Source organism: Eleutherodactylus coqui, chromosome 13 (assembly GCF_035609145.1).
Source record: "Eleutherodactylus coqui strain aEleCoq1 chromosome 13, aEleCoq1.hap1, whole genome shotgun sequence".
Taxonomy (NCBI): Eukaryota; Metazoa; Chordata; class Amphibia; order Anura; family Eleutherodactylidae; genus Eleutherodactylus; species Eleutherodactylus coqui.
The window spans coordinates 103,562-247,740 of record NC_089849.1 but is presented as its reverse complement, the minus strand read 5'-3'; the positions used below and the strand labels follow the sequence as shown (position 1 = coordinate 247,740).

General features: G+C 48.6%; 2 protein-coding genes across 2 annotated transcripts; one reads left to right on the top strand and one right to left on the bottom strand.

Moving 5' to 3' along the window:
- Positions 1 to 28,913: 28,913 nt before the first annotated feature.
- On the bottom strand, positions 28,914 to 141,064 carry LOC136588652 (CCN family member 5-like). The gene is made up of 5 exons (XM_066588035.1): positions 140,958 to 141,064; positions 139,704 to 139,920; positions 73,697 to 73,948; positions 70,975 to 71,144; positions 28,914 to 29,425 (listed from the first exon to the last, which is right to left on the bottom strand). The coding sequence occupies exons 1-5, from the start codon at positions 141,006 to 141,008 to the stop codon at positions 29,204 to 29,206; spliced, it is 912 nt and encodes a 303-aa protein (XP_066444132.1). The 5' UTR covers positions 141,009 to 141,064; the 3' UTR covers positions 28,914 to 29,203.
- On the top strand, positions 54,135 to 58,676 carry LOC136588651 (uncharacterized). Its single transcript, XM_066588034.1, has 2 exons — positions 54,135 to 54,401; positions 56,772 to 58,676. The coding sequence occupies exons 1-2, from the start codon at positions 54,266 to 54,268 to the stop codon at positions 57,743 to 57,745; spliced, it is 1,110 nt and encodes a 369-aa protein (XP_066444131.1). The 5' UTR covers positions 54,135 to 54,265; the 3' UTR covers positions 57,746 to 58,676.
- Positions 141,065 to 144,179: the final 3,115 nt, after the last annotated feature.

Genomic DNA, 144,179 nt, shown 5'->3' with positions numbered 1-144,179 from the left:
AGTGGACGGCGCAGAACTGTGGCTGGACGATAGGTTGCTCGAAGCACTTTCTGCGATCCAGGACAGGACCTGCTCACACTGCTCATTTTCTAATAAAGGTCTCCCACGTGGACCCATTAATTGGGCGATGAATGTGGGGACGCCAGAAACGTGCCTCTCTCCTAATCGCGCAGCAGTCGGCTGCGACACACCTGGATCAGGAGCTCGGCCTGTGCCCACACCCTCACTTGGCCCTCCGCGTCCTCGGCCGCGTCCACGTCCTCTAGGCCTACCCCTACCCCTCAGCATGCTGTATTACCAGTGATTTGATTTCCCAGGCAGGAAATAAATTGGCGCAAGCCTGCAGGTCAAATATAATTAATTCGCTTTTTTGCAAAGGGAAGACCCCACTGCGTGTATTCAATGAACAATACGTTTAATAACTGTGGTGTGGCCCTGAAAAAGTGTCACACAAATTTAGTGTAGCAGAGTTATTAACTCTGGCAGAGCAGGTATTTGCCAGTCAGGAAAGACAATGGCGCAAGCCTGCAGTAAACCGTAGCTGGTTGCGTCTGATTTTTGTACGTTCTCCACGCAGCACACACGTACACGGAGACCTTAGGACTGACACAGGCAGGCCAAATATAATTAATTCGCTTTTTTGCAAAGGGAGGGCCCCACTGCGGATATTCAATGAACAATACGTTTAATAACTGTGGTGTGGCCCTGAAAAAGTGTCACACAACTTTAGTGTAGCAGAGTTATTAACTCTGGCAGAGCAGGTATTTGCCAGTCAGGAAAGACAATGGCGCAAGCCTGCAGTAAACCGTAGCTGGTTGCGTTTGATTTTTGTACGTTCTCCACGCAGCACACACGTACACGGAGACCTTAGGACTGACACAGGCAGGCCAAATATAATTAATTCGCTTTTTTGCAAAGGGAGGGCCCCACTGCGGATATTCAATGAACAATACGTTTAATAACTGTGGTGTGGCCCTGAAAAAGTGTCACACAACTTTAGTGTAGCAGAGTTATTAACTCTGGCAGAGCAGGTATTTGCCAGTCAGGAAAGACAATGGCGCAAGCCTGCAGTAAACCGTAGCTGGTTGCGTCTGATTTTTGTACGTTGTCCACGCAGCACACACGTACACGGAGACCTTAGGACTGACACAGGCAGGCCAAATATAATTTTTTCGCAAATTTGCAAAGGGAAGGCCCCACTGCGTCTATTCAATGAACAATAACTGTGTTGTGGCCCTGCCTACACAATTCTGTCCCTGTAGTATCAATGGAGGGTGCAATGCTCTGCACAGACGATTTTTAGAAGAAAAAAAACATGCAACACTGCTAACAGTAGCCAGCACAGTACTGCACACGGATAGATGTGGCCCTAGAAAGGACCGTTGGGGTTCTTGAAGCCTACACTAACTCCTAACACTCTCCCTGCCTAAGCACCACTTCTGTCCCTAATGCCGGGTGCAATGCTCTGCACTGCCGATTTTGAGAAGAAAAAAAAAAACACTGCTAGCAGCAGCCTGCACACAGGTAGATGTCGCCCTAAGAAGGACCTTTGGGGTTCTTGAAGCCTACACTAACTCCTAACGCTCTCCCTACAGCAGCTCAGGCACCAGCAGCACTGTCCCTCACTAACTCACAAGACATCTGAGGCGAGCCGCGGGAGGGGCCGACTTTTATACTCGGGTGACATCTGATCGCCCCTGCCACTCACAGCAGGGGGGTGGTATAGGGCTTGAACGTCACAGGGGGAAGTTGTAATGCCTTCCCTGTCTTTCAATTGGCCAGAAAAGCGCGCTAACGTCTCAGAGAGGAAACTGAAAGTAACCGGAACACCGCGTGGTACTCGTTACGAGTAACGAGCATCCCGAACACGCTAATATTCGCACGAATATCAAGCTCGGACGAGTACGTTCGCTCATCTCTAATGGTTACCAAATATTAACAAGGGGGGTGGGGAAGGGTAGAGGTGTAGGAGAGAAAGGGTGTGGGGGGGGTGTGGCGATGTTAGCCGCAGGGTGGAGTCCGGGTTTCCGGCCCACCGTGTTTGTGTTGTTGATTTCTGCCTGCATTCCGTGTGGTCTGCTGTTCCTGAGACCATTTACCTTGCTTCTCTGCATGTGTCCATGCTTGCAAGTCGTCGTGCCCTCCGTTTGTAAAGTAACAAAAGTTTTTGACTAAATCTGGTTCAGGCCAGAAAAGTCTAGATGGGTTGCGGCGTCTCCGCCGGGGGATTGCGGAGAGGCAGCCTTCAGAGGGTGCGTCCGATCCGCTGTCTTATAAGCTAAGCTCTCTCTAAAACTTCAAGTCAATTATTTCGTGCAAGGTTGGAAGTTGGTTTTGTCTAATGGCCAAAAGGGGGAGATCAACCTCCTAGTCTATGTGTCATATTCCTTTTTCTCTGGGGGTTAGATAGGTATAGTATATTCATGTGTGGTTTAACTTGGTTACGCTAAGGCAGGGAGGAACTCCAAGTCTCAGGGCCTAATCACTTGTTGTCGTGTTGGATTGGTAGGTTACCCAAGGCGACCATATGTTCAGGAAGGAGGTGTATGTTGAGTTTGTCCAACTCAGAATCTCCTCAAACTGATGTATCTGAGCCATCTTTTCTTTCCACGTCTTTATGGAGGGAGATGTTGTGCTTCTCCAATATAGGGGGATCAGCGTTTTTGCTGCTGCTAACATGAAAGAAATGAGCTTGTCTTTTTGAGGATTGAATGTCTTATTTGGTTTGCTCAGGAATATCGCGTCTGGGGATAACTTAAAGGCTTTCTTGAGGATAATTGTGATTTCCTTTTCAATTTCTGTCCAGAAGGGATTTATACCTTGTAGCTCCACCATATGTGAAGGTATGAGCCTACATTCTCTTGGCATCGCCAACAATTGTTTGAATCTGAGAGTTTGTAGGTAAAGAGCCACTCGGGGGTCTTGTACCATCTGGATAGGAGTTTATAATGGTTTTCTTGGAGGCGTACGCATGGTGAGATGCCGTAGGAGGATTTAAATATTATTTTAAGTTCTGCGTCTGATATTTTTATATCTAGTTCCTTCTCCCAGGACGTGATGAAGGTTGGTCTAGTTAAATTGTGAGTTGTTGTGAAGTTTTTGGTTATATGGGATATTTTCCTAGATTCTGTATTTTGGTTTTTTATTAATCTTTCGAATTCTGTTGTCGGTCTTGTTGAGGGATGTTCACTTTTAAAGTTTGAGATTACATTTGAGATGTGCGCTATGTGTAAGTCTTGCAGCTTCCTTTGTGTGCATAGGGTATTTATTATGGAAATGGGTTCCTCGTGTATGATAGTTTGTAAGTCATGGATTGAGAGTCCTTCAAAGATGTTCCAGAGGTTCTCTGGGATCCAGGGCTTGGGATGTTTGATGACATGTGGGAGTAAGGATGTACAGGGGGATGGTGGAGAAGCTAGTTCGTGTGATAGAGAGTCCCAGGTCTCGCAGATGCCTCTCAGCAGTAAATCAAAGCCTTTAGAGCAATATATTTTAGGGCTGGGAAGCCACATGTCCCTGAGGAAGTTGTTGCCATAGGTTAATTGCGCTATTTCCCTCAACTTGTGGTTTTTTATCGGGGATATTAAGTCCAACCAACTGTTCAAGTTTATTGCCTTGTAGTAATCTAGCATGTTAGGGAGCCCCACACCTCCGTATTGCCTTCTCTTGGACATTAGTGAATAAGCTATGCTCGGGCATTTATATTTCTAGAAGAAGCGTGAGAATTGTGTTCTAATTTTCTTGAAAAAGCATTTGGGGATGTGTATTGGTAGCATTTGTAGCTTGTATAGAATTTTGGGTAGTATGTAAGTTTTAATGAGATTTTTCCTTCCGAACCAAGAAATAATAGGCATGTTATATGCAGAGAGGAGTGTTGCTATTTCTGTTAGTAACGGCCCCATATTACTCTCATAGAGATTTGTTAGATTGTTTGTGATTTTGATACCTAGATAATCTATGTAGCGTTCTGCCCAGACATATGGGGAAGTTTTCTTCACTTCCTCGGCTCTGTGGGGAGGTAGAGAGATATTCAGGATAACTGATTTGTTTTTATTGACTTTTAGGTTGGAGAAGCTACCGTAGAGATCTAGTAGGTGATTCAGACTGTTAAGGCCTTGGGTGGGGTTCGTGATCAGGAATAGCACGTCGTCCGCAAAAGCTGCTGATTGGATTCTTTTACTGCCAGTCCCTTAATGTCTGGGTTTTGTCTTACCGCTTGGAGGAGGATTTCTAAAGTAAGGATGAATAGTGTGGGGGAGAGTGGGCGTCCCTGGCGTGTGCCGTTTGTTATGTTAAATGGTTTAGATAGAGTATCGTTTAATTTCAATCTTGCGTGTGGTTTTGCATAAAGAGAGAAGATAGCTTCAATAAATTGGGCGGGGAAGTTAAACTTGTGGAGAACTGCCCTCATGAAAGTCCAGTCTACGCGATCAAACGCTTTTTCGGCGTCTATCCCTAAGAATATTAGAGGGATATTCTTTTTTTTGGCGTATTGTATGGGGTGGAGAAGTATAGAGGTGTTGTCTTTGCCCTCTCTGCCCTTCACGAAGCCCATCTGCTCATCTGATATTAGTTTGGGGGTGATTCTATTTAAACGGTTGGCTATTAATTTGGCCCATATTTTTATATCTACATTCAATAAAGAGATTGGTCTGTAATTGTTGCATTGGGCTGGGTCTTTCCCTTCTTTATGTATTAGAGTAATGTGTGCTTCTTGTGATTGTTTTGGGAGAGGGGCTCCTGTCATAATCGCATTTAATGTCGTTCTGAGGTGGGGTTCCAGTATGTGTTGTAGTGTCTTATAGTAACCTGTTGTAAGACTATCAGGACCCGGGCTCTTACCATTTGGGAAGCTTTTTATAATCTCTGTTAGTTCTTCCTGGCTCACTGGGGTCAGCAGATTTGTGGCTTCTTCTGAGTTAATTTTGGGAAGTGTAAGGTTTTTAAGGAATTTCTCCATATTTTTGTGTTTTTCTTCTCGATCGGTTTGTGACAATTTCCCTTCTAAATTATATAGTTTCGTATAATAGGTATGAAATTCTGTTGCTATTTCTTGGGAGGACGTGGTTTTCGATCCTGTGTCCTTCCTGATTTCTTTAATGTGCGTCTTTTCTCTCGCTTTTTTTATGAGAGCAGACATCAGTTTTCCTCCCTTATCTCCATGGGCATAAATCTTTTGTTTGTAATATATAGCGGATTTGGTGTACTTTTTGTCCAGTAGTGACTTTAATTGGTCTCTAAGGGAGTTAAGTTCCGGCTGTGCTTTTTCTACTGCCGACAGTTTCCTTTTTTGTTCTAGGGAGGCTATTTTTGTTAGCAAGTCGTCTATTTTCTTTTGTTTCTGTTTCTTAAGTTTTGATCCCAAAGAGATGAAGAGGCCCCCCACAAAAGCTTTATGTGTTTCCCAGACCATAGGAGCGTTTGTGTAATCTTTTGTGTTGATTTCGAAAAATTCGGTTAGGTCTCTGATTAACTCTTGTTTGTGTTCTTCCTCTCTTAAGATCGACTCGTTTAGGCGCCATCTCCATTCCCCTAGGTTGTTAGATAGTATATTTATACTGGCGTGCATTGGGGCGTGATCTGAAATCGTGATGCTATCAATTTTGGCACCGTGGATTGCTTTTATGAGTTTATTTGATATAAAGATATAATCAAGCCTCTGGTGTGAGGTATGAACGTGTGAGTAAAAGGTGTAATCTTTTTCTACTGGATGGCTGTATCTCCACGAGTCTATCAAGTTTAATTCTTGTAAGGCTGAGTGGACTCTTTTCAGGGCTCTCTGTGAGACCTGGGACCTCCCCCTTGAGGAGTGTAATAATGGCTTGAGTGTTATGTTTAGGTCTCCACCTAGGATTATATGGCCTACTGCAAAGGATTTCAATGTAGGTAATGTGTCTATTATCCATTTGGTTTGATTTGTATTTGGTATGTAGATGTTAGCTAGGGTGTAGTGTGAACCATTTATTGTGCCCTTTACAAATATAAACTGTCCCTCTGTATCCACAAGTTGTTTCTTGTTCTGGAAGGGGAAGTCTCTGTGGAGAGCAATTAATACGCCTTTAGAGGCTGAAGATGGGCTACAGCTGTGGAACCATTGTGTGAAGTGTTTTTTTGGGAGGGTTGGGATTTTGTTATCCTTAAAGTGGGTTTCTTGTAAAAATGCGATTTTTGTTTTACTCTTCCTAAGTATCCATAACATATGGTGTCGTTTGTTTGGTGAATTAAGCCCTTTGGTATTGAAAGTGGTGATATTTATCTTTCCTCTGTGAGAGGATGTAGTTTTTTGTTGTTGTGTAGGGTTATTGTTTCTTGGGCCTTGTTGGCTGCTGGTTCGAGGTGAGTGTTCAGCAGGCATATTTTGGGGTTTATCCATTTCCGTATCAGTGGACTTGGAATATATTATGGGGGTTGGATGAGTGGAGAGTAGGCTAAGGTTGAATTTAGGTTGGGTTAAGGGTGGGAACTGCGATTAACTTTAACTTTTTGGCAAGGGGTTTACTGTCTGGCCAACTATATGTAAAGAACTAAGAAGTATTGTTGTGTGGATAAGAAGCATCCTGACACCCCATAGTTGGGTCTATATTGTCAGTATCTTTCTCATCCAAGGACAATCCCTGGGTGAGGAGTATGAAGTGTGTCTGTGTATGGTTGTCTCACTCACGTGTGTAGTACCCATGGGTGACCTGGGGTTGCCTGGTGTTTTCCACCCCATTCGCACCGTTTGGGGGCTCTTGCCTTCTCATTGGGAGGATGCGTTGTCTCATCGTGGGCGCCAAGGCTCCCCAACCTGTATACAGGTGGAGAGAGGGGATAAACGAGGGGAAAGAAAGGAGAGGAGGGAAAGAGAAGCACAAACATTTAAGCAAAATAACAGGTGCAAATCTCCCCTTTTTTAGGTGATCTCAGACGACCTGAGGTGCTATTATAGCTAATAGATTCAAATTCCGCTATAAATTATTCTATTCTGGCTAAGATGTAGTCCTCCAGGTGGAGTAGCCTAGAGAGTCGACCCCCGTACGACCCCCAGGGCCCTGTATCACCTCAGGTACCGCCTCTTCTATGTAGGCATGAATTCAATGTTCAATTTCTAGCTAGCTAGGTATGGTAATAGGCGGAGTCTCTATAGTTCAGGGCTGACGGTTCTGGTCATCGTCCATTACGAACCGACTGTGGCTTAAGTCCGAGGTTTAAACAGTCTCGCAGTCCTGTCTCTCTCTCCAGATGTTCTAAAGTACGGCTCCCAGGAAGGTTCATCACACTGTGAGATGAGTCTCTATCAGAAACTTAAGACAATGGTTTTGTACCATATTTTTTGCTTTTTGGCGATTTAGATTTCGTGAATGTTCTCCACGGCTCGCTCTCTGGAAGAGAAGGCATGGTTAAGTCATATTGTGTTGGCAGCCAGGAAGGTATTTCAATTGGGTCTATCTTTAGCTGTTGCCAGACCGCTTCAAGGTCTTCCGGAGCTCTAACCGACAATCTGCGTCCTGCATCATTAATAGCGAGGCTGAACGGAAACATCCAAGAGTACTGGATTCCTTTGGATTTTAGGACTTCCAGTAGGGGTCGCAGAAGTCGCCTTTTCGCTAAGGTCGAAGGTGCAATGTCCTGAAAGAACTGGATTGGCGAATCGCTGTATTTAAGTGGATGACGTGTTCTTGCCGCATTCAATATAGCACTTGTGACTGTGAAGGAGAGTAAGCCGCAGACAACATCTCTTGGCGGGTCTCCTACTTTGGGTCTGATTGCTCTATGTATTCTTTCGATTTGAATTTGCGTGGCTCTCTCTTCTCCCAATAGATCTGTGAAAATTTCCCCAGCCACTTTGCGTAGGGACTCCGTTGCCCAGGTTTCTGGGAGACCCTTTATTCGGATATTACAGCATCTGCTGCGGTTTTCTTGGTCTTCGATTAGGGTAAGGGCTCGGTCTAGGTATGAGCGGTGGACTTCTACTACCTGGGAGGTAGCTTTTGCGTGTTTGATGATAGTGGAGCATGTTCCCTCTAGATCGGACTCTGTGTCCGATTTGTTGCAGCTCAGATTTAATGTCTGCCAATTCAGACATTATTGGTTGAGTAACTTTGAGGAGTGCTTTTTGCAGGAAAGAGTTTGAGATTTGGGTACCGAGGTTGCATTCTTCCTCTTCCATTTCGCTCTCATTCTCTGAGTCCTGGGGCACGAAGTCCATTTCGTTTTGTAGAGGGAGTGCTTTTGCCATGGGGCTTTGTGAGCTTTTCGTTTTTAGAAATTTTTGCATGTCCGCTTGATTTTTTTGCCTTCTTGGTGTTTCCGGTGGGTCGCAGCTGCGTTCCCTGCTGCCTTTCACCATTTTGATCTTTAACTGAGTATACGTAGAATGTCTTCAGCTTTTGTGTGAGCCTTGGGGTACAAAGGTTTTGCGATATAGCACACTTCGCGAGGTGGGGTGCCTCTCTTTCCACACTATTTAGTGGTTAGTCAGTCATCTTTTCAGAAATTATCTGCCTGTGGTCAGGTAGCATTATGGTAGACCTAGCAGGGTTATAGGTTTGTGGTCGTGACCGTCCTATATCGAGGGTTCTGAAAAAATTGTGTTGGTTGTAGAGCTGGGTAAAGCAGTTCCAGAAAAATTAGGGCTGTGCCCCGTATGTAACTTCTGAGTCTCTTCAGTACAGGTAGATACTTGTGACTTATTGTTGCTGCGTTAGAATACAGGGGTATTGCGGGTATACAGTAGGATTAGTCCCACCTCTATAGTCCTTGAAAAATTGAGTAAATGGCAGAGCTGGTTGAGCCAGCTCAAGGAAAAATTAGGGCAGCACACTTTATATTCTTCTTTCTCTTTGCACAGTTGGTAACCTGTTAGTATATAACTGCAGGCCCTTTAGCTCTTTTCCTTCACCCTCCGCTCACCACTACAGAGCTATGGAAGAGGGAGGGGGAGCAAAATGGCGGGGAGTTCAGGCAGGAAACTTTGTTCTGTGGAGGAGATGAAAGCATGGAGGTCTGCTGTTGGTGCAACTCCCGATGCTCTGTAAGGGCTGTCCGCTATTAAGGGCTTCTCTGGGGCTGTTAGTACTTACTGCCCTTTTAGTGTACTCGTCACTCCTCTGAGTCGGGTGCTGCCGTTGCCGCTCGCAGGTCCGTATGAGCAGGGTCTCTGTGCTTCGGCCCGGTGCTCACGGGGCTCCCTTTTCCTCCTTGCTATTATCGGAGCTGTCAGGGTGTCTCCGAAGTAGGACCGCTGCAGACCGCAGCTTCTCTGATGAGCCTCCGCGCGTGCCCGCTCCCTCTCCTCTCCTGAGGGCAAAGCCGCGGCTCCGCGCAGACACCGGTCTCCAGACCTCCCGCTCCACCGGTTTTGACATGAAATCTCTCCAAATGATCCCCTCGCTGCAGGGAAGTTGTTAATGTTAGAGTGGGGTGCCGCTGTTAGCTTTGTAACACCAAAAGAAGCTGAAAAGGCTTCTATGGCTTGGGAGCTCAATTTCAGTGCGTCCTCACTCTCTGCAGGCTTGGCCACGCCCCCCAAAGATTGAGTTTTTAAGATGGTTGGGGATTCCAGAATTGTTTATGAAACAGCAGGTTCTTATCTGTATCGATATTATCTGTAGAGTGAGTCATAATTGTATCCCTAAAAATGCGTATGTCTTCATCTTTGAGTATTGTATCCCCTAAGTAGTTTAAGAACTGAAAATCCTGGTGGTACAGAATTGTCCATTATGAGATGACAGGATTGTAGTGAGGATAAACATGTGTCTCTCATAATTTTTTGCTTAAGTGTTCTAAATTTGTTAGGAATAAATGAGAGGAGCGGGGTATAGCCGCTAATTTGTGCTTTTTGTTTGATTTATGCCACAAATTCAGAGTTAGCTGGGTAAAAGGATTTTGAATCTCTTTGAATTTAGTTTTGTTGTATGGAGTGGACCGCAGTGAGAGTTTCTGATCGTTGTTTAAGGAGAGAAGTTCCAGCTCCACCCAAAGTTTAGGACTTGTTTGGCGGCTAACCCTTCACAGATACAGACTAAAATCAATACTTTATTAATTAATACCAAAATCCTGGGCTGACAAACAAATGACGACGACAAGAAAAGGGCCACTAGACTGTACTGGGATTACAGCCAATAGGATAAAGGGATCGTGTGGAGTGTCCCTAATTCATATGTTACGGAGTGACATCATAAAGGTTTAGGCGCCTTCGTAAATATTTGTCTGGTAAGTTAAAAAGACCACTAGAAAATGGGGTGTACTTGCATTTACTTCCCGTTGAATTACGTCTCCGAGAGAGAGTTTTTTGCATAAATGATGTACACTAAGTCTTATCTGTAGCAAGGTGCATTGGGGGTTAGCAGAACCATTACGTGATGTCCTTCAGATACTCCTAAAAGAGTCATGCCGACTGATATTAGTCTGCCAATGTTTCAAAAGTGCAATAGAGAAGAGCAATGCTCTAGATCCAAAAACCTATGAACACATAGAACTTCTTTTCATCTCACATGTAGAGTGCTTTTTTCACTCTGATAATAACGGGCTAGAAATCTATAATGCAAGACTGTCGCATACAAGACTCAGTCAGGCTCAACAAGGATTTTTTTTGAAATTTCTCTTTCTTCAGTCTGGGAAGTGTTCTCTATTGATTTTAGTCTACATCTGTGAAGGGCTAGCTTTTTGGTTATATAGACTTTTCCTACCTCTGTGAATTTTGTTTGGCGGCTAAGACCTGATTTACATTTAAAGATAATCGCTCAAAACTCACTCAAACGATAGTTTGGGTAACAGTTTTGAGTGCTCATCTTTGCATACTTTATAGTAGTAGTTTGAGTGATGGCTTTGAGCGATTTTTGAGTATTTCTTATTGTGTCTAAATTAGCCATCAGGTCTACCATGCGGTTCAGTTGCGACGTAAACCAATACATTTTCAAATCTGGGAGCCCTATGCCACCACAGCTTTTCTTTTTGATTAGCGTTGCTTTGATGAACTTTGCTGCGAGATGTTTCAGTTTGGCAAAGAAGATCTCTGGGACTCTATAGGTAAAGTTTGAAATACATATAGTATTTTTTTATATTTTAATTAGGTTCTTCCTGCCGAACCAGGAGATCAGCAGGGAGCTCCATGAGATGAGATCCTTCTCAATTTTCCCAAGCAGAGGCACAAAATTCAGATTGTAAAAATCCACAAGACTCTGGGATACTTTTGCACCTAGGTATGTAATTTGTTTACTTGTGTTCTTAAATGGTGAGATTTCTAAGATTTCTGTCCATGGGTCAGGCTCTATATTTATATTTAACAATTCTGATTTTGAGAGATTTCATTTAAAGCTCCATATCTAGCCAAAGTTCTTACACTCTTAGGCCTCCTTCCCACGAACGGATTTACGCCGCGTAAATTCGCGGCAAAAATCCGCTGCGTTGCCCCCTGCTATTAGGTTCCATTGAACCTAATAGCACAATGCTCACGATGCGTAATTCCACCGCGGAATTACGCACCGTGAAAACTCCCGTCCTCACCCGCAGCATGTTCTATTTGCCGCGGGTGTACGCGCTGACGGCTTCCATTGCAGTCAATGGAAGCCGTCCGTTCACGCTATCTCCCGCTGCAACCAGCGGAAGATAGCGTGAAAAAACGCTTCCCCGCCTACCGCCGCGCGTCAAATGACGCGGCCGGTGCGTCACATGACGCGACGGCTGTGGGGGCGGGGAAGCGTCTTCACGCTATCTTCCGCTGGTAAGTATGGGGTCTCTGGGGGGCGCCGTGACGGGCTTCACTGCGGAATATTACGCGGCGGAGCCCGTCACGCTCGTGTGAAGCCGGCCTTATAGGATGTAGGGAATTGAGGTTTTGGGATCTGTAAGGAAAAACAGCATATCATCTGCGTAGGAAACAGATCTGTATTCCCTGGAACCACACTTCATACCCGTAATTTTGTTTGATTTTTTTCCAAGAAAGTCTCCATAGTTAGAATAAATAGTAAAGGGGTCAGGGGGCAAGCCTGTCTGGTTTCATGGTTAAAGGGGTTGTCCCGCGCCGAAACGGGTTTTTTTTTTTCAACCCCCCCCCCCCCCATCCCGTTCGGCGTGAGACAACCCCGATGCAGGGGTTAAACAAGAACACCGGACAGCGCTTACCTGAATCCCCACGCTCCGGTGACTTCTTACTTACCTGCTGAAGATGGCCGCCGGGATCTTCTCCCTCGGTGGACCGCAGGGCTTCTGTGCGGTCCATTGCCGATTCCAGCCTCCTGATTGGCTGGAATCGGCACGTGATGGGGCGGAGCTACACGGAGCTACACGGAGCCCCATTGAGAAAAGAAGAAGACCCGGACTGCGCAAGCGCGTCTAATTTGGCCATTAGACGCCGAAAATTAGACGGCTCCATGGAAACGAGGACGCTAGCAACGGAGCAGGTAAGTGAAAAACTTTTGATAACTTCTGTATGGCTCATAATTAATGCACAATGTACATTACAAAGTGCATTAATATGGCCATACAGAAGTGTATAGACCCACTTGCTGCCGCGGGACAACCCCTTTAATTTCGACTGTGGGGGAGAGTTCAGAATTAATTTTGATTCTAGCCGAAGGAAGGGAGTACAGCGCCATAATCCTATCTATAAATTGCTCTGTTGGCTAAGATCTTAGCATACAATTTAACATTGTTATTAATTAAAGACATGGGTCTCTAACTACTGCACAATGTAGCATCCTTTCCCTCTTTGGGGATTAATGTTATATGTGCTGTCAATGCTTGTTTTTGGAAAGGATTTCCAGTGCTGATGAAGTTGAAACAATTAACTAAATGGGGGTAAAGCGTTTCTTTAAAGATTTTAAAATATAGGGACCCAAAACCATTTGGACCTGGGCTTTTCCCATTCGGGACTGACTGGATACTTTCCTCCACTTCCTGAGGGAAAAGCGTTGTAAGGAGAGATTGTAATTGGCTTGTGGGTACGCTAGGGAGATTAACTGAGTCCAGAAAGTCACGGATGCTTTAAAGTTTAAGTGTTAATGACTCCATGGGACTTTGGATATTCTACAAATCAGTGTAAAATGCATGAATAATATTGGAAACGTCTGAGGTTTTATGATGCATTTTATCATTTTTATTTTTTATTTTGGGGGTGAATGCTTTAGCATTCTGAGTTTTAATTAGGGCTGCAAGCTTCTTACCACATTTGTCAGAAAGAGCATAGTGTTTGCATTTTGCGAAGAAAAGGTACTAGAGATGAGCGAACACCAAAATGTTCGGGTGTTCGTTATTCGGAACGAACTTCCCGCGATGCTCGAGGGTTCGTTTCGAACAACGAACCCCATTGAAGTCAATGGGCGACCAGAGCATTTTTGTATTTCGCCGATGCTCGCTAAGGTTTTCATGTGTGAAAATCTGGGCAATTCAAGAAAGTGATGGGAATGACACAGAAACGGATAGGGCAGGCGAGGGGCTACATGTTGGGCTGCATCTCAAGTTCACAGGTCCCACTATTAAGCCACAATACCGGCAAGAGTGGGCCTCCCCCCCCCCCCTCCCAACAACTTTTACTTCTGAAAAGCCCTCATTAGCATGGCATACCTTAGCTAAGCACCACACTACCTCCAACAAAGCACAATCACTGCCTGCATGACACTCCGCTGCCACTTCTCCTGGGTTACATGCTGACCAACCGCCCCCCCTCCCCCCCACAGCGCACACCAAAGTGTCCCTGCGCAGCCTTCAGCTGCCCTCATGCCACGCCACACTCATGTCTATTTAGAAGTGCGTCTGCCATGAGGAGGAACCGCAGGCACACACTGCAGAGGGTTGGCATGGCTAGGCAGCGGCCCTCTTTAAAAGGGGCGGGGCGATAGCCCACAATGCTGTACAGAAGCAATGAGAAATAGAATCCTGTGCCACCGCCATCAGGAGCTGCACACGTGGGCATAGCAATGGGGAACCTATGTGCCACACACTATTCATTCTGTCAAGGTGTCTGCATGCCCCAGTCAGACTGGTAATATGTACCTTAACAGTAACCGCGTTGGTGGTAATGTGGTGGTGACTGCGGACCTAGTAGCACGGTTGTATTTTGTTGGTTTTCGGAATGCGGCCAGGATTAAGTGGGCCGTGGCAGGGGGATGGTGTGGGGGCTCTCGTTGTGTCGGTAAAGGTGAAATTCTTGGACTGCCACCAGACGAACCAATGTAAAGGCATTTGCCAAGAATGTTTTCCCTGTTGGAGGAGGAGGGGGATGTTTTTGAGGCACTACGTGTCCTCTCCACGTGTCCGTGGTTATATGCACCTTTACAGTAACCGCGTTGGTGGGAAATGGCCTCGCCGCTATCATGTCTTTGGGAAGCCTCTGTTTCCACACCCCAGAGACATACCATTAGCAGCGGTATAGGCAGAGGCCAGAATTCGTAACATTTCAGCCGTAGCATTAGGACAGGCCCCACTAACATATCACTAGCAGCATTATAGGAGGAGCGCAGTCTTCGTTCCATGTCAGCAATAGTAGCACTCAAGACAGGCCCCAGTAACAATTCCGAAGCAGTATAGCGGGAGCGCAGTCTTCGTTCCATGTCAGCAATAGTAGCACTCAAGACAGGCCCCAGTAACAATTCCGAAGCAGTATAGCGGGAGCGCAGTCTTCGTTCCATGTCAGCAATAGTAGCACTCAAGACAGGCCCCAGTAACAATTCCGAAGCAGTATAGCGGGAGCGCAGTCTTCGTTCCATGTCAGCAATAGTAGCACTCAAGACAGGCCCCAGTAACAATTCCGAAGCAGTATAGCGAGAGCGCAGTCTTCGTTCCATGTCAGTAGCCTTAGTATAGCCAAGGCCCAAGTTACATTTATGTAGCTAAAGTGTAGGCCAACCCCACACACCTTTCTGTACCATGAGTGCAGGCGAAGAACATACAAATTGCTATGATTACACTGTAGGTGAGGGCCCCAAAAAATTGGTGTACCAACAGTACTAATGTACCTCAGTAAAAATTGGCCATGCCCAACCAAGATGGCAGGTGAATCGCTTTGGTTAATGTGGCTTAAGTGGTAACTAGGCCTGGAGGCAGCCCAGTGTAACGAAAAATTGGTTCAAGTTAAAGTTCCAACGCTTTTAAGCGCATTGAAACTTATAAAAATTGTTCAGAAAAATTATTTGAGTGAGCCTTGTGGCCTTAAGAAAAATTGCCCGTTCAGCGTGATTACGTGAGGTTTCAGGAGGAGGAGCAGGAGGAGGAGGAGGAATATTAGACACAGATTGATGAAGCAGAAATGTCCCCGTTTTGGATGGTGAGAGAGAACGTAGCTTCCATCCGCGGGTGCAGCCTACGTATTGCTTACGTATTGCTGCTGTCCGCTGGTGGAGAACAGAAGTCTGGGGAAATCCAGCCTTTGTTCATCTTGATGAGTGTTAGCCTGTCGGCACTGTCGGTTGACAGGCGGGTACGCTTATCTGTGATGATTCCCCCAGCCGCACTAAACACCCTCTCCGACAAGACGCTAGCCGCAGGACAAGCAAGCACCTCCAGGGCATACAGCGCGAGTTCAGGCCACGTGTCCAGCTTCGACACCCAGTAGTTGTAGGGGGCAGAGGCGTCACCAAGGATGGTCGTGCGATCCGCTACGTACTCCCTCACCATCCTTTTACAGTGCTCCCGCCGACTCAGCCGTGACTGGGGAGCGGTGACACAGTCTTGGTGGGGAGCCATAAAGCTGGCCAGGCCCTTAAAGACTGTTGCACTGCCTGGGATGTACATGCTGCTCGATCTACGCACATCCCCTGCTACCTTGCCCTCGGTACTGCGCTTTCTGCCACTAGCGCTGTCGGCTGGGAATTTTACCATCAGCTTGTCCGCAAGGGTCCTGTGGTATAGCAACACTCTCGAACCCCTTTCCTCTTCGGGAATCAGAGTGGGCAGGTTCTCCTTATACCGTGGATCGAGCAGTGTGTACACCCAGTAATCCGTCGTGGCCAGAATGCGTGCAACGCGAGGGTCACGAGAAAGGCATCCTAACATGAAGTCAGCCATGTGTGCCAGGGTACCTGTACGCAACACATGGCTGTCGTCACTAGGAAGATCACTTTCAGGATCCTCCTCCTCCTCCTCCTCCTCAGGCCATACACGCTGAAAGGATGACAGGCAATCAGCCGGTGTACCGTCAGCAGCGGCCCAAGCTGTCTCTTCCCCCTCCTCCTCATCCTCCTCATGCTCCTCCTCCTCCTGTACGCGCTGAGAAATAGACAGGAGGGTGCCCTGACTATCCAGCGGCATACTGTCTTCCCCCGCCCCCGTTTCCGAGCGCAAAGCAGCTGCCTTTATGGTTTGCAGGGAATTTCTCAAGATGCATAGCAGAGGAATGGTGACGCTAATGATTGTAGCATCGCCGCTCACCACCTGGGTAGACTCCTCAAAATTACCAAGGACATGGCAGATGTCTGCCAACCAGGCCCACTCTTCTGAAAGGAATTGAGGAGGCTGACTCCCACTGCGCCGCCCATGTTGGAGTTGGTATTCGACTATAGCTCTACGCTGTTCATAGAGCCTGGCCAACATGTGGAGCGTAGAGTTCCACCGTGTGGGCACGTCGCACAGCAGTCGGTGCACTGGCAGCTTAAAGTGATGTTGCAGGGTGCGCAGGGTGGCAGCGTCCGTGTGGGACTTGCGAAAATGTGCGCAGAGCCGGCGCGCCTTTACGAGCAGGTCTGACAAGCGTGGGCAGCTTTTCAGAAAGCGCTGAACCACCAAATTAAAGACGTGGGCCAGGCATGGCACGTGCGTGAGGCTGCCGAGCTGCAGAGCCGCCACCAGGTTACGGCCGTTGTCACACACGACCATGCCCGGTTGGAGGCTCAGCGGCGCAAACCAGCGGTCGGTCTGCTGTGTCAGACCCTGCAGCAGTTCGTGGGCCGTGTGCCTCTTATCGCCTAAGCTGAGTAGTTTCAGCACGGCCTGCTGACGCTTGCCCACCGCTGTGCTGCCACACCGCGCGACACCGACTGCTGGCGACATGCTGCTGCTAACACATCTTGATTGCGAGACAGAGGAGGAGGAGGAGGGTGCTTTAGTGGAGGAAGCATACACCTCCGCAGATACCACCACCGAGCTGGGGCCCGCAATTCTGGGGGTGGGTAGGACGTGAGCGGTCCCGGGCTCTGACTCTGTCCCAGCCTCCACTAAATTCACCCAATGTGCCGTCAGGGAGATGTAGTGGCCCTGCCCGCCTGTGCTTGTCCACGTGTCCGTAGTTAAGTGGACCGTGGCAGTAACCGCGTTGGTGAGGGCGCGTACAATGTTGCGGGAGACGTGGTCGTGCAGGGCTGGGACGGCACATCGGGAAAAGTAGTGGCGACTGGGAACTGAGTAGCGCGGGGCCGCCGCCTCCATGATACTTTTGAAGGACTCCGTTTCCACAACCCTATACGGCAGCATCTCAAGGCTGATGAATTTTGCTATGTGGACGGTTAACGTTTGAGCGTGCGGGTGCGTGGCGGCGTACTTGCGCTTGCGCTCCAACAGTTGCGCAAGCGACGGCTGGACGGTGCGCTGAACTACACTGCTGGATGGGGCCGAGGACAGCGGAGGTGAGGGTGTGGGTGCAGGCCAGGAGACGGTAGTGCCTGTGTCCTGAGAGGGGGGTTGCATCTCAGTGGCAGGTTGGGGCACAGGGGGAGAGGCAGCGGTGCAAACCGGAGGCGGTGAACGGCCTTCGTCCCACCTTGCGGGGTGCTTGGCCATCATATGTCTGCGCATGGTGGTGGTGGTGAGGCTGTTGGTGTTGGCTCCCCGGCTGAGCTTTGCGCGACAAAGGTTGCACACCACTGTTCGTCGGTCGTCAGGCGTCTCTGTGAAAAACTGCCAGACCTTAGAGCACCTCGGCCTCTGCAGGGTGGCATGGCGCGAGGGGGCCCTTTGGGAAACAGTTGGTGGATTATTCGGTCTGGCCCTGCCTCTACCCCTGGCCACCGCACTGCCTCTTGCAACCTGCCCTGCTGATGCCCTTGACTCCCCCTCTGAAGACCTGTCCTCCTGAGTAAGCGTTGCACACCAGGTGGGGTCAGTCACCTCATCGTCCTGCTGCTCTTCCTCCGAATCCTCTGTGCGCTGCTCCCTCGGACTTACTGCCCTTACTACTACCTCACTGCAAGACAACTGTGTCTGATCGTCATCGTCCTCCTCACCCACAGAAAGTTGTTGAGACAGTTGGCGGAAGTCCCCAGCCTCTTCCCCCGGACCCCGGGAACTTTCGAATGGTTGGGCATCAGTGACGATAAACTCCTCTGGTGGGAGAGGAACCGCTGCTGCCCAATCTAAGCAGGGGCCCGAGAACAGTTCCTGGGAGTGCTCCCGCTCCTGAGCAGGTGTTATTGTAGTGGAGTGAGGAGGCTGGGAGGAAGGAGGAGCAGCAGACAGAGGATTCGGATTGGCAGCAGTGGACGGCGCAGAACTGCGGGTAGACGATAGGTTGCTCGAAGCACTTTCTGCCATCCAGGACAGGACCTGCTCACACTGCTCATTTTCTAATAACCGTCTCCCGCGTGGACCGATTAATTGGGCGATGAATGTGGGGACGCCAGAAACGTGCCTCTCTCCTAATCGCGCAGCAGTCGGCTGCGACACACCTGGATCAGGAGCTTGGCCTGTGCCCACACTCTGACTTGGCCCTCCGCGTCCTCGGCCGCGTCCACGTCCTCTAGGCCTACCCCTACCCCTCAGCATGCTGTATTACCAGTGATTTGATTTCACAGGCAGGAAATAAATTGGCGCAAGACTGCAGGCCAAATATAATTTTTTACCTTTTTTGAAAACGAAAGGCCCCACTGCCTCTAGTGAATGAATAATCTAAGTTTAATAACTGTGCTGTTTTCCTGCTAATGTGTCACAGAACGTGAGGGTAGCAGAGTTATTAACTGTGGCAGAGCAGGTATTTTATTTCCCAATTAAGGAAAGCAAATGGCGAAGCCAGGAGTAAAACGTAGCTGGGTGCGTATGATTTTTAAAGGTGTCACACGCAGCCGACACGTGTCCACCGCCCTTAGGACGGACAGAGGCCGGACGAATAGAATTATTTTCCGTTTTTTGGCACCAAAAGGCAGCACTGCGTATATTCTATGAACATGAGAAGTTTAATAACTGTGCTGTGTCCCTGCTAATGTGTCACAGAACGTGAGGGTAGCAGAGTTATTAACTGTGGCAGAGCAGGTATTTTTTTTCCCAATTAAGGAAAGCAAATGGCGAAGCCAGGAGTAAAACGTAGCTGGGTGCGTCTGATTTTTAAAGGTGTCACACGCAGCCGACACGTGTCCACCGCCCTTAGGACGGACAGAGGCAGGACAAATAGAATTATTTTCACTTGTTTTACAAGCAAAAGGCAGCACTGCGTATATTCAATGAATAATAACTGTGTTGTGGCCCTGCCTACACAATTCTTTCCCTGCAGTATCAATGGAGGGTGCAATGCTCTGCAGAGGCGATTTTGAGAAGCAAAAAAAAATGCAGCACAGCTAACAGCAGCCTGGACAGTACTGCACACGGATAAATATGGCCCTAGAAAGGACCGTTGAGGTTCTTGAAGGCTACACTCACTCCTAACACTCTCCCTGCCTATGCAGCACTTCTGTCCCTAATGCCAGGTGCAACGGTCTGCAGAGGCGATTTTGAGAAAAAAAAAATTGCCACTGCTAACAGCAGCCAACACACAGCTATCAGTGGCCCTAATAAGGACCTTTGGGGGGTCTTGAAGCCTACACTAACTACCAATTCTTTCCCTACAGCAGCTCCGGTACAAACAGCACTGTCCCTCATCTAACTCACACCGCATCTGAGGCGAACCGCGGGAGGGGCCGACTTTTATGTTCGGGTGACACCTGATCTTCCCAGCCACTCACAGCAGGGGGGTGGTATAGGGCTTGAACGTCACAGGGGGAAGTTGTAATGCCTTCCCTGTCTTTCAATTGGCCAGAAAAGCGCGCTAACGTCTCAGGGAAGGAAGTGAAAATAACCAGAACACCGCATGGTGTTCGTTACGAATAACGAACATCCCGAACACCCTAATATTCGCACGAATATCAAGCTCGGAAGAACACGTTCGCTCATCTCTAAAAGGTACTTTTCAGACTTTTGATTCAGGGCTCAGTCACACGGGCGCATCCAGGCGCCCCTCTTCCTGCAGGATAAGACGGCTGCACTGCAAGTGCGGAGAAAGAACTCATGACCGGCTTCATTGCCGGTCATGTGTTCTTTCTTCCGGCGCTGCGGAGAGTCGTCCGCACATGCAGTGCGGCCGTCTTCTTCATGCAGTAACACGGGGGCATCGGTGCTGGATGCGCCCATGTGACTGAGCCCTAAGAAGCTCTTTTAAACTGATGTTTTTCATGTTGATGTGAGAAAGTGTTCTTATTACAGGATCCTATACGCTTAATCTGCTCAATGAGAGACGTAATCTGTCTCTCTTTTTCCTTCTTCTTTCTCGCACCCAGTTCAATAAATAAGCCTCTTATTACGGCCTTATGGGCCTTGCATAGAATCGTAGGATTGTATGGCTCCAGAACGTTCGCACTGAAATAATACTGTGGCCTCTTTGTATATATTCAATATCCTCCTTGCTTTTCAGCAGGTTGTCATTTAATAGCCAGTTGAATGCACATCTCATCTTAGGGGAAATAGCCATCTTCATATTAATAGGGGCGTGATCAGAATAGAGGAAAGAGTCACCAAAAGTTTTGGTGATTAAATCTAACAAAGAGTGCATCGTATACAGATAGTCTATTCTCGAGTATTTTTTATGTACCGGGGAATAGAAGGAGAAATCTTTTATGCCTGGGTTGAGAACTCTCCATGGATCCACCAGATGGAGATCAGCTAACAATTTCTTAATTTTTTTTTATTTTGGAAAAGGAGACCACTGAGGAGCCATTACAAGTATGCAAAGTGAGACTAAACAGAACATTAACCCCTTCATGACATGGCCTTTTTTGGCGTTGAGGACCAAGCGATTTTTTGGTATTTTTCCATCTCCATTATTCAAAAGCCATAACTTTTTTATTTTTCCGTGGACGCGGCCGTATAAGGGCTTGTTTTTTGCGTGGCGAACTGTAGTTTTTATCTATGCCAATTTTGGGTACATAGACTATATTGTAAAATTTTTTTTTTTTTTTTAATGATAGCAGAGAGAGAAAACGCATCAATTCTGCCATAGATTTTTTTATTTTTTTTTACACTGTTAATCATGCAGCATAAATGAGACTTTCCATTTTTTCTGCAGACCGGTACGGTTACAACGATACCAAAATTCTAACATTTTTTTTAGGTTTTCCCACTTTTCTGCAATAAAAACCCTTTTTTTTGGAAATCTTTTTTCTATTCTAAATTGCTGCATTCAAAGTCACGTAACTTTTTTATTTTTTGATGTACAGAGCTCTATGAGGGCTTATTTTTTGCGAGACGAGCTGTAGATTTTATTGGTACCATTTTGGCGTACATACGACTTTTTTGATCACTTTTATTGCGTTTTTAGTGAGGCAAAATGCCAAAAATGTGAATAATTTTTTTTAGCGTTTTTTTCGGTGCACAGTCAAAAGCATGTGCAACTTATTGTACGCATCGTTACGGACGCGACAATACCAAATATGTGGGGTTTTATTTTTTTTTTACCTTTTTTCATGCTAATCTGAGAAAAAGCATAAAAAATGTTTTTTTTACTCTTTTTTTTACATTTTTTTAAATTCATTTTTTAAATCTTTCTTTTTTTTACACTGTTTGTGTCCCTCTGAGGGACTTTAATCACTGCCCTGATGATCGCTGTCATAAGGCATGGCAGAGCTACTGCTCTCCCATGCCTTATCGCTCATACAGCGATCTCAGGCATAGGCAATACAGGACGCCAGTGTCTGGCGTCCTGTTGCCATGGTGACAGGCCGGGCTCTCGCGATGACATCGCGAGTTCCGGCCGGAGACACAGAGGGAGCCGCGCTCCCGCTGTGAACTCTTCCCCTGCCGCGATCTACTTAGATTGCGGCAGGGAAGGGGTTAAAAGTGGCGGGCGCATCTCCGATGTCCCCCCGCTGCTGCAGCGAGACGCCGGCTGTGGCTGACAGCCGGCTCCCGCTGCGGGATAGCGCTGGATCATATGTGATCCCGCGCTATCTCCAGGACGTAAGTTTACGCCCTGTTGCGGGAAGTACCCCGCTCCCAGGACGTAAACTTACGCCCTGCAGCGGGAATGGGTTAAAGTCTCCGCCCCAGATGAGTTCACCCTCAGAGAGTTCATGCAGTTGGTTAGCGACTTTAGTGAAAAAGGCGTCTTGATGGCAGTTAGGGGCATACACATTAGCCAAGGTAAATGTTCTGTCCCCAATTGTACCCATAACAAAGATAAACCTGCCCTCCGGATCAGATAAGGTGTTTAACATTTGGAGTGGAACTCTTTTGTGTAAGACTATAGCTACACCTCTATGCCCATTCAACGGCGTTGATCCATTTAGTGAAGACTTTATTCTTGGTAATAGGGATATAGTTTTTTTAAAAATGCGTTTCCTGAAAGAAAACTTTGTTTCTATAGGTAATGCAGTATTTTGACCTTTTTTGTGGGATGTTAATACCCTTTACATTAGGTGTAACTCAGCCATAAGATGAATCATGGGGAATGCTTTCTAAATAAGCAGCATCAGCAAAACGGTCATAAAAATTCAAAACATAAAAAATAAAAAACATAACATTATAGCTACTGCCCTTTGTTGGGCCAACAAGGAACAAACGCATTATGACCTTTTGCTGCTGGACCAGATTTTAGAAACAGAGTCCTATCTGGAACCGGGTTATCAAGCAGGAATTAGAAAGTTGTGGGCACGTGGAAAGGCACAGAGGATCCGTGACTCCCAGAGTAGTCTGCTATCTGTAGGGAAATGATTAAATGAAAGCAGAAGCAAATAAACATATGGCAGGGGGGGAAAAACAAGACATTGAAATCGAGAGAAAATGGTGTTCCCAAATAGCGCCAGGTGCATGGTATGACATTCAAGCATTATCATTTGGTAACCCCCTCCGGGGAGATTTATATGAGTCCATAACAAGGGTACAAAACTTCTTGGATTTGTTCGGTGTCTTACGGCTTCTATTTCACAATATACATCAGACTGTATTTCACTTTTATTGAATTGCATTTTATTTGCATCTCTGTGTATCGCTGATAAAGTTTATATTAATGGTCACATGATCTTGCGCGTCTCTGCAATGGCATCATCGTGTCACCCACTGCCAGTTGCATGCGCATTTGGCCCTTTTCCCTACCTGTGGAGCACATATGCGTTCCATTTGGCAGACATGTTTGTGCTGCCCGTCACATGACCGTGATGGACGTCTGGGTGATGTCATGATGTCTGGCGCCCCGCGGCTGTCATGCTGACTGTACATAATTTCAGGTGAGTTTATTCACCATACTGCTATATATTCTGCCCCCGTTCTGTACTCTGTATGCTTGAGAATGGTGCTCCTAATGTGCCGAAACGTGTTGCATGATTCTTTTGTTGTTAATAAAAAATTGACTTTACTGGATTTCAAGCGGATCCTTCGCTCCAAGGGAGGGGGTTATAGGAATAAGTGGCGAATGATAAAATCCTGTTCCGTATGAGCGCAGTTGAATGCTCTCCATGGTTGTGGATGCCCTGTGGGATTTAAGATGATCGACCAATAGTTGAGCTCGCCAGGACTCCAGGTGCTAACAAGTTGGTTTCCTCCCACCCAGGGACCCCCACTTAGCACCAGGTAAGTCCCTTTTCTCCTATTAAGGAGCCATTTTTTGGTAATAAAGACACAATATTAACATCAAGGCGCTGCTCCACTCACGTTGCGATTTTCTATTTTCATAGCATCTCTTTAAGGCTGGCTGGCCGGAGTATTTGCGCATGTAAAATTTAACACCAAACCTACAGATAATAGAACCCACTGATTTCATTGGGTTTGTTCTCATTTCCATTTTTTGTGTCTGCAAAAAAAAAAAAAATCAGACTTGCTCTATCGTTCTGCGCATTTGTGTAAAAGACAGAGCAAGTCTATGGGGTGTGAGCAAATGCACATGCAGTGCACAACGGGATGTACAATACGCTGTGCAATTCTGTAAAAAAAAGAACACATCTGGAATTTAACTTAATTTGGGGCGTGTTGATCTGCCACGCGCAAGTGAACATGCCCTGCGAGTGCAAAAAATACAGTAAAATACAGCGATATGCTGGCAAAAAAAGCCTCACACACAGAACGAATACAGTGTGTTCAGGCATTCGCAAAAACAAATTCGCCCGTGTGAAGGAGGTCGAAGTCACACTGGGGAAAATATACTAATTTTGTGTAATAGAGTGCGATATTGATTCAAGAAAATCAAACTGATATTGCCAGAATGATAGTACTTCCATGAGATGTAGCAGGTCTTTCTGAGGACCTATCCAAGGGCGGGTGGGTACTGGTATTAAAATCTCCCCCTATGATCAGGTGGGGGTCTTGTCTTTGAAGTAATAGAGGTGAGTTTTCTAAAAACAAAAATCTGCGTTCGGTTGCTTTGGAGCTTAAGTCTTAAGAAGGAGAGCATATCGTTTATTGTGTATGCATACCTGTAACAGTAGATATCTCTCCTCCCTTTCAGCTACCTCTTCTTCTATTGAGTGTGGCCCCTGCACATCAAGATTTTGATATAAATTAGCAGAGTCCAACCAGGGGGCTCTTAAAGAAGCTCCTGAATTAAAATTAGATTTCCAGTAGGTCTCTTGCAAATAAATACTACTGTGCTTCCCTAATAGTAAGACCTACCCTGATAATAAGCCCTAGCTACACTAGATATTTAAAAAAAACAGCAATACTCAACTAGCCGGCGGCATCCTGGGTCCTCGCACTGGACCCCAGCGCTGTGGCAGGCTGCAGTGTCCCCCGCACTGACAGCACTCTCTTCCTGGTAACTAATGGGCTTTGCATACCCCGTCTCCAGCAGGTGAGTGCTGTGATTGTATCACAAGCGCCGTTGGCTCAGCCAATCAGAACCAGCGCTTGATTATTCACAGCCATTCAGTGAATGACATCACTAAATGGCTGTGATTGGTTCATCGAGTGCCGGCTCTGATTGGCTGAGCCAGCGGTGCTCGTGATCCAATCAGAGCACTTGCCTGCTGGAGGCGGGGTATGGAAAGCCCCGTTAGTTACCAGGAAGAGAGTGCTGTCAGTGCAGAGGACACAGCAGTGGTACTAGTGCATCTTGTCTCCACCGGAAGTATGGGTAGAGATATGGGTTGGCCAGGTTTATAGAGAGGGGAGGGCCAGGTGATGCCCACAGGTGATGATTGGCTGCTGCATTTTCCCTTGCGAGTCCGCTGCTGTGAGTATGTCGGTTGCCTGCGACCCCACTTGCGCTCAAAATCCACTCCCCATGCTGGTGTCAAGTTCCCGCTATGCCCCTGCTGTCAGTGTCCAGCCATCTGTGGGTGTGAGGTATCTGTGGTGCCTGTGGCACCTGTGCTCATGGTCCCGCTGTGACTCTCCCCTCCACCGGCCTTCCCGCTTGGCAGTCACTTTGCTGCTACCCAGCTGACTGCCATTAGTGCACCCTCCCATCATCTTTTGCAAGCAGTTAGTCTCCCCGGCAGCCTCTGCACTGTGTTTGTGGCTGCGCTGTCACTCTTAGCACCGGTGGCACTTCCGCCTGCCTGCAATCAGTGACATCGACTAGTAGGAATGCCACTCCTCCATCTGTGGTCTGCTGTCTCTTCAGTGATAAAGCCACTCCTCCAGATGCCGTTCAGCTGCCTCCTCTGTCCTGCTGTGCTGTGAGATTGCTGGTACCTTGCACCTCTCTGCAGCCTCCTCGGAAGGCGATCCACGGCGCTGTTCATGGTCCTGCACAAGGGGCTACATCTCTACTCCAGCGCAGCAGCAAATCTGCAAATGAGGGAGTGAACTGCCTGTTTCCTGTCAGTGCTTTAGGCCAAACCGATGCCTCCACCCCTAGTTCTGCATTCGCAGACCGGAGCCCGCGGCCGGATGAGTGACGTTTCTGTGCGGGGCTCTGCAAGCCCCGCACAGAAATAGGACAGGCCGCGGTTTGTTTGCCGCGCGAGATTTCGCGCGGCCAAACCGCGGCCGTCTGCATAGGCTTGCGTTTGTTAACGCAATCCTATGCAGGCTTTCAGTGGCGGAAATCCAGCGGGAAATCCCGCCGCGGAATTTCCGCCCGTGTGCAGGCGCCCTATCTCACACAGGCATTAGTAAAATTGTAGCGTCTTTAAAAGCACATTTTCCAGCATTTTCAAACTGCGTTTTCAAATGTGCTCGACAGCATGTTTAACACACCCTATCATGGGTGATGACTTGCGTTAATAATAGATGGAACACACTAAAATACAGCAGGCGGCGTTCAAAAAGCGTAGTGTTAAAACACCGCACTCAACCGCTCATCAGCAAAGTCACATTGAAATCAATGGAGGCATTTTGCAATGTTTTTAGCAGGTATTTCAAATGCCGCGCTAAACGCTATAAAAAACGTTTGTGTAAGTGCGGCCTTATCGTACATTGGCATTAAGAGTCGTGATACCTCATGAGCCACTGAAGCAGCTTGAAGAGTCTCAGGGTTTTGTCGTGTAAGCAGGACTATGACTGGAGATGTTTATGGAGACGTTCAGTCGTTATTGTTGAGAAGGTCTTGTAAAACATATTGTTCCTGGGTTGATTGTGAGGATTTCTGTGTAAATTTCAAAGATGACTTATCTTTCTTATTTTTGGCCTGCATCATTTTTGAATTAGTTTTAACTAAATTAGTTTTAGCCCTAGAGAGAGTAGGAAAAAGGATTGGGTTGGGGTGTATTATATGCGTTAGATCTCTTTAGATATTTGTCCATCACCTTGTATCACGGCCACCAAGAAAAAAGCAGCTTCTATAGTCATTAGACAAAGGACAGGTTTCATCTCTGTTGTAAGCTGGTAAGTATCATTTTCCGGGCCTCCCATAAGTAGGTCTAACCTAGGTCCTATCTAGTCATTGATAATAATTCAGCTCAAACTTGCAGAGATTGTGTTTATATTCTAACACGGCTACGATGTCCAATTCCGTTATTATAGTCTTGAAAATATATGTAAAAGTTCTTCGCCAATGGCAAGACCAATGATATATGGAAATTCTAGACATGGACAAGTAACGTAGTCCAATTTGATCCATTCTTCAGATAAGCATCGTAGACTATTCAAATAGAATTACTAAGTCTGTTTTACTGTTAGATAAAAAGTATTAGACCCCCTGTGAAGGAGTTCTATAGAGTCTGTAGGTTGTAGAATTATCCTTATCAAAGGTTTAAGGATTTCTGATCCTATCCAGAGTACAAGGTGGCCCGGTTTATGTTTAGGGTGTGAAGTATATCTGTAATCTCAATGGAGGGTATTTACAACATCCGCCTGTCCATGACAGACTCAGAACCTGCCAAAACTGCTCAAATACACGGAACAGTGTTCACGGATAATGCAGAGTATGTTTGCCGTGGGGGATTCTCCCCATGTGGGTCCAGCCTCCCCTCTTAGCTTTCAGATGCAATATTTCTGACTAGAGAGCAATTCACGACGGACCTCACTCTCTCCATGACTGTGGCTCCAATGGATTTGACTGTCGTATCGCCAAGCACTTCACAGGGAGAAAAATGACTTCTGTGGTGTCTGTCCATCCGTCCAGTCACTCGATCCACAGGGTGTAATGCTTGCATCTCTGACAGGTAAGGCAGGGAGTCTCCAGCCAATTCTCTGGGCACCACCAGAGTCACTATGTCTCGGCCGTAGGTGCTTTATCACAGTAGCGATGCCAGAGAGACTCAGGGTGTGGGCCTCCACAGCTATACAGGCTTTTACTCCTCAGGACCTCCGCGAGATTGTTAAAATTGTTGCCTCATCCTCTCCTGGGCTTCAGATGAGTGTCAAGATGACACATATAACGTTGGTATCCCAGTATCAGCGTGGAGGGAGCGATTAGATGCAGCCATGCTGGATGTGCCACCTCCAGAAATTTTCAGCTTTCACATTCTAAAGGGCCACTCCAGTGATTCTTTTTTATTCATTCATTAGTAAATATAAGTTAGCTAGCGTTACTTCGGTTATTCATTTTTTACTGTCTGAAGCCCGCGGCCTCCTCCTCCGATGATCATGTGATCGCCACTTAGATCAGTTTCTCAGTCTGTATGATGCTGGTGCATGAATCCTACCTCCGAACCTGCTTAACTGCAGACACTATTAAGATTACTGATGACAATCACACAGCTAGATTAGTGGAGATCACAGCTCACCCTACTGATTTATGGGATGAAGCTTATATAGATCAATACAGAAGGTAATGACAATGAAACTGTCCACCCAGCAGGCGGCATGGTATTATGTTAGCTAATGCTGTGCTGATGCATCATGGGATTGATGTGAAAGTAAAAGTTAAATTTCTCACTCTCAAGATGATGGCTGATAAGTATCATACAGGGGGCTGCACAGCATGAAAGGGGCTGGAATACACAACAGAGACCTCCAGAGTGCAATCAGGTGAGGAAATAGGTATGGAAAAATGTGTTTGTGCTGGGGTGGCCCTATAATGTATTGAGACTTGATATTAGAAAGTGGGGCACGAAATCTCATGTTTTATCCAGAATAATGCAAATAGTCCTATTAATATTCTCCAGCCATTAGTGTCTACAGCTCCTATGCTGAACTACATATGTCCATGGTTACCATCTCCAATCTCTTGCCGTGTAGCCTGCAGTCATTAGTGCATGACAAGAGAATGGAGGCGAAGTGCCAAAATACTTACTGTAGTCTCCATTGTCTTATACAGCTCCATAATACTGAAGGGCTCGTAGCATCAGGGTTGCCAACAGTCCGTTCATTTTTAGACGGTCTGTAAATGTAGGGTACATTTTTCCAGTATCCAGAATTGTTTATGAAGCTGAAAGAGTTTGTACAGATTATCATAAGTATCGTCATTTTACATAGTGAGCACTCCTGATATGGTCATCGGCCGTAGACTTACGCTACTAAGAATCTTTAGAGTTTATTTTGGTATTACAATATGTCCATAAAAAATATTCACTGTCCATGATTTTTTTGTAAATTGTCCATAAAAAATAAAAAAACTGATTGTCAACCCACATAGCATCTATGAAAGCTCTGCGCCAGGAGTCATCCCATACGATGGATCTGACATCAGGGGGATCTCTGACGCCCTCGTTGCACGCTCTCCATGACTTCACATGTACTACTGGCAGACACACGAGATAATGAACATCATTAATCGCCTGGTTACTCCTTCTTTGCACTGAAATTCTACCATCTCTGTTGTCGTCTGATGTGGGATGCAATTCTTCAAACCACATGAGCCGCAGAACCTTAGGAAGAAGCTTCGGAAACTGATGCATCCCGGAAACTCCAGTCTAACCGGATGAGAGGATTGTAGGACGGAGACACAAGATGTTCCTGCCTGAAGGAAGAAGATCTGTCAGCATACAACTTTTATCAAAGACTCTATGAAAGGATTAAAGAGCAAATCTTATGGAGAATAGCCACTTCATAAGAGACAAATACAGGGAACTCCATGTCAGGAGTCATAAGTTGGGCCACTGAGGCTTCTGTTGGGTTCGGGGGTTCTTCTTACAACCTGCAGTAATGGTCAGAGTCTGTGAATCCTATAGGAGAAGGATGCGGAAGTTTTCTCTGTATCCTGCAGTGACAGAAGGAAGGGTTCGCTCTCTTATAACCTATTCAGTGTACTGAGAGGAATATATAGGGAGGTTACAGCGGCAGCCACCACCATCACGCCATGGATAAATATATATAGCTTTGGCACTGTAGTGGCCCAATGCATAATCATGGTCCCCTCCATGAATGTCATACATGTATGTCTTATGTTGATGCACTGTGACCACCCCTACTAAATGTACTTGCAGAAGCCCAAAAGGAGAGGAGTCACCTGCTGTTACAGACTCCTGGGCTCAAAACACTTTCTACAGACCTATGGTCAGAATGCATTCTCGGGCTGTTCCAAGTGGCCAAACAGTCCAAGGAGTACCCGCCACCCAGACCCTGATTTCTCTGGGGTGATCCTGGGGACCTCCAGGAAGTAGAGGATAAAGACACGCCAGTTGAGATAGAGGACACGGCTGAAAAGAAAAGTCCTCTTCAGCCTGCCTGGCCTAGGAGGACCGGCAACATGGTGGGTTTTGCCAATTCCTGGATGGCAGTCCCACCCAAGGATACCATGTGGTCCAGGCAAGCTCCGTGACTGTGGCCATGCGGGTTAGAGGAGCTGCCTCTCCCCTGGATTGTGGTCCATAGGGACAATCGACTGGCCCGCACTTTAATGCCGCATCCCTATGTATGGGACTTTGAGGATCCCAGGGTGCAGATATACTTTAGTGCTCGAGAGCACCTGCTGCTTTGGAGGGAGTTGTGCCCTCCCTTCTCAAAACCAGCTGCCAGTAAGGAGCCTTCCTCTGCCACACCATCCAGAACTGCGGCCCAGTGTAGGAGAAACTTGGACAGCCTCTCTTCAGTAGCACCGTTGGGAGTAGGCTCTTGGAGCAGTGTTGCCCCGCCCCCTGGCTGGACCTTGGAAGAAGAGGAATAAGAAATTTACATGTCCCAGGTAATCCAGCAGCACAAAAATCAAAATGGATGTAAATTCTAAATAAAAAAGACTGTAATGCAGGGGTCCCCAACTCCAGTCCTCAGGGACCACCAACAGGTCATGTTTTCAGGATATCCTATGGTAAGAACACCTGTGGCAATGCTCGAGGCACCGACAATAATTACATCATCAGTGCAATACTGAGTAAATCCTGAAAACATGACCTGTTGGTGGTCCCTAAGGACTGGAGTTGGGGAACACTGCTCTAATGTACCAGAGACATTGAACTGTTTACCCCCATTAAGCCACTAAGGCAAAAGGACTTTAATAGAGATGAGCGAGCATACTTGTTGGTGCTTGTTACTCGCCCGAGCACCACGCGGTGCTAGAGAAACTTTATCGTCAACTCCCCGCATGTTTATCGACATTTTTTAGCCACTAAACATGTAGGGAAGGCTTTACCACTTCCTGCTATGACGTACCAACCCTCTGCACATCTACAGCAGTGACTGGCTGGGCTGATCAGGTGATCACCAAGTACTTAAACTGTTGCCGCTCGTGGCTCACCTCAGACGCATGCTGCATGATATTAGGGATAGAGCTGCTGCTAGCAATGCTAGACAGGGAAAGTGTTAATGTATGGATCCTGACTACCAGAACCCAACAGTGCTTTTTAGGACTACTACTACTCCTCTCATTCTGTGCATCAGCATTTTGGCTGGCTGGGACCAGTAGTGCGCACAGATTTTTTTTCAAGCACACTATATACCAGTTTCTGGGGGTCTGTAAATTAGTGCTATTCAACAGCAGTATACACGTTTTAATTTTTCTGTGCCTGTTGAGTGCGTACAGTATATACCAGTCTCTGGGAGTCTGTGAATTGGCGCTATCTAACAATAGTATACACTGATTATTCTGTCTATTTTGGCCTATAAGTGTATGCAGCATAACTTGCATTTTGCGTAGCATTTCATCCAAGTGCTTTATTCAACATGGTGAAGACTTGGGGTAAGGGTCGAGGCCGTGGGCGTCTGAATGAGGGTGTGGGCATAGGCCAAGGTCCTGGGTGGGGTGAAACAGTGTCTGCTGCTGAGAGATTAGTAGAGCGCCGCGTATCTCCTCTCCCCAGCTTCATATCACATTTTGCAGGTCCGCGTGATAAACCATTATTAAAAGCACAACCGTGCGATTAGGTGATGACGTGGATAGCGGATAACGCCTCCAGTACTTTATCCAACACCCAGTCTTCCACGCAGTCCACTCCTGCCATCCAAGGCAATGCACCTCTGAATCCTCAGGCTGCTTCTCCTTCCTCCCAGCCTGGTCCCTCCAGGAAAAGGAGAGATTATGAACAGGCATACTCCCAAGAACTCTTCTTGGGTCCTGCACTGAGTCTGAAAAAAAGGTTCCACAGCCACGTGAGGAGTTTGTCGTGACCAATGCCCAAAATTTTGACCTTTCACAGACTCAGGGTGATGAGGCTGGGCACTTCCAAGTAATGTCTCAAGAGCTATTTGTGGATGATGAGAATGAGACACAGTTGTCTGTCAGTGAGGTTGTTGTTAGGGCAGTAAATCTGAGGAAGGAGCAGACAGAGGATTCAGAGGAAGAGCTGGTGGATGATGAGGTGACTGACCCCACCTGGCTTGCTAAGCCTACTGAAGACAGGTCTTTAGAGGGGGAGGCAAGTGCAGCAGCAGAACAGGTTGGAAGAGGCAGTGAGGTGGCCAGGGGGAGAAGCAGGGCCAGAGCAAATAATCCACCAACTGTTCCCCACAGCACCCCCTAGTGGCAAGCCTCCATGCAGAGGGTTAGGTGTTCGAAGGTCTGGAAGTTTTTTATTGATAGCGCAGACGACCAACAAACGGTGGTGTTGAACCTGTGCCGCACCAAGATCAGCAGAGGAGCCACCACTACCGGCCTCACCACCACCAGCATGCGCACGCATATGATGGCTAAGCACCCTATGAGGTGGAACGAAGGCCATTCACCACCTCCGAGTCACACCACTGCCTTTTCCTCAGTGTCACAACCTGGCACAGAGATGCAATCCCCCTCTGAGGACGCAGGCACGAGCGCCTTCCGGCCTGTACCCACACCCTCACCTCCATGGTCCTCCACTGCCTACACCAATGTGTCCCAGTGCAGCGTTCAGCTGTCGCTAACCCAAGCCTTGGAACGAAAGCAGAAATATGCGGCCACCCACCCGCATGCACAATCTTTAAACGTGCATATTGCAAAATTACTCAGCCTAGAGATGCTGCCATACAGACTAGTAGAAACTGAGGCTTTCCGCAACCTGATGGCAGTGGTGGTCCCTCGGTACTCGGTCCCCAGTTGCCACTATTTTTCCCGATGCGCTGTTCCCGCCCTACACCAGCATGTCTCCCGCAACATAAACCGTGCCCTCACCAATGCGGTTACTGGGAAGGTCCACTTAACCACAGACACGTGGACAAGTACTGGCAGGCAGGGACACTACATCTCCCTAACGGCACATTGGGTGAACTTGGTGGAGGCTGGACCTAGTCTGACCCTGGGTCCGCTCACATGCCACCCACACCAAGGATTGTGGGTCCTACCTCGGTGATGGTTTCTCTGGCGTATTATGCCACCTCCTCCAAACACCACCCCTCCTCCTACTCCTCCAACTCCACCTTGATTACCACATGTGAGCACGTCGCCTGCAGTCGGTATCTCGAGGCGCTGCAGCCCTGCGGTGGGGAAGCGCCAGCAGGCTGTGCTGAAACTACTCAGCTTGGGAGACAAGAGGCACACTGCGCAAGAGCTGTTACAGGGTTTGACGGAGCAGACCGATCTGTGGCTTTCGCCATTGAACCTCCAACCAGGCATGGTTGTGTGTGACAATGGGCGTAACCTGGTGGCAGCTCTGCAGCTTGGCAGACTCACACACGTGCCATGCCTGGCGCACGTGTTCAATCTGGTTGTTGAGCGTTTTCTGAAAAACTACCCCCATTTGTCTGACCTGCTCAGCAAGGTGCGTTGCATGTGCGCACATTTCAGGAAGTCCAGCACAGATGCTGCCACCCTCAGGACACTGCAACATCGCTTCCAGCTGCCAGTGCACCGACTGTTGTGAGACATGCCCAAGCACTGGAATTCTATGTTGCACATGTTAGCCAGGCTTTACGAGCAGCATTGAGCCATTATAGAATACCAGCTGCAACATGGCCGTCAGAGTGGTAGTCAGCCTCCGCAGTTCTTCACAGAGGAGTGGGCATGGATGTCTGACATCTGTCAGGTCTTAGGAAACTTTGAAGAGTCTACACAAATGGTGAGCAGCGATGCGGCCATTAGCAGCGTAACCATCCCACTGCTTTGCCTGCTGAGAAATTCGCTGCTAAGCATAAAGGCTGAGGCTTTGCGGTTAGAACAGAAGATGGTGGATGACAATATGTCGCTTGATAGCCAGACCACCCTCACATCTGTTTCTCAGTGCGTATTGCAGGAGGAGGAGGGGGCAGAAGAAGGAGGGGGAAGAGACTGCTGCCCACATTGCAGAGAATACCCATGCTACTTCCCTCAAATCTGTTCAGCGTGTATGGGCTGAAGAGGAGGAGGAGGGGGATCATGAAAGTCATCCTCCTAGTGAGGACAGCGATGCGTTGCATACTGGTACCCTGGCACACATGGCTGACTTCATGTTAGGCTGCCTTTCCCATGACCCTCGCGTTAGATGCATTCTGGCCAACCAGGATTACTGGGTGTTCACCCTTCTCGACCCACGGTATAAGGAGAACCTTTCCACTCTCATTCCCGAAGAGGAAAGGGGTACGAGAGTGATGCAATACCACAAGGCCCTGGTGGAAAAGCTGATGCTAAACTTCCCATCTGACAATGGTAGCGGTTGAGGACGTAGTTCAGTGGGCCAACTAGCAGGGGAAGTGCAGGGATCAGGCAGCATGTCTAGCGGAGCAAGGGGAACACTCTCCAAGGCCTTTGCCAGTTTTATGGCTCCCCAGCCAGACTGTGTCACCACTCCCCAGTCTAGGGTGAGTCGGAGGGAACACTGTAAAAAGATTGTCAGGGAGTACATAGCCGACTGTACCAACATCCTCCGTGATGCCTCTGCTCCATACAACTATTGGGTGTCAAAGCTGGACACATGGCACGAACTTGCGCTGTATGCCTTGGAGGTGCTGGCCTGCTCTGCCGCTAGCGTCTTATCAGAGATGGTGTTTAGTGCTGCTGGGGGGGGGTCATCACGGATAAGCGTACCCGCCTGTCAACTGACAACGCTGACAGGCTTACACTCATTAAGATGAACAAAGGCTGAATTTCCCCAGACTTCTCTTGTCCACCGGTGCAAAGCAGCAGAACATAAAGATTCTTTAAGCTGGAACAGAAGAACCATGCACCCTCTACCACCCCAAAAAAGGGGAGAAGTAGCTTGGTCTATCCCTCTCTGATCTTCCTCCTCCTAAACCAGCATGCCATTACGCTGAACAGCCAATATTTCAGAGGGCTAAAAGGCTCTGTTAAAACAAATTTTTTCGGAGGGCTGCCTCCAGGCTCTGTTAGCAAATTAAGCAACTACGAGCTCTATCTTTAAAAAATGTTTCTGGGTTTTACCTGCACTCTGGGTAAACAAAGTTTTCTGGGGTACACCTGTACTCTTGGTACACCAATTTTTCAGGGGTTCACCTATACTCTTGGTACACCAATTTTTCTGGGAGTCGCCTATAGTCTTGGTACACAAATGTTTCAGGGGTTCGCCTATACTCTTGGTACACAAATGTTTCAGGGGTTCGCCTATACTCTTGGTACACAAATGTTTTAAGGGGGTCGCCTATACTCTGGGTACACAAATGTTTCAGGGGGTCGCCTATACTCTTGGTACAGAAATGTTTTAAGGGGGTCGCCTATAGTCTTGGAACAGAAATGTTTTTTTTAAGGGGGTCACCTATACTCGGTACAGAAATGCTTCAGGAGTTCGCCTATACTCTGGGTACACAAATGTTTCAGGAGTTCGCCTATACTCTGGGTACACAAATGCTTCAGGAGTTCGCCTATACTCTGGGTACACAAATGTTTCAGGGGGTCGCCAATACTCTTGGTACACAAATGTTTCAGAGGTTCACTTATACTCTTGGTACACAAATGTTTCAGGAGTTCGCCTATACTCTTGGTACACCAATGTTTCAAGGGGTCGCCTTTACTCTTGATACAGAAAGGTTTCAGGGGTTCACCTATACTCTGGGTACACAAAGGTTTCAGGGGTTTGCCTATACTCTGGGTACACAAATGTTTCAGGGGTTCACCTATACTCTGGGTACACAAAGGTTTCCCAGCGGGGTGTTGAGCTATCTGACACATACACAGAATGAATTGTCCTGCTTTGCACACTACAATTTCTTCACGGTTCATGCTGTCCTTGTAGCGATCAAAGGCACTGTAATGGATTTAATGAGACTTTCACAGGTTCACTGTATACCTGTGGTGGTATCTTTTGCGACACCTCCAGTTTTAAGGCAATCTTTTGTTTAAGAATGGGTTGTTGAATTGTGCTGATGGTTAGAAGTACTAGCATCCACTTTATGCCCACGTTTGTGGCTCCTGACAAATTTGTGACGAAGGTGACACGGGATTGGAATAATTGTAACCCAACAGTCCTTTCTAGGACTACTACTCCTCTCATTGTGTGCATCAGCGATTTGGCTGCCTGGGACCAGTAGTGCGCACAAGGCATTTGCAAGCCTCCTGGCTGTATAACAGGACAATTCATTGTACACTGCCTGTATTTGGATGTCCGCTGACGTATAATGCCCTGAGTGGTAAACAGACGGATTGGTTTAGGCCTGATAAACGCACGCATCCCTGGGGGTCAGCGCTGGTCGCCATGTATTATCTCTCGTGTTACCACGAGATACTGGATTGGAGCGTTCACAGGAAGCGTGACTGATTTTATGAGACACAGGGTCACTGTATACCTGTGGTGGCAACTTTTGCGACACCTCCTGCTTAAAAGAAATCTTTTATTTTAGAAAGGGTTGTTGAATTGTGCAGATGCTTAGATGTACCAGCATCTGAGTCCACTTTATGCCCACGTTTGTTGAGGGTGTGGGCAGAGGCCAAGGTCCTGGGTGGCCATGCTTGGCCACTCAAATTTCTTCCACAGGAGGGACGTATTTCTTCAACAAAGATTTATGAAAAACAATATGAATCCTCCATGACTCTGGTAATGCCAACTCAAAAGCCACCGGATTGATGACTCCGGTAACAGGGAAAGGTCCCACAAAATGTGAGGCTAATTTCATTGCAGGGACCTTTAATCTCAAATTCTTGGAGGAAAGATACACCAACTTACCAACTGAAAAAAGAATCCGAGATGGTGCGTCTGTTGGCACCACCCCTTAGCATGCCTCTCCTGGCTTGTTCTAAATTCCGTCGGACCTCACCCCAAACCTCCTCAAGCTTGGCAATTCTAGCATCAGCTGCGGGATTCTCGGAAACCGAAGAAACCCCCAAAGAACATCTGGGGTTATAACTCACATTACAGAAAAATGGCGAGGTACCGAACGCAATGATTATTACTGAGATACTGGATAAGTTCTTGGTTCATGCATTCCGTCTGCCCATTAGATTCTGGGTGAAAGGCCGTGGAGAATGACAACCCCACTCCCAAGTTCTTACAGAATGCACGCCAAAAGCGGGCCACAAATTGTACCCCCTGATCTGACACAAAATCATCGGGGATGCCATGCAACCGTACAACTTCCTTAATAAAAATGGATGCCAATGGTAACTTCTTCAATGGCACAAAATGAGTCATCTTAGAAAAACGGTCAACTACCACCCATATTACCGAATACCCTTGAGAGACGGGCAAATCGGTAATAAAATCCATGGATAAGTGCGACCATGGTCTAGATGGAACAGGCAGTGGCATAATGGGCCCCTCTCGGGACGTCTCCTGACACTCTTCCCATGAGCGCAGGTGGTACAGGCTTCCACAAAACTCCTGACATCCAGGGCCATCCGCGACCACCAGTACAAACGTTTGCATAATTCTAATGTACTACGGATTCCCGGGTGCCCTGCTAAGACCGATGTATGAACCTCCTTCAGCACCTGCAACCACCAGGTACTAGGTACAAAAAGCTCTCTCGGGAAGAGAAACTGGCGCCTCAGCCTGGGCTGCCAAAATCTGATTGGATACATCTGACGTCAAGGCCAACACTACTATCACAGGTGACAAGATCCCCTGAGAATGGGAATCTTCCAGCTCAGGGGCTCCAAAACTATGGGATAAGGCATCAGTTCTAACATTCTTAGAACCTAGAATGTATGTATGTTACCGTGCGGCGGTTGCTGCTCCTCCCAGGGCGGCGGGGTGCTGGGCCCCGCGGTCGGGGCGTGTCCCCCGGCTTGTGGTCTGGCTGCCGGGGGCGCGGGTGTCTGGCCGGCGGTGTGCTGGTGGCTCGCGGCACCGTGCGCGCGCACCGGTGAGTGCAGCTGCCATGCATGAGCTCCCTTTTTATGTGCGGTTGGGAGCTGGCTGCCTCCCTCTCTCCACCTCTGGGTGGAGGCTTTGGTTTAAAAGTCTGGCAGTGACTGCAATCATTGCCAGGTACTGGTTTCGTTCAGAGAGTTAGCTAGTCTGCATCTGTAGGTCTCCTGCCTCTGTCAGCTTGTCTGCTTTCTTGTTACTATCTGCCAGGTTTTTCCATCTGCCTCAGTATTATCAGAGTTGTTTCGTGTTGGTATTATCATTTGCCTTTCCTGTCGGTATTCTACCCATTCCACCCAGGTACGCCAGCGTCCCTTCCTCGGTCCCTAAATAGAGTAGGGACCACCGCCCAGTTGCCCGCCTGGGGTTAGCCAGGAGTGGAGGCAAGTAGGCAGGGACAGGGGTTGCGGTTAAGATCCAGGGCAACCCGGGCTGGCGTATCCAGGGTAGTATACCGTAATATAATAACTTGCCCAGCGGATTTTGTTTTTTGCTCTCCAATGGAGGCCATGAGTACCCTCGCAAGTCAGTTGCAGGGTTTAGTGGGCGTGATCCAAGACCTGTCCGGTCATATGGTGGCCCAGGAGAAGCGGGAGTTAGTGCATGTTTCTGCTGCCCCTTTTGTTTACTCTTCCCGATGTGTTTTCAGGGGAGAGGAGCAAGTTTTTTGTTTTCCAGCATGCATGTAGATTGTACTTTCGGATGCGGCCTTGCTCATCTGGCTCAGAGTCCCAGGAAGTTGGATTGATTATGTTCTTACTTCGGGGATCCCCCCAGACATGGGCCTACTCCTTACCCGAGAGTTTGGCTTGCCTGGAGTCAGTTGATTTGTTTTTTCGGGAACTTGGAGGTATTTTTGATGAGCCGGACCATGTGGGGTTGGCAGTCTCTAATCTCATGTCTCTACGTCAGGAGCAGCAGTGGGTAGAGGACTATTGCTCTAAATTTAGACAGTATGCAGGTGAAACCTCTTGGAACGATGGCACCCTTAAAGACGTGTTGTTGTGTGGGCTGTCTGACGCTGTCAAGGATCTACTCATTTCCCATTCCGCACCTGTGACACTCAATGATGCGATGGAATTGGCAGACAAAGCTGACAGGAGGCTGAGATCTAGAAAAGAGAAACGTCAGGCCTGCGAAGCTAGGGAATCCGACAGACCTGCTCCCACTTCTCCCATGCCAACTTCCGGTGCCGAGCCTATGAAAGTGGACCAGCTAAGTCCCGAGGAATGGCGATGGTTCCGGATGGCTCAGCATCTCTGTCTCCATTGTGGGAAAGCCAGACATTGGGTAGCGACCTGTCCTCAGAAGCAGATGCAACATCAGCCTGAACCGACGGAAGAACTTCAGATCCTAGGCAACTGTCGGGGGGTCACCTAGGATCATAGGTACTACCTAAGTTGTTGGTGCCTTGTCAGATTGGCTTCCGGAATTTCACTCGGTCAGGTCAAGGCTTTATTGATTTGGGTGCTGCCGCCAATTTGATTAATTTAAATATTGTCAGACCTCTGATGACTGAATTCTCAGCATTAAAGATTGCCATACGCTTCACTAGTATTGATTCTACCCCTCTGTCTGCGGGTGTTGTACAAAGAAGGACTCCTATTTTACAGTTCACTGTGGGTGTTCTCCATTCAGAGAATCTGTTGTTCCTAGTAATGGAAAGGAGGTCTGTTGATGTAGTGCTTGGTATGCCCTGGTTGGCACTGCACAATCCCTGATTTGATTGGTCCCCTCTGGAATTGACACATTGGGGGTTGTCCTGTCATAGTCACTTAGCTACTATACCTGTGTGTTCAGCAGTTGCCGTACTTATCCCAGAGTATTTGTCTGATTTTCAAGAACCTGTCTGAGACTTTGCCCCCCCCCCCCGTAGGGAGTGGGACTGTGGCATTGATTTGATCCCCGACAGTCCTATCCCTAAGGGAGCTATTTTCAATTTGTCGGAGCATGAGCACAAAGCCCTTAAGTCCTATATCTCAGAGTCTCTGGCCAAACAACATATCAGGCCGCCCAGGTCCCCTGCCGGGGCAGGTCTTTCTTTGTAGAAAAGAAGGATGGGACGTTGAGGCCTTGTGTGGATTATCGGGCTTTGAATAAAATTACCATGAAGAACCAGTGCTCCTTGCCCCTGATTCCTGACTTATTGAATCAGGTAATAAGCGCCCACTGGTTTTCCAAATTGGACTTAAGAGGGGCTTAAATTTAATTTGCATCCGAGAGGGAGATGAGTGGGAGACCGCGTTCAACACCCCATTAGGACATTTTGAATGTCTGGTCATGCCTTTCGGACTTTGTAATGCCCCCGCTGTGTTTAAGGGATTTATGAAGGCGGTCTTCCACAACTTCCTGGGGGTATTCTTGGTCATATATCTCGATAACATTCTGGTGTACTCCCCAGACTGGGATTCTCATGTGCGGCACCTGAGGCTGGTTCTGACCCGTTTGCGTGAGTACCAACTTTTTGTCAAGTTGGAGAAATGCAATTTTGGCACTAAACAAGTGTCTTTCCTGGGTTATGTGATTTCACCCACGGAGATTCAGATGGAGTCTGATAAAGTGGCAGCAATCTCCCAATGGGTCAGACCAGATAACCTGAAAACTCTCCAGCGGTTTTTAGGTTTCGTGGATTTTTACCGTAAATTCAGCCCCTGACCGATCTTACCAAGGGGGCTAACTTGGTAAGATGGTCGCCAGAGGCCCTAGAGGCATTTAGTTGTCTCAAGAGGGCGTTTACTGCTGCCCCGGTACTAGTACAGCCTGACGCATGGCGACCGTTCTTCATTGAGGTCGTAACGTAACTATGACGTGGGTAATCATGAGTTGTTGGCGATTAAGTGGTCTCTAGAAGAGTAGTGTCACCATCTTGAGGGGGAAAGGCATCCCATTACTGTATATACTGATCATAAAACTTGGTATATCTCGCCAATGCTAAGAGACTCACAGCTCGTTAGGCCAGGTGGGCGTTGTTTTTCGCCAGGTTTAACCTCATCATTACGTATATTCCAGGGGAGAAGAACGTGAAGGCTGACGCCCTCTCACGGAGTTTCGGTTTTCCGGAAAGTGAGACAGTGGCTCCCGAGAATATCTTGGCACCTGGGGTGGTGGTGGCAGCTGTAGAATCTGATCTCGTTCCTCGTCTATGGAGTTGTCAGCAGGATGCTCCCTCGGGGGTGCCGGAGGGCAGATGGTTTGTGCCAGAGACCTTGCGTTTCAGGGTCATTGAAGAGTCTCACTCATCTGTTCTCACTGGTCATCCGGGGGTTCAGGGGACTCTGGATCTTTGTTCTAGATAATACTGGTGGCCAGGCATGTCTCAGGAGATCCGCGACTTTGTTAAGGGATGCTCTGTCTGTGCACGCAGTAAAAGTCGGCGTCGGCGTCCGGAGGGGCCCCTGAGACCGTTACTGGTGCCGTCTCGTCTGTGGTCGCATTTATCGGTAGATTTGATCACCGATATGCCTGAGTCTCAGAAATTCATTACGATCCTGGTTGTTGTGGACCGCTTCTCAAAAATGGCACATTTTGTGGCGATAAAGAAGCTACCTTCTGCTGTAAAGTTTGCGAAGATTTTTGTAAAAGAAATCATTCGTCTACATGGGGTTCCCAAGAACATCCTATCTGATCGTGGGGTTCAGTTTGTTGCGCAATTCTGGTGAGCCTTCTGTAGGAACCGGGGAACGTCGCTTTCCTTCTCGTCAGCATTCCACCCACAAACTAATGGTCAGACGGAGCGGAAGAACCAGGATTTAGTGCAATATTTACGGTTGTTTGCTAGTGAAAAGGCTCATCAGTGGGCAGAATTCCTGCCGTTGGCAGAGTTTGCGCTAAACAACCGTACTTGTTCATCCACTGAGGTGTCTCCATTCCGTTGCGTATATGGTCAGCATCCTCGCTTCCTTACAGCTATTTCTACTCTGTCTGCCTGTCCTGCAGCTGATGTCGCCACAGATGCGCTGCAGAGAGTATGGAAAGAAGTACAGAAGAATCTGAAAGCAACGGGGGCTCATATGCAGTTGCGTAGTGGGAGGAGTCTGTCAGTATCTGAACCATACAGGGTGGTACAGAAAGTATATTTGTCTTCTAGAAATCTCAAATTGAAGGTTCCGTCGTTGAAACTAGCACCACGTTACGTGGGTCCCTTTGTCGTCACACGGGTAGTAAATCCTCTCGCTTATGAACTTGATTTGCCAGCTACATGGAGGGTTCATAGGGTCTTTCACAAGTCATTATTGAAACCTTTTGTCCCTTCGGTCCCTCAGTATTATCAGAGTTGTTTTGTGTTGGTATTATCATCTGCCTTTCCTGTCGGTATTATACCCATTCCACCCAGGTACACCAGCGTCCCTTCCTCGGTCCCTAGATAGAGTAGGGACCACCGCCCAGTTGCCCGTCTGGGGTTAGCCAGGAGTGGAGGCAAGTAGACAGGGACAGGGGTTGCGGGTAAGATCCAGGGCAACCCGGGCTGGCGTATCCAGGGTAGTATACCGTAACAATGTAACTAAAAAATTAAAACGTGAAAGGAACAAAGCCCACCAGGCCTGCCGCGCATTTAGAGATTTGGCAGACTTTAAATATATCAAATGTTTATGATCAGTAAATACTGTAACTTGATGCTTAGCCCGCTCCAGAAAATGTCTCCACTCCTCAAATGCCCATTTGATAGCCAATAATTCTCTATTGCCAACATCATAGTTTCTCTCTGCAGGACCGAACTTCTTGGAAAAGAAAGCATATGGTTGCAACTTGGCCAGGGAGGCGGAACCCTGTGACAAAACAGCCCCCACACCATGTTTGGGCGCATCTACCTCCACCACAAAGGGCAAGTTAAGATCGGGTTGTACCAGTATAGGAGCTGATGAGAATGCCTTCTTCAAACTTAAAATAGCTTCTATCGCCTCAGGTGACCAGTTAACCAAAGCAGCGCCCTTCTTGGTTAGATTAGTCAATGGCTTGGCGACTACAGAAAAGTTCCTGATAAACTTACAATAAAAATTTGCAAAACCAAGAAAGCGCTGAAGTGCCTTAAAGGGGTTGTCTCGCGGCAGCAAGTGGGGTTATACACTTCTGTATGGCCATATTAATGCACTTTGTAATGTACATCGTGCATTAATTATGAGCCATACAGAAGTTATTCACTTACCTGCTCCGTTGCTGGCGTCCCCGTCTCCATGGCTCCGTCTAATTTCGCTGTCTTCTGGCGTTTTTAGACGCGCTTGCGCTGTGCGGTCTTCTGCCTGGTGAATGGGGCCACGCGCGCCGGAGAGCTGGTCTGCGCGTCGTCATCGAAGCTCCGCCTCCGTCACGTGGTGCCGATCAGCCAATGAGGTGGCTGTATCGGCAGTGGAACGCGGAAGACAGAAGAAGAAACTCCAGAGTGCACCATGGGAAGACCCGCGGTGCACCGTGGGAGAAGACCAGCGGCGCCATCTTTAAAAGAAGAAATGAAGAAGCTGCAGAACGCTGATGCAGGTAAGCGCAATGTGCTTTTTAAAAACTAACAAATGCTTTCTTTTTCACAGGGCATAATGCAGGGGTCCATTTAAAAAAAAAAAAATTCGCTTTCGCCGCAAGACAACCCCTTTAAGACTGGAGGGTTGGCACCATTCGGTTATGGCACGAACCTTATCAGAATCCATCTGTATGGCGGAAGGAGTTATCACATAGCCCAAAAATAACTCATTCTGCACCCTGAACTGACATTTCTCCAATTTGGCAAACAATTTATTGTCTCGTAGGTGCGAAAGCACAACATGTAAATGACTCACATGAGATTCCCAATCAGGAGAGAAAATTAATATGTCATCCAAATAAACCACCATAGCATTCATGAAGCCCTGAAAAACAGCCGAAGCATTGTATAATCCAAATGGCATTACTAAACATTCAAAATGTCCGAACGCGGTATCGAGCTTGGAGAGCCAACAAGCTCCCCACAACCTGATTGAGTAAATCGGGGATCAATGGCAGTGAGTATTGATTTTTTACAGTAATCATGTTTAATGCTCAATAATCAATGCAAGGCCGGAGACAGCCATCCTTCTCCACGAAGAACAGACTGGCCCCAGCAGGGGACTCAGAATGACGTATATGGCCCTTATCCAAGCTCTCGGTTACATACTCCTTCATAGCCACACGTTCTGGCACCGTAACATTGTAAATACCCCACTTAGCTTCCGAAACCTGTTTGGAAAATACATCTGCAAATTCTTCTAAATACTTAGGCAGGCCGGCCACCTCACAACCAGAGGAATGCAACTGGACAGTTGTCAAATGGTCCTTACATCCCATACCCCACTGTATCAACTCGGACGCGGCCCAGTCCATATTGGGGTTATGTAGTTGCAACCACGGTAACCCCAGCACTACATCAACCGATAGGCCTTCTATCACCAAAAATGTACAGACCTCTGAATGTAAAGCTCCCACCGAGAACCTGAGTTCCGGTGTAAACTTCTTTATCAACTCTGCCGCCAGCAGGGTGGCATCAATTCCAGAGACCTGTAAATTGGGATTTAAATCTCGTAACTCGGAAGCTATAGACTTAACAAACTCGAAATTCACAAAATTAACTACCACCCCCGAATCGAAAAAAGCGCAACCAGAAATAAGGCAGGAACCCAACAGATCGGAACAAGGGAGAAGCAACTTGGAAAAATCCAGAAGTACCTGAGCTCCAAGTCGATCCTTCCGAAGATTGCCTAGGAGCGGAAGTTTTCCTGCTGCCGTCTTAAGTCACAGGTGGCGACAAGATGTCCATGGTCCCCGCAGTAGAAGCACAACCTGCTTCTTTGTCGGAAGGCCCGGCGCTCCGGTGCTGCCATGTATCCCAGATCCATCTTCTCAACCTGGTTGCCAGAAGAACTGGGGAGCTGCTCTTTACAGGCCGCGGTGAGGTTCTCTGGTCTGGTGACCCTTCTAGCCCTCAGGCGCCGGTCAGCCCGTACAGCTAACGTCATTGCCGTCTCTAACGTCTTAGGCTCCGGGTGACCCAACAGCAAGTCTTTTACTGACCCAGAGTGTCCGATCAAAAAGAGGTCCTTTAAGGCCCGATCGTTCCACCCTGAGTCTACACAAAACTGTCGGAATTGTGGACAAAACTCCTTGGCCGTCCTCTTACCCTGCCTCAGGCTCAATAATTTAGAAACCACATAACCTGCACGATCAGGCTCATCGTATATCTGACCTAAGGTGGAGAAAAAGGCATCCACCGACTGACGAGAAGGGGAGTCTGATGGTAATGAAAAAAGCCCAATTCTGTGGGTCCCCTCTTAGTCTGGAAATCACAATTCCAGCCCTCTGATGTTCTGACCCAGAGGAATGTGGGCGCAAACTAAAATATAGTTTACAACCCTCACGGAACGCAAAAAATGCCTTACGGTCACCGGAAAAAAAGTCAGGTAAAGTCGCCTTAGGTTCACAAATAGGTATGGGCCCTCGTGATACCATTGCTGAAGACCCCGCCACCATCTGTTCCTGGTGCAAGAGACTAGCTGACAAGTCCTGTACCACCTCAGTAAAATTCTGGACCTGATTTATGACTGCTGTAACAGCCTCCATAATGCGCAGATACTCAGGGTTCACCTTCAGCCCTGAATCTTTGTATGACCAGTGTTTCTGTCAGGGATGGTTAGGAACGGAAGACTGGAAGTCCCTAACAACCAACCCTCTCCCCTGTCCCTACCTACTTGCCCCCCTAGGCTAAACCCCAGGGCGACAACTGGGCGGCGGTCGCTACTCTGCACTGATGGGGACCCACGGACAAGGACAGGAGAGACCAACTAACAGAGAGACGATGCACCAATAACAGTGGACTAGAGCGCCTAGTAACCAACAAAGAACAAGCAAGAAACAGACTAAATCCAAGTCAGAGCAAACCGGGTCAGCAGACTGGGAGAGAAACCTGAGCAGGAGTTAACTGGAGAACAAGCAAACACTGGCATGGACTGACAGTGTCTGTGGAGCTAAATACCAAAAGCCACGCCTAGGTCGGGTCGGGACTTGGTGACATGCTGGCCGGTAATGCATATAAACCGACCCTCCTTCGGCCATGCCCAGCAGTGCCGCAGACCCCTTGCCTGAATCTAGACCAGACGCCAACCAGAACAGGTAACCCCCGGGCAACACCACAACGGCCCCCGATGGCCCCTGGCACGCCAACGCGCCTGCGCCACGCACTCCCTCCGTTGACTGCAATTCTCCTCCTAACAAATGCGTTGCTGTATTGTGGAGATGTGTAGAAGTACTGGCATTTGAGTCGCCTTTATGCCCTCGTTTGTTGAGGGTGTGGACAGAGGCCAAGGTCCCGGGCGGGGTGCAACTCTGCCATTTTTGGCCAGTCAAATTTCTTCATGGTTCATGCTGTCCTTGGAGCGATTAAAGGAACCATAACTGATTTAATGAGACTTTCACAGGATCACTGTATACCTCTGGTGGCAACTTTTGTGACACCTCCTGCTTAAAAGAAATCTTTTATTCTAGAAAGGGTTGTTGAATTGTGCAGATGCTTAGATGTACCAGCCTCCGAGTCTGCTTTATGCCCACGTTTGTTAAGGGTGTGGGCAGAGGCCAAGGTCCTGGGTGGGGTGCAACTCTGCCATGTTTGGCCACTCAAATTTCTTCATGGTTCATGTTGTCCTTACAGCGATCAAAGGAACCGTAACTGATTTAATGAGACTTTCACAGGGTCACTGTTTACCTGTGGTGGCTACTTTGGCGACACCTCCTGCTTCAGACCAATCTTTGGTTTAAGAATGCGTTGCTGTATTGTGGAGATGTGTAGAAGTACTGGCATCTGAGTCCCCTTTATGCCCACGTTTGTGGCTCCTCACAATTTTGTGATGGAGGTGGCACGGGATTGGAATTATGACCGTACGTTAATTTATCATCTATTTTCATCAGCATTGTGGGCTATTGCCCACAATTTCAAAGAGGATCGCTGCCAGGCCCTGCCGACCCTCTGCAGTGTGTGTCTCCTGTTTCTCCTCATCCAATACGCACTTATAGACATGACGGTGGTGTGTCTAGCAAGCGAGTGCGTGGCATGAGGACAGCTGAAGGCTGCGCAGAAAAAAATTTGAGTATGCTGTGGGCGCAGGCTCGTGCCTGCGTCCTTGGGGGGATTGGACAACAATGCCAGCATGTAACACAGGAAAAGAGGCAGTGGTGTCACCCGCAGGCGGTGATTGGCCTTGGTTGCACCTAGTGTGGTGCTTAGCTAAGATGTGTGCCTTGCTGATTATGGTCTGTCCCAAGTGAATTGTTAGGGGGTGACCACAAGGCTCTTGCCCACAATTTGGCTTAATAGTGCAACCTGGGAGCCTCAGATGCATCCATGCATGCTGCCCCCGCTGTTCTTTATCCGTTTCTGTGGTGTTTCCATCACTTTATGTTTTCAGGTGATTCACACAACCTCCCCTATGCAGAGCATAGATCACCTTGAAAAATGCTTGAGTTTCCCATTGATTTTAATGGGGTTTGTTACTTGAAACGAGATCTCGAGCATTACGAAAAGTTCGACTCGAGTAACGAGCACCCGAGCATTTTGGTGCTCGCTCATCTCTAGTTATTTTCCCCATTTTTCATATTGAAAAGTTCATTACTGTTTGCAACGTTTATAATGTTCAAGTAATGTGCAGGAAGAGAAGTAAAGGAGAGTTTATGGTTTATATCTCAGTTGCTCATGCTCTCAATCAATTTATTTAAAGTCTTTTTTTATTGTCATGCATATATGTCTAGTTTAAATATAATTAATGCTAATTTAAAAATGCTAGTTTAGCTAATGCTACCGTATACATGGAACGTGTGTATGGTGAGAGTGATATATGTGTATGACTGGAGGTTTTTTGTGTACCCTTAAGTCCCTTCTTAGTGTTTGCAGCCTGTTCTAGCCTGTCTCAGGGGGCGGGGCCTTCCGTTCACCTCTTCACAATCATGGACAGCGGTATTGACATAAGCTACTGTAGAGGGTTAATTTAGTTGCTAGGCTATCAAAATACGAATAAATGGTAAGAAATACAAAATGTGTTTTGGTTAGGGAAACAGGTGCCTGAAGACTTCAAGGTCTCTCACTGTGTTATCTAATGAACAAGAACAAACTGTATTGTCTCAAAACTCCTTCTTTTGCTTTCTCATTAAAAAGAAATGTATCCTTGCAGTTATTTGCTGACCACAAGCCCCTCCTGTCTAGGCAGTGGTCTATGGTCTATTTAATTTGATGTTTTTGCTTCAATAAACCAGAAGCCATTTTGATAGCACTATGCTTGGTCAGTGTGACATCTCCGAGCTCGTTAATTGCTTATACTAATTTGGACCCAGGCGACATCAGCACTTTGGTCTCCTTTGCAAGGCCACCCCTTACACTACTGACTGCTCCGCTGATATTTTTGCTCTTTTTCCTGCCAGTCACCCTTTCATATTTTTGTGTTTGGTAACAGTGCGTTTCCTTCTATAAAAAGACAGTGATGTTCATTCCACTGATCTTTCTCTCTAGTCTTTGGAGCAAAGTGCCATATAGGAAGCTCCATGGCAATACTAGTGCCTTTGAATTCTGTTCAGCCTAGTAGATTTTCACAAATATACTTGCAAGTCAGTTCTTTACACGCTGTCATAAATAAAGAGCCACACATAGAAATGACACTTTGTTTAGTCGGAGTAGACTGGGGGTGGGTACATCCTTATATATAGGTGAGCAGGGGTGGGAGTTGTGTCTACAGGTTTCGCCTTGCACACTCCACAACTGTGCAGAGTGTTCTTAAAGGGGATGGAAGTAATACCCTCAAGATGGCCCGACTACTATTTTTTACACTCTGTTTTGGAGCGCCAGGGTCGGCTTGTTCCTAAGTAGGGGAGAATCTTTAGTGGCCCAGTACATCATCCTGGCCCCCTCCATAAATGTCATACATGTTTGTCTTATGTTTATGAACTGTGCAAACCTGTCTTATCATTTCTAGTATGTGTATTGCACAGCTGCGGCGCTTGAGAGGTTAACGTTAATAATATCCAAAGTCTGCATGTAAAAGTATCAGTTTGTCATGTCATGTGGTATGAAAGGTATAAATGTGAGTGAATTCGAGTGGGAAAGGGTTCTTAGTAGTGGGTCTTCCATCTTGCCTGCCACCTGAGTTCCACCTAACACAGAGCCATATGAAGGCACCTTCAGCCTTCTTGTGGTGAAGATGGAAGCAGAGGAGAGATTTCCCATGCTGTTTGTGTTCTAGATGTGCGTGGAGTGAGCCCCGAAGCAGGAGAGAGCTATGAGTAACTTAACTACTTCTTCTCAAGGCCAGTGCAGAGGTACTAAGTCTCTGATTTTCCTACACGGCCATCCAGAGCCAGGATCAACGCGTAGAGGAACACCCTTTAATTGTCACACTCACGTGTCCTGAAGTCGGGGGGGGGGGGGAGAGTACTGCAAGAAAATAGTCTCCACTCACACACGTGCGTCTTTGAGCCTATGAGAGCTGTGTGGAGGTATGACGTTGTGAAGTCATTTACTTGCACTGCAAAGTCTTTAACTGAACTGCCTTGCATAATCTGTTTAAGTTCAAGTAAAGTTTATTGCCAGGCTCTAACCATTCCTAGAGACCCATGGTACTCAAGGACTGTCTGTGACTGCATTTATTCACCACCGAGGGACATACCGGTGTGTAGGAACGGTGGTGTCACCCGTGACAACTACAACCCCTGTTATCCTGTGTGTTGGGCATCTCCCTATACTAGGGGTGTCCAGGTGGCCTGCAGTGATACTCTGGTTTTGACTGTGTGTTATCCCTCCGGGAAAGGAGTCTGTTAAGTGCCACTGTGACAAGCCGACACTTTACCCTCCTAGCTCCCCACGTGTCTGAGGGGGTCTCCCTATAGGATGCTGCAGCACCATTATTTCTGAATCACATTATGAATTGGGCAAAATAACAGGATGTGGAGTCTATAAAGGTAGGTCATAAGTGGGGAGGGTGTTGTAAGAGTGAGGAGCCACTGATCAACAAATGCTGTAGACACAAGTCTGGAAGAAGTCTTCAGGGTGGTCTGGAGCAAATGGAAAAAATAGCAAAAGTTAACTCCAGTCAGAGGAAACAAAAATACAGCACCTCTGCAGTTCTTTATTCTTTATTCCACAATTAAAAATAGTACAGTAAATAGTCTAAATGACAGTGTGGACATCTACATGTGTTGAGTCGCCATGGCTCTTGTTCACACCTTGTCAGTGATTCCAAACCATGTTGCCCTAGTGTGCTGTGAGAACGCATAGGGGCTCCAGCTCCCAGGCTGGGAATCATTCAGCTTTTGCTAAAAAAAAAAATTCTTTTGATTTAACCCCCTCCCCACCAGACTTCATCGCAAAACTAGCATGGGAGGGGGATCACGGCCGCACTGACAGTACACCATCCTAGTACCTTGAAGTTCAAAGTGCCACTTATGTGACCAGCACAGCACTGCTGACGGCAGTGTGTGCGCCCAGATCCCACCACACCTGACTTCTCTTCCTTGCTTCCGTGGGAATAGAGGAAAAGGCAGGAGGAGACCTGGGGCACACACCGCTGGCTTTGCATGCCACAGCAGTGCTTACAACAAGTCCGACAGGGAATGGGTTAAAAAAAAAAATTATATATATTTGTGCAAAAATATGAAAAACTCTTGATACCTTGGTACAACGTCTTTAAATACTGACAGCCTACCTCTGTAGGAGAACCAAGTACCGCTACGAAGGCATGTTTAACAGAATCTGATTCTAGGCATGCGCATTTGGTTATTCAGCAATGTTTGTTAAAATGGGGGTACAGGCCATGGATGAGGAACGTTTGCAGCACCCTATACTCAGGAAGAGCTTCTTTCTGACCATCGAGGTAGAGTTGGCCGGAATCAAGAGGTAAGTCTGGTATTATTCTCTTCATACAGCAAAAGTTTCAAAGACATCAAAACCATTTGTTAACTATATCCCTTTACTCACCCAGAATGATAAATGTAAAAGGAACCTGTTACCTCGGAATACCATAAACTAACTGTTCCAGGAGGTGATGGGGAGTCAGGGGATGCCATTTTTATCCTCACCCACTTTCTGGTTCCCACAGTTTCTGCTGGTGAAGATCACGCTGAGTACGAAGGTATGACTGTCCTTTGAGTGACCTGTGCCCCCTCTACCATGGACTCAGAGTCATGTCTTCGTGCGCAGCGCAATTTTCACCAGTGAACACTGATCAGGTGAGTATAAAAATGCCATCCCTCAACTCCCTGTCACCTTCCGGAACAGCAAAATAACTTAGTATGTAGTTCTGCTCCGAGGTGAAAAGTTCCCTTTAAATAGATCCTGGATGGGGGAGTGAGATGTGTTCGACATGACTGAACTTTGGGGAATCTGCTGTCTTCCTGTGAATTTAGGACCCCCTCTTACCCCAATAAAGCCTGGCTGTCTGTACAGGACTTTTTTCTGTGTGACAGCACATGTTGCAATGTTTGTATTTATACATAAGCATTTACATCCAGTAATGCCTCCAAAGCATTTATCAACTTTATGAACTGTGACTCCCACACTCATGTGGTGTATGCAATTTCTTGCAAATTGCGCACCTTTTTATGTATATAGCAAGCTTGAAACCAGGATTGCAGAACACCCATGTCTGCTGGGTCCTGGCGACATACACCCCTGGGTGCTAAGGGAATTAAGCAATGTGATTAACACAACATAAGTTGTTTCTTATCATTAAGGACTCTACAGTGACGGGGTCTGTTCCACTGGATCAGCGCATAGCCATTACGGTGCCGATTTTCAAAAAGTAACCCCAGAAACTACAGGCTGGTAAGTCTGACTTCTATTGTAGGTGAAATGTTGGAAGAGTTTCTAAAGGCCCTTTTACACGGGATGATTATCGTTCTGGTTGTTCAGGCTCCTGCGCTCCCACGGTATTTTGAATGATAATAGTGTAAAAGCATGCTGAAACTGAATGACTGGACGAGAGTCAGTATGCTTAAAATCCTGTACGATGATCGTTCCATGTAAACAAGAGCCATTCAGTACTGAACAACCGCTGCTTACAGTGGACGAAGAGGGTCGGGGGAGAGAACAGGGAGAGGACACTCCTCCAGCCGCCCGTCTCCCTGCTGGCCATGTTGTGAGCGATACTTGCTCTTGTGTAACAGCACGGCGGTGAGTATACATGGGGATTAGTGTCAGGCAGCATTTACATCACAGCTTATCTCATGTAAAAGGGCCTTAAGAGATGCTATGCAGGAGGACCTCAAGGAATATAGCTGTATAACTCCGTATCAGTGGGTTTATGAGAGATTGCTCCAGTCACACCACCCTGATCAGCTTCATGTAAAAGGGCCTTAAGAGATGCTATGCAGGAGGACCTCAAGGAATATAGCTGTATAACTCCGTATCAGTGGGTTTATGAGAGATTGCTCCAGTCACACCACCCTGATCAGCTTCTACGAGGAGGTACAGTAAGTTCCAGACTGGACCAGGGAGTCACTGGATCTTGTGTATCTGGACTCTCCCAAAGGGTTTGATACTGTGCCACATTGAATGCCGCGAGCTAACTAAGGATGCGGCACATGACTGGGAACAGGTACAGCAGGGGTTAAGTAGAGCGAGCAAAAGGGGGGTGGAGTTTAGACAGGAAGAGAAAGGGTGGGGGGGAGCGGAAGGAGCTCAGTCGGGAGACAGGAAGAGACGGGAGAAGACTGGAGAAGAGACAGCAGCAGAAAGAAGATTGCAAAGGGCGAAAAGCGTTTCCAGAAGAGAGGAGAAGAAGTGCGGAAAAGGGAAGGAGTATCCAGCAGAAGAGGAGAAGCGGCGAAGAAATACCTGCAAGCGGCGTGGAAGAGGAGAAGGCAACCGCGTCCGGCGATCCTAGAAGTCCCAAGATCGGATGATGGAGGAGCTGCGAGCCCAGATTCGGGAGGCGATCCAGACGGACGGCGCGGAATGGCTGGAGGAGATCCTCGCAAGCTGCAGATCGGGGTCGGAGTCCGGAAGGCCAGTCGGGCCGGCAGCAGCGTTACCGGCGGCTGCCGAGGGAGCGGAACAGCTGGGGGATGCCGGGCGAGGCCGCCCGAAGAGAAGACGGAACCCCCCTGCGAGGCTCAGTCCGAGCCCCGCCGCCAAGAGGGTCGGCCGCAGGAGCGGCCGCAGCGGAGAGATGTTGCAGGGCGCGGGACGCGCCACGAGGGCGGAGGCGCGAAATTCGAATCGCGCGGCGGTTGGAGCGACCGCGGAGGAGCAGCGGGAACAGCCGGGCGGCAGTCCGCAAAACAGCAGAGGGGCACCGGCAGCATCAAGCAGGGGCTCCGGGTCCAGGAGCCAGCGCGCAGTCGGGCGCACGGCAGCAGGAGACACCGGCAGCATGGAGCAGCAAGGGAGGCACGTGCCACGTGCAGACGCATGGCGGGAAGGCAGGCAAGATGGCGGCAGAGCAAGGCAGCAGCGCCAGGTACCGGGGAGGAGGGGGGGAGGAGCGTCCTCAGAGGGCCAGGTGGCCAGGCACTTAAATCCATTACCCGGGAAGTATAACCCTGGGGGGGGGAGGGATAGGGGATACAGCCCGGCCACCAGCTCTACCGGCAGTGCAGCCACCAGGGCAGGGAGCGCTCAAGGAGTTAGGGAAAGTGGGGAGATTATAGGAGAAGCGGGGATCCCATTTGTTTCCCTTGTCCCGGAGGGTCCATCGGCCGGGTCTTATGCGAGTCACCCTATACATGAGCAACGACATAGCCGGTATGTAAATTACATCCCGCCCGCTGGCACCGGGTACATAGTCAGCACCCAGACCCGTGAGCATAGCGGTCGCGCGGCTCACAGATATCACCTTCCACAGCAGCAAGCGATAGCGCCCCCTAGCTCACAGAGACTTTGTTATGTCAACCCACGTTTCGTGGTGGCAACATCGTCAGGTGGGGGGGATTCCTCACAGGGCTACGCCAGTCGCGCAAGCGGCAACAGGCAAGGTTTGGGTGCCAAGCGTAGGCAACGCGAGAGAGCTAGGAGGGCAAGGTATCAGCAAAGGCGTGAGAATGAGCTTGCGAGAGTAGGAGCGCAAGCAAGCGAGAGCATAAGGAGGCCGAGCGGAGAGTCTCTGGGCAACGGATCCAGGAGTCCAGGTGTGCGGCACCACCAGGATACTTACCGCCATGCGGAACCTCCGCCAACACCTTCAACAAACAGGCACAACATACGCCACAGGAGGCGGGATACACCCCCGGGACGGCCAGAGCGGGGCCACCTTATGATAGCGGGAGGATATGCGACAAACGACGCTCCGCATGTGAGTTCGCGGCAGCCATCGAGCAGCAGAGGCAGGAGCCCTGGGAGAAGGACGGCAGGGACCTCGCCCTTGGCGATGCCGGAGGACGGTCGTGCCGGTGAGTCAGAATGTTTAAATGCTTGGAAAAATGTAATGGATCCCGCCAAGGTGGCGGAGAAAAACGATTTGGTTTTAGTATTAAAATCGGTTTTGAGTAAAATGGATAAAAAAGAGGTTTTATCGGTGTCCTGTGGATCCCCGGGGGGCGCGGGCCCACCCGTGGGGCAGGAGGGTGGCTTAACAGCCGGAGGTGAAGTGGACCCGATGGAAGGGTTGAGATACGCAGACTCGTTGTTCTGCGGGGTTGCCCCCTTGGGGGTCGGTGTGTCGGATGATCTTCTCGATAAGATCCGGAAAGGTGTTTATGTGGACATTTGGTCTCTGTTGTCTCCGGACCATGTGACGGTGGATAAAGAGAGGGTGTCGGATCGTGTGGATAAAAAATCGAAGGTCGCTAAGACTTTCTGTAATTGGGTTCAAGCGTTTACGGTTTTGGCGTACGTTACATGCCAACAGTACCCTAAGAAAGGTCCCGAGATGTTGGTCTATCTTAACACCATTTTCAGTGCATATAAGTTGCACGGAGGCACCGCGTGGTGGCGCTACGACGAGGACTTTCGTCGGCGCGTGTCGGGTACGGCCGTGAGTTGGGCGACAAAAGCGACCGATGTATGGTTGCAACTCATTTTAGCCCAACGCCCGCAAAAACCTACCTTTCAAGGGGGGGCCGCGGGGGGCGGGCAACAGCCCCCTGCGGCCTCTCCGCGGCAAAACGGGTCATGCTGGCTCTATAATGAGGGCCACTGTCGGTTTTTCGCGACGTGCAAGTTTAGGCACGAATGTTCGGTCTGCGGAGGACAACACTCCGCGGTGCGCTGCTTCAAAAAACAGAGACTGCCAGTCACCGGGGGCGGTGCCAGTGGAGCACCGAACCCCGGTGAAAAGCAAGTACCTCTTCCAGTGGCTCGACAGATACCACAGGAGGGAGGAAGCAAGAATCCTTAGGCAAGGTTTTACCGACGGTTTTTTAATCCCCTTTTCATTTCAACCTTCTTCCACCTTGTGCGCAAATTTAAAGTCGGCCCTGGATAATATAGTATTGGTAAGAGAAAAGGTCAACAAAGAGGTGTCGGCGGGCCGCATGGCGGGCCCCTTCGACGAACCACCGTTCGCGAACTTGCGGGTCTCACCGTTGGGGCTAGTCCCTAAGAAAGAGGCGGGCAAGTTCCGATTGATCCATCATCTATCCTTCCCAAAAGGGGAGTCGGTAAATGATGGCATTACAAAGGAACAAGCATCGGTGGTTTATGCGTCATTTGATCAGGCGGTCGCTTTGGTCAGAGCAGCGGGTAAGCGGGCACAGTTAGCGAAAGCCGACATTGAGTCGGCTTTTCGGCTACTTCCAATTCACCCTGAGTGTTTCCACTTGTTGGGTTGCAAGGTAGATAATCAGTTCTTTTATGATATGTGTCTGCCGATGGGCTGCTCGATTTCGTGCTATTACTTCGAGCTTTTCAGTTCATTCCTGGAATGGATGCTCAGGTTCGAAACGGGCATCACATCGGTGACGCACTACCTTGACGATTTTCTGTTTGTCGGTACGGAGGCATCGGGCACCTGCGAGTTTTTGTTACGCACATTTCGATCATTGATGCAGGAGGCGGGGGTCCCGTTGTCTGAGGAAAAGACCATGGGCCCGGTGACAAGGTTAACGTTCCTAGGAATCGAGATCGACACCGAGGAAATGGTTTTTAGATTACCGATCGAAAAAATTGCCCGCCTCCGGCAGACGGTTAACGATGTCGTACGGTGTAAAAAAGTTACGCTGCGCCAAATACAGGTCCTCTTGGGTTTATTGAACTTTGCGTGCAAAGTGATACCCATGGGTCGCGTTTTTTCACGGAGGCTGTCGCTAGCGACGGTGGGTGTAAAGGAGCCGCATCATTTTATTAGAGTCACGCCCGGGATTCGAGGGGATTTACACACATGGAAAATCTTCTTGGAAGCGTTCAATGGGCACGTGGTGTGCCCTAAGGAAGAGTGGTCGGGTACAGGTCTTAGCCTGTCCGCGGACGCTGCAGGGTCTACCGGATTTGGGGTTATTTTCCGGAACCACTGGTGCAGGGAACCATGGCCAGTATCCTGGATAACTAAGCGGTGGAATCAAAACATTACTTTATTGGAGTTTTTCCCGTTGGTGGTGGCTGTGGAACTATGGGGTGAGGAGTTACAAGATCACAAAGTGTGTTTTTGGTCTGATAATGCTGCGGTGGTGCACATTATTAATCGGCAGTCTTCATCTTCCCCACCGGTGTTGGCACTCGTGAGACATGTGGTCTTGAGATGTTTACAGCGTAATATATATTTACGGTCAAAGCATGTGCCGGGATATAAAAATGTGGCAGCTGACGCGCTCTCTCGTTCGCAGATGGAGCGGTTCAGAGAGCGGCACCCTCAGGCGGATGCGTTGGGAGTACGCTGCCCGCTTTTCTTGTGGGATCTGGCAGAACAGAGCTGCTGAAGCTTGTCGAGTCATCCGTGACAGTGGGAACCTGGAAAAACTATAATGCGGTGTGGAAAAAATGGTTGTGTTGTACGGATGGCAGGGTAGCTGGGGGCGAGAGGGCCCGGTCAGCTACCCTGGATATGTTAGCGTCCCTACGGGCGGGACGGGCGTCGGTGGATGCGGCGAAAAAGCATCTTGCGGGCGTCGCCTTTTTGCTAAAGTTGCACGGGTTCAGAGACGTGACAAAAGAGTTCGTTTTTCGCCAGATAGTGCGCGGGTGGAAGAAAGAAAAGGCCGGCTCGGATGCCCGCCGCCCGATTACTTACCGGTTGTTGTGCAAGTTATTGGACACTTTGGAGGTCACGTGCTCCAACGGGTACGAGGTTTTACTGTTTAGGACGGCGTTCTTGCTGGCATTTTTTGCGGCGCTCAGGATCGGCGAGTTAGTCCCGAAGAGCAAGTTTATGCCGGGAGGTCTTATGTTTGACGATGTGGTAACGGTAGACGACGGGATACGGGTCAGGATTAAAAAATCAAAAACCGACGTTTTCGGTAGAGGTGAGTGGGTGCCGATCTCGCGGCTAGGCGCCGTTTGGTGCCCAGTAGATACGGTAGCCAGTTACATGGCAACAAGGCCGGCGGGGGAGCAGTTTTTGGTTCACGCATCCGGCCTCCCCCTCACCAGGTTTCAGGTAACGGCGGGGTTAAAATCGGCTTTGAGGTCTGTGGGCCTCGATCCGAAGGAATTCGGAACCCACTCCTTCAGAATCGGTGCGGCCACGTCGGCAGATGCGGGTGGAATGAACGAAGACGGGGTAAAACGGCTTGGGAGATGGAAGTCCCAGGCATATAAGTCTTATGTGCGACCCGATCTGGCGGTGCGAGATTTAAGTTAGGGTCAAAAGGCCCCTCGTTTTTCTTTAAATGTGAGGCAGTGTCCTTCAAGTTGGTTGCCCTTGTTTTGTTTTTTCTTGTTTTTTATTTGCAGCAGCAGAACCGTGGAAGGTACACATAGTCGGGCATTCCTATATTCACTGGGCACAAAGGAGGGCAGCAGTACGCCCGTTGGGATCGGAGCTAGGCCTACCCGGAACATCCGTAACCTGGCACGGAGTCCGGGGGCTAAGATGGCCCGACATGTGGAAGCTTGTGGTGGACATAGCCAGAAGTACCCCCCGGAAAGTGGTGTTGGTGGTTCACGCCGGGGGGAATGATCTCGGGAAAGCAAAGACACGAGACCTGCTGGTCATCATGAAACAGGACTTACTGCGTTTTCGGGAATGTTTTAATGGATGCATCATCGTGTGGTCTGACATTGTCGCGAGGAGGCTCTGGAATGGAGCAAGGAGCCTGGAAGCGGTGGACAGAGCCAGGAGGCTGATCAACATGCGGATGTCGCAGTTTGTTCACTCTATCGGAGGGGTGGCGGTGCGCCATTGGGAGCTGGAAGAGAAGGAAAAGGGGGCATTGAGGAGGGACGGTGTTCACCTCAATGAGGTAGGGTTGGATACGTTCCTATCCGGCTTGCAGGATGGGGTCGAGAAAGCTTTAGCTCGGGTTGGTGGGGTGGGGACGGAATGAGCCGTAGTAACGCGGCACATCCCGTGTGGCCCGGATTTTTTGTCCATGCTGTGAGGAAGTAGAGGAGGGTTTGCAAGCCGAAGGAACGGGGCTTACAAACGTCCTCAGTGGACTGTTTATGGACTTTAAAGTTTTAGCATACGGACAGCATGGACGGTTTTTTCTATAAAGTTTTTCAATAAAGTTTTTTGATATTCGTTAATAAATAAAAGCTGTGGCCTACCCCACAATTGGCAGAAACAAGAAGTTGTAAGTATTGGTTATTTAGTAGATAAGTGAGCGGGTAAAGGATTGTGAGTGTTCCCAGTCTTGAATGCCGCGAGCTAACTAAGGATGCGGCACATGACTGGGAACAGGTACAGCAGGGGTTAAGTAGAGCGAGCAAAAGGGGGGTGGAGTTTAGACAGGAAGAGAAAGGGTGGGGGGGAGCGGAAGGAGCTCAGTCGGGAGACAGGAAGAGACGGGAGAAGACTGGAGAAGAGACACCCGCCCACCCGCCCTGGAGGGATAGGGGAGAGGTGGGATGGTTATGAAGGACTATCGTTGGAAGTTGTCACAGCTGTTTTTGGCCCGGATTTTTTGTCCATGCTGTGAGGAAGTAGAGGAGGGTTTGCAAGCCGAAGGAACGGGGCTTACAAACGTCCTCAGTGGACTGTTTATGGACTTTAAAGTTTTAGCATACGGACAGCATGGACGGTTTTTTCTATAAAGTTTTTCAATAAAGTTTTTTGATATTCGTTAATAAATAAAAGCTGTGGCCTACCCCACAATTGGCAGAAACAAGAAGTTGTAAGTATTGGTTATTTAGTAGATAAGTGAGCGGGTAAAGGATTGTGAGTGTTCCCAGTCTAAAGGGTTTGTATATAACATGAGATGTTTGGTCTGGGGAGAATGTGTGTAAGGGGGTAACTGGTCAGTGATAGAAAACAGAGGGGGTTATAAATGGGACATACTCTGATTGGGTCACTGATACTAGTGGGGCACAACAGGGGATGGTATTAGAGGGGTCACCGTTACTAGTCGGGTACCACAGGGGGCAGTACTGGAGAGGTTACTATTACTAGTGGTGTGCTACAGGAAGGCGTTTTAGGCCCTATTCTCTTTAATAGATTTATTAATGCTCTGGTAGAAGGATTGTGCAGCAAAATATCAAAGTTTGCAGATGATACAAAACTATGTAAGATATTAACACAAGAGGACAGAATGCGATTGCACGAGGAACTGGATGATTTGGGGCAGAGAAGTAGCAAATGAGGTTTAACACTGATAAATGTCAGATTCTGCACACAGGCAGGAAATGTCACTATTACACACTAAATGGGAAATCACTGGGGACACCGACATGGAGAAGGACTTGGGGGTTTTATAACTAAGGTTAACTGGAGCAACCAGTGTCTGGCAGCTGCTGCCAAGGGGGGTGTCAAAAGAGGTATATGGGCACATAACGAAAACATTGTTCTTCCTCTTTACAAGTCACAAATAAAATATTGTGGACAGTTTTGGGCAGCGGTACTCAAGGAGCACATATCTGGGGTCAGTACAGAGATCTCTCCCATCATCTATTATACCAAGGACTGTAGCAAGGGGGCGCTCTAATTGTAGTGGCCTAGAACATCATCCTGGTCCCCTCCATAAATGTCATACATGTTTGTCCTATGTAGATGCACTGTGCAAAGCTTGTCCTGTCATATCCAGTGTGTGTTGCACAGCTGTGGCGCTTCAGAGGTTAATAGTAATAAAATCATCTCATGCCTGTAGATGTATCAGTTTGTCTTGTCATGTGGTATGAGTGAGATTATAAATGTGAGTGTTTGAGAGTGGGAAGAGGAGTTCCATCTTGTCTACCTGAGAGAGCGCTAACACAGAGCCGCATGGAAGCACCTTCAGTTTCCATGTAGGTGAAGATGGAGGAAGAGGAGCGACATCCCGTAGCGTTTGGAGTGTGGATGTGAGAGGAGTGAGTCCCTACAACAGACACAGAGCGAACTAAGCAAGTTCAAAACAGGTACCCATTCACACCACAGGCTTTTCCTGTGCGGCAGTCCGTTGTTAGGATCACCGCACAGAGGTACATTATTGTGACACCCACTCATCTGCCGTGCGGGGTGTTTATTTGCTAAGCCTTCTTAGTAATTGTCTGCCAGAGTGTCTGTGGAGTGACCCCCTGCCCCCCTTCCTCCACCGGAGTGATTCCAATGCAGGACCGGTGACATACAGATAACGTAGACTGTAGGGCCGTATTCATCCTGTGTATCCTCCCTACCTCTGAAATATAGCCTGTTACCATTTAAAGTCAATTTACCTGGATTACCTGTTATACAAGTTATTATTCCAGTAAAAGTTATACCGTGCCCTAACCGTTCCTGGGTACTATATATAAGTCTCCGTGTTCATTTCTCCGCTGCATAGCATACTGGTGTACTGAAACGGTGGTGTCACGAGTGACTAGTACTGCTACTCGCCCCATTCCCTTTATTGGCATTCCCTGTCATAAGGGTGTCGAAGCTGGCCTGCAATCCTGCTCTGGCCTTGGCTGCGTGTCATCCCTCCAGGACCAGAGCCTGGTAAGTGCCACCATGACGAGACAGCACTTATCCCTCCCAGCTCTTCACGTTAGCCAGGTGCCAGGGTCACCCTTCTGGGGTGTTGCATAATAACTATGTATAATATATCAGCGGTCAATACAGAGATCTTTCCCATCATCTATTATACCCAGGACTGTAACAAGGGGGCGCTCTAATAACTATGTATAATATATCAGGGGTCAGTACAGAGATCTCTCCCATCATCTATTATACCCAGGACTGTAACAAGGGGGCGCTCTAATAACTATGTATAGATATATCAGGGGTCAGTACAGAGATCTCTCCCATCATCTATTATACCCAGGACTGTAACAAGGGGGCGCTCTAATAACTATGTATAATATATCAGGGGTCAGTACAGAGATCTCTCCCATCATCTATTATACCCAGGACTGTAACAAGGAGGCGCTCTAATAACTATATATAATATATCAGGGGTCAGTACAGAGATCTCTCCCATCATCTATTATACCCAGGACTGTAACAACTCTCGGCTGTTTTCAGCTCCTTCAGTCAATTGAATGCAGCACTGTATAGCACTTATGTAGTGCTATATGGGGCCATCTTCAGTCGCTGGAGTTCTCTGAAGGAAAAAAGTGCAGGTAGTCTTTAATTGCAGAGCTTAGGGATCTCCTTGTTTCCTGTGTATTCCTGGCTGAGTCGCAGCAGTATTGGTTTGGTGAGCTACTATTTCAAGTACATACATGTAACTTCAAGTAGAGATTACATCAACTATGGTTATTGGATATAGCGGTGCTAATCACTGCGATGAGACACTACCAGAGATGGCCAGTAGGGGGCTCCGTGGTAGTTGGGTTGAAAGTGTGCTTCTACTAATTAATTAAGTTGCACCTGAGGGAGTTTGGTAAAAACAGAGGTATGTCCCTCAGTTAGTTAGCTTGAGGCTCCTGGGTAGAACAGATCTGAAACCCAGACTGTGTGAGAGACTCTCCCTGCTCTGGTAATAGAATATTATGTTGCTGATGTGATGAGTTATGAAGTATCGGCATTAGACCTATCTTAGTGAAGGACAAAGTTTTTGTATAGTTAGCAGCCAGAAGGCCAGGACTTGTTTTTTGTGTACTGTTTTTGTACAGTGTGAGGTATTGTAAACCATTCCTGAGATGCAAAGAAACTGGTAGCCACTAGAGATCAGCAAATATACTCGTTTCGAGTAATAACTCGATCGAGCACCGCGATTTTCGAAAAGATTTGGGGGGCGCCGTGGGTGAGTGGGGGGTAGCAGTGTAAGATGGTGAAACAGTCCTCCTGCTGTAAATGTCCTGGTTTCTGTTGTAACTGTCATTTTGTTTTTGACCACAAGAGGTCACTGTGCTCTGGACTGAGACAGAGAAAAAAGAAGTGCATCATGACCATAGAGAGGAGGAGGGAAAAGCGGTTAGGTGCGTGCGAGCGAGCTGAGATGAGCTGGTGAGGACTGCAGCTAGCGAGACAGACACTGCGATCCACCGGAAAAAGGACCCCAACGAGGGCCGGAGCTTCTGTGAGGGGAGCTGCATTAGAGACTGTTCCAGCGTTTGTCAGACTACCATCTTAACGGAGAAGATGGTCATTACAGACCGGGCTCAGAAGTAACGGCGTCAGTGAGTTCATATGGTTCTTGGATGAAATCCTATTCCTGCGTTCCGGACAAAGTCTAAAGGTACCCACCAGACCCGGGTCAGCCAGAGAACTAAGGCCTCTGGTGTAACCGTGCACGCACCGCCAATCTGACTGAGACTAATAACAAGGCCGGCAGTTAGTTAGTTAGTTAGTTAGGCATACTGATGGCCGCCGGCCGCACTGCTGGGGACTGAGCTGTCCGACATAGTCCTAACACACAGAGAACTCTATACTCGTAGAGCTGTCTAAGGATATCTACAAGTCACACGTTACGCAACTGTACTTTGCCTTGACTTGTGAGCTATATATATATTGTTATATCTGTTGAGTGGTGTTGTGTAAGGGGAGAATACGGGTGTGTTGATAAGATTGTAAGCTCTTGTGCTGTGCCGCCGGTGCTTCCCTAGCATCCTCACTGATTGTTCCTACTTCCAGGGTGATAGAAGGTAATAGCGGCTGGTTAGAGACGGCCTGCGGCTAGGCAAAAGCTTGGAGGATATTGAAGGCGCACATTATAGAGCACAGCGCTGCATGGCACAAGAGTCTCAGCTTCCCCGCTGAGTGTATGTAACTTTCTGGGGGAGTTCGGGTTGGTTAAGGGTTCTGCCAAATTAAGTAAAATCTCATTGCTACGGATTGGTTTTGAGTCGCGTCTTTTGTTCAGGACTTCGCTGTATTCTGGAAAGCCCACCCCGGTCGGCGGCTTACACTTGGCGTAGTTCGGCAGGATACAGCGATCGTCATGGACGGAGACGTGGCGGGAAACATTCCCCTAGCGCCAGCGGCCCAGGGTGCCCCTGCGCAACAAGAATTCCTAGCCCCAGTACCTGTCACGCCAGCCCAAGTAGGGTACTTATCGGCTGGAGCACTAATGCAGCACTTGCCAAAGTTTAACGGTAAAAATATGGGGTTGCAGGACTGGACCGAAAGGGTACAAAGTATAGTTAAATTGAGTAATTTGATACCTGCGCTGCGTGCAGAGATAGCATTGGGGGCCCTGGAAGGCGACGCTAGACGGACCGTGATGGTACGACCCGAGTCAGAAAGAGACACTTTGGAGAAAATATTCTCCCTGCTGGAGGGGGCACAGGGAGGGCGAACCAGGGTAGCGCAGTTGCGCAGCAGCTTCTTCAACCGGTCCCAGCGAGAGGGTGAAACGTTAATACAATACTCTAACGCCCTACAGGAAGTGTTGAATGAAGTGCAACGACGGGATTCAGGGGCCATGGGAGCTTTCAAGGAAGTGGACCGGCTACTACGAGACCAATTTATTCTAGGACTATCCAATAGATTTTTACAGGATAAACTGCAAGAGATGACCCGGGCAGATGCTGACCTGACATTTTATAATGTTTACCGGGCTGCTGTAGAGAGAGAAGAAGAGCCCATGGCTGTGAGTGTGAAGGCAGTGAGTAGCACCCAAGTGACAGGGGCCCGGGGAGGTCTTGAAGACTCCGAGTCCTTGAAGGATGTGGTCCAGGCCCTACGAGCAGAAATGAGAGAACTCCGCCTGGAAGTGTCCCAGATGAAGGCGGACTCATCCAGGGCCCCGGGATTGACCCCATCGTCCTGCCCACCTCCACAGAGAGTGTTCCGGGGGCAAGGATCCATTAATCCAGACCCATCCGGGGTGCGGGGATCAAGGGGACCTCTTTGCTGGAACTGCCGACGGTATGGCCATATCGCTCGAGAGTGCCACCAACAGACGGAACCTGAGCTGGCTTTAAACTTCCGACTGCCGCAGTAACAGGGCATCCTGCGGCAGTTCCCTCAGAGCTAAGCCCACTACGCAATGAACGCGATCTCTATGCTAGCAGTCCCATTATGGAAGCTGAGCTGGAGGGCCAAAAGGTACACTGCTTAGTGGATACCGGATCGGAATGCACCCTGATGCCGTTGGAGTTTTTCGAGAGACACTTCGGGCATATGATGGAACCGGAAGATGGAAGTGTTATCCGGTTGACAGCTGCCAATAATGGTGCAATGGATGTACAAGGGATCGTCTGGATGCGAGTCCGGCTGTTTGGGCAGGACATTGGCAAAAAGGGGATCGTGCTGGTAGATCATCCGTCCCGAAAGGGACTCGATGTAACGCTGGGCATGAACGTGCTGAGAGACCTCGATCATCACCTCTATGCCAAGGAAGGGCCTAAATACTGGCAGCGGACCACCACGCACCGGCCAACTCAAAAGGTCCTACAGCAGATGGTGAGGAGCTGCAGTTTACAGAAGAGCCTCATGTCAGGGTGTCCTATTGGGCATGTGAGAGTACCGCTGAGAGCTCCAGTGAAGATTCCACCACGCCAGGAGAAAATTTTGATGCTTCCAGTGGGAGCTGGGCGGCCACTGAATGGACTGGATGTCCTGATCGAACCTGCTCCACGGGGAGAACTGCAGAACCGCCCGCTGGTAGCCCGAGCACTCGTCACCGTGAAAGATGGGTGCGTGCCTATACGCTGCCTCAATGTCTGGGACAGTGAGTCGATCGTTCCTGGGAATACCCTGCTGGCTGAAGTTCATGTGCCCGAGGGCGGTGTCATTCACCGGAGGAGCTTCACGCTACAGCCAGATGGGAGGTCAGCTTGGACCTTTGATGTGAAGGTCCAGCAAGAACAGGCCCCAACAGCTGAGTGGAACGGTCGAGTGATCATGTCTCTGATGGGAGTGGACCCCCGCTCTCTGACCCCGGGGCAACAAAAGCTTCTGGAAGACACGCTATGGGAATACCAGGAAGCGTTCTCAAGGCATGATGAAGACTTCGGGTGTGCCACCGCTATCGAGCATGAAATCCCTACCCGCGACGCTGCGCCAGTTCGAGAACGGTACAGGCAAATCCCACCCAAGATGTATCAAGAGGTGAAAAATATGGTGGCCTGCATGCTGGAAAACCAGGTGATACAGGAAAGTAAAAGCCCGTGGGCTGCTCCTGTGGTCCTGGTGCGAAAGAAAGACGGAAGTCTTCGGTTCTGTGTAGATTATCGGAAATTGAATGCCCAAACCATCCGGGATGCTTATCCTCTTCCACGGATCGAAGAGTCACTATCCTCCTTGGGTCGAGCCAAGTACTTTTCCACGCTCGACCTGGCTAGTGGATATTGGCAAGTGCCAGTAGCTGAAAAAGACAAGGCAAAGACAGCCTTTATCTTGCCCATGGGACTATATGAGTTCAATAGGATGCCGTTCGGACTGACCAACGCTCCAGGGACGTTTCAGCGGTTGATGGAGCACTGTCTGGGTGACCTAAACTTTGAATCAGTATTGATATATCTGGATGACATTGTGGTGTTTGGGACTTCATTCGAAGATCATCTTAAAAAACTGCGGCAGGTCCTGGGACGACTACAACATCATGGTCTGAAAATCAAGCCCAAAAAGTGTCAACTGCTTCAACAGCGCATAGAGTTCCTGGGACATGTGGTCACTCCAGAAGGGGTACAACCGGCCCCTAGCAAGGTGGAGGCCGTGCAAAAGTGGCCCCAGCCAAGAACCCTACTGGAAGTACAAGCGTTCCTAGGCCTGGCCGGTTATTACAGGAGATTTATACCCAAGTTCTCTCATCTGGCCGGTCCACTAAACGAGCTGCTGAGAGGCACAACTGGAGGGCCCAGGAATCGCCCCATTGAGTGGGGGCCACGACAGCAAGAAGCCTTCGAGGCATTGAAAAGAACTCTGACCAGCGCCCCAATCCTGGCCTATGCACAGTTTGATAGCCCGTTCTTGCTGTACACGGATGGAAGTTTACATGGTCTTGGAGCTGTGTTATCTCAAGTTCAAGACGGGCGTGAGAGGGTCATTGCCTATGGCAGTAGGTCGTTAAGGGAGTCGGAGCGCAACCCTGACAACTATAGCTCCTTTAGGTTGGAGCTTTTGGCGCTGGTCTGGGCCATGACTGAGAAGTTTGCAGAGTATCTGATGGGTGCAGAAGTGACTGTGATGACGGACAATAACCCGCTAGCGCACTTGGAGAACGCTAAGCTAGGCGCCCTTGAGCAGCGATGGATGGCCCGCCTTTCCAAGTATCGATACCGCATCCAGTTCCGGTCAGGGAGGGAGAACGGCAACGCCGATGCCTTCTCCCGAGTTCCAGTGGGGTCGCCGACCAAGAGGGGAGAAGAGGATTTAGAAGACACTGAAATTCCACACCTCGGCAGAGTACCACCATTCCAGAATCTGACACATTCAAGTGGGGTGGCTTCAGGGATGCCGATGGTGTTGGGGAAGACGTTGGGAGATTGGGAACGAGTCCAAAGTAGCTGCTCGGACCTATGGAAAGTGAGAGAGTGGGTCCGAACTAAGGTTTGGCCTCGCCCGGACGAGCGGGCCAGTCTGACGCAGGAAGGTCAGAAGTTGCTGAGACAATGGGATAAGCTGAGTATTAACCAGGGGCTCCTGTGCCGGACCATATACGTACAGTCAGAGCTGCAGCACCGGCAACAGGTTGTCATCCCTATGTCACTGGGACCAGCTGCCGCTCAAGAAGCCCATGAGAGGGGGGCTCATTTCGGGAGCGCGAAGACGTACCAATGGCTCCAGCGCTTCGTATATTGCCCGGATTTGGGAGAAATGGTGACCGAGGCATGTCTGAAATGTCGGTCCTGCGGGCTGAGTAAAAGCCCCGAGCAACGGGCCCCTGTGCAAACTATCCGCACTTCCGCCCCCCTGGAAATCTTATTGATTGATTATGTACAGATCGGGTACTCTACCTCAGGACGCCCCTACTGTTTGGTCATGACGGACCACTTTACAAAATATGCAGTGGCCGTGCCCACCAGAGATCAGACGGCTGAATCGGCTGCTGAGGCAGTCTGTAAACACTTTATACAAGTGTTTGGGTGTCCGCGGAGAATTCATTCAGATCAGGGGGCATGTTTCCAGGGTGCTTTGATGAGGGAGCTGTATCAGCTCTATGGTATCGAACGTTCCCGCACGACTCCGTACCATCCACAAGGGAATGGGGCGTGTGAGCGGTTCAACCGCACCTTGATACAGATGCTGCGGACTCTAGAGGAAAGTCAAAAAGCCCAGTGGCCAGAGTACTTACCTGAGCTGATGTGGGCCTACAACAATAGGGTTCACAATACCACTGGTTACTCTCCACACATGCTTATGTTTGGGAGAGCAGGCCAGGAGATCGAGGATCTTCACATGCCGGATCCGAGACAGCCTCCGCCGAGAAGCACCACCGCCTGGGTGCAAGATCATCGTCGCCGACTGAGAGCAATACATAAGGTTGTGGGTGAGCGCCTGAGACAAGTGGTGCACCCCAACCCGGGGCCAGTGCAGATGGACGAGTATGCTCCAGGTGATCGTGTGATAGTCAGAGCCAAGAGGCCAACCGGAAAATTGGATGGGCGGTGGGAGGCGGTTCCATACATAGTGAAGCAGAAGGTAGATCCTGATATCCCCGTGTATGAGGTTGAGCCTGAGGGGAATGGGGGACCCTCAAGGAACCTCCACCGTAACATGTTGAGACACTGTCACTTTCAGCAACCTGCGGCTGATAAGGAGATGCTTATCCCTACCCCTAGTATTGGGGAACCCCTGGTAGATGATGAATGGTGGGTAGTTCCTGTCCCGGCCATGTCGGAGTCCCCGGTCGTGACAAGCTCGCCACCCAGGGAGAGAGATGCCCAGCCAGCAGAACCACATCCACCGAGTGTGCCAACTGTCCCTGGTCCTATGACTCTGCGCAGGACAGCCAGGTCCACCGCTGGTGTACCCCCACAGCGCTACGCGCAGGATGAGTTTGAGTGGGGGAGGTTGCCGGGGACGGCAACATCTAGTGGGGTGGCATGTAAGATGGTGAAACAGTCCTCCTGCTGTAAATGTCCTGGTTTCTGTTGTAACTGTCATTTTGTTTTTGACCACAAGAGGTCACTGTGCTCTGGACTGAGACAGAGAAAAAAGAAGTGCATCATGACCATAGAGAGGAGGAGGGAAAAGCGGTTAGGTGCGTGCGAGCGAGCTGAGATGAGCTGGTGAGGACTGCAGCTAGCGAGACAGACACTGCGATCCACCGGAAAAAGGACCCCAACGAGGGCCGGAGCTTCCGTGAGGGGAGCTGCATTAGAGACTGTTCCAGCGTTTGTCAGACTACCATCTTAACGGAGAAGATGGTCATTGCAGACCGGGCTCAGAAGTAACGGCGTCAGTGAGTTCATATGGTTCTTGGATGAAATCCTATTCCTGCGTTCCGGACAAAGTCTAAAGGTACCCACCAGACCCGGGTCAGCCAGAGAACTAAGGCCTCTGGTGTAACCGTGCACGCACCGCCAATCTGACTGAGACTAATAACAAGGCCGGCAGTTAGTTAGTTAGTTAGTTAGGCATACTGATGGCCGCCGGCCGCACTGCTGGGGACTGAGCTGTCCGACATAGTCCTAACACACAGAGAACTCTATACTCGTAGAGCTGTCTAAGGATATCTACAAGTCACACGTTACGCAACTGTACTTTGCCTTGACTTGTGAGCTATATATATATTGTTATATCTGTTGAGTGGTGTTGTGTAAGGGGAGAATACGGGTGTGTTGATAAGATTGTAAGCTCTTGTGCTGTGCCGCCGGTGCTTCCCTAGCATCCTCACTGATTGTTCCTACTTCCAGGGTGATAGAAGGTAATAGCGGCTGGTTAGAGACGGCCTGCGGCTAGGCAAAAGCTTGGAGGATATTGAAGGCGCACATTATAGAGCACAGCGCTGCATGGCACAAGAGTCTCAGCTTCCCCGCTGAGTGTATGTAACTTTCTGGGGGAGTTCGGGTTGGTTAAGGGTTCTGCCAAATTAAGTAAAATCTCATTGCTACGGATTGGTTTTGAGTCGCGTCTTTTGTTCAGGACTTCGCTGTATTCTGGAAAGCCCACCCCGGTCGGCGGCTTACAGCAGCGGGAAACAGGCGGGAGCCCTCTCTCTCTCCCTCCCCCCCCCTCCCCGCTGCAACCCCCCACTCACCCACGGCGCCCCCCGAATCTTTTCGCCCGAGTATGGAAGTACTCGAAAATCGCGGCGCTCGGGCGAAAAAGGGGCGTGGCCGAGTAGGTTCGCTCATCTCTAGTAGCCACCAGATTCTAAAGAAGTCCAGCTGTAAAGTGTCCTGAGAGTGTCGCCACCATCTGTATTATAGAGGAAATACAGCAATCTAAATGAGACTAATGCCCTAGTGTCACATCACTTATATGGTCTGCAGAGCACTTCTGTAGGTCTGGTATCTAACTATATAGGGTCACTGTATAGTGATTTCTATTCAGCATCATTATGGAAACATTATTCAATCACTATGTAGAGGTTGTTATAGTGGTCATGGTGTGGCAGTATTACCTGGGCCTTGTAAAGTGGCATTATAGGTAAGATTATGTCAGGATCAGCAGATGTAGATCCACTGAGCCGCACTCTGGCTTGACTTGGGGCTAAATCCAGAGCCAGCAGCTGAGGAACCCCTGTCTTCAGCTTTTAGCTCTAGCAGTCAGGATGTGGGCTTTGCTGAGGGGTCCCCAGGTTGTTACTCTAGAAGGGGTCCTAGTAATGTGGCAGCTGATGCTACTATAGGCCAAGGCACAGTACCTGAGGGTGTAAACAGAGGCAAAATTAGACGATCCAGGTCGGGCAGGCAGCACAACTTTAGGAGAAGGAACAGGCTAGAGGTCGGGACACATAGAATGGCAGGAAGCAGAGAGAAGTATCATCGGTGTAACAAGTCAGGGTCGGGTGCAGAGAATGCAGGGAAGTCAGGAATGGTCAAAATCAGAAACCAGAGAATCAGAACCCACATGGATAGCACCTTATAGGGAATCTGTTAACTCAAAAATACTATCCAAACTGCAGACATGACGCTATGGGATGGACTGCATGTCTGAGATGACAGATTCCCTATAAGCAGGACTACAAGAACACAAACGAATGCACCCTTTTAGAGTGCGACATGTGAGCGCATGCCTTCCTGGCCATAGACGAGAACCGTTCAAGTGCCAGAGCATGGCAGCTGCTGGAGGCAGGGATAGGATGCACAGCGAACCACCAGCAGAGGTAAGCTGACAGCTGCTGCAAACTGGAACATATCAGTCTTTGTGCAGTGTTTCTTATTTAGTAACAATATGGTAATACTATTCAGTCACTGTGTAGCCGTAATAGTGTGGCGGTATTATTTGGCGCTTGTATAGTGGTGTTATCGGTAATGTTAGTCGTTGTATTGTGTATTTATTCAGTAATTGCATAGTTATATTATTAAGTCACTATGTGTTGGTAATGGTAGTTGTCATGTGTGGCAGGATTATTTGGGACTTCTATGGATGTGGAAGATAGCTACCATCAAGGTGTTCAGCATCCCAACATTAACACTTACTCTGCCAGTTGAGAAGTCTCCACAGGGTCTAACCATGCACAGGCGGCTCTGGCTCTCCAGTCTGCAGTATGGATTTTGGTTGGTCACTCTTAAAGAGATCCCAATGCCACAGTCAGTAGAACAAGATCCCCATTCTGTGCTCCACTCAGGGCAGATGAATTCCACCGTGCCTGGCAAATCACAGTAAGATAATGAAGAGTTATTTGACATATGTATTGTTTAACATTGCTTATCCAACATATCCCATGGAGCTGTACAGAGGTTGCCGCCTCGCAGATCAGTCCCTGTATCCAGAAGCTCACAATCTAATTTACAAATATCAGACATATACTGGAACCGTTTGCAAAGGAAGCCAACTATCCTATATAGATGTTTTTGGAGTGTAGATAGAAACTGAAGAAACCAGAAGAAATCCACAAGAACCTAGCAGAAGATATAAACTGCAGTCAGAGGTTGTGCTTGGTTGCCTTTGAGGCCTAGACCCCAGCACTGCCATGGAACAGGCAAGCCCTGAGCCGCCATGCTTTATCCCTCCACATTATCCTAAAGAGAAGGAATGAAACGGGAGGTGGAGTCTATTGATTAGATAAGCAAAAGTATTAAATAGCATCAGCTTGGGAAGGAGGGAGAGTGAATTACCTATATGGTGGACTCCTTGCAGGAGACGAGTTGCATCTTACAAATACAAGAAAGCATATATTTGGCAGGCACCTTGCTACACTCATCAGGAGAGCTGTACACTAAAATATGGAAAGGGAAGTGAAAGGCAAAAATATACAACTAATGAATACAAGGGGGAACCTTGTTATTTGAAGTGGACAGAAGGAACAAAGACAAACAATTCAGAAGAATGTAGAGCAGCAAGAGACCCCGATCACAAACTAACATGTTCCTACACAAATGCCCAGAGCATGGGAAACAAATAGTGAGAATTGGAGCTTCTAACACAGGAAGAGAAATATGATGTCACAGGCATCATGGAAACTTGGTGGGATGATACACATGATTGGAATACAAGGCTTGACGATTACAATGTATTTACAAAGAAACCAAAATTTACAAGGAACAGATCTAATAAAGGGGGAGAAGGTGTTGTGTGTTAGGAAAACATAATCTCCACAGAGATTCAAGCTTTGGAGAATGGGAGTTCTGGGATGTATTAAGAGAAGCATAGAGTTTAGATCATGTGAAGGAATTAATCCCCTCTACTCTTCCTTAGTCAGACCTCATCTGGAATACTGGGTCCAGTTGTGGGCACCCCACTATAAAAAAGACAGACAAACTGGAGCAAGTTCAGAGAAGAGTCACCAAGATGGTGAGCGGTCTGCAAATCATGTCCTATGAGGAACGGTTAAAGGATCTGGGAATGTTTAGCTTGCAGAAGGGAAGGCTGAGAGGAGACTTAATAGCTGTCTACAAATATCTGAAGGGCTGTCACAGTGCAGGGGGGATCAGCCCTATTCTCATCTGTACAAGGAAAGACTAGAAGCAATGGGATGAAACTGAAAGGAAGGGGACACAGATTACATATTAGACAGTGAGGGGGATCAATTAGTGGAACAGGTTGCCACGGGAGGTGGGGAGTTCTCCTTCAATGGAAGTCTTCAGAGGCCGGACAGACATCTGTCTGGGGTGACTTAGTGATCCTGCATTGATTAGGGGGTTGTACCCCATGACCCTGCAGGACCCGATGACCGCTGAAGGACGCGATGACCCCTGGAGGTCCCTTCCAACTCCACCATTCTATGATTCTAGGATAGCTCTGCCTTTATATGAACGGGGTTGGGAGTGCTTGTCCTCCTGCTTGTTCTGGACCACTTAATAGCCTGCTTTCCTTTTTTTTTCTTACTTGGTAGGTGGGCTTTTTGTTATGGTGTGATTTACTTTCACAGCAGTTGGCAGCAAGGTTGTCTTGGATAAAACTTATTGTAGGGTCAGTGCCCATTGGAGTTCTGGGAGCCCACTGCCATGGAGGAATGTTTGAGGGGTGTTCCTTTGGTTAGCTTCAAAGGAACTAATAATTGCAGTAACCGGAGATATTTACCCACATTGAGTTGGCGCAGTATGACTGGGGATGTACCTTGGGTGACGGGTGATCATGGTTTAGAGAGGTCCAGCAGATATAGCACTGAATCTGCACCCTCTATAATGACTCATTATAACACGATTAGCAGTAGATGTGATAATGACCTGAAAATCTAAAGGTATAGTTTTTTTTCCTGTTCATATGTGGTGATTTTATAGGTTGATTGATGACATTCACTTTTTTTGTAAGAGCTAAGTGATTCATTGTCATATAGTTATGTTCACAAAAATGTTTATAGTTATGGCACTTTCAATATAACGATGAAAATAGCTTGGTCATTAAGGCACAAATAGGTAAGAAAGTTCTTATTATGCAAACCCTTTAATAGCCAGCATGGAGAGCCGCTATAAAGAGATGCTCTTATTTTGGAGGACCTAGTGTATTGATGTCAAATGTACCCTTTACATTAACCTCAGGTGGAGTGACCCTTTAGTATTCTACAAATCACATGTCATTGACGGCACGCAGATCAAAGTCAATGATGATAAATACGTCCCACTCTCCCTTTGACTCCAAGTATGCAGCTGCTGGCCACAAAGTTTATGTATGCATTGATATATTCTGGCCATGTGATTGACAGGCAGTTATCTAATCATCAGTCATCATCTATCAGTATATTTACAGTTCTTTGTTTACCTTGTTCCAGACTGGTAAGGAGCTTGGGCTGTTGGGGTCCATCACAAATCCACTCATAACAGCACTTCCCTGGGACATCAACTCTCAAAGGAAAGGGGCACGTTGGGCTTGGGAGCCGGACATCCTCGCTGCACAGTGGGATACAGGTAACTCCACCATCCACGCATGTGCAGCGGACCTTACAGCTCGGCTGAAAGGTTTCCCCATCATCATAGACTTTCCCATCAATGTTACAGCTGCCACCTTGGTTATCTGTGGAGAATCCATGCCATCAAAATCAGAAACTATTACTCTGTGGGAATAATGCACCTCCAAGAATGCAACACAAGTATTGTAAAAATGTCAACATCCCTAAAGAACAACATTGTTTTCGGTTATTCACCAATATTGAGATGAGCACAAGACAATGTAATTGCTGACACCGGTGGGTACTGGTGGGTACATGGGCTGTGGGATAACATGCAAGACATCAGAGGTGGGCACTTGATGGGCACTTGAGCTGTAGGATAATGTACAAGATGACAGACGAGTGCACCAGATGGGTACATGGGCTACAGGAGAATATACATAATGTCAGAGGTTAGGAAGTAGATGGGTATAAGGGCTGTAGGATAATATACAGTGCTATAGTTGGGCACTGCATGGACTCATGGGATAAAGGATTTTATATAGGATAATGTACAAAATGACAAAGGTGGGCACATGGGCTAAAGGATAATATACAGGATGTCAGATGAGCACGGCATGGGCTCATGGGCTGAATAATATACATGACAAAGGTGGGAAACGGATGGGTTCATTGGCTATAGGATAATATACATGATGACGGAAGTGGGAATTAAATGGGCAAGTGAGTTGTAGAATAATATACTGTTAGGGATTTAATGTGGATCTGCAGTGTCACCCAACCAGTAGATGGATCAGACTGGCAGGGCAGACAGACCACTCTGGAAGCGTAGATGCTTACCGCTGGAGGCGTAGCTTGGAATGCAAAGGTGATCAGGGGATCTAGCCCTATGCTGGAAGCAGGGGATGGAAAGTCCCTGACTAACAGCAGAGAATTCACCCTGACAAGGGCGGCCCTGCACGGGAACCTAGGTGCTGATTAACCCTGTACCCTGTCAGGACTGGTCACCAGGAAGCCAGGAAGTTGGAAAACACCACACCATTTGCAGAACCCAGGAGTGGGCAACTTCAGGACCAAGCTGGAAGTACTGAGCAAACCAAATACACCAACTACAGACACAGGAACAACAGGATTAGCTGTGACACGTGCATACATGAGAGGATTCATACACCAACACTGCAGCACAGGCTGTCAGGTCTGAGGCCTCTATATAGTGGTAAAGAGATGACAAACAATTTGCAGCTGGGTGGAAGAGGCAGAACCAATTTAAGCATGGATGTGTTGGAAAAAGGCAATCACAGATTCAGAGCATGATGCCCACATCTGCCAGACCCAACATATACATTGTGACATATACTGTATAAGAACAGGATTGGTACATAGGCTATAGGAGAATATACCTAATGTCAGAGGTGGGCACTGGATGGGTACATGAGCTGTAGGGTAATATATATGACTTCAGAGGTGGGCTCCTGATAGGCTCATGGGCTGTATGATAATTTCCAAGATGACAGAAGGACACAGGATGGGCACATGGGCTGTAGGAAAATATACATGTCAGATGTGGGCACTGGATGGGCACATTGGTTAAAGGATAAAATACATGACAACAGAATTGGGCACTACATGGGCCGTAGGATAATATACATGACATCAGGGTTAGCAATGCTGCAGCACGACAGACCCTCTGAATGCCAGGGAGATGACTGCTTCAGTAAGAAGGGGAAGGGGAGCACAGGGCAGGCTAAACAGGTCCTAGTGGTGGGGGACTTAATTATAAGGGGGACAGATAGGGAAATCTGCCACAAAGACTGGGCTCAAACGGTGTGTCTTCTTTCTGGCACTTGATTTTGAAACATCGTAGATCAGGTTGACAGATTACTGTGGGGGCTGGTGAGGATCCAGCGGCCATAGTGCATATTGGCACCAATGACCAAGTTAGAGGTCAATGGAGGACGATTTCAGGGACCTAGGATCTAAGCTCGGGGTGAGGATCTCCAAGGTAGTTTTCTTGGAAAAACTACCTGTACCATGAGCCACACCAGAAAGGCAGTGGTAGATTAGGGAGGTCAACAAGTGGCTCCATAGTTGGTGAAGGAAGGAGGGGTTTGGGTTCGTGGAAAACTGGTCTGACTTTGCTGTCGGCTACAAGCTCTACTGTAGGGATGGGCTGCATCTCATTGAGAGGGGGCAGCTATGTTGGTGGAGAAGAAGGCTAGAAGGTTGGAGGAGTACTTAAACTAGGGATCAGAGGGGAAGGCAACAAGAGCAATAGGGGGGAAGACAGTGTAGAGAGTGACCTTGGACCAAGTAATGGGAATGGGGTTCACGCGGGTGGAGGGGTTAGAACTGACAGAAAAGCTAATAGGACCATAAGTATCATAATGAATATAAATAACATCAACCATATTAATTGTTTGGCAAAGAATGCAAGAAGTCTGATCAGAAAAGTGGATGAGCTTGAAGCGAGAATGACTGATGAAAATTACGATATAGTAGGAATAACGGAAACATGGCTTAATAAGTGCGACTGGGCGGTGAATTTACAGGGTTACAATCTCTTCAGAAGAGACCGTGGGAACCAGAAAGGAGGGGGGGTATGTCTGTACGTTAAATCGTACTTAATGCCGAGGCCACAAGATAATATAGGTGCAGGAGATGAACACGTGAAATCTCTGCGTGTAGGAATGCAAGGAGGGAAAAACAACAAAATACTGATAGGGGTTTTTCTATAGGCCACCAAAAATAACAAAAAAAAAATGAAAACTTATTACTAAGACAAATAGAAAAGGTGCCAAACTGCAATGAAGTAATTATTATTAGGTGACTTTAATTATCCAGATATAATAAGGGAATATGAAACCTGCGAATCTCACAGGGGTGATAAGTTCTTGAGAACAATTAAAGATAACTACCGTACCCAACTTGTGCGGGAGCCAACTAGAGGGAGGGCCATCCTAGACTTATTATTAACTAACAAACGAGACAGAATCATGGGGGTACAGGTTGAGGAATACTTGGGAAATAATGACCACAATATAATTAATTTTTAGTTGTCATTCAATAAGAAGCCTTATCAGGGAGCGACAAATAAACTAAACTTTAGTAAACAAAATTTGATCAGCTGAGAACTACTATCGGTAACATTAATTGGGACAACATCCTCATAAATAACAGTACAGAAAATAAATGGGAGAAGTTTACCATCCCAGACAGATATTTGTCTAGTCTCTGTTTGAACACTTCCATTGAAGGAGAACTCCCCACCTCCTGTGGCAACCTGTTCCACTCATTGATCCCCCTCACTGTCTCATATCTAATTTGTCTCCTCCCTTTTCAGTTTCGGGCTCATTCACCGTGCACAGAGAATTTTAGACTTGAGAGGCGCTGAGCTGCGCCAGAAATAATTAAGCCACTGTATACCGCAGATACCTAGCCCTAATTTACCGACCACAGACTTGTAGATATGACAGGCTGTATGCAGGCCCAGAAAAATTGAACCAGCGTGTAGCGCTGAGATCTAGGGCTAATTTACCACACAGAGACTTTTAGATTTGAGAAAATGTGAACAAGGCCAGAACTAATTTAACCAGTGTATAGCGCTGAGAAATAGGGCTCATTCACCGCGCACAGAGACATTTAGACGAGAGACGCTGAGCTGCGCCAGAAAAAATTATAGCACTGGTAGATACACTGCAAAACAGCACCCACACACGGGTATATAGCGTACACCAACACACGTGGGCAAAATACAGCCGGGATGCTTAAAAAAAATTAAAACGATGCACTACTGGTCCCAGCCAGCCAAACTGATAATGCACACAATGAGAGGAGTAGCCCTAAGAAGGACTGTTGGGTTCTTGTAGTCAAGATCCCTGTCTAACCCCAACCTAATCCCTACACTAACACTTTCCCTATCTCAGCAGCTCTATCCCTAAACTCTGCCACCACGCGCCTGAGGCGAGCCGCGGGCGGCACCATTTTAAGTACTCGGCGGTCACTTGATCCGGCCAGCCACTAACTGCTGTTGGTGGGCAGAGGGCTGGCACGTCACAGCAGGAAGTGGTAAAGCCTCCCCACATGTTTAGTGGCTAAAAAAATGGCACTAAACATGCGGAAGGGGAAGGGAAATGACATTTACTTGAGCACCGCGTGGTGCTCGACTCGAATAGTCTATACTTGATCGAGCATCAACCTCGGGCGAGTGTGCTCGCTCATCTCTAGTGTTAACCAGCCTAATGTACTTTACAATGTATGTATAAAATTTAAAAAAAGCATACTCCGAGGATTATGTTGTACAATGAATCAGAAGGATAAATTAACATGTTTGAGAAAAAATAGTGAATTAAAGTGTCTCAGCAAGTGTATGATGAAGGTTACAAGCAAACTGAATGGATTTTAAAAGGATGTTAATGTACACTAATTAATAATATAATAATCTTTATTTGTATAGCACCAATTTATTCCGCGGCCCTTTTGAGGCACAGGGGGAACACAAATAATACAAAGATTACAGAAATTACAAAAGTTACATATGGTATTCAATTATTTGGAAACAAAGGGAGTAGGGTGATGCAGAAGGTGGAGCAAGAGGGAACACAGCAATAACGTTATATACAGACACAAACGGGGTGGGGGTAGTGCAGGATATACGGGGCAGGAAGTGTACATGATAGGAAAAAGTGGAAAGCCATATGGAGGGGCCGGGGGCGTATTGTGGGGGGGTGGGGGACTAGATCAGAAGGTTTGGTGTGCTTCTCTGAAGGTGTGTTTTTAAGGTGCATCTGAAGTTTCATGCATGGGGGATTGTATGGATGTTTTGGGGAAAAGCTTTCCAGAGGATTGGTACTGCTCTAGAGAAATCCTGGTGGCGAGCATGCAAGGTTCGTATTAGAGGAGTGTTTAGTCTGAGTGTGTTAGCAGAGCAGAGCATGCCGGCTGGGTGATGTATGGATAGGATAAAAGCGATGTACGGTGGTGCGGCACTGTGGAGAGCTTTGTGGGTGAGGGTGATGAGTTTGAATTGAGTTCTGTAGTGTATGGGCAGAACTGAAGATGAAGGGAAGACTAAGGGGAGGTTTGAGATGGGTCGGTAGTTGGCAGCATCGTTTGGGTCAAGGATCAGTTTCTTTAGCAGTGGGGATATGATTGAGTGTTTTAATGAGGAAAGGAAAAGGTTGAAGAATGTGGTGAGGTGAGCCAAGGAAAGGAACCAGAGGAGGTGCGAGGGAAGAGGGTAACCAGCACAGGTGGTGGGGTGAGCAGCGGAAAGAAGTCTGGAGACTTCTTCCTCTGTCATTGGTTCTAGTATAGATAGTTAATGAATGTTGGATGCAGTGCTAAAGAGACCGGGATCAGGGCTAGCCGTGTAATGTTCAGAGAGTGGAAGATGATAGTGAGGAAATGAGGAAAGTGAAATGAACTTGTTTGGCGTGGGGGAGGACGAGGTTGTAGGTTTTGAGCATAAATTTGAAGTGGGTGAAGTCTATGGGCTGTTTGGATTTTCTCCACATTTGTCAGCACACCTAGAGCATTGCCAGATAAAGTGTGTTTGGGGCATGAGCCAAAGTTCTTGTGGTCTGCGGAAGAAGGCTTGGGTCATGGGGGGGTGCCGCTTCATGTAGGGCGCAACTGAGGGTGGTGGAGTAGTGTTTGGCAGCCAGATTGGGGCATGAGAGGAGAGAAATGGGGACAGGGAAGAGTGTAATGTCTCGGCAAACTGCTGGGAGCGGATGGTCTGGAGGTTCCTAGAGGTGCAATAGGTGGGAGGGTCTAGGGAGATGCTATTATGCCTAATGGAAAAGGAGAGGATGTTGTGATCAGAGAGTGGGAGGTGGAAGTTTGTAAAGTGAGAAGTCGCACAGAGGTGAAGGAAAATTAGGTTGAGTGTGTTGCCGCCTCTGAGTGGAGAAGTCTGAGAGTTGTGACACTCTGAGGGAGGAGGTGAGTGTTAAAAGCTGGGAGGCAGATGGGAGATGTCGAAGTCCCTGAGGATAAAGGTTTGAAGTTCGCAGGATAGGAAATGGGGGAGCCAAGCTCTGAAATGGTCCAGGAACAGGCAGGTGGGACACAGAGGCAGGTAAATGACAGCAGGGACAGTTGTCAGAAAAGTCGTAGGATATGGACTTCGAATGACGAGAAGGTGAGGCAGGGAGCCAGGGGAATGACTTGAAGGTGCAATTTGGTGAGAGAAAAACATCTACTCCTTTGCATCACCTGTCATCCGATCTGGTGGTGTGGGAGAACTGTAGGCTATCAAAGAACAATGCAGCTGGAGTGGCAGAATCGAACTGCTGTATCCATGTTTCGGTGAAGGTGAGCAGGTTGAGACATTTGGAAGTAAAGAGTTGGTTGAGTTTGTTGCACATGGAGTGGGAGTTGCAAAGGGCTCATTTGAAGGGGACAGGAGGGTGAGCGTAGGCTAATGGTTGGCTTTGGGGGTGTTTTGGTGTGATTGGGGGAAGTTTTAGCAGAGAGTAGTGCGGGGTCAGCTAGGATTGGGGAAGATGTCCCCCGCAACTAAAAGTAGTAGGGTAGCGAAGGTTAGCAGGTGATTGGGGGATTTGTGAGAGTGACTGGGGTGGTTCCTGGTGGTGGGAGGGGGATGGAGGCATTTAAGGAAGGTGAGGAGTATGTGAGAGCTGTGCATGGGCGATGAGAGCAGGGAGGGGCTGATTTGGATGGAATGTATTAGGGCTTGGTGTTGGAATAAAGTGCTAAGGCTAGTAGTTGAGCAGTGGATGTTAGTACAAAGATGAGGGTGTTCATGTGCAGGGTGTCCACCTGTCTCCTGTGCTGTTTAACTACATAATTCGACTGCATAATACACTTGATCCAGGACACTTAATACAGGACACACATGCGTGCCAGTCTGGGTAACACTAAATGTATAGATCAAGCTATAAAGCTACAGCTGGGAGTGGCTAGTTAGATTATATTAGTTAACCAGCTGGGCCCATCCTTGCAAGGCAAGTAAGCAGGATAGAAGAGGGGGATGTAAAGGTTTATTGCTCTTTGATAAACTAAACGTGACCAACAAATTAAGATGAGACAGAGGTGGGGGAAAATGCTGTTGGGGGAGGTGTTAGGGAAAAGTGAATACAGTAGCAATTTGAGTCAATGCAGGAAGAATGTAGGAACATACCATTCACACACAGTTCTACATTAAATGAACATGAATCAGTGGCCCAGCAGACAGCATTCCAGCAGAGTGGAGTCAAATCGGTCAATTCAGTTTGAATAGAGACAATAATTTAAAAGTTGTCAGTATATAAAAAAAATAAGAATTGAAAATGTGTGGGTTTTTTTGCTGCACAAGACAATTAGGATGTAATACTTGTTTGTTCAATGTGTACACATACGGTACATATATAAAATGAGGTGTACTGTGGGAACACTTGATTTGGAGAGTAAAAGATATGTTTAAATAGTAAGCCAGGCTCCTAGATGATGTAATGATTTTGCCCCTTGTCAATATAGACCAGTCTAGCGAAGAAAACGTGTGTGTACGTTCTTAATGTGTACAATACAAGAATATGGTGTATCCAAAATATTGGATTTTGCTTCGAATACTATTGAAGTATGATGCTAAAATGAGATATTTGTGCATTTGACAAACTTAATAGCATTGCAAACAGAATCAAATTAATAGCAAAATTTGCGTAGGGGGTATCACATTTCCAATGTGGGCAGATTTATGATGTCAAAAATATGATCAGAAATTGAATATACCCCAAACGGTATTAAGTATCGAACCAGCAGTTATCCATTATTATGCAGTGTGGTTACAGATTGTAAATTCTTCCCCCTAGCTGCAACAAATTTTTAGGCAGGTACCAGCGGAGTTATGGGCCGCCTTCCGGTCATAGTCCCTCATACAGTCATGGAAATACTGCATAGAGCACAAATTAAACATCCATCAGCTGCCAGACTCACTAATTATGAGACTACCCTGCTAGCACTTTCACAACACAATTGGAAATTTTGTTGGATCATTGGTTAAACCAATCCAGAATGCAGAAGCAGTATCTTTGGTGTACAAGGTTTTAGTTTTTCCCAAACAGGTGGCAGTTATCAAAGTCCAGGCTCATACCAAGGAGACAACCCCTGAGAATCTAGGGAACTGGAGACTAGATGCAGCATCCAGACTCCCCTTAACTGAGGTAAAACCTTGTTGCGCTTGAAGTGGATGTGAATATCTTTCTGTTGCTTAACTCGCAGGAACAGGCCTCAAAGGAAGAGTGGCAAAAGAGAGGAGCAAACAGAACACTGACGGGTTTTGAGGAAGGGTAAACTCCTGCGCTTTCCCCGCAAGCTCTACTCTGTGATATAACACCTGAGCCATGGTCCAACCCATCAATCCTAGGATGTACTGTGTGGTATAGTGTCTTCTGCTTAGCGTGCCTCATGGTTCAACATGACCCATTTTATACAGGGATGCACCCATCACAACCCAGGCCAATTTGTCAAAGTGCATCCTCGATATTGCTGCAAGATCAGACCATCTGTTTCAGTGACTGTAGATTGACTGCATACAGTGGGTGTTTTGGAGTTTATGTTGGTTTGCATAGACCTCTTCTCACATCAGCTGGAGATGTGGCTTGAAAAATTAAATAAAATGCCAATACCAAAACTACGGGTAAGAAATTGTTGCATAAAGTAATTTGTATATATGGTGTAACAGAAGTCGTAGAAAATTATACATGTACACATTTTATTAGTCACTCAACACCTAATCATAAGACTAAATTGAGTCCCTATGAAGTTATGTTTGGTCACTCATAAATGTGCATTTTCCTCAATTCTAGATCCAGACTCAAAAGTGAGGATGAGTAGTTTGCTTTTGGGTGACTGGGTTGTCCTAAAGGGACATATCAGAAAAAGTTTGGAATCAAGATTTGAGGGTCCATACCAGATCCAGTTGACAACTACCACTTCAGTCAAATTGGAAGGAAAAGACAACTGGGTACACACCAGCCACTGCAAGAGAGTTCTTGCTCCAAACCGGAAAGACAGGTATTAGGTTTACCTGTTAATTCCCTTTCTTGATGTCATCCTGACAGCATGCACCTGGAGGTTGCCTGCTGGACACCTGTTGGGACAGGAAGCGGAAAAACACAAAAGGCAACTCCCATCACCAGCTAACCAGTGTGTACCAAGTAACTACAGTGACCCGGCTTTGCTCAACCAATGTTTCTTTAATATTAAAATCGTAAATTACAGTACGTTACTTCACGTGAACATAAGACTCAAAAGGGGAGGGAAAAGCCCCTAGGCTGTCAGGATGACATCAAGAAAGGGAATCAACAGGTAAACCTAATTCCTGTCTTCTCCTCGTCATCCTGACAGCATACACCTGGAGAATGCCAAAAACATGAGGGCTTTTATAGGGGAGGGGGACTACCGCCTGTAGTACTTTATGCCCGAAGGCCATATCCTGTCCGGCTTCCAAGTCCAGGCCATAGTGTTTAGTGAATGTGTGAGTACTGGACCAGGTGGCGGCCTTGCAAATTTGGTCTGTTGTTGCCTGGGCTCTCTCTGCCCAGGAACAAGCGAACGCCCCGGTGGAGTGGGCTTTAAGGTTGCCCGAGAGGGGGGAAACCCCTTGGGACCAGTACGCGTCCGATAGCCCTATTGAGTATTGACCCATCGCGCTATGGAGTCCTTAGTAGCGGCCCCTCCTCTGCCCGGACCCTGAAATTAAACAAAGATTGTTAGATTTCCTGAAGGAATTGGTAGCCTCCAAACACTTTAAGACTGCCCGCCTGACGTCTAAGTTATGGAACTGCTGTTCCTTGGTGTTACGAGGATCCTGGCAGGAGGGAAGGACTATAACCTGTTCCCTATGAAAATCCGTAAGGATTTTGGGCTGGAAAAAGGGGCCAGGCTTGAATACTACCTTGTCTGGAACTACAGTCATGTAGAAAGTCCTAATGAAGAGGGATTGAATCTCCCCAATCCGTCTAGCGGACGTGATGGCAACCAGGAAGGTTACCTTGTAGGAAAGGATTCTGATTGAGAGCTCCTCCAGGGGCTCGAAGGGATGTTCACAGAGTGCCTGCAGTACTAAATTAAGGTCCCAGGGGGGCATTGTTTCCCTATGGTCACCTAAGGGAGGAGTCAAAAATGGCTCCCAAGGCAGCTACCTGGACCTTGAGGGTATTAGGACTTAGTCCCATATCCAGACTATCCTGCAGAAAATCTAAGATTTGGCTGACTGAGATTGTGGATGCTATGACCCAGCCACCTAGAAAAGGTACCCCACATCCTGACATAAATCTTCTTGGTAGATTTAAGACTTTCACATAAGGTAGATACTATTCTATCTGACAGACCCTGGTTCAGGTATTTTACCCGTTCAGTTTCCAGGCCACCAGTCTGAACCTTCGGACCTCTTGACATAACAGAGGACCTTGCTGCAGGAGATCGTCTCTCTGAGGGAGATGCAGAGGGTCCTGGGTCGAGAGCATCCAGGAGCGAGAACCAGGGTCTTTTGGGCCAGAAAGGAGCAACTAGGATAACAGAGCCTGGAGACCCCCGGATTTTCCTCAAGACCAGCGGGATTAGAGGTATGGGTGGGAAGGCATAAGCGAGATCCCAGTCCCTGGTCTGAGAAAGAGCGTCTATTCCCAGTGAATCCCTGTCTGCTCCCCTGGAAAAGAAGCGGGGGCATTTGGCGTTCTCCTGGGGGGCGAACAAGTCCACCTGTGGTGTCCCCCACTCTTCTGTAATTAGACGGAATGCATGTGGGTGAAGTGTCCACTCCCCCGGGTCTGTTTGTGGCTGAGGAGATCTGCTATAAGGTTCTCTGGACCCCTTACGTGGAAGGCTCTGATGGATAGTGTCCGTTGTTCTGTCCATCCTAGAAGGTTCGCCGCCAGGCCTTGGAGTCGTGGATTCCGGGTAGACCCCTGGTGAGGAATGAGGGACACAGTTGTCACATTGTCTGAAAAGATTTTAATGTGTCTACCTCTAATTTCTGCCTTGAAGCCGTGAACCTCCTTCCAAACAGCACATAGTTATTTATAATTAGAAGACTGAGCCGCCTCCTCCTGGTTCCAGCCCCCCTGGACGTGATAACATCCCAAGTGGGCCCCCCAGCCAGTCGCACTAGCATCGGTGAAGATAGAGATTGGGAATGCCGGGTACCAGACTGTGGATCTGGCGAGGTTGGACGATGACAACCACCACTCTAAGGATTCTTTGATCCTGGGGGAAAGGGAAACTAACCAATCTAGGGAAGAAGGTGATCTATCCAAATTACTGAGGATAAACTCCTGCAAGGTCCTGCAGTGAAGCTGAGCCCATGGGAGCACCCCAATGCATGATGTCATGAGGCCGAGGACCCTCATGCCTTTCCTAATGGAAATCTTAGCGGAGAGAAAAAGTGCTAGCACCGCCTTCTGTCTCTACGGAGGAAGGGAAGAACGCTGGAGGCAAGAATCCAAGATAACTCCTAGGAACTTCTTTTGGCATTAAGGAAGGAGACTAGATTTATCGTAGTTGGCAATCCAACCCAATGACTCAAACAAATGGAGAGTGAAATTAATATGAGCTTGTAGCTCTGGCACTGACCCCGCTACCATCAGGAATTCATCCAAATATGGGATGATTATTATATTATTGGCCCTCAGGAAAGCTATAATTTCCAACACAACTTTGGAAAACACCTGAGGTGCTGAAGAGATCCCAAACGGTAAGCATACAAACTGGAAGTGTGACACCGAACCGTCAATGACCAGAACAAACAGTAGGAATTTCTGTGAATCTGGGTGAATGGGGACGTGGTAATAAGCGTCCTTTAGGTCAATGGTGGCCATGACACTACCGGGCGCGATTAAGGGGATCGTTGATCGTACTGACTCCATCTTAAATCTCCTGTAAGAAATATATTTGTACAGGAATTTTAAATTAATAATTGTTCTATAAGAACTGTTGGGCTTCTTGATGAGGAACAGGGGGCCTACGGGGAGGGGAGGAAGAAAATTCAATTTTGTTGCCCTCCTTAATAAGGTGCAGGGCCCAGGGACTGGACGTCACTTCCTCCCACCTAGAGGCAAACTGCCTCAGTCGACCCCCGACCTATAAGGTCTCAGCCATAGGTGACCCCGAGAGCGATGTCTCACCCTTTCCGCCTTTGGGGTAGGACCAGCGTCCGGTCTTCCCTTTCCCTTTATACGGTCTGTTGGGAAATAATGGAGGGTAGGAGGAGGAAGGGCACCTGAAGGTCCTCTCTGTAGGGAGCCCGTGGCTCTTGTCCGATGCCTTCTCCAACAATAAGTCTAGTGAAGGCCTGAAAATCCTGTGGCCCTGGAACGGCAGGGCACAGAGTCTATTCTTGGAGGTACTATCCCCAGTGCAGGCTTTGACCCAAACAGCTCTCCTAGCTGTATTGGGGAGAACTGCTGAGTGGGCTCCAAATCTTACGGACTCCATGGAGGCGTCCGCCAGAAATCCTGTTGCTAGCTGGAGTAGAGGCAAGCAACTGGCAATGTCTTCCCTAGAACCCCTTTGGGCAACCAGAGACTGGAGCTGGTCCAGACAGTCATGGACCTCGCAATAGATTTGGCTGTGATATTCGCCTTCATAGCTAGGGCAGCGACTTCCCATGCTTTTTTCATTGAGGAATCCACTTTAGCGTCTAGTGGATCCCACAACTGCGAGACGTCCTCGAAGGGCACGGCCGCTTCCTTGGATACCTTGGCCACTGCTAGGTCCACCTTGGGGGTAGCTTCCAAGAAGTAGACGTTTGTGGAAAATATCAGGCGATCCCTGAAGTCTTTTGGAAGGGAGAATTTATATTCCGCCTGCCTCCACTCTGATAAGATCAGCTGCTTCAGGATGTCGTTAACCAGAAATGTCGGTTTCGGTTGTGGTTGAAGACCCTAGAACAGGCTGTCCTGGAGTGAGGACTGTTGCGGAGCCTCATCCTCCACTTGCATAGTGCGCCTAACTGCGCTCAGCAGTTGGCCCATGTCTGCCGACGAGAACAAATACTTTTTAGCATCTTCCGTCAGTGGTGCAGATTCTGGAGGGCAGTCTTCCAGGAGACTCTTTTCTGAATCAGAGTCTTCCATAAGCTTCCACCTCGCCCTTTTAGCTGGAGGGGGAAGGGGAAGACTGGAAAGAGATGCCTCTATTTCTTCGCGGATTACCACACGAATATCCGCCATGGCTGAGGACCCTTCCTCTCTGACCACCTTGGCCATACAATCCACACAAAGCAGTTTGGCATGGCCATCCTCCAGGCGCCGCATACAAACTGGACATTTGCGAACCAGTTTCTTCACATCTCGGTTTTTTTGCATATCTCTGTCCTATAAAAAATGGATAGGCAGAATTTCAAGCAACATTCAGACAATACACATCAGAAAACCCGTAATAGAGGTTTACTTACAAGTAAACTGCCCTCAGTATCCTCCCTGGCTGACATCCTGCATTTAGAATCCAGACAGACAGCAGCAGAAGGAAAATTGGTCTTTAAATTTTGAATTTGACGCCTTCCCGACTCTGGCCATGCCCCCTTGGCCATGGCTCCACCCCACACGTGACACGGTGACGTCCGGATTCGGGGGACACTCTGCACTCACCTGCTGGAGTCGGCCACCGCTCCTGCTGCCGAGAGGGAAGCCAGAAGCTGCTGCCTTCTGCCGCTGCTGTGCCCAGCGCCACACCAGACGCCTGCTGCGGGATCTGGTGCTGCTCCTTCACTCTTCAAGAGAGCTGCGTTTAATTGACCAAGGCCAATTGATAAGCCTCGTGTAATGTTCATGGGCATGGCATAGCCAGCCTGTCCACGGCCGCGGCGGAATATCGCTAGTGATATTCCGCCGCGGGGGAGCCGGGGGAAGAACTGACAGGTCTCCACGGTGTGCCCATCTGATAGATAGGCTGACCGTGGAAAATCACAGTATGCAGCTGTTATGGTATACTACCTGTGATACGCCAGCCCAGGTGCCCTAGATCTCACCCACAACCTGTTCCTGCCTGCTTGCCTCCTTTCCTGGCTAACCCCAGGTGAGCAACTGGGCGGCGGTCCCTACTCTAACTACGGACCGAAAAAGGGACGCTGGCGTACCTGGATGGAAAGGCTAGAATACCGACAGAAAAGGCAGATGTAAATAACCAACACGAACAATACCAAGGAGAACTGAGACAGATGGAAAAATCTGGCAGATAATAGCAAGGTATAGCAGACAAGCTGACAGAAGCAGGAGACCAACAGAGGCAGATTAGCTAGCACACTGGAAAAGCAATAACTGGCAGTGACTGCCAGTCTCTGCCTGACCTTTAAACAAAAGCCTCCGCCCAGGGGCGAAGAAAGCGAGACAGCCAACTCCCAATAGAACCTAATAAAAGGCAGCTTGTGCACGGCAGCCGCACTCACAGGTGCGTGCGCGCGTGCCACCAGCACCACGCCGGCCAGGTACCCATGCTCCCGGCAGGCGAACAAGCCGGGGGGGCGCGCTCCGACTGCAGGACCACACATACTGCCGCCCGGGAGGACCAGCAACCGCCACATGGTAACAGCTGCAATTTGAATCCCACAAGCGGAGAATTGCTATGATTCTCCGCTCATGGACGTCGGGCTGTGCTTTCCATAGTTAAGTCTAAGGAAAGCAATCACTGTGTTACCTGCAGCCGGATTATAGATGTGGATAATGCAGTGACATATTGCCCATGGACAGGAGGCCTTAGACGTAATTTCCACGGATGGATATGCATTATCCTGCAGCTATTAGGTTCTATAGAACCTAATAGCTTTCTGCTCTTCAATGTTTATGCTAAGGAATTCTACCACGGAATTCTGCAGCGTGAAAGAAATCGCGGCATGTTCTAATTGCCGCAGAAAAACACATGGTCAGCTTGCATTATAATCAATGGAAGCTGTCTGTAATGCGTGATTTTGTGTTACCGACGGCCGCATCATAGTCCACTACCGGCGTGTCATGCACTGCACTGCGCATTGAATTCATGAATGGGTGAGTGCTGTCTCTGATTGGCTGAGCGCAGGGACCAATCAGAGGCAGCTCTCAGCTGTCATTCAATAGCTGAGAGCTGCCTCTGATTGGGCTGCCTCTGATTGGTTACAGTGCTCAGCCATTCAGCAGGCGGGGATTTTAAATCCCCACCTGCTGAATACTACTGAAAGCAGTTCAGGAGAAAAGCCAGCTGGACGCGGCTGAGCCCCGGCAGCTGCAGAGAGGGGAGTATAGATTTTTTTAAATTTTTTTTTACACTTTTTTAGGATGGTTTTCAGGTAAGGGCTTATAGTTTAAGCCCTTTCCCAAAAATAAATACGGCGCTTGCCGGCAGCGCATTGCTTTCAATGGAGCCGGCTGTATTGCCGGCTCCATTGAATTCAATGGGAGAACATCGTGCTCCACTGTGACAGCTGTGGCAGAGGATCACGATCTTCAGTATAGGTTCTCAATGGGGCCGGCGCAGAACACCGAATACCGGGTATACACAGAATACCGATTTGCGCAGAACGCAGTTACATGTGTTCTGCGAATCGTTGTGTCCTATAATTTTCCACATGCGTTTGTGCGCATGAAAAATTCGCACATATGACCACTCCCATTGCAAAGCATTGGGTCTATATACATGCGGATCGCAAACGCAGCTGTAAATTGTGCAAAAAAAAACGCCCATGTGACTGAGCCCTGATTGTTATTAACTAGAGATGAGCGAACACCAAAATGTTCGGGTGTTCGTTATTCGTAACGAACTTCCCGTGATGCTCGAGGGTTCGTTTCGAACAACGAACCCCATTGAAGTCAATGGGCGACCAGAACATTTTTGTATTTCGCCGATGCTCGCTAAGGTTTTCATGTGTGAAAATCTGGGCAATTCAGGAAAGTGATGGGAATGACACAGTGACGGATAGGGCAGGCGAGGGGCTACATGTTGGGCTGCATCTCAAGTTCCCAGGTCCCACTATTAAGCCACAATACCGGCAAGAGTGGGCCCCCCCCCCTCCCAACAACTTTTACTTCTGAAAAGCCCTCATTAGCATGGCATACCTTTGCTAAGCACCACACTACCTCCAACAAAGCACAATCACTGCCTGCATGACACTCCACTGACACTTCTCCTGGGTTACATGCTGCCCAACCGCCCCCCCCTCCCCCCCACAGCGCACACCAAAGTGTCCCTGCGCAGCCTTCAGCTGCCCTCATGCCACACCACGCTCATGTCTATTTAGAATTGCGTCTGCCATGACGAGGGACCGCAGGCACACACTGCAGAGGTTGGCACGGCTAGGCAGCGACCCTCCTTAAAAGTGGCGGAGCGATAGCCCACAATGCTGTACAGAAGCAATGAGAAATAGAATCCTGTGCCACCGCCATCAGGAGCTGCACACGTGGGCATAGCAATGGGGAACCTATGTGCCACACACTATTCATTCTGTCAAGGTGTCTGCATGCCCCAGTCAGACCGGGCTTTTTAATTCATAGACACAGGCAGGTACAACTCCCTATTGTGAAGTCCCTGTCGACCCACAGCATGGGTGGCTCCCTGGAACCCACCGGCGGTACACAGAAATATCCCATTGCATTGCCCAACACAGCTGAGGTAGTAATGTCGTGCTTAATGCAGGTGGGCTTCGGCCCACACTGCATGCCCCAGTCTGACTGGGGTTCTTTATAAGTGTACAGATGTAGTAAAAACTCCGTGTGCACCTACAGCATGGGTGGGTGCCAGGAAGCCACCGGCGGTACATAGAAATATCCCATTGCATTGCCCAACACAGCTGAGGTAGTAATGTTGTGCTTAACCCTTTCCAATCCAATTTGTATATGGTTTTCCTAGGGGGCTTACTCTTTTTCTGCTGTTATACAACGGCGCTATATGCTGGCTAAAGCCAGTACTGCATGAGCTGACACGTAGGATAGGCTCCGACAGCAGAGAGGCTGGCAATATACAGTAAGAGAACCCCGACGGACGTCTACCAACAACGGAGCTGTACAGCCTTAAACCCTAATGTCTTCACAGGTCACACAGTGGACTGGAAAGGGTTAATGCAGGTGGGTTTCGGCCCACACTGCATGCCCCAGTCAGACTGGGGTTCTTTACAAGTGGACACATGTAGGTTTAACTCCCTGTGGACCCACTGCCTGGGTGGGTGCCAGGAAGCCACCGGCGGTACATAGAAATATCCCATTGCATTGCCCAACACAGCTGAGGTAGTAATGTCGTGCGTAATACAGGTGGGCTTCGGCCCACACTGCATGCCCCAGTCAGACGGGTTCTTTAGAAGTGTACAGATGTATTAAAAACTCAGTGTGCACCTACAGCATGGGTGGCTCCCTGGAACCCACCGGCGGTACACAAAAATATCCCATTGCATTGCCCAACACAGCTGAGGTAGTAATGTCGTGCGTAATACAGGTGGGCTTCGGCCCACACTGCATGCCCCAGTCAGACTGGGGTTCTTTACAAGTGGACACATGTAGGTTTAACTCCCTGTGGACCCACTGCCTGGGTGGGTGCCAGGAAGCCACCGGCGGTACATAGAAATATCCCATTGCATTGCCCAACACAGCTGAGGTAACGTCAGCTGTAATGCAGGTGGGCTAAAAATTAATTTGATTACACTGTAGGCGAGGGCCCACAAAAATTGCTGTATCAACAGTACTAATGTACATCCCAAAAATTGGCCATGGCCAGCCAAGAGGGCAGGTGAAACCCATTAATCGCTTTGGTTAATGTGGCTTAAGTGGTAACTAGGCCTGGAGGCAGCCCAGTGTAACGAAAAATTGGTTCAAGTTAAAGTTCCAATGCTTTTAAGCGCATTGAAACTTATAAAAATTGTTCTGAAAAATTATTTGAGTGAGCCTTGTGGCCCTAAGAAAAATTGCCCGTTCAGCGTGATTACGTGAGGTTTCAGGAGGAGGAGCAGGAGGAGGAGGAGGAGGAATATTAGACACAGATTGATGAAGCAGAAATGTCCCCGTTTTGGATGGTGAGAGAGAACGTAGCTTCCATCCGCGGGTGCAGCCTACGTATTGCTTACGTATCGCTGCTGTCCGCTGGTGGAGAACAGAAGTCTGGGGAAATCCAGCCTTTGTTCATCTTGATGAGTGTTAGCCTGTCGGCACTGTCGGTTGACAAGCGGCTACGCTTATCTGTGATGATTCCCCCAGCCGCACTAAACACCCTTTCCGACAAGACGCTAGCCGCAGGACAAGCAAGCACCTCAAGGGCATACAGGGCTAGTTCAGGCCACGTGTCCAGCTTCGACACCCAGTAGTTGTAGGGGGCAGAGGCGTCACCAAGGATGGTCGTGCGATCCGCTACGTACTCCCTCACCATCCTTTTGCAGTGCTCCCGCCGACTCAGCCGTGACTGGGGAGCGGTGACACAGTCTTGGTGGGGAGCCATAAAGCTGGCCAGGCCCTTAAAGACTGTTGCACTGCCTGGGATGTACATGCTGCTCGATCTACGCACATCCCCTGCAACATGGCCCTCGGAACTGCGCCTTCTGCCACTAGCGCTGTCGGCTGGGAATTTTACCATCAGCTTGTCCGCAAGGGTCCTGTGGTATAGCAACACTCTCGAACCCCTTTCCTCTTCGGGAATCAGAGTGGGCAGGTTCTCCTTATACCGTGGATCGAGCAGTGTGTACACCCAGTAATCCGTAGTGGCCAGAATGCGTGCAACGCGAGGGTCACGAGAAAGGCATCCTAACATGAAGTCAGCCATGTGTGCCAGGGTACCTGTACGCAACACATGGCTGTCTTCACTAGGAAGATCACTTTCAGGATCCTCCTCCTCCTCCTCCTCCTCAGGCCATACACGCTGAAAGGATGACAGGCAATCAGCCGGTGTACCGTCAGCAGCGGGCCAAGCTGTCTCTTCCCCCTCCTCCTCATCCTCCTCATGCTCCTCCTCCTCCTGTACGCGCTGAGAAATAGACAGGAGGGTGCCCTGACTATCCAGCGGCATACTGTCTTCCACCGCCCCCGTTTCCGAGCGCAAAGCAGCTGCCTTTATGGTTTGCAGGGAATTTCTCAAGATGCATAGCAGAGGAATGGTGACGCTAATGATTGTAGCATCGCCGCTCACCACCTGGGTAGACTCCTCAAAATTACCAAGGACATGGCAGATGTCTGCCAACCAGGCCCACTCTTCTGAAAGGAATTGAGGAGGCTGACTCCCACTGCGCCGCCCATGTTGGAGTTGGTATTCGACTATAGCTCTACGCTGTTCATAGAGCCTGGCCAACATGTGGAGCGTAGAGTTCCACCGTGTGGGCACGTCGCACAGCAGTCGGTGCACTGGCAGCTTAAAGTGATGTTGCAGGGTGCGCAGGGTGGCAGCGTCCGTGTGGGACTTGCGGAAATGTGCGCAGAGCCGGCGCGCCTTTACGAGCAGGTCTGACAAGCGTGGGTAGCTTTTCAGAAAGCGCTGAACCACCAAATTAAAGACGTGGGCCAGGCATGGCACGTGCGTGAGGCTGCCGAGCTGCAGAGCCGCCACCAGGTTACGGCCGTTGTCACACACGACCATGCCCGGTTGGAGGCTCAGCGGCGCAAGCCAGCGGTCGGTCTGCTGTGTCAGACCCTGCAGCAGTTCGTGGGCCGTGTGCCTCTTATCGCCTAAGCTGAGTAGTTTCAGCACGGCCTGCTGACGCTTGCCCACCGCTGTGCTGCCACACCGCGCGACACCGACTGCTGGCGACATGCTGCTGCTAACACATCTTGATTGTGAGACAGAGGAGGAGGAGGAGGAGGAGGAGGGTGCTTTAGTGGAGGAAGCATACACCTCCGCAGATACCAGCACCGAGCTGGGGCCCGCAATTCTGGGGGTGGGTAGGACGTGAGCGGTCCCAGGCTCTGACTCTGTCCCAGCCTCCACTAAATTCACCCAATGTGCCGTCAGGGAGATGTAGTGGCCCTGCCCGCCTGTGCTTGTCCACGTGTCCGTAGTTAAGTGGACCGTGGCAGTAACCGCGTTGGTGAGGGCGCGCACAATGTTGCGGGAGACGTGGTCGTGCAGGGCTGGGACGGCACATCGGGAAAAGTAGTGGCGACTGGGAACTGAGTAGCGCGGGGCCGCCGCCTCCATGATACTTTTGAAGGACTCCGTTTCCACAACCCTATACGGCAGCATCTCAAGGCTGATGAATTTTGCGATGCGGACGGTTAACGTTTGAGCGTGCGGGTGCGTGGCGGCGTACTTGCGCTTGCGCTCGAACACTTGCGCAAGCGACGGCTGAACGGTGCGCTGAACTACACTGCTGGATGGGGCCGAGGACAGCGGAGATGAGGGTGTGGGTGCAGGCCATGAGGCGGTAGTGCCTGTGTCCTGAGAGGGGGGTTGCATCTCAGTGGCAGGTTGGGGCACAGGGGGAGAGGCAGGGGTGCAAACCGGAGGCGGTGAACGGCCTTTGTCCCACCTTGCGGGGTGCTTGGCCATCATATGTCTGCGCATGGTGGTGGTGGTGAGGCTGTTGGTGTTGGCTCCCCGGCTGAGCTTTGCGCGACAAAGGTTGCACACCACTGTTCGTCGGTCGTCAGGCGTCTCTGTGAAAAACTGCCAGACCTTAGAGCACCTCGGCCTCCGCAGGGTGGCATGGCGCGAGGGGGCGCTTTGGGAAACACTTGGTGGATTATTCGGTCTGGCCCTGCCTCTACCCCTGGCCCTGGACACCGCACTGCCTCTTGCAACCTGCCCTGCTGATGCCCTTGACTCCCCCTCTGAAGACCTGTCCTCCTGAGTAAGCGTTGCACACCAGGTGGGGTCAGTCACCTCATCGTCCTGCTGCTCTTCCTCCGAATCCTCTGTGCGCTGCTCCCTGGGACTTACTGCCCTTACTACTACCTCACTGCAAGACAACTGTGTCTGATCGTCATCGTCCTCCTGACCCACAGAAAGTTGTTGAGACAGTTGGCGGAAGTCCCCAGCCTCTTCCCCCGGACCCCGGGAACTTTCGAATGGTTGGGCATCAGTGACGATAAACTCCTCTGGTGGGAGAGGAACCGCTGCTGCCCAATCTAAGCAGGGGCCCGAGAACAGTTCCTGGGAGTGCTCCCGCTCCTGAGCAGGTGTTATTGTAGTGGAGTGAGGAGGCTGGGAGGAAGGAGGAGCAGCAGACAGAGGATTCGGATTGGCAGCAGTGGACGGCGCAGAACTGCGGGTAGACGATAGGTTGCTCGAAGCACTTTCTGCCATCCAGGACAGGACCTGCTCACACTGCTCATTTTCTAATAACCGTCTCCCGCGTGGACCCATTAATTGGGCGATGAATGTGGGGACGCCAGAAACGTGCCTCTCTCCTAATCGCGCAGCAGTCGGCTGCGACACACCTGGATCAGGAGCTTGGCCTGTGCCCACACCCTGACTTGGCCCTCCGCGTCCTCGGCCGCGTCCACGTCCTCTAGGCCTACCCCTACCCCTCAGCATGCTGTATTACCAGTGATTTGATTTCACAGGCAGGAAATAAATTGGCGCAAGACTGCAGGCCAAATATAATTTTTGCCCTTTTTGGAAAACGAAAGGCCCCACTGCCTCTAGTGAATGAATTATCTAAGTTTAATAACTGTGCTGTGTCCCTGCTTATGTGTCACAGAACGTGAGGGTAGCAGAGTTATTATAACTCTGGCAGAGCAGGTATTTTTTTCCCAATTAAGGAAAGCAAATGGCGAAGCCAGCAGTAAAGCGTAGCTGGGTGCGTATGATTTAGCAATGTTTTTCACGCAGCTCACACGTCTCCACAGGCGTAAGGACGGACAGAGGCTGGACAAATAGATTTGTTTTCAGTTTTTTCCCACCAACAGGCAGCACTGCGTATATTCAATGAACATGAGAAGTTTAATAACTGTGCTGTGTCCCTGCTTATGTGTCACAGAACGTGAGGGTAGCAGAGTTATTATAACTCTGGCAGAGCAGGTATTTTTTTCCCAATTAAGGAAAGCAAATGGCGAAGCCAGCAGTAAAGCGTAGCTGGGTGCGTATGATTTAGCAATGTTTTTCACGCAGCTCACACGTCTCCACAGGCGTAAGGACGGACAGAGGCTGGACAAATAGATTTGTTTTCAGTTTTTTCCCACCAACAGGCAGCACTGCGTATATTCAATGAACATGAGAAGTTTAATAACTGTGCTGTGTCCCTGCTTATGTGTCACAGAACGTGAGGGTAGCAGAGTTATTATAACTCTGGCAGAGCAGGTATTTTTTTCCCAATTAAGGAAAGCAAATGGCGAAGCCAGCAGTAAAGCGTAGCTGGGTGCGTATGATTTAGCAATGTTTTTCACGCAGCTCACACGTCTCCACAGGCGTAAGGACGGACAGAGGCTGGACAAATAGATTTGTTTTCAGTTTTTTCCCACCAACAGGCAGCACTGCGTATATACAATGAACATGAGAAGTTTAATAACTGTGCTGTGTCCCTGCTTATGTGTCACAGAACGTGAGGGTAGCAGAGTTATTATAACTCTGGCAGAGCAGGTATTTTTTTCCCAATTAAGGAAAGCAAATGGCGAAGCCAGCAGTAAAGCGTAGCTGGGTGCGTATGATTTAGCAATGTTTTTCACGCAGCTCACACGTCTCCACAGGCGTAAGGACGGACAGAGGCTGGACAAATAGATTTGTTTTCAGTTTTTTCCCACCAACAGGCAGCACTGCGTATATTCAATGAACATGAGAAGTTTAATAACTGTGCTGTGTCCCTGCTTATGTGTCACAGAACGTGAGGGTAGCAGAGTTATTATAACTCTGGCAGAGCAGGTATTTTTTTCCCAATTAAGGAAAGCAAATGGCGAAGCCAGCAGTAAAGCGTAGCTGGGTGCGTATGATTTAGCAATGTTTTTCACGCAGCTCACACGTCTCCACAGGCGTAAGGACGGACAGAGGCTGGACAAATAGATTTGTTTTCAGTTTTTTCCCACCAACAGGCAGCACTGCGTATATTCAATGAACATGAGAAGTTTAATAACTGTGCTGTGTCCCTGCTTATGTGTCACAGAACGTGAGGGTAGCAGAGTTATTATAACTCTGGCAGAGCAGGTATTTTTTTCCCAATTAAGGAAAGCAAATGGCGAAGCCAGCAGTAAAGCGTAGCTGGGTGCGTATGATTTAGCAATGTTCTTCACGCAGCTCACACGTCTCCACAGGCGTAAGGACGGACAGAGGCAGGACAAATAGATTTGTTTTCAGTTTTTTCCCACCAACAGGCAGCACTGCGTATATTCAATGAACATGAGAAGTTTAATAACTGTGCTGTGTCCCTGCTTATGTGTCACAGAACGTGAGGGTAGCAGAGTTATTATAACTCTGGCAGAGCAGGTATTTTTTTCCCAATTAAGGAAAGCAAATGGCGAAGCCAGCAGTAAAGCGTAGCTGGGTGCGTATGATTTAGCACTGTTCTTCACGCAGCTCACACGTCTCCACAGGCGTAAGGACGGACAGAGGCTGGACAAATAGATTTGTTTTCAGTTTTTTCCTACCAACAGGCAGCACTGCGTATATTCAATGAACATGAGAAGTTTAATAACTGTGCTGTGTCCCTGCTTATGTGTCACAGAACGTGAGGGTAGCAGAGTTATTATAACTCTGGCAGAGCAGGTATTTTTTTCCCAATTAAGGAAAGCAAATGGCGAAGCCAGCAGTAAAGCGTAGCTGGGTGCGTATGATTTAGCAATGTTTTTCACGCAGCTCACACGTCTCCACAGGCGTAAGGACGGACAGAGGCTGGACAAATAGATTTGTTTTCAGTTTTTTCCCACCAACAGGCAGCACTGCGTATATTCAATGAACATGAGAAGTTTAATAACTGTGCTGTGTCCCTGCTTATGTGTCACAGAACGTGAGGGTAGCAGAGTTATTATAACTCTGGCAGAGCAGGTATTTTTTTCCCAATTAAGGAAAGCAAATGGCGAAGCCAGCAGTAAAGCGTAGCTGGGTGCGTATGATTTAGCAATGTTTTTCACGCAGCTCACACGTCTCCACAGGCGTAAGGACGGACAGAGGCTGGACAAATAGATTTGTTTTCAGTTTTTTCCCACCAACAGGCAGCACTGCGTATATTCAATGAACATGAGAAGTTTAATAACTGTGCTGTGTCCCTGCTTATGTGTCACAGAACGTGAGGGTAGCAGAGTTATTATAACTCTGGCAGAGCAGGTATTTTTTTCCCAATTAAGGAAAGCAAATGGCGAAGCCAGCAGTAAAGCGTAGCTGGGTGCGTATGATTTAGCAATGTTTTTCACGCAGCTCACACGTCTCCACAGGCGTAAGGACGGACAGAGGCTGGACAAATAGATTTGTTTTCAGTTTTTTCCCACCAACAGGCAGCACTGCGTATATTCAATGAACATGAGAAGTTTAATAACTGTGCTGTGTCCCTGCTTATGTGTCACAGAACGTGAGGGTAGCAGAGTTATTATAACTCTGGCAGAGCAGGTATTTTTTTCCCAATTAAGGAAAGCAAATGGCGAAGCCAGCAGTAAAGCGTAGCTGGGTGCGTATGATTTAGCAATGTTCTTCACGCAGCTCACACGTCTCCACAGGCGTAAGGACGGACAGAGGCAGGACAAATAGATTTGTTTTCAGTTTTTTCCCACCAACAGGCAGCACTGCGTATATTCAATGAACATGAGAAGTTTAATAACTGTGCTGTGTCCCTGCTTATGTGTCACAGAACGTGAGGGTAGCAGAGTTATTATAACTCTGGCAGAGCAGGTATTTTTTTCCCAATTAAGGAAAGCAAATGGCGAAGCCAGCAGTAAAGCGTAGCTGGGTGCGTATGATTTAGCAATGTTTTTCACGCAGCTCACACGTGTCCACAGGCGTTAGGACGGACAGAGGCTGGACAAATAGATTTGTTTTCAGTTTTTTCCCACCAACAGGCAGCACTGCGTATATTCTATGAATAATAACTGTGTTGTGGCCCTGCCTATACAATTCTTTCCCTGCAGTATCAATGGAGGGTGGAATGCTCTGCAGAGGCGATTTTGAGAAGCCCAAAAAAAATGCAGCACAGCCAACAGCAGCCTGGACAGTACTGCACACGGATAAATATGGCCCTAGAAAGGACCGTTGAGGTTCTTGAAGGCTACACTCACTCCTAACACTCTCCCTGCCTATGCAGCACTTCTGTCCCTAATGCCAGGTGCAACGGTCTGCAGAGGCGATTTTGAGAAAAAAAAAAATCCCACTGCTAACAGCAGCCAACACACAGCTATCAGTGGCCCTAATAAGGACCTTTGGGGGGTCTTGAAGCCTACACTAACTACCAATTCTTTCCCTACAGCAGCTCCGGTATAAACAGCACTGTCCCTCATCTAACTCACACCGCATCTGAGGCGAGCCGCGGGAGGGGCCGACTTTTATATTAGGCGAACACCTGATCTCGCCAGCCACTCACAGCAGGGGGGTGGTATAGGGCTTAAACGTTGCAGGGGGAAGTTGTAATGCCTTCCCTGTCTTTCAATTGGCCAGAAAAGCGCGCTAACGTCTCAGGGAAGGAAGTGAAAGTAACCAGAACACCGCATGGTGTTCGTTACGAATAACGAACATCCCGAACACCCTAATATTCGCACGAATATCAAGCTCGGACGAACGCGTTCGCTCATCTCTATTATTAACCAATGTACAATAGGGCTAGATTACTTTATAGCTGCTCTGGGTGGAATGTGCCAAAATAATAGGGCCCACATGCTGTCATTCTTTCTATATCCGGAGGATAGTATGCAGGTATGACCCAGTTTACAAGTTGTTAAAGAAATGAAAGACAAGTGGTTGAAGGAACATGAGCAGAAGCAAGATTCCTGGCAGGATGACATTTTTCCCTATTTAATCCATCAAATTAGTTCAAATTGATAGGAGGAAGGATTATAAGAATAAAACAAGTTATCCTCCAAATATTGTTGATATTGCTTGCAGTCTATTTAGGTTATAAGCTGCTGCTGTATTGTGTTCCACAAGCCTTATGGGTCTGTACATAATGGACAGACAGGGAAAGTATCCCACAGCAAACCACAAGGCACACTTCTCCAAACAGTTATCCAAAGGAATCTCAGGGGAATATAATGTGTTGTGATAGGTGACATCCAGGACAAGGAAAATCTAACTGTAGAAAGGGATAATGCAGGAGATAGGGATGGGTGGTGGCATTGGCATGCATCCTTGTGGATGTAATCCTCCTGGCGAAGGTGACAGTTACGGTTTCCTGTAGATGTTAGGGAAAGACTCAAGGAAAACATGAATGTAAAGGTACAATTGAAGCGCTAGTGGCCCACTCAGGTTGTACCAAAGGGAATTGTAACCATGTTAATTTCCTAATCTTTAATTCCTTCATGCCCGAATAGGTACAGAGGGGTAAAAGATGGGGCTACTTATCAAGGGAACAGGAATAGAGATGAGCGAGCACCAAAATGCTCGGGTGCTCGTTACTCGGGACGAAATTATCGCGATGCTCGAGGGTTCGTTTCGAGTAACGAACCCCATTGAAGTCAATGGGCGACCCGAGCATTTTTGTATTTCGCCGATGCTCGCTAAGGTTTTCATGTGTGAAAATCTGGGCAATTCAAGAAAGTGATGGGAACGACACAGCAACGGATAGGGCAGGCGAGGGGCTACATGTTGGGCTGCATCTCAAGTTCACAGGTCCCACTATTAAGCCACAATACCGGCAAGAGTGGCCCCCCCCCAACAACTTTTACTTCTGAAAAGCCCTAATTAGCAATGGATACCTTAGCTAAGCACCACACTACCTCCAACAAAGCACAATCACTGCCTGCATGACACTCCGCTGCCACTTCTCCTGGGTTACATGCTGCCCAACCCCCCGCACGACCCAGTGTCCACAGCGCACACAAAAGTGTCCCTGCGCAGCCTTCAGCTGCCCTCATGCCACACCACCCTCATGTCTATTTATAAGTGCGTCTGCCATGACGAGGAACCGCAGGCACACACTGCAGAGGGTTGGCACGGCTAGGCAGCGACCCTCTTTAAAAGGGGCGGGGCGATAGCCCACAATGCTGTACAGATGCAATGAGAAATATAATCCTGTGCCACCGCCATCAGGAGCTGCACACGTTGGCATAGCAATGGGGAACCTATGTGCCACACACTATTCATTCTGTCAAGGTGTCTGCATGCCACAGTCAGACCGCGGTTTTTAATTCATAGACACAGGCAGGTACAACTCCCTATTGTGAAGTCCCTGTGGACCCACAGCATGGGTGGGTGCCAGGAAGCCACCGGCGGTACATAAAAATATCCCATTGCATTGCCCAACACAGCTGAGGTAGTAATGTTGTGCTTAATGCAGGTGGGCTTCGGCCCACACTGCATGCCCCAGTCAGACTGGGGTTCTTTAGAAGTGGAAACGGATGCATTTACAAGTCCCTGTGGACCGACAGCATGGGTGGCTCCCTGGAACCCACCGGCAGTACATAAAAATATCCCATTGCATTGCCCATCACAGCTGAGGTAATGTCAGGTTTAATGCAGGTGGGCTTCGGCCCACACTGCATGCCCCAGTCAGACTGGGGTTCTTTAGAAGTGGAAACAGATGCATTTATAATTCCCTGTGGACCCACAGCATGGGTGGCTCCCTGGAACGCACCGGCGGTACATAAAAATATCCCATTGCAGTGCCCTGCACAGCTGAGGTAGTAATGTCGTGCTTAATGCAGGTGGGCTTCGGCCCACACTGCATGCCCCAGTCTGACTGGTAATATGTACCTTAACAGTGACCTCGTTGGTGGTAATGTGGTGGTGACTGCAGACCTGGTAGCGCGGTTTTATGTAGTTGGTTTTCGGAATGTGGCCAGGATTAAGTGGGCCGTGGCGGGGGGATGGTGGTGGTGCTCTCTTGTTGTGTCGTTAAAGGTGAAATTCTTGGACTGCCACCAGACGGTCCAATGCAAAGGTATTTGCCAAGAATGTTTTCATTGTTGGAGGAGGGGGATGTTTTGGAGGCACTATGTGTCCTCTACACGTGTCTGTGGTTATATGCACCTTAACAGTAACAGCGTTGGTGGGAAATGGCCTCGCCGCCATAATGTCTTTGTGCAGCCTCTGTTTCCACACCCCAGTGACATACCATTAGCAGCGGTATAGGTAGAGCGCAGAATTAGTAACATTTCAGCGGTAGCCTTAGGGACAGGCCCCACTAACATATCACTAGCAGCAGTATAGGGGGAGCGCAGTCTTAGTTCTATTTCAGTAATAGTAGCACTCAAGACAGGCCCCAGTAACATTCCCATTGCAGCAGTTTAGGGAGATAACAGTCTCTTTCACATTTCAGTAGCTGCAGTATAGACATTTATGTAGCTAAAGTGTAGGCCAACCCCACACACCTTTCTGTACCATGAGTGCAGGCGAAGAACATAGAAATTACTATGATTACACTGTAGGTGAGGGCCCAAAAAAATTGGTGTACCAACAGTACTAATGTACCTCAGAAAAAATTGGCCATGCCCAACCAAGATGGCAGGTGAAACCCATTAATCGCTTTGGTTAATGTGGCTTAAGTGGTAACTAGGCCTGGAGGCAGCCCAGTTGAATGAAAAATTGGTTCAAGGTAAAGTTTCAACGCTTTTAAGAGCATTGAAACATATAAAAATTGTTTAGAAAAATTATATGACTGAGCCTTGTGGCCCTAAGAAAAATTGCCCGTTCAGCGTGATTACGTGAGGTTTCAGGAGGAGGAGCAGGAGGAGGAGGAGGAATATTATACACAGATTGATGAAGCAGAAATGTCCCCGTTTTGGATGGTGAGAGAGAACGATGCTTCCATCCGCGGGTGCAGCCTACGTATTGCTTAGGTATCGCTGCTGTCCGCTGGTGGAGAAGAAAAGTCTGGGGAAATCCAGGCTTTGTTCATCTTGATGAGTGTAAGCCTGTCGGCACTGTCGGTTGACAGGCGGGTACGCTTATCCGTGATGATTCCCCCAGCCACACTAAACACACTCTCTGACAAGACGCTAGCCGCAGGACAAGCAAGCACCTCCAGGGCATACAGCGCGAGTTCAGGCCACGTGTCCAGCTTCAACACCCAGTAGTTGTAGGGGGCAGAGGCGTCACCGAGGACGGTGCTGCAATCGGCTACGTACTCCCTCACCATCCTTTTACAGTGCTCCCGCCGACTCAGCCTTGACTGGGGACCGGTGACACAGTCTTGCTGGGGAGCCATAAAGCTGGCAAAGGCCTTGGAGAATGTTCCCCTGCCTGCGCTGTACATGCTGCCTGATCTCTGTGCCTCCCCTGCTACCTGGCCCTCGGAACTGCGCCTTCTGCCACTAGTGCTGTCGGATGGGAAGTTTACCATCAGTTTGTCCACCAGCGCCCTGTGGTATAGCATCATTCTCGAACCCCTTTCCTCTTCGGGAATGAGAGTGCAAAGGCTCTCCTTATACCGTGGATCGAGCATTGTGTACACCCAGTAATCCGTAGTGGCCAGAATGCGTGTAACGCGAGGGTCACGAGAAAGGCATCCTAACATGAAGTCAGCCATGTGTGCCAGGGTACCTGTACGCAACACATTGCTGTCCTCACTCGGAAGATCACTTTCAGGATCCTCCTCCTCCTCCTCCTCCTCTGGCCATACACAGCAGTGAGCCAAGCTGTCTCTTCCCCCTCCTCCTCATGCTCCTCCCCCTCCTCCTCAACGCGCTGAGATATAGACAGGAGGGTGCTCTGACTATCCAGCGACATACTGTCTTCCCCCGGCTCTGTTTCCGATTCCAAAGCGTCTGCCTTTATGCTTTGCAGGGAACTTCTCAAGAGGCATAGCAGAGGAATGGTGACGCTAATGATTGCAGCATCCCCGCTCACCATCTGGGTAGACTCCTCAAATTTTCCAAGGACCTGGCAGATGGCTGCCAACCAGGCCCACTCTTCTGTAAATAATTGAGGAGGCTGACTCCCACTGCGCCGCGCAAGTTGGAGTTGGTATTCCACTATAGCTCTACGCTGCTCATAGAGTCTGGCCAACATGTGGAGCGTAGAGTTCCACTGTGTGGGCACGTCGCACAGCAGTCGGTGCACTGGCAGATTAAACCGATGTTGCAGGGTCCGCAGGGTGGCAGCGTGCGTGTGGGATTTGCGGAAATGTGCGCTGACCCGGCGCACCTTTCCGAGCAGGTATGACAAGTGTGGGTAGCTTTTCAGAAAGCGCTGAACCACCAAATTAAAGACGTGGGCCAGGCATGGCACGTGCGTGAGGCTGCCGAGCTGCAGAGCCGCCACCAGGTTACGGCCGTTGTCACACATGACCATGCCCGGTTGGAGGCTCAGCGGCGCAAGCCAGCGGTCGGTCTGCTCTGTCAGACCCTGCAGCAGTTCGTGGGCCGTGTGCCTCTTATCTCCTAAGCTGAGTAGTTTCAGCACGGCCTGCTGACGCTTGCCCACCGCTGTGCTGCCACGCCGCGTGACACCGACTGCTGGCGACGTGCTGCTGCTGCTGACACATCTTGATTGCGAGACAGAGGTTACGTAGGAGGAGGAGGAGGGTGGTTTAGTGGAGGAAGCATACACCCCCGCAGATACCACCACCGAGCTGGGGCACGCAATTCGGGGGGTGGGTAGGATGTGAGCGGTCCCAGGCTCTGACTCTGTCCCAGCCTCCACTAAATTCACCCAATGTGCCGTCAGGGAGATATAGTGGCCCTGCCCGCCTGTGCTTGTCCACGTGTCCGTTGTTAAGTGGACGTTGGCAGTAACCGCGTTGGTGAGGGCGCGTACAATGTTGCGGGAGACGTGGTCATGCAGGCCTGGGACGGCACATCGGGAAAAGTAGTGGCGACTGGGAACCGAGTAGCGCGGGGCCGCCGCCGCCATCATGCTTTTGAAAGCCTCCGTTTCCACAAGCCTGTACAGCAGCATCTCTAGGCTGATCAATTTTGCAATGTGCACATTTAACGCTTGAGCGTGCGGGTGCGTGGCGTCGTACTTGCGCTTGCGCTCAAACTGTGGCGCTAGCGACGTCTGGACGCTACGCTGAGAGACATTGCTGGATGGGGCCGAGGACAACGGAGGTGAGGGTGTGGGTGCAGGCCAGGAGACGGTAGTGCCTGTGTCCTCAGAGGGGCGTTGGATCTCAGTGGCAGGTTGGGGCACAGGGGGAGAGGCAGTGGTGAAAACCGGAGGCAGTGAACGGGCATCGTCCCACCTTGTGGGGTGCTTGGCCATCATATGCCTGCGCATGCTGTTGGTCGTGCCTCCCCAGCTGATCTTGGCGCGACAAAGGTTGCACACCACTATTCGTCGGTCGTCAGGCGTCTCTGTGAAAAACTGCCACACCGTAGAGCACCTTGACCTCTGCAGGGTGGCATGGCGCGAGGGGACGCTTTGGGAACCAGTTGGTGGATTATTCGGTCTGGCCCTGCCTCTACCCCTGGCCACCGCACTGGCTCGGCCTGTGCCCACACCCTGACTTGGGCCTCCGCGTCCTCGCCCGCGTCCACGTCCTATAGGCCTACCCCTACCCCTCAGCATGGTGTATTACCAGTGATTTGATTTCCCAGGCAGGAAATAAATTGGCGCAAGCCTGCTGTTAAACGTAGCTGGCTGCGTATGATTTTTGTTTACGTTCTGCACCCACCACACACGTACCCAGAACGCTGAGGACTGTCAGAGGCAGGCCAAATAGAATGTTTCCCTTTTTTTGTTAAAGAAAAGGCCCACTGCGTATATTCAATCAATAATAAATATGTCTTCTGGCCCTGCAAATGTGTCACAGAACTGCAGGGTTGCAGAGTTATTAACTACAGCAGAGCGGTGATTTTTCCCAGGCAGGAAAGAAATTGGCGCAAGCCTGCTGTTAAACGTAGCTGGCTGCGTATGATTTTTGTTTACGTTCTGCACCCACCACACACGTACCCAGAACGCTGAGGACTGTCAGAGGCAGGCCAAATAGAATGTTTCCCTTTTTTTTTTAAAGAAAAGGCCCACTGACTATATTCAATCAATAATATATGTCTTCTGGCCCTGCCTACACAATTCTGTCCCTGTAGTATTACTGCAGGGCGCAATGCTCTGCACAGCCGATTTAAAAAAAAAAAAAAAAAATGCAACACTGCTAACAGCAGCCTGCACAGTTCTGCACACTGTTAGATGTGGCCCTAAGAAGGACCGTTGGGGTTCTTGAAGCCTACACTAACTCCTAACACTCTCCCTGCCTAACCACCACTTCTGTCCCTGTAGTATTACTGCAGGGCGCAATGCTCTGCACAGCCGATTTTGAAAAAAAAAAAAGGGCAACACTGCTAAAAGCAGCCTCCACACGGATAGATGTGGCCCTAAGAAGGACCGTTGGGGTTCTTGAAGCCTACACTAACTCCTAACGCTCTCCCTACAGCAGCTCCAGCACCAGCAGCACTTTCCCTCAGCTAACTCGCAAGGCATCTGAGCCGAGCCGCGGGAGGGGCCGATTTTTATACTCAGGTGACATCTGATCTCCCCAGCCACTCACTGCAGGGGGGTGGTATAGGGCTTGAAAGTCACAGGGGGAAGTTGTAATGCCTTCCCTGTCTTTCAATTGGCCAGAAAAGCACGCTAACGTCTCAGAGAGGAAACTGAAAGTAACCCGAACATCGCGTGGTACTCGTTAAGAGTAACGAGCATCCCGAACACGCTAATATTCGCCCGAGCATCAAGCTCGGACGAGTACGTTCGCTCATCTCTAAACAGGAATAGACCCCACGACCGCAATATATTTTAAGATTATTACAACAGTTATAAAACTCCCATAATGTATTTAATTCTTTGAAGAAATGCAGAAAGAGCTTCCTATCTCCATCACTGCTAGAAATAGGTTTTTGGAACTGGCAGAGAATATAGTATACAATGATTGTCACTTTGTGCTATGTTTGCAGAGGAACTAATAAGGGGAATAAATGGCCATGATTAGATTTTGATGTGACATTTAATTGTAAAAGGTTGCTAAAAAGTGGAAAGACTTAATGGGTTTGGGCTCAAATAATTGGTAAATACTGTATTTCTAGAACCGGTAGCAAATACAATGTCTTTGGAGGGGAATTGCCATGTATAGGTCACATGGCACACAATGTTACAGAGGAGACCCATTGGTAGGGAGCTCCAAATCACACCCAACCGAACCCATAACCCTTTTCAAAAGTTCAATAAGATAGCGAGTGCCTGGAATGATTCTAATATAGACTTCACATGGGAATCTTCCCCAGGGTTGTATTGGATATTCAGAAGAAATGCTTACATCATATGGCCCAAAATGTGGCAGGGCTCATGTGTTTTGGGTACTATAAGGCCTTCCTTCTTTCTGCTGTCTCTGAGAAAGGCAGAATCATTGCGAGTACTAATATTTACAGATCAACTCTACATGGCAAATAGGGATCTGAGAATAGATTGCTGGAAAAATAATGGATGGCCCTGAAAGACTTGTGACTGCTTCCTGGGCCAAGGGTGGCTCATGGGGATATAGAACTCCTATATATATGCTATATACACTCTGAAATATATCAGAATCGCTTGGGTTTAGATTATCTGAAGGAGCTATATGTGGAAAATTTAATTGTTACGTGCGCTGGGTACACCAGGATCCATAGCCTCAGCACAGACTCAAGGCAGCATTCACATAAGCGCCATAAGGAAGAGAGGGACTTTAGGGACAGCTCTCTGACTTAGCATGCAAAAAAAATTATATATTATTAGAGATGAGCGAACGTACTCGTCCGAGCTTGATATTCGTGCGAATATTAGCGTGTTCGGGATGCTCGTTACTCGTAACGAGCACCACGCGGTGTTCCGGTTACTTTCAGTTTCCTCTCTGAGACGTTAGCGCGCTTTTCTGGCCAATTGAAAGACAGGGAAGGCATTACAACTTCCCCCTGTGACGTTCAAGCCCTATACCACCCCCCTGCTGTGAGTGGCTGGGGCGATCAGATGTCACCCGAGTATAAAAGTCGGCCCCTCCCGCAGCTCGCCACACATGCCTTGTGAGTTAGTGAGGGGAAAGTGCTGTTCTATTGGAGTTGCTGTAGGGAGAGTGTTTGTAGTGAGTGTAGGCTTCAAGAACCCCAACGGTCCTTCTTAGGGCCACATCTACGTGTGTGCAGGCTGCTGTTAGCAGTGGAAAATTATTTTTTTTTCTCAAAATCGGCAGTGCAGAGCATTGCACCCGGTATTAGGGACAGAAGTGGTGCTTAGGCAGGGAGAGTGTTAGGAGTGAGTGTAGCCTTCAAGAACCTCAACGGTCCTTTCTAGGGCCAAATTTAACCGTGTGCAGTACTGTGCTGGCTGCTGTTAGCAGTGTTGCATTTTTTTTTTTTTTTCAAAAAATCGTCTGTGCAGAGCATTGCACCCTCCATTGATACTACAGGGACAGAATTGTGTAGGCAGGGCCACAACACAGTTATTGTTCATTGAATATCCGCAGTGGGGCCCTCCCTTTGCAAATTTGCGAAAAAATTATATTTGGGCTGCCTGTGTCAGTCCTAAGGTCTCCGTGTACGTGTGTGCTGCGTGGAGAACGTACAAAAATCAAACGCAACCAGCTACGGTTTACTGCAGGCTTGCGCCATTGTCTTTCCTGACTGGCAAATACCTGCTCTGCCAGAGTTAATAACTCTGCTACACTATAGTTGTGTGACACTTTTTCAGGGCCACACCACAGTTATTAAATGTATTGTTCATTGAATATCCGCAGTGGGGCCCTCCCTTTGCAAAAAAGCGAATTAATTATATTTGGCCTGCCTGTGTCAGTCCTAAGGTCTCCGTGTACGTGTGTGCTGCGTGGAGAACGTACAAAAATCAAACGCAACCAGCTACGGTTTACTGCAGGCTTGCGCCATTGTCTTTCCTGACTGGCAAATACCTGCTCTGCCAGAGTTAATAACTCTGCTACACTAAAGTTGTGTGACACTTTTTCAGGGCCACACCACAGTTATTAAACGTATTGTTCATTGAATATCCGCAGTGGGGCCTTCCCTTTGCAAAAAAGCGAAAAAATTATATTTGGCCTGCAGGCTTGCGCCAATTTATTTCCTGCCTGGGAAATCAAATCACTGGTAATACAGCATGCTGAGGGGTAGGGGTAGGCCTAGAGGACGTGGACGCGGCCGAGGACGTGGAGGGCCAAGTGAGGGTGTGGGCACAGGCCGAGCTCCTGATCCAGGTGTGTCGCAGCCGACTGCTGCGCGATTAGGAGAGAGGCACGTTTCTGGCGTCCCCACATTCATCGCCCAATTAATGGGTCCACGCGGGAGACCTTTATTAGAAAATGAGCAGTGTGAGCAGGTCCTGTCCTGGATGGCAGAAAGTGCTTCGAGCAAGCTATCATCCACCCAGAGTTCTGCGCCGTCCAGTGCTGCAAATCCGAATCCTCTGTCTGCTGCTCCTCCTTCCTCCCAGCCTCCTCACTCCACTACAATGACACATGCTCAGGAGCGGGAACACTCCCAGGAACTTTTCTCGGGCCCCTGCTCAGATTGGGCAGCAGTGGTTCCTCTACCACCAGAGGAGTTTATCGTCACTGATGCCCAACCATTGGAAAGTTCCCGGGGTCCGGGGGATGAGGCTGGGGACTTCCGGCAACTGTCTCAAGACCTTTCAGTGGGTGAGGAGGACGATGACGATGAGACACAGTTGTCTTGCAGTGAGGTAGTAGTAAGGGCAGTAAGTCCGAGGGAGCAGCGCACAAAGGATTCGGAAGAAGAGCAGCAGGACGATGAGGTGACTGACCCCACCTGGTGTGCAACGCCTACACAGGACAGGTCTTCAGAGGGGGAGGCACGGGCAGCAGCAGGGCAGGTTGCAAGAGGCAGTGCGGTGGCCAGGGGTAGAGGCAGGGCCAGACCGAATAATCCACCAAGTGTTTCCCAAAGCGCCCCCTCGCGCCATGCCACCCTGCAGAGGCCGAGGTGCTCAAAGGTCTGGCAGTTTTTCACAGAGACGCCTGACAACCGACGAACAGTGGTGTGCAACCTTTGTCGCGCCAAGATCAGCCGGGGAGCCACCACCAACAGCCTGACCACCACCAGCATGCGCAGACATATGATGGCCAAGCACCCCACAAGGTGGGACGAAGGCCGTTCACCGCCTCCGGTTTGCACCGCTGCCTCTCCCCCTGTGCCCCAACCTGCCACTGAGATCCAACCCCCCTCTCAGGACACAGGCACGACCGTCTCATGGCCTGCACCCACACCCTCACCTCCGCTGTCCTCGGCCCAATCCAGCAATGTCTCGCACCGCACCGTCCAGCCGTCGCTAGCGCAAGTCTTTGAGCGGAAGCGCAAGTACGCTGCCACGCACCCGCATGCTCAATCGCTAACCGTCCACATAGCCAAATTTATCAGCCTTGAGATGCTGCCGTATAGGGTTGTGGAAACTGAGTCCTTCAAAGCTATGATGGCGGCGGCGGCCCCGCGCTACTCAGTTCCCAGTCGCCACTACTTTTCCCGATGTGCCGTCCCAGCCCTGCACGACCACGTCTCCCGCAACATTGTACGCACCCTCACCAATGCGGTTAGTGGCAAGGTCCACTTAACTACGGACACGTGGACAAGCACAGGCGGGCAGGGCCACTACATCTCCCTGACGGCACATTGGGTGAATTTAGTGGAGGCTGGGACAGAGTCAGAGCCTGGGACCGCTCACGTCCTACCCACCCCCAGAATTGCGGGCCCCAGCTCGGTGGTGGTATGTTCGGCGGTGTATGCTTCTTCCACTAAAGCACCCTCCTCCTCCTCAACCTCTGTCTCGCAATCTAGATGTGTCAGCAGCAGCAGGACGTCGCCAGCAGTCGGTGTCGCGCGGCGTGGCAGCACAGCGGTGGGCAAGCGTCAGCAGGCCGTGCTTAAACTACTCAGCTTAGGAGATAGGAGGCACACGGCCCACGAACTGCTGCAGGGTCTGACAGAGCAGACCGACCGTTGGCTTGCGCCGCTGAGCCTCCAACCGGGCATGGTCGTGTGTGACAACGGCCGTAACCTGGTGGCGGCTCTGCAGCTTGGCAGCCTCACGCACGTGCCATGCCTGGCCCACGTCTTTAATTTGGTGGTTCAGCGCTTTCTGAAAAGCTACCCACGCTTGGCAGACCTGCTCGTAAAGGTGCGCCGGCTCTGCGCACATTTCCGCAAGTCCCACACGGACGCTGCCACCCTGAACACCCTGCAACATCGCTTTAATCTGCCAGTGCACCGACTGCTGTGCGACGTGCCCACACGGTGGAACTCTACGCTCCACATGTTGGCTAGGCTCTATGAGCAGCGTAGAGCAATAGTGGAATACCAACTCCAACATGGGCGGCGCAGTGGGAGTCAGCCTCCTCAATTCTTTTCAGAAGAGTGGGCCTGGTTGGCAGACATCTGCCAGGTCCTTCGAAACTTTGAGGAGTCTACCCAGGTGGTGAGCGGCGATGCTGCAATCATTAGCGTCACCATTCCTCTGCTATGCATCTTGAGAACTTCCCTGCAAACCATAAAGGCAGCCGCTTTGCGCTCGGAAACCGAGTCGGGGGAAGACAGTATGTCGCTGGATAGTCAGAGCACCCTCCTGTCTATATCTCAGCGCGTTCAGGAGGAGGAGGAGGAGCATGAGGAGGATGAGGAGGAGGGGGAAGAGACAGCTTGGCCCACTGCTGACCGTACCCATGCTGCTTGCCTGTCATCATTTCAGCGTGTATGGCCTGAGGAGGAGGAGGAGGAGGAGGATCCTGAAAGTGATCTTCCTAGTGCGGACAGCCATGTGTTGCGTACAGGTACCCTGGCACACATGGCTGACTTCATGTTAGGATGCCTTTCTCGTGACCCTCGCATTCAACGCATTCTGGCCACTACGGATTACTGGGTGTACACACTGCTCGACCCACGCTATAAGGAGAACCTTCCCAGTCTCATTCCCGAAGAGGAAAGGGGTTCGAGAGTGTTGCTATACCACAGGACCCTGGCGGACAAGCTGATGGTAAAATTCCCATCCGACAGCGGTAGTGGCAGAAGGCGCAGTTCCGAGGGCCAGGTAGCAGGGGAGGTGCGTAGATCGAGCAGCATGTACAGCCCAGGCAGTGCAACAGTCTTTAAGGGCCTGGCCAGCTTTATGGCTCCCCAGCAAGACTGTGTCACCGCTCCCCAGTCAAGGCTGAGTCGGCGGGAGCACTGTAAAAGGATGGTGAGGGAGTACGTAGCCGATCGCACGACCATCCTCGGTGACGCCTCTGCCCCCTACAACTACTGGGTGTCGAAGCTGGACACGTGGCCTGAACTAGCGCTGTATGCCCTGGAGGTGCTTGCTTGTCCTGCGGCTAGCGTCTTGTCGGAGAGGGTGTTTAATCATCACAGATAAGCGTACCCGCTTGTCAACCGACAGTGCCGACAGGCTAACACTCATCAAGATGAACAAAGCCTGGATTTCCCCAGACTTCTCTTCTCCACCAGCGGACAGCAGCGATACGTAAGCAATACGTAGGCTGCACCCGCGGATGGAAGCTACGTTCTCTCTCACCATCCAAAACGGGGACATTTCTGCTTCATCAATCTGTGTCTAATATTCCTCCTCCTCCTCCTGCTCCTCCTCCTGAAACCTCACGTAATCACGCTGAACGGGCAATTTTTCTTAGGGCCACAAGGCTCACTCATCTAATTTTTCTAAACAATTTTTATATGTTTCAATGCTCTTAAAAGCGTTGAAACTTTAACTTGAACCAATTTTTCGTTAAACTGGGCTGCCTCCAGGCCTAGTTACCACTTAAGCCACATTAACCAAAGCGATTAATGGGTTTCACCTGCCATCTTGGTTGGGCATGGCCAATTTTTACTGAGGTACATTAGTACTGTTGGTACACCAATTTTTGGGGCCCTCACCTACAGTGTAATCATAGCAATTTGTATGTTCTTCGCCTGCACTCATGGTACAGAAGTGTGTGTGGGGTTGGCCTACACTTTAGCTACATAAATGTAACTTGGGCCTTGGCTATACTGCAGCTACTGAAATGGAACTAAGACTGCGCTCCCACTATACTGCTGCTTCAGAATTGTTACTGGGGCCTGTCTTGAGTGCTACTATTGCTGACATGGAACGAAGACTGCGCTCCCGCTATACTGCTGCTTCGGAATTGTTACTGGGGCCTGTCTTGAGTGCTACTATTGCTGACATGGAACGAAGACTGCGCTCCCGCTATACTGCTGCTTCGGAATTGTTACTGGGGCCTGTCTTGAGTGCTACTATTGCTGACATGGAACGAAGACTGCGCTCCCGCTATACTGCTGCTTCGGAATTGTTACTGGGGCCTGTCTTGAGTGCTACTATTGCTGACATGGAACGAAGACTGCGCTCCCGCTATACTGCTGCTTCGGAATTGTTACTGGGGCCTGTCTTGAGTGCTACTATTGCTGACATGGAACGAAGACTGCGCTCCCGCTATACTGCTGCTTCGGAATTGTTACTGGGGCCTGTCTTGAGTGCTACTATTGCTGACATGGAACGAAGACTGCGCTCCCGCTATACTGCTGCTTCGGGATTGTTACTGGGGCCTGTCTTGAGTGCTACTATTGCTGACATGGAACGAAGACTGCGCTCCCGCTATACTGCTGCTTCGGAATTGTTACTGGGGCCTGTCTTGAGTGCTACTATTGCTGACATGGAACGAAGACTGCGCTCCCGCTATACTGCTGCTTCGGAATTGTTACTGGGGCCTGTCTTGAGTGCTACTATTGCTGACATGGAACGAAGACTGCGCTCCCGCTATAATGCTGCTAGTAATATGTTAGTGGGGCTTGTCCTAATGCTACGGCTGAAATGTTACGAATTATGGGCTCTGCCTATACCACTGCTAATGGTATGTCTCTGGGGTGTGGAAATAGAGGCTTCCCAAAGACATGATGGCGGCAAGGCCATTTCCCACCAACGCGGTTACTGTTAAGGTGCATATAACCACGGACACGTGGAGAGGACACGTAGTGCCTCAAAAACATCCCCCTCCTCCTCCAACAGGGAAAACATTCTTGGCAAATGCCTTTGCATTGGTTCGTCTGGTGGCAGTCCAAGAATTTCACCTTTACCGACACTACAAGAGAGCCCCCCCACCATCCCCCCGCCACGGCCCACTTAATCCTGGCCACATTCCGAAAACCAACAAAATAAAACCGCGCTACTAGGTCCGCAGTCACCACCACATTACCACCAACGCGGTTACTGTTAAGGTACATATTACCAGTCTGACTGGGGCATGCAGACACCTTGACAGAATGAATAGTGTGTGGCACATAGGTTCCCCATTGCTATGCCCACGTGTGCAGCTCCTGATGGCGGTGGCACAGGATTCTATTTCTCATTGCTTATGTACAGCATTGTGGGCTATCGCCCCGCCCCTTTTAAAGAGGGTCGCTGCCTAGCCGTGCCAACCCCTCTGCAGTGTGTGCCTGCGGTTCCTCCTCATGGCAGACGCACTTCTAAATAGACATGAGGGTGGTGTGGCATGAGGGCAGCTGAAGGCTGCGCAGGGACACTTTGGTGTGCGCTGTGGGGGGGAGGGGGCGGTTGGTCAGCATGTAACCCAGGAGAAGTGGCAGCGGAGTGTCATCCAGGCAGTGATTGTGCTTTGTTGTAGCTAGTGTGGTGCTTAGCAAAGGTATGCCATGCTAATGAGGGCTTTTCAGAAGTAAAAGTTTTTGGGAGGGGGGGGGCCCCACTCTTGCCGCTATTGTGGCTTAATAGTGGGACCTGTGAACTTGAGATGCAGCCCAACACGTAGCCCTTCGCCTGCCCTATCCGTTGCTGTGTCGTTCCCATCACTTTCTTGAATTGCCCAGATTTTCACACATGAAAACCTTAACGAGCATCGGCGAAATACAAAAATGCTCGGGTCGCCCATTGACTTCAATGGGGTTCGTTACTCGAAACGAACCCTCGAGCATCGCGATAATTTTGTCCCGAGTAACGAGCACCCGAGCATTTTGGTGCTCGCTCATCTCTATATATTATATTTATTTTATATACACACACACACAATATCTACATATATTTTAGTGTATGTCAAGGTGTGATATTCCCCAGATCCACCACAAAGGGGGAGAGCTCAGGACAGATCAGTGCACACCAGATGGCATAAAAGTAGGTGCCCATAGGGTAAGGTGTAAACAGCTGTAGGACTGTACTTACTGTTGTGAGAGGTCTCTCTCTCAGGCACAACAGAGAACATTTAGGATTTGCTTGATAAAGGAGCATTATCATCTCCGAAATGTGTTGCAAACTACATGCTTTTGACCCCTTTTTCTCCTTTGTAGCTTGTACTTCGTTTAGAATATTAAAAAGTTTTTCAAATTATTAAGACAAGGAATCTTCTTTAGACTGAAAATGTTTTTTTTGAGAGGTCTCTAGGAGAGAGACCTCCCACAACACTAAGTACAATCTCATACAGCTGTTTGCAGCTTACCCTACAAGCACCAGATCATCTTTTTCTAAAGATTGGTTACAAACACTATAAGCACACACACAATACACACTAAACACCAAAGGTAGGACTGTGTTCGAAACTCTCAGGCAGACATAACATATCCCTACTTTAAGGGGACAACCACTACATGAGAACCTTCCTGGAAGCAGGGTGATCGTCCCAATAAGGACAACCTTGCACTGGAACCTAGGGACCTATACCTGGATGGCAAATGATCTACAGCAGGACAGGACACAGCTCACAGAACAGGACTGTTCATACCTGGTGTCTGGAAACCTACACAGACACTGTACATGGTGCTGTTCACACCAACACCCCAGGGACTTGCACGCAAGATAGAACAGGACTATTCATATACCCCATCTGGCACCTGCACAGACCCAATGAACACTGTTCCCAAACATGTCTGGCCACCTGCACAGATACGCATCACACATCTTGCATAAAAGCAAAACCCTGACTTCTGGTTTCGGCCTCATGGAGTAAGCAGCAGGGAAGAAGAGCTCCAACACCTCCACTCCAGAAACCACCTCACCCACAGCTGCTGTTGGCTCCCCGTGCTGAACCACTGTTCCACTAATTCAAAAGGGGCTGTGTGAAGCGGCAGAGAGAGTGAGATGACAGCGGCACTAACAGTCCTGCTGTCGGCCAGCCACGTGGCAGCCCCGACACTACAGCACTGCACCAGATCAACATCCACAGTGACCCGAGAGGATGTGCGGTCCTGCCAAGGGCTGACCAAGATCCTACCACAGCAGGTAAACTGACCTTCATCAAAGAGGGGGGAGCACATATCAGCGGTCACCCAGAGGTCACAGCAGGGAGTTAAAGGGGTTGTCCCGCGCCGAAACGGGTTTTTTTTTTTCAATTGCCCCCCCGTTTGGCGCGAGACAAACCCGATGCAGGGGCTAAACAAGAAAACCGCACAGTGCTTACCTGAATCCCCGCGCTCCGGTGACTTCTTACTTACCTGCTGAAGATGGCCGCCGGGATCTTCTCCCTCGGTGGACCGCAGGGCTTTTGTGCGGTCCATTGCCGATTCCAGCCTCCTGATTGGCTGGAATCGGCACATGATGGGGCGGAGCTACAAGGAGCCGCTCTCCGGCACGAGCGGCCCCATTCACAAAAGGAGAAGACCGGACTGCGCAAGCGCGTCTAATCTGGCGATTAGACGCTGAAAATCAGACGGCACCATGGAGACGAGGACGCTAGCAACGGAACAGGTAAGTGAATAACTTCTTATAACTTCTGTATGGCTCATAATTAATGCACAATGTACATTACAAAGTGCATTAATATGGCCATACAGAAGTGTATAGACCCACTTGCTTTCGCGGGACAACCCCTTTAACGGGACCAGAATGGAGGGCAGCACGTGTTCCCCTCCACGCTCCAGGCGGCGGACATTTTAACATTAAACACCCACAGAAATGTGTGAGACACTCGCTCTGTCATATACAAGGCACCACAGAACCAGTAACTGGAGACCCACTTAGTGGTAACACATTACCCTATTTAAGAAGGAAAGACAGCAGATAGTGGGCTGGGCTTCTGCCAGTGACTGTGGGAACCAGAGCATGATCTGCCATATGATTGATCAAAGTGTCGGACAATAAAAATATAAGGCCAGAAGGTCATTTCATAAAGGAAAGAAGTATTAAAAATTATACAATGTCAAACCGCTATATGGAGGAGTTTGTTGTAAGGATGGGTCATAATAAAGCAAAGCAAGCGGAGACTCATGTAAAAGTTTGACTAAAGCATTACCGGATAGGGAAATTACTCCCAAAGACGGATCCCCACTGGGGGTTCCTCTTGCGTCCCCCACGCCATCTGATCACGAAAACTTAGTAGTGCGAGATACAACTGCTCTGGACTATAAAGTCCTAGTGATTGAAGTGGCAAAGCTTTTTTTCTCTGGATATGCAAGAGACTTCTAGCAGCTACGGAGGCTGGCTTGCTGTGCGAGCTCCGTGATACGGTGATCCAACATAACAACCGCCTGGATTCAATTGAATATGAGATGAAGACAATATTCTCGGAGCATAGTGCAACAACTAAGTGTGTAGAAAAACTCATGCGAGACAATATACTTCTCTGTGATTGCCTAGAGGATCTAGAGAACAGATCCAGACACAGTAATTTGGCATAATTGGAGTCCCTGAAACCTATTTACAAACAGACGTACACCAGCTATGCAAATCCACCATACTCAACATTCTTGGGATAGCACACAAATGCAAAGTTGAACAAGCTCATCGCTTGGGACCAGATATGCGATCAGCACCCACTACACACTCCCCAAATAACAGGGTACCCCCAAGACCTACAATAGTAAAGTATCTGGACTATTTAGAGAAAGCGTTGATTCTACAAAACTTCAAGAGCCGCAACACTCTGCTGGAGATTGAGGGTCACAAAATTCAGATTTTCGCAGACTACTTGGTGGAAGTTCAGTGCAAAAGAAAGGCATTTTCCCCTATTTGCTCAGAACTCCACAAAAAACAATTGAAGATGTTTTGCTTTAATGGTGCCACCCTTATATTCCAAGATCCGGAAAATGCAGAGCCGGAATTTGCCTTAAAAAAAATACCCAGAGGCTCCCCAGATAGACAAGGGCGATGCATCTCCCCGGCACAACGGGAAAGCAGCAACTGGCATGATGACAACCCGGGTCCTACAGTCGAACCAAAGGAACAACACAGCAAGAATCCACCAGCGCCCACGACACCCCCGTGAAGCCCCACAGCAAGATCGTGAGTATATGACATCACAAGAGAGACACTTTTGGAACATTAAGAAAGACTGCTGGGGGACATTGGATAAAAAAAGAGGGTTAAAAGTTTATTAAGGTTGCCTAACTTTTATAATTTGTTGATATTGGAAGTAACTCTCTGGAGCGGAGAGATAATGTATGTAAAAACAAAAAAAATGTATGCTCCATTTGATTCCACACCGTGATCTACAAGGGAGCAGAGCAGGATAAGACGATAAAGACATTTATGGTCTCAAGTAAGCCACTTTAAATAGACTTTGCTCCCAAATATTGCTTACGAAGTGGAATTAAGGGAGGTTGATTCATGCGCTCTTCTTTGGGGCTTATGCTAGGCATTTTACACTAAAGGAGGTTGCATTCTCTCCCCTGTTGCTTTTGCCAGTTTAATGATCAGTAGATCGCTGGGCTTTGGAAGCAAGGGGAGGAATAATTAGTTTACGAGGATTCTAGTTAAAAGTTTGAAGTTTTAAAATGTTGATTATCTGTGGGGAGCCTTCAGGCGATCAGTTTTCTCCTAACGTTAATTAAAGTAGAATAGTAATATGCAAATCATTTCTTGGAATGTCAAGGGACTTCGATCACCCCAGAAATGGTCAGTAGTGGACATAGCATTACTCCACATAACTCATTTAACAGAGGAAGATTTTTTCTGAATGCGTAGATTATGGGTTCGTGGAAATTTATGGTTCACCAGCACTGCAGTCAAAAGCAGGAGTATTGATTCTCATTAGGAAAGGCTTAAAATTTGAAGTACAAAACCAGTGGCATGATTTAGAGTCAAGAATTATGTTTTTGCACATCAAAATAGGAATGGAAAACTACAGCATTTATAATATATGCGGTCCTTATTCCGCAGCGCTTTCAAGCATGGGATAAATGCAAACAATACAACAATTACAATGTGAGGTACAATCAGTTTGAAACAAATGGGGTGGGGTTGGCACAGGAGGGACAGGCAGTAGGGGATTTCATATGGAAATTAGTTATTAGAAAGCAAATGGGTGGTAAGGAGGTAGAGGTCGTATGTGATAGGCAGGGTGGAAGTTGTTGGGAGCCATAGGGAGGGGCAGGGACTAGGTCAGGAGATTTGGTATGCTTCCCTGAAGAAGTGCGTTTTTAAGGCAGTCTGAAATTTCGTGCATCGGGAATTGTCTGGATGCCTTGGGGTAGAGCATTCCAGAGGATGGGTGCTGCTCTGGTGAAATCCTGTAGGCGAGCATGTGAGGTTAGTTTTAGAGGAGTGTTTAGTCTGAATGTGTTAGCGGATCGGTGTGAGCGGGCTGGGTGGTGTACGGACAGGAGGTAGGCGATGTATGGTGGCGCAGCGCCATGCAGAGCTTTGTGGGTAAAGGTGAGGAGTTTAAATTTAATTCTGCAGTGGTGGGCAGTCAATGCAGTAACTGGGATAATGCAGAGGCATCTGAGTAACGGCTGGATAGAAAAATGAGCCTAGCTGCCACATTTAGTATGGATTGGAGTGAGTCTGGTGCGAGGGAGGCCAATGAATAACAAGTTGCAGTAGTCAAGTCGGGAGTGGATGAGGGTAACCACTCTTTAGCATGTCCGTGGTGAGGTATGGCCATATTTTAGCAATATTTCTGAGGCGCATGTGGCATGTTTGGGCCAGAGATTGGTTGTGGGGGTAAAGGAGATGTAAGGATCAAGTGTGACCCCAAGGCTGCGGGCATGCTGTCTGGGGGTTATGATGGTGCCAGACACTGGAATGGAGATGTTGAGGGGAGGTCGGTTAGAAGGCAGAAAGATGAGAAGGTCAGTTTTAGAGAGGTTAAGTTTGAGAAAAAGGGAGGACATAGTATTAGAGACAGTGGACAGACAGACTGTGATATTTTGGAGGAATGGTCCAGAGATCTCACGAGAGGAGGTGTATAGTTGGGTGTCATCAGCATAGAGATGGTATTGGAGGCCGAATTTGTGGATGGTTTGTCCAATTGGGGCAGTATAGATAGAGAAGAGAAGGGGACCGAGGACTGAGCCCTGGGGGATCCCAACAGCGAGAAGAAGTGGAGAGGGGATAGAGCCAGCAAGGGAGACACTGAAAGAGCAGTCAGAGAGGTAGGAAGAGAACCAGGAGAGAGCAGTGTCCTTTAGACTAATAGAGCGGAGCATAGTGAGAAGCAGGTCATGGTCAACAGTGTCAAAAGAAGACAAGACATTTTGCGCACTACTGAAAGGGTGGTGGTTAGAATACTTGTCAGACAGTGAAGCACATGCTAATAACCCTCAACTGCTCTGGGACGCGGCCAAAGCAGTCATCTGCGGCAAGATAATTGCCTATGTGATTTCTCTAAAAAGAAAACATCAAGGACAAAATTAGTAGATTCAGTAAACAAATACACGATGCATACACCCGGTTCCAGGAGAAACCAATTGACCTGAATAAACAGGAAGGGCAACAGCAAAGGAGTCCTATGAGTCCTGGCTACATAAAAGGGAGCAACTATTGTATTCGTGAAAAGAAGCAAAACTATTTAAATATGGGAACAAGGCAGGTAAAATTATGGCTAATCTGGCAAGGCGGCCCTTTCAGAGGTCCAACGTCACATGCCCCACATTTTTTCCCAATTCAAACAGGCTTTACAAAAGGACGCTCGGCCATTATAAACATATGGAAGATCTTGACAGTCCTCGACGATATTAAGCTACAGCCGACGGCTAATCCTTCTCCGGCCCTCCTCACGATGTGGAGAAGGCATTTGACAAGGTCTCGTGGTAATGGCTGAAGGAAGTAATGGACAGAATGGGCTTTAAAGGCCCCTTTTGCTCCTATATATGGAAGCTCTACTCTACCCTCCAGGCGCAAATTAATACAGCAGGTTTTCTATTCCTGAGATTTCCTTTACAGAAACGTACTAGACAAAGATGCCCCCTGTCACCACTTTTATTCAATCTTGCAATTGAACCGTTAGCACAAAAACTAAAAGGAAACACCGGTATCAAGGGAATAAAGGTCCGGGGCAGGACAGTAAAATCCATGCTATTTGCGGATGAAATTTTAATAGCACTTTCCTGACCGCAATCCGATCTACCGCGTGTTTTTGCTCTATTGGAAGCCTTCGGGAAACTGTTGGGCTTTAAGGTAAACACTAAATGTGAATTATTGAACCTTTCCTCCCAAGGCCAAATTACTGACACAGGTCTCAAAACTTGCCCTGTTAGTATAGCAAACAAATCATATCAAGTACCCAGAATACTCAGAATAATAAAGGAGTTAAATAAGTGGAGCAACCTTCCACTCTCCTTCATGGGCAGGTGTCACTTAGTAAAAATGACTAGCTTCCCAAGGATTCTCTACCCATTACAGGCAATACCACTCTTACTCCAAAGGCATGACCTGGGGAAAATACATACAGCGTTCATGGGCTTTGTGTGGTCATGAAAGCGACCATGCATAGCTTTAAAAAAAAAAGATGCTCCCCAGGAGTGGAGGAGGACTCAGTTTTCCCGACATTCGGTTATATAACTTAGCTAGTTTCATGAGACACTTTGAACTGGCTATGGGGCTCTAATGACTATTCAAATATTGACCTAGAGGCGGAACTGTTTACCCCATGGAGTCTAAATGATCACCTACATACAAACTACACTAAGCTGCCAGTGGACTATAAATACTATCATGGCAAAAGGCACCATAGCAGCCTGGAAAATAGCCCATAAGGAGTATGGACTGCCGTTTTAGAATCTCCAAACACATGGACTTATGGCAGCACCCAGAATTTAAGGAGGGGAGAGAAAACAAAATGTTTGAATTATGGCAGCATAAAACCTAGATACAAGACTTTTGGAGAAATGTGCGAAGAACACAATCTACCTGCATCCCATTTTCCACCATTTCGCAACAAGTGCATAATTTTCTATGGGAAAGATTAGTAGATACAAAGGAAGCAATAATTAAGCCAATAGATATCTTGGTTAAAAATTATTCCTATAAGCACTCAATCTCAAATTTGTATACTAGGTTCAGGAAAGGGTGGATGGCAGAAAACAATTTTAACCTGTTCAAAAAATGGCTGCAGGATCTTCAGGACCCAGAGTTACCTGAGGGAATAGTAATAAGTTGGACTTCCGTGAGGCAGGCGATATCAAATGAATAATGGCAATAAACATACTTTAAGATAATCCATGGAGCAATATTGGGGGGTGGGGAGGACGCTGCAGGTTAGTTCAAATGTTACAGTTATGCGTTTGGTTGATATTTCTATAATATGGTGTTAGGACTTTTGGAGAACAGGGGAGGGGGATAAAGGGAATAAAAAAATGGAAGGTATATGCATGAGCTAGGTGTTACGGTACTAGTGTGGTGCCTAGGTATGCACAGCACGGGGCTCCCTGATCTTCACCCGCGCCACTGTCCCTTCCTGGAGATAGCCCTGATGGTGGAGAAGTCCAGGCTGTCAACTCTGACCCTACGCTTACTAGTGGGAACAGGCAGGGACCGCAGTACCTATGCAAGAGACTACTACCCACTAGCACTGACAGGAAAGGCAGATGACAAGAACCAACACGAAACAATACAAACAGAACAGAGGCAGATGGTAAGGCCTGGCTGATAACAGCGAGGTCTAGCAGACAAACTGACAGAAGCAAGATACAAACAAAGGCAGACTGGAAAACCCTGGCTGATAACAGCGATGTCTAGCGGACAAGCTGACTGAAGCAGGATACCAAACCAGGCAGACTAGCTAGCCGACAGAAGGAATGGCACAAAGTACCAGGGCCAGATTACCAGCAGATCAGAGTAGCTGGACTACTCAGCAGACACTGCAAACTGAACAAACTGGACACTAATTGGCCCCTCCCAGACAGCAAGAGCTGGATCTTATAGGGAGGTGGGAAGAGCCGATAGGTGGATAGACCTGTCAATCACCAGCCCACCTCCCAGACACCCAACAGGGTAATTAACCTGACGGCACATGAGCTGTTAACCTTGGCTCGTCTGGATAGAACAAGGTGTGCTGGCAAAATTAACTATGAGCTGACAGGCCTAACACTAGTAATTACTCGGTTCACACCAAGATGGAAAGTATATGTTGATATCTAAAGGCGAGACACTATTGTAATAGAAATGTGTACTATGTGATCAACATTTTGTGTAATCATTACAGCATGCTCGTGTATGTTTTTCCTTGAAAAGGTTAATTAAAAAAAAAAAAGCAAGACCCTAGAATGACAAAGAAATCCAACACAGAAACGCAATCAGAGCTTATATGCAGACAGGTAAACCATTGCTAATGCACACCCCTCATACCAAGGGGAAAGAGTCAGACACCATACTAACATACAGATGTCTGGAGGCCGCACCTGCCAAAGAGAAAGGAAGAGGGGGTCTACATATCATGCAGATGGGGACTATAGGTGTCCAGACGATCCTCAGGGTAGGAGAGAGAGACACTACAGATTAGACATGCCCAAAACCAAGCTCAGAGTGGGAATAACACAGAATGCATAAACAGGATAAAATGACCAGCATTCTCCGACAAGAGAAGCTGGTATTTATGTGCAGCAGACCAGGAGGATTGGCTGGAGAATACCACACCCAACCAGATCAATTAACCCTCACCTGTGAAGGTGTGCTCATGCAAACCTGTAGAACCCCAGGTCCCAGCCGCACAATCTAACATTAATCTTACAAATTGCTGTTTCTAGATTAATGATGAAGAGAATGTTACTGAAGAAATTACAGATAGGTTGCAAAAGTTAGCACATGTCCCGGTTTAGACCTGGAATGGATGCAACCCTTATGATTTGTTTGGGAGTGGTTCTAAGTGTAGACTGCTAGATATAAATGATGATCTATAGATATATTGAGCATTAAAGGGGGAAATGTGGTAGCTGGGATTTGAATATGAAAGAGTTAATGCGAGTAAGATGGTTGGCAGAGATGAGCGAGCACCAAAATGCTCGGGTGCTCGTTACTCGAGTCGAACTTCCCGCGATACTCGAGGGTTCGTTTCGAGTAACGAACCCCATTGAAGTCAATGGGCGACTTGAGCATTTTTGTATATGACCCATGCTCCGCTATGGTTTTCATTTGTGAAAATCTGGGAAATTCAAGAAAGTGATGGGAACGACAAAGAAACGGATAGGGCAGGCGAGGGGCTACATGTTGGGCTGCATCTCAAGTTCCCAGGTCCCACTTTTAAGCCACAATACCGGCAAGAGTGGGCCCCCCCCCCCAACAATTTTTACTTCTGAAAAACCCTCATTAGCAAGGCACACCTTAGCTAAGCACCACACTACCTCCAACAAAGCACAATCACTGCCTGCATGACACTCCGCTGCCACTTCTCCTGGGTTACATGCTGCCCAACCACCCATTTCAGTAATAGTAGCAGTCAATACAGGCCCCGTTAACAATTCCGAAGCAGCAGTATAGGGGGAGCACAGTATTAGTTCCATTTCAGTAGTAGTAGCAGTCTAGACAGGCCCCAGTAACATATCACTAGCAGCAGTATAGGGGGATCATGTAACGGACACAGCAGAGACAGGAAACAATTATGCGCAAGCCTGTAATCAGACCTAGGTGCATATGACTGAGCTACTGGAATTCACAGCGAAGAACCAGTCAAGTGGCCAAAGGCCAGTAGTAGGCCTTAAGTATTTTGCTTCAATTTTTTAAAATGGTGCGGTGAAAAACCAGACAGACACCGTATGCAGCGTATATATGTATACTAGAGATGAGCGAGCGCCAAAATGCTCGGGTGCTCGTTACTCGGGACGAAATTATCGCGATGCTCGAGGGTTCGTTTCGAGTAACGAACCCCATTGAAGTCAATGGGCGACTCGAGCATTTTTGTATATCGCCGATGCTCGCTATGGTTTCCATTTGTGGAAATCGGGGCAATTCAAGAAAGTGATGGGAACGACACAGCAACGGATAGGGCAGGCGAGGGGCTACATGTTGGGCTGCATCTCAAGTTCCCAGGACCCACTATTAAGCCACAATAGCGGCAAGAGTGGGCCCCCCCCCCTCCCAACAATTTTTACTTCTGAAAAGCCCTCATTAGCATGGCATACCTTTGCTAAGCACCACACTACCTCCAACAAAGCACAATCACTGCCTGCATGACACTCCGCTGCCACTTCTCCTGAGTAACATGCTGCCCAACCCCCCTCCCTCCCCCGACGCAGTGTCCACAGCGCACACCAAAGTGTCCTTGCGCAGCCTTCAGCTGCCCTCATGCCACACCACCCTCATGTCTATTTATAAGTGCGTCTGCCATGAGGAGGAACCGCAGGCACACACTGCAGAGGGTTGGCACGGCTAGGCAGCGACCCTCTTTAAAAGGGGCGGGGCGATAGCCCACAATGCTGTACAGAAGCAATGAGAAATATAATCCTGTGCCACCGCCATCAGGAGCTGCACACGTGGGCATAGCAATGGGGAACCTATGTGCCACACACTATTCATTCTGTCAAGGTGTCTGCATGCCCCAGTCAGACCGCGTTTTTTTATAAATAGTCACAGGCAGGTACAACTCCGCAATGGGAATTCCGTGTGCACCCACAGCATGGGTGGCTCCCTGGAACCCACCGGCTGTACATTAATTTATCCCATTGCAGTGCCCATCACAGCTGAGGTAACGTCCGATTAAATGCAGGTGGGCTTGGGCCCACACTGCATGCCCCAGTCAGACTGGGGTTCTTTAGAAGTGGACACATGCAGTTACAACTCCCTGTGGACCCACGGCATGGGTGGCTCCCTGGAACCCACCGGCGGTACATAAATATATCCCATTGCAGGGCCCAACACAGCTGATATAACGTCAGCTGTAATGCAGGTGAGCAAAAAATTAATTGGATTACACTGTAGGCGAGGGCCCCCAAAAATTGGTGTACCAACAGTACTAATGTACCTCAGAAAAATTGCCCATGCCCAAGCAAGAGGGCAGGTGAAACCCATTAATCGCTTTGGTTAATGTGGCTTAATTGGTAACTAGGCCTGGAGGCAGCCTAGTTAAAATAAAAATTGGTTCAGGTGCACGTTTCAACGCTTTAATGAGCATTGAAACGTATAAAAATTGTTTACAAAAATTATATGACTGAGCCTTGTGGGCCTAAGAAAAATTGCCCGTTCGGCGTGATTACGTGAGGTTTCAGGAGGAGGAGGAGGAGGAATATTATACACAGATTGATGAAGCAAAAATGTCCCCGTTTTTGATGGTGATAGAGAACGATGCTTCCATCCGCGGGTGCAGCCTACGTATTGCTTAGGTATCGCTGCTTTCCGCTGGTGAAGAAGAGAAGTCTTGGGAAATCCAGGCTTTGTTCATCTTCATGAGTGTAAGCCTGTCGGCACTGTCGGTTGACAGGCGGGTACGCTTATCCGTGATGATTCCCCCAGCCGCACTAAACACCCTCTCTGACAAGACGCTAGCCGCAGGACAAGCAAGCACCTCCAGGGCATACAGCGCGAGTTCAGGCCACCATCCTTTTACAGCGCTCCCGCCAACTCAGCCTTGACTGGGGAGCGGTAACACAGTCTTGCTGGGGAGCCATAAAGCTGTCAAAGGCCTTGGAGAATGTTCCCCTGCCTGCGCTGTACATGCTGCCTGATCTCTGCGCCTCCCCTGCTACCTGGCCCTCGGAACTGCGCCTTCTGCCACTAGCGCTGTCGGATGGGAATTTTACCATCAGTTTGTCCGTCAGGGTCCTGTGGTATAGCATCACGCTCGAACCCCTTTCCTCTTCGGGAATGAGAGTGGAAAGGTTCTCCTTATACCGTGGGTCGAGCAGTGTGTACACCCAGTAATCCGTAGTGGCCAGAATGCGTGTAACGCGAGGGTCACGAGAAAGGCATCCTAACATGAAGTCAGCCATGTGTGCCAGGGTACCTGTACGCAACACATGGCTGTCCTCACTAGGACGATCACTTTCAGGATCCTCCTCCTCCTCCTCCTCCTCCTCCTCTGGCCATACACGCTGAAAGGATGACAGGCAAGCAGCATGTGTACCCTCAGCAGTGGGCCAAGCTGTCTCTTCCCCCTCCTCCTCATGCTCCTCCACCTCCTCCTCCTCCTCCTCCTCAACGTGCTGAGATATAGACATGAGGGTGCTCTGACTATCCAGTGACATACTGTCTTCCCACGCCTCCGTTTCCGAGTGCAAAGCGTCTGCCTTTATGCTTTGCAGGGAACTTCTCAAGAGGCATAGCAGAGGAATGGTGACGCTAATGATTGCAGCATCCCCGCTCACCATCTGGGTAGACTCCTCAAAGTTTCCAAGGACCTGGCAGATGTCTGCCAACCAGGCCCACTCTTCTGTAAATAATTGAGGAGGCTGACTCCCACTACGCCGCCCATGTTGGAGTTGGTATTCCACTATAGCTCTACGCTGCTCATAGAGCCTGGCCAACATGTGCAGCGTAGAGTTCCACCGTGTGGGCACGTCGCACAGCAGTCGGTGCACTGGCAGATTAAACCGATGTTGCAGGGTCCGCAGGGTGGCAGCGTCCGTCTTGGAGTTGTGGAAATGTGCGCTGACCCGGCGCACCTTTCCGAGCAGGTATGACAAGTGTGGGTAGCTTTTCAGAAAGCGCTGAACCACCAAATTAAAGACGTGGGCCAGGCATGGCACGTGCGTGAGGCTGCCGAGCTGCAGAGCCTCCACCAGGTTACGGCCGTTGTCACACACGACCATGCCCGGTTGGAGGCTCAGCGGCGCAAGCCAGCGGTCGGTCTGCTCTGTCAGACCCTGCAGCAGTTCGTGGGCCATGTGCCTCTTCTCTCCTAAGCTGAGTAGTTTCAGCACGGCCTGCTGACGCTTGCCCACCGCTGTGCTGCCACGCCGCGCGACAGCGACTGCTGGCAACGTGCTGCTGCTGCTGACACATCTTGATTGCGAGACAGAGGTTGCGTTGGAGGAGGAGGGTGGTTTAGTGGAGGAAGCATACACCGCTGCAGATACCAGCACCGAGCTGGGGCCCGCAATTCTGGCGGTGGGTAGGACGTGAGCGGTCCCAGGCTCTGACTCTGTCCCAGCCTCCACTAAATTCACCCAATGTGCCGTCAGGGAGATATAGTGGCCCTGCCCGCCTGTGCTTGTCCACGTGTCCGTTGTTAAGTGGACCTTGGCAGTAACCGCGTTGGTGAGGGCGCGTACAATGTTGCGGGAGACGTGGTTGTGCAGGGCTGGGACGGCACATCGGGAAAAGTAGTGGCAACTGGGAACCGAGTAGCGCGGGGCCGCCGCCGCTATCATGCTTTTGAAAGCCTCCGTTTCCACAAGCCTATACGGCAGCATCTCCAGGCTGATCAATTTGGCAATGTGCACGTTTAACGCTTGAGCGTGCGGGTGCGTGTCGGCGTACTTGCGCTTGCGCTCAAACAGTGGCGCTAGCGACGTCTGGACGCTGCGCTGAGAGACATTGCTGGATGGGGCCGAGGACAGCGGAGGTGAGGGTGTGGGTGCAGGCCAGGAGACGGTAGTGCCTGTGTCCTCAGAGGGGGGTTGGATCTCAGTGGCAGGTTGGGGCACAGGGGGAGAGGCAGTGGTGCAAACCGGAGGCGGTGAACAGCCTTCGTCCCACCTTGTGGGGTGCTTGGCCATCATATGCCTGCGCATGCTGGTGGTGGTGGCTCCCCAGCTGATCTTGGCGCGACAAAGGTTGCACACCACTGTTCGTCGGTCGTCAGGCGTCTCTGTGAAAAACTGCCACACCGTAGAGCACCTTGACCTCTGCAGGGTGGCATGGCGCGAGGGGGCGCTTTGGGAAACAGTTGGTGGATTATTCGGTCTGGCCCTGCCTCTACCCCTGGCCACCGCACTGGCTCGGCCTGTGCCCACACCCTGACTTGGGCCTCCGCGTCCTCGCCCGCGTCCACGTCCTCTAGGCCTACACCTACCCCTCAGCATGCTGTATTACCAGTAGTGCAGAAACAGAACGCTGTAATTAAATGTGCCGCTTATTGGCCTGTGGTTGGAGGCTGACTTCACTTACGGAACGCACAGCAGAGCCAGGAAATAATTTTGCGCAAGCCTGCTGTAACACTTAGCTGGCTGCGTATGAATTAGGAGGACAACTACACCCAGCACAGACCCAGTACACTGAGGACAGTCACAGGCAGCCCAAATAGATTTTTTTCCCCAAATGTTTTTGGAAAGGCCCACTGCCTATATTCAATAAATATATGTCTTCTGTCCCTGCCTCACCACCACTACTGGCCCTGGAGTATGTATAATTACTGCAGGGCGCAATGCTCTGCACGGCCGATATACAAAAAAAAAAAAGTGCAGCACTGCAAAAAGCAGCCTCCACACTACTGCACACGGTTAGATGTGGCCCTAAGAAGGACCGTTGGGGTTCTTGAAGCCTAAAATACTAACACTCTCCCTATAGCAGCTCCAGCACCAACAGCACTTTCCCTCCTCTATGTCAGAATAAATCTGTGACGAGCCACGGGAGGGGCCGATTTTTATACTCGGGTGACACCTGATCTCGCCAGCCACTCACTGCAGGGGGGTGGTATAGGGCTTGAACGTCGCAGGGGGAAGTTGTAATGCCTTCCCTGTCTTTCTATTGGCCAGAAAAGCGCGCTAACGTCTCAGAGATGAAAGTGAAAGTAACTCGTACATCACGTGGTACTCGTCACGAGTAACGAGCATCTCGAACACGCTAATACTCGAACGAGTATCAAGCTCGGACGAGTACGTTCGCTCATCTCTAATGTATACTCTTTCCCTCTGGCGGGATGACAGCGATCATGTAACGGACACAGCAGAGCCAGGAAACAATTATGCACAAGCCTGCTGTAACGCTTAGCTGGGTATTAATGAGCGACTACTATCCCCAGCAGACACGCAGTAAACTGTAGACGGTCACAGGCTTAGCTGGGTAATAATGAGCGACTACTACCCCCAGCACACACGCAGTAAACTGAAGACGGTCACAGGCAGCCCAAATATAGTATTTGTTTCCAATTTTTGGGAAAAAGCCCACTGCCTATATAGCCTGTATATGGATTTCCCTGTTGGAGGATGACTGTGGTTATTGAAAGCACAGTGCAGCCAGAAAAAATTATGCGCAAGGCTGCAGTAACACCTAGCTGGGTATTAATGAGCGACTACTACCCCCAGCAGACACGCAGTAAACTGAACATGGTCACAGGCAGCCCAAAGATTTTTTTTCCAATTTTTTTGAAAGAGCCCACTGCCTATATAGCCAGTATATCTCTTTCCCTGTACCACTGTCCCTGCCTCACCAGTACTGCCCCTATGCTCTGTAAAATGACTGCAGACTGAGGACGCAATGCTCTGCACGCCCGATATACAAAAAAAAAAAAATTTAGCAAAACTGCTAAAAGCAGCCTCAACAGTACTGCACGCGGTCAGATGTGGCACTAAGAAGGACCGTTGGGGTTCTTGTGTATTTTGCATTTCATCTGTTTGCATCGGTACGTTCATTTCTGCACCATCCCACTCCAAGCTGAACTCCAACTATCTCCCTCTGCTTAAATCCTCTGTGCTGCTTGCTTGCTGTGAATTGTGTATTTTGCATTTCATCTGTTTGCATCGGTAAATGAAACTTTACTTTTAGTCACCTCTGCCATCCACCTCCCCCAAATGGCATCTTTCACCCATCCTTGCAGAGATGCTTTCCTTATCTAAGGAGAGCAATAAATTTCACTCCCCCCCCCTTTTGGTCATTAGGTTTGCAATGCTAAAGTCAGCTGGCTAGTCAATTGGAACCTGATTAGCCACTCCCAGCTGTTTCCTAGTAGTACCTTAAACTTTCACTATAATATCAGTGTAAGCTTGCATGCCACGCGGGTGGCTGCCACGCGAATGAGCTGCATTAAAGTATGAGCTGAGAAAGTATGATACAGTTCCATCATGGCAGTTCGACAGGTAGGCCACAAACTCTGCCTTAATGCTTTACACTTAAAAGCTATCGCTAATGTTGTCACTTCTGTTCTCATTCTTGCTCTCAGTTTCAGAACTTCTTTCAAGTGCCAACCTCTGGGGCACTCTATTCACATTAGCCCCTCTCTCCTGTCCTCACCTATGCACAGCTCGCATGCACTCTTTACCTTCTTGCTTAGCCTCAAACCCCCTAGTGCCACTAACAAAAATAACAGTTTTCCTCATAAATCTCCTAATCATCTGCTAACCCTAACTATTCTGCTGTTACTAGCTGCTGGGGATATCTCTCCCAATCCTGGCCCACCCTCCACTGCTCCTAGCTATTACCCCATACCGGGCTCACTAATAAAATCCCCAAGCCCAACTGCTAGCCCATGCATACCCTCCCCTGACTCCTTTAAATGTGCACTCTGAAAATGCCAGTCAGCATGTAATAAACTCCCCACTATCCACGACTTTTTTACTGCTAAATCTCTAAACCTGCTAACTCTCACAGAAACGTGGATCCAGCAGTCTGACACGGCCTTCCCTGCTGCACTGTCCTACAATGGCCTGCAGTTCTCCCATACCCCGAGACCAGATGACAGGCGTTGTGGTGGAGTAGGTGCTCTTCTCTCCCCGAAATGCACCTACCAGGTCATCCCCCCTGTACCCTCACTCACTTTTCCATCATTTGAGGTACATACGCTACGGCTTTTCCGCCCGCTGTCCATGCGAGTAGCAGTTATCTATCGCCCCCCCAGGTGCTGCTCGCCTGTTTTTGGACCACTTTGCCACCTGGCCCCCCCACTTCCTATCCTGTGAAATTCCAACCCTCATCTTAGGTGATTTTAACATCCCCACTAATGACCCTATCTCCCCATCTGCCTCTAAGCTTCTTTCGCTCACCTCCTCCCTTGGTCTCTCTCAACTCACAGCCTCTCCCACTCACAGGGATGGAAACACCCTGGATCTGGTCTTCCTCCGGCTCTGCTCTGCTGCCAACTTCACTAACTCCCCTCTCCTGCTCTCGGATCATAACCTCCTCTCTTTCTCTGTCACGCTCCCCAACATCTCTCCAGACCCACCTACCTACAGTACCTACAGGAACCTTAAGGCCATTCACACCCAGAACTTTGCTGAATCCCTACAGTCCTCTCTGTCCCCCATCTCTCTCCTCACCTGCCCCAACCTGGCTGCCGCTCACTACAACACCACTCTCAAACATGTCCTGGATGAAGCGGCGCCCCCCAGGACCCGAACCATCCGATGTGGACCACGGCAACCCTGGCTCACGCCTCAAACGCGCTTCATCCGGTGGTGCTCTAGAAGTGCTGAACGGCTGTGGAGGAAATCACAAACGTCCGCAGACTTCCTCCACTACAAATTCATGCTCAGAACTTACAACCTTGCCCTCCACCATGCCAAACAAGTCTATTTCACCTCTCTAGTCTCCTCACTATCCCACAACCCTAAACGGCTCTATGATACTTTTCACTCCCTTCTCAGCCCTAAACCGCAGCCCCCGGTGACGGATCTCAGTGCCGAAGAGCTGGCTGCTTACTTCAAAAAGAAAATTGATGACATCTGTCAGGAAATAACTTCCCAATCCCAGACTAGCCCTGACCCTAGTCTTGTCAGCACTGCATCTAGCTCCTGCTCACTGTCTGTACTCAGACCAGCAACAGAGGAAGAAGTCTCCAAATTGCTCTTCTCTGCTCGCCCCACCACCTGCACTAGCGACCCTCTCCCGTCACACCTCCTCCGTTACTTCTCCCCAGTGGTCATCTCCCATCTCACCACTATATTCAACCTCTCTCTGACCTCTGGCATATTTCCCTCTTCTTTCAAACACGCCATCATATCCCCACTGCTAAAGAAGCCGACTCTGGACGCGACTGATGCTGCCAACTACCGACCCATCTCAAATCTCCCCTTCATCTCCAAACTACTAGAACGGCTGGTTTACTCCCGCCTTGTAAACTACCTATCAGAGCACTCTCTCCTAGACTCCCTACAGTCTGGCTTTCGACCTCAACACTCGACAGAAACTGCCCTTACAAGGGTATCCAATGACCTACTGACAGCCAAATCGAGGGGCGATTACTACCTACTGATCCTCCTCGACCTCTCCGCAGCTTTTGACACTGTTGACCACAAACTCCTCCTCAGTATGCTACGCTCCATTGGCCTAAAGGACACTGCCCTCTCCTGGTTCTCTTCCTACCTATCTGACCGCTCTTTCAGTGTCTCCTTTGCTGGCTCTACCTCCCCTCCTCTTCCCCTTGCTGTTGGGGTCCCCCAGGGCTCTGTCCTCGGCCCCCTTCTTTTCTCTATCTACACAGCCCCTATTGGACAAACCATCAGGAGATTTGGCCTCCAATACCACCTGTATGCTGATGACACCCAGCTATACACCTCATCCTGTGACATCTCTGCACCTTTACTCCAAAACATCACTAACTGTCTGTCCGCTGTCTCTAACACCATGTCCTCTCTCTACCTAAAACTAAACCTCTCTAAAACTGACCTGCTGGTATTTCCACCCTCCACTAACCGACCTCCTCCTGACATCTCCATCTCAGTGTGTGGCACCACCATAACTTCTAGACAACATGCCCGCTGCCTTGGAGTCATATTTGATTCTGATCTCTCTTTTACTCCCTACATCCAATCTCTGGCCCGAACATGTCAGCTGCACCTCAAGAACATCGCAAGAATCCGCTCTTTTCTCACTGTGGACACGCTAAAAACGCTTACTGTTGCCCTCATCCACTCCTGGCTCGATTATTGCAACTCGTTGCTGATCGGCCTCCCCTGCACCAGACTCTACCCTCTCCAATCCATCCTGAATGCGGCAGCCAGGCTCATCTTCCTGTCCAGCCGCTACTCGGACGCCTCTGCCCTGTGCCGGTCACTGCACTGGCTGCCCGTTAAATACAGAATTCAATTTAAACTCGCCACCTTCATCCACAAAGCCCTCCACAGTGCAGCGCCCCCCTATATCGCCTCCCTCATCTCAATCTATCAACCAGCCCGGGCTCTCCGCTCTGCTAACGAAACCAGATTGAGCACCCCTTTAATTCGAACTTCTCACTCCCGCCTCCAAGACTTCTCCAGAGCAGCACCGGTCCTCAGGAACGCACTACCAAAGGCTACCCGAGCAATCCAGGACTCGCAGAACTTCAGGCGTGCTCTAAAAACACCCCTCTTTAGGGAGGCATACCGAATTCCCTAAACAAACCCCTTTATACTCCGCCTGATAACATGCTCCCTGACCTACTGACTGCAATCCCTGCTAGCCATCATAAACCGCTCCTGCAGTCATACTGTTTCTGCCGCCACACAGCTAAATGTCTGACCATTGTCTATGTGTATATCACCCCTCACTCTCCACCCCGCCATACCGTGCACATCTCCAGTCCCTTTACCTTCTGTATCACCCCATTACGTGTAGTATGTAAGCTTGTTGGAGCAGGACCCGCACCCCTATTGTTTCCATCAATTGATTACTATGTAACCGTGGTTCTGTAATGTTTGTACTTTTGTCTTTCTGTGTCCCCTGTCTATGTAAGCTCTGCGGAATATGTTGGCGCTATACAAATAAAGTTTATTTATTATTATTATTGAAGACGAAGATAACAGCCTAACACTCTCCCTATAGCAGCTACAGCAGGACGGCACTTTCCCTAATGTCTCTCAGTGTGCATCTGTGGCGAGCCGCGGCCGGCCACAGTTTATATACTCGGGTGGCACCTGATCTCCCCAGCCACTCACTGCAGGGCGGTGGGATAGGGCTGGAACTTCACAGGAGGAGGTTGTAATGCCTTCCCTGTGTTTCTATTGGCCAGAAAACGGCGCAAACTTTTCTAGGAAGAAAATGGAAGTGACTCGAACACCGCGTGGTGCTCGTCTCGAGTAATGAGCATCTCGAGTACCCTAATACTCGAACGAGCATCAAGCTCGGACGAGTACGCTCGCTCATCTCTAATGGTGGGTGTTGTATGCCTATTTTAGGTCAGGAGATCAGCAATTTGTAGGGTTAAATAGTTACCGTGTCTGTGTAATACTGCAGTGAAATATAACCAATCAGTTTGCTTTTAAATAACCAAGGAATGCCTTTGTATGGATTGTATAAGAGAATATGTTACCTTTTCTCCTTGGTTCAGTCTTGGGAAATGATTCCACTGAGCACATATATATTGATATATATTTAAGAAGCTATAATTCCTGAAGAATCTGCATGAGTCTCTTTGGCTCCTACAACATCATTACACTCCAGGCTCAATCTCCAGTAATCAGTAATATAATCTGTATGCAACGATCCGGTTCAGGTTTGGAGCCTCTTATTACGACCAGTGAGGACTAGTAGCATGGTCAGGGAAAGCTAGAGGTCTTCTTTTAACTATCTGCCATGATTGTGTCTAACCAGCGAGTGCTTTGATGACTTCTTCGTGAACCTCTGACACATCCCACTATAATATCCTTCTCCAGTCCATTTGCTCACATGATGTGTTTTGAAATATTCGCCTCTAGGACCGTTTTTGGCTTGATGAGATCTAATACTTCTTTGTGATTCTCACTGCCCATGGGAACCCGAAGCATTCTTCTCCAGCACCAGAATTCAGAAGCATCTAACTTTCCCCGTCACCTTTTTTCAGTGTCCAGCTTCTACAAGCAGAAATTTCAATGGCAAAAAATAATTGCATTTAATGGGCAGCACTTGGTTCTGACCCTGATGGCTTAACTTCTCCAGATCTTGTCCATTCCTAATCGGGCCCCATGATCCAGTGCTGGCCTGGATTTCTGAACTGCATTTTCTGTTGTGATTTATCTCGGACTGGAGGAGTTCGTAATCTGGTACAGCATCAGTCTCTTCATTGTTAATGTTGATGGTGGCTCTACCACTTCCAGCAGTTGTCATGGTCTTTGTCTTTTTGATGTTTAACCCCTTAGGTCTCAGTCACATGGGCGCATTGGCGCCCGTGTGACTGCAGGAAGGAGACGGACGTACCTGCAGACGGCCGTCTCTCTGCAGCGGTGGAGGAAAGAACACATGACCGGCAATGAAGCCAGTCATATGTTCTTTCCTCCAGCGCTGCAGAGAGACGGCCGTCGTCAGGTACATCCGTCTGCTGGTGTCAGTCACACGGGCGCCCGTGTGACTGAGGCCTTAGTGATAGAGCTTTTTTGCTTTTTTCCATTTTCATTTTTTCCTCCTCCCCTTTAAAAAATCGTAGCTCCTTTATCTATTCATAGACGTCGCTGTATGAGGAGTTGTTTTTTGCGGGACGAGTTGTATTTTTTAATAGTACTATGTTTTTGAAATGGAAAAAAAACAACATTCCACCATCTTTTGGTGCGTCCTATTTCTACGGGGCACAAACTGCAAGAAAAATGACCTGATAACTTTATTCTATGAGTCAGTATGTTTACTATGATATCAAACTTATATAGTTTTTTTTCTGTACTACTTGTATTTTTTTTTAAGATATTTAATATTTAAAAATTATTTTCTGTGTCCATTTTCTGCGCACAATAACTTTTAAAATTTTCTGTCACCATAGTTGTGTGAAGGCTCATTTTGTGCGGTACATCCTGTCATTTTCGTTGGTTCCATTTTTGCATATAATTGATTTTTTGATCGCTTTTTATTACATTTTTTCTTGGAGACAGGGTGACCAAAAAAGCACATTTCTTGCGTTCTTTATTTTTTTTTTTTGGACGTCGTTCACCTTGTGGGGTAAATAATGCATTACTTTGATAGATCGGAGTTTTACGGATGCAGCGATTCCAAATATGTATTTTTGGTTTATTTTTTTTATTTTTTGCAAATATGGCAAAAGGGTTTTTATTGAACTTTTATTACTTTTTTTAATAATTAGTAAAACTTTTTTGTTCTTATTTTTACACTTTTTAGTCCTCCTAGAGGGCCACAACCAGCGATAATTTGATCGCTCCTGCAGTATGATGTAATGCCATAGCATTACATCATACTGCATTCTGACAGGCAGTCTATCAAGCCACCCCACGGGGATGGCTTGATAGGCAGTCTCCCAAGGCAGCCCCGGGGCCTTTTAGAAGGCCCACGGCTGCCATGACATCTGCATGGCTCCCTTGATCTCACCACTTGGGGGGCCATACGAGACCCCCGAACATCGTTTGGGGGATTTAAATGCCGCTGTCAGAATTGACAGCAGCATTTAAAGGGTTAATAACCGCGATCGGCCACATGGCCGATTGTGGCTATTGCCCGCAGGTGTCAGCTGTAATAAACAGCTGACGCCCGACCTGTATGGAGGGAGATAGCGGCGCTATCTCCCTCCATACACCTCCTGCAACGGCAGGATGTAAAGATACTATAGGGCCATCACTAAGGGGTTAAGAAGAGACCTTATAGCGCACTTGTTTCTTTGACTGCCATTATTAATGGTTCTAGATAATCATTAATAACTATACATCATGTACTTTTCTGCCATCTATGAAGCAAGATTTTAACATTTATTGTGTTAAGATTAAAACAATTTCATGCAGATATGAAGACTAGATAAATACTTATTTCGAAAAACTTTTACTGCAAATGTCTGAAAAACAGTCTGAGTTGGGATGTGCCATTATTACACTGAGCCCCTCAGTCATTCCGCAGTGCTGCAGCGCCGTATATCTCATTTCTCACCTCTACCACCCTACCCATGCTGTCTGTTGTGTTATGATCTCAGACTAAAGGCCCTTTTACACAAAACAATTACCATTCAAAAAATTGTTTAAACGAGTGAAAATGAACGATAATCATTCAGAGTAAACGCAGCTAATGCTTAACCCCTTCCCTCCCCAGGACGTACCGGTACGTCCTGGGAGCCTGGTACTTCCCGCAACAGGATGTACCGGTACATCATCAGGATAGCGCGAGATCATGACTGACCTCGCGCTATCCCGCAGCGGGAGCCGGTTGTCAGTCACAGCCGGCGTCCCGCTGCAACAGCCCGCTGTTAACCCCTTCCCTGCCGCAACTAAGTAGATCGCGGCAGGGAAAGAGTTCACAGAGGGAGCGCGCTCTCTCTGTGTCTCCGGCCGGCTCTCGCAATGTTATCGCCAGAGCCGGCCTGTCGCCATGGTAACAGGACGCCAGACACTGGCGTCCTGTATTGCCTATGCCTATGATCGCTGGATAAGCGATAAGGCATGGCAGAGCAGTAGCTCTGCCATGCCTTATCACAGCGATCATAGGCACAGTGCTGCAAGTCCCTCAGAGGGACTCAAATTAGCATAAAAATAGGTAAAAAAAAATTAAAACCCCACATATTGGGTATTGACGCGTCCATAATGACGTGTACAAAAAGTTGAACATGCTTTTTATTTTGTACGACAAAAAGCGTAAAAAAACACGCTAAAAAACAGAGGCAAAATGCTAATTTTTAGCATTTTGCCTCACAAAAATAATGCAATAAAAGTGATCAAAAAAGCCGTACATTCCCCAAAATGGTACCAATAAAAACTACAGCTCGTCTTGCAAAAAATAAGCCCTTATAGAGCTCCGTACATAGAACAATAAAAAGGTTACAGGACTTTGAATGCAGCTATAGAGAAAAAAAAGATTTCCAAAAAAAAGGCTTTTTATTGCAAAAAAGTGTAAAAACCTAAAAAAAATAAGAATTTTGGTATCGTTGTAACCGTATCCACCCGCAGAAAAAATTTAGTGTGTCATTTATGCTGCATGATTAACGTTGTAAAAAAAAAAATCTATGTCAGAATTGATGCGTTTTCTCTCCCTGTTATCATAAAAAAAATAATAAAAGTTTTAGGATATAGTCTATGTACCCAAAAGTGGCACAGATAAAAACTACAGCTCGCCACGCAAAAAACAAGCCCTTATACAGCCACGTCGATAGAAAAATAAAAAAAGTTATGGCTTTTGAAAAATGAAGATGGAAAAATACCAAAAATCACCTGGTCCTCAACGCCAAAATAGGCCCTGTCATTAAGGGGTTAAACGCTTGGCATTCATCGTTCATTTCATGCCAGTATGAAAATCATTGTTGGCTGGTTGGCTAGTCACTAGGTTTAAATGCCAATCGTTCAGTCATTTTCATTCAGTTATACAGTGAATCAACGAGCAAACAATTTCTCTGGTAGCATGAGTGAGCTCTGACAGTTTGCTGGATTGAATGATAAAGTAGGTGTAAAAGCACTTGGGTTCTTTCCTAATCTCAACCTTCCACTCCTGTCTAAGACTTTTTCTGAGCTGTACCAGTTCTCTGGAATGCGCTACTCCAGACGATCAGGTTAATCACTAATATATACACAATTATAAGCAAGCCCTAAAAACACATCTCATACCACTTTATGTATACTATTCGATTCAAAAGATATAAAAGATTGTGCAGGATAAGCACTATGGACACTTGTATAGCCTCCATTTCCTCATAGAGCTAACCTGTAAGACAGATAAACAATGCTGGCTCTAAAGTTTTTAGGGTACATTTACATGAGACAACTCTCTGGCGCATAAGTGCCTGACAGCCGTCCCGCAGACCACCACCTGACTATTGCTCCTGTACTTTCCACAGGAGCGTTAGTCATTCTGTGAATGGAAACGAAGCAGGATGGTGATTGTTCCGGCCCACCCACCTCCATTCACAGTAAACTTACTGTGAATGGAGGTGGGTGGGCCGGAACATTATCGCCCGTATACACTGTATAGCAAATAGATAATGATGACTGGGCATCTAGCCCGTATGACAAACTCTGCTTACTGCAGCGATCTAGCGTTTAAACAGTGCCCACTGGAGGGACTCAGCTGGTATGGCAGCCATACAATGCTGACGGGTGGGGCGGGGGCGGGGAATCTACTTGACTGGGATCTTACAGTTACAGGTTCCTCCTCTTCCATCAATGCTTGTAGAATAATCGCAAGTCAGTTCCTGATTCTGATTGCACAGATTGATCCGGTCACAAGGTTCTCCAAGGCGCCGCGCACAAACTTTGCAGCACCCACAGCCGTCCATAATAAGGGATGAACCAGGAGGACATTGGGCTGGGATCCAGGGACAGGTACATGGCTGTCGGCAAAACTGTGAGGCAATCTGATGTGGAAGAGAACATTATGTAAAATGAGTGCATTCAAAAACCTAAACTTTCCATGACATCAGCAGAGCATCCATCATATGGACATCAACCCCAACCCTTCTCAATCTGCTCATCCAGTCTAGATCGGTCCTTCTTTCAGCTGGGAGGCACAGCTGGCTAGAAGAGGCCAGATGCTACATGGCCTTTCTATAGTGGCATCAGAGTTCAGGAGACAAATTTTATGATACATTTAGATAATTCAAGATTGTTACAAATTATGAGCAATGATGAAAGAAAAAAAAGGATTGTGCTGGTCTTCCTCATAAACTTGTTCAGGACAGTCTGACACTGTCGAGTAAGGCTGAGTGTCTACGGGCAGGGCAGAATATCACAAGCGATATTCCGCTGCGGGGGAACAATAATGTAATCTTATTGATAGGTTCATCGCAGAGAATTGCGCCATGCCATGATTTTTATACACGAGTATAAAATCTCAAGCAATTTTCCGCTCGTGTACATTGGGCTGCGCTTTTCATAGTTATCCTACGTGCCGTGCATGCTCCGCGTGTGATTTATGGCTGCGGATCACGCCATGACAAATCGCCCGTGGACAGCTAGCCTAAGCAAGGTTAGAGGGCCTCACAGAGGAACATCTCCCAATCTAATGCTAGCCCAACCATACTAAAGATACCTTTCTACAGGAAGACTATCGGCTAAATTCAAAGGCTAGTCGTTCAGATAGACACCAAAAGGGTGCCCAGCCATAAGTCACTAGTTGTTTCCTTTTAGTTTACTAAAAAATAGTTGCCAATCGATCAAATGTTGCCTGGTGTTCGCATTTGAACTACTTGCGAACAAATTGGAGATCCCTTCTATAGTATCTGAACGATAGTTGCTTAGTGTAAAGGTACCTTAACATCATGCCAAGCAGACTAACAGCAACCCAATCAGACTTAACCCACATCCCCAACCCTAATACAAGAGACATGGCACAGCACAGAGCTAATGACTGGCTTGCAGTAACATCCATGAACCTCAGCCCAGGAGATCTTACCTGAGACACAGCGCAAGCCAGAAGTAGCAGGATCGCCCCACAGCCGGGCATCTTCCCAGCAGCTTGTGTCTAATGTGTGGACGGCTGCAGGGCTGGGATGTTACAGGCAGCAGTACAAACACCAGTCCTTGGACTCTGGACAAGATTTGCGATTTTTTTCACATTTCTCATTTCAGCTCATGTTTTTACCTCAGATCAAACTATCTAACAAACGGAAAACTAATTATCAAGGAAAGTCACAACCGCAGCGACTGCTGTCCACAGTTCTCCTGGAGATAACACGCTGCACTCAGTAGTAATGGAGTTCGGCTATATTCACACGGGCGAGCACGGTATCGGGCCAAGAAACTCTGTCAATATCATGCTTATCAACGAGTTTTACCCGCGGATGGAAAAACGCCTCACATCACTTCTCTAAAATAACGATCCCCTGGCTCTTGTTTTACGTGATTTGGAGGATCGGCAAGTGTTTCCCATTGATTTCACGGCATGCATTGTGTTTGACTGCTCCCTTGAAAACAATGGGCAGTGCGTTCCAAGGAAATGCAAAAAAATAACAAACAGTTTTTAAACTCAAAACATCGCTGTGAGGGGGGAAAAAATGCTCATGTGTATGACTCCATTCAGAAGCATGCAGATCATATTCGTGTGAATTATGTGTCTCGCAAAGCACAAAACGCGCGTGAGATTCATACTCATGTAAATGTAGTCTTTTCCAAGTCTAAAGCCAATGAGATAACCCTCTATAGACAGAGATGTTCCATCCATTACTGCTGCATACATCATGTCTGATAGGTACCCAGTTTCCTTGAAAATAAGACCTGCCCTGAAAATAAGCCCTAGCCTAATTTTCTGGATGCTTGAAATATAAGCCCTACCTTCAAAATAAGCCCTAGTTACACTACATACATTTCCCAGCAGGCTTGGTCCAGGTCCCTCCTGCTGCTCTCTAGAGGTTTGGCGTGGTTCCCTTGGCCGCTTGTACATCACTTTCTGGTTACGAGATTCATAAATCCCACCTCCAGGAAGCGATGGCTGTGATTGGTTCTTTGACCACTGCTCGGCTAATCAATGCAGCGCTGAATAAGCCTATGCAATGGCTGTGGCTCAGCCAATTCTTAAATCCCACCTCTATAACACGATGGCTGTTGATTGGCTAAGCAGCGATGGAAGAACCAATCACAGCTATTGCTTCCCGGAGGCAGGATATATGATTTCCGTAACCAGGAAGTGATGTTGTATGAGCAGCTGAGAAATGTGGGAAGTGCGTCAGGACTGTGGAGAGCAGTGGAAGGGGCCTGGACCAAGCCTGCTAGGTAAGTGTAATAAGACATCCCCCAAAAATAAGACCTAGTGCCTCTTTTGGGGCAAAATTAATATAAGACAGGGACTTCTTTTCAGGGAAATACTGTAGTCACAGCCTCCGCCCCCCCCCCCCCCCCCATCTATCACTGCTGACAACCAGCATATGTATATCATATCTGAGAGGTAGTCACAGTCCCACCCTATCTATCACTGCTGACAACCAGCCCCTATATTACATCTGAGAGGTAGTCACAGCCACACCCCCAGCTATTACTGCTGACAACCAGACCCTATATCTTGTCTGATAGGTAGTCACAGCCTCTCCCCATCTATTAGTGCTGACAACCTGCCCCTATATTACATCTGAGAGGTAGTCACAGCCCTGCCTCCCTCTATTACTGCTGACAACCTGTCCCTATATGCTGTCTGACAGATTGCCACAGCCCTGCCCCCATCTATTACTGCTGACAACCTATCTGTACATCATGTCTGAAAGGTAGTCACAGCCCCTCTGCCATCTATTAGTGCTGACAACCAGCCTCTATATCATGTTGGAGATTGTCACAGCTTCTGGTGATGGCATTACTGATAGAATCCCATTTACTTTTTCTCCTCTTGTGGACGATGTAGAATGTAGGCGCTGACCATTTATGAGCCACTTACTGGCTTTAGCTCCAACACCCGGTAATGACATGGCAGCGGCTGCAGCAGAGGGGAGGGCGGTGGGGAAGGGGGTTGGCTGCTGGGCTTTCTGTTTTCTCCCAAACGTTTCTCACTGAGCAGAGTAGAAGCCGTGAATTGTAGGAAATATTCAGCGACTCATAATTTCCATGTTTTAAGGCCAAAAATTCTGAGACAAGGAAAAAAGCAGAAAACTGAAAAACATCCTGTGTGCCAGTAAAGTTCATGTTTTCCTGCAATATGTGTTTGGATTTCAGAAATGTGCAAAAACATGGGGCTTGTGATGAGGTGTAACCGAGAACAGAGCCTACTTTCTGATGAAACAGCATCAATGCGGACAGCGCTGCACCCCCTTTCTTTGGAGGCTGAATAGCGTAAATATACCAGACGGCCAATTACCATGCCTCCGAACTACCTGTGTTTTACAGCGAATTGCCTCAGTCTTGTAATGAGGTTATTGGTGCAGCGTTTTTTTTTTCCAGGTGAAACACATTTTTTAAACATGTCTCGCCCTGAAAAAACTGCGTGGCCAATAGCCGTAATCCAAAACTGCAGCAGTTTGCAGTAATAAACTACATGTGAACCACCCTGACAGGAGGCTCTCTGGAAAGTCAGTGAAAGCATGCCCCTGGAGCAAAAGCAGGCTTCTCTCTATCTCGGTGACAGATTTTCAACCTTAGGCCTTCTTCGGATCAAGGTTTTCAAAGTTTTTAGCTATTGGATTTCAATGTATTCATTTATATGGGCAATTTTTTTTATTGCGGCTAAAAAACGTGACTAGAAATTACCGAATTGCACACGATTTTTAGCCGCGATTTTTCCTCACAGCGTCAAAATATAGGCCATGTCCTATCTTTTGATGGAGATCTCAGGGAGCTTCCATAGATTGCTATGGGAGCTGGAAAAAAAAGGGGGGGGGAAAGTGGAGGGAGTTTACCTGTTGCGGCGCTCGTTGCAGAAGACAGCTGGTTTCTATTTAGGAATAAAGCTAAATAGACGCCATTCTGCCAACTGCCGCTGCTGAGTCTATTCATGCGATGTGCTCATCTGAATGGACAGGAAAAAGCTAATTCCGAAAGGGATTAGATCACGATAATGCTGCGTTGCCACAATTTTTTCACATAATGTGTTGAAAATGCAATGCTTGTGTGAAGGAGGCCTTAAGGCCGTTTTACATGAGCCGTCAGTCTTTTAAACAATTGCACGAGCGCCGAGGTCACCGCTAAGGTAGTCAGC

Excerpts from the sequence above, each read along its gene's own strand:
- LOC136588652 (XM_066588035.1), bottom strand. The coding sequence starts at position 141,008 with ATGCCCGGCTGTGGGGCGATCCTGCTACTTCTGGCTTGCGCTGTGTCT. Across the intron at positions 139,921-140,957 it reads TGGCTTGCGCTGTGTCTCAG|ATTGCCTCACAGTTTTGCCG; the intron begins GTAAGATCTCCT and ends CTTCCACATCAG. Across the intron at positions 71,145-73,696 it reads CCTTACCAGTCTGGAACAAG|GCACGGTGGAATTCATCTGC; the intron begins GTAAACAAAGAA and ends GTGATTTGCCAG.
- LOC136588651 (XM_066588034.1), top strand. The coding sequence starts at position 54,266 with ATGATAGCGGGAGGATATGCGACAAACGACGCTCCGCATGTGAGTTCG. Across the intron at positions 54,402-56,771 it reads GCCGGAGGACGGTCGTGCCG|ATGGAGCGGTTCAGAGAGCG; the intron begins GTGAGTCAGAAT and ends TCTCGTTCGCAG.